The sequence below is a fragment of the Dufourea novaeangliae genome, unplaced genomic scaffold (genome assembly GCF_001272555.1).
Source record: "Dufourea novaeangliae isolate 0120121106 unplaced genomic scaffold, ASM127255v1 scaffold8, whole genome shotgun sequence".
Taxonomy (NCBI): Eukaryota; Metazoa; Arthropoda; class Insecta; order Hymenoptera; family Halictidae; genus Dufourea; species Dufourea novaeangliae.
Genome location: NW_015373923.1, coordinates 63514 through 207692, shown reverse-complemented (window position 1 = coordinate 207692; position 144179 = coordinate 63514). Strand labels below are relative to the sequence as shown.

Here is a 144179-nt window from a genome sequence, read left to right as displayed (position 1 = left end):
ACACGACGATATCCGCGTGCTCGATCACAACCGTAAAAAGGCTCGGTTTTGTCGCGAAGCAGCAAGAATCATTCGTTTGGGGCCTGCGCATCGGAGATTCTTGTGTTTCAAGGGGAAAAAATTAGAGTAATTCAAGTTAATTCTAGAGCCCCACTTCCCCCACGCCACTCCGAGTTGTGCCCGATTTGATGAAAAGACCGTGCTATAAGTTCCCTCCGGCTTTCTGACCTCTATAAAGTCGATAAACCGGAGTTTCTTAAAATAGACGCGCACCGAGCGGGCTGCAAGGTCGCTCGACTAGTTCGAGCGTGGTAAGTCATTCGATTAACTAACAAACAAATCGGAGCGATACGACGAATATGGGATTCAGGGAACTAACCTGTACAATGGTAAATTGAATTTTCAAACCACACTGTGGATTGTCGTCAGCTTGAAAAAAAGGAAGAACGGTCGTACGTCTATTACGCGGTAAAAGCTCTCGTATATAAACGAAGCTGAAGGAAAGTCCTTCGAAGTGTCGTACGTACCTTCGCAGAATTCCGAATCTTGACCACAGCCCAGCCCTACGTGCCGATTCGATTCCGCAAAAAGGATCAAGAAAATTCGCTGTCGGAGCGGGAGCAACAGATACGAGAAACGAAACCAAAAAGACCAAGCTGAACCAGACCACTGAACAAGATGTTTCACGAAGGTTAGATCGAGAGAGAGAGAAATTGTCCCAGGGCGGGCAGACCCGCAGAAAATTTGCCGAAGCAAATCCCGTGCTGGCATCGAGGCTGATCCAACCGAGATCCCTCGAAGACGGAAATGAACGAAATACCACAGTGTCTCTGAACCGAGAACGATCGAAACGAGGAGGAACTTCGTTCTTCCGGGAAGACGCGAAAAAATCCTGGCGCCAAGCATTTCGCCGGTAACAAAGACGAGTTGATTTTTTATCACCCCTCCCGACCATACCCTCCCTTGTTTTCCACCGAACCTTTTACGCGACAGACGTCCTTCCTGTGTTTGTTTGGTAAAAAGCTCGAACTCGGTACTTTTCGCGACAGCACCGTTTTCAGCGAAAGCATTGTTCTTCGAAGGGGAGAGGGGAAGATTTTTCGACGATTTCAGAATTCCCAGCTGAAGCACTCTACTAAACCTCATTGAAAAGCCAGCGTTACACATGGGGACCTGCCCCTTGGCAATGCCGAAGAGTCTTCGAACACTCTACGATGATTTACTGTACCCGTTAATTGTCGGTACTTCTTGCGATAATCTTCGTTCGAGCAAACTTTCGCAACAAATTCCTCATGATTCGGATGACCAGTGGAATGACTGGTGGCCGCGCGGAAAAAAGTGAGCAGGAGTTGGCGTTAAATTATTACGCGACGTGTCCGAGTGTCAACGCTTTGAGAACGAGCGGCGAATTTCTCATAGATCCCAGCCCCCTAAATCTTCATCAACGCTGACCTTATTTCGTTTTTTTTTCATTTCGGAACTACGGAACGGGAAGGGTGAGTTACGAACACTCTTCCGTAGAAAACGAAGAACCAAGGAAAGACTTCGAGGAAAACTCTTACCGAACTTCTAATGAACTTCACGTTGTATACCCTTAAACTGAACGAAAATTAATCGACATCTCGGAATCGAAAGAATAAACGACGAAAGCATCGGAGAGTTCACGACCTCGGACGGTATCAGGAAAATAACTCCATTACCCTTTGGTCATAAAAACGAAACAAGTAAATAAATGTAATTTCGACCATTTATATATAATTTTCGCTAAACTGCATACAATTGCAAAGAAAAGAAATTTCTGATCGAAGTACTCATAAAAGGTTCGAATCTACTCGGCCAGGGTTCCAGTACCTATACTTGGTTCGAACCTCTTTCTTCTGGGTTCGAGTCCACTTAAAAGTATTACTTTTCTTTTTCGAAGTATTCACGAAACACGTTCGAAACTATCCAGTTAGATTCAAACCTACTTGTAATATACTTTATTCCATCTCTAGAGAGAACCAACATTTTCTGGTTGCCTGGGCGAACTTTCCAACTGAGACAATGAGACGCGAACTTGCCACAATTGGGTAAGGGGGCGGGGGAGGTGCAGCTGTTGCACCCCGTGAAATTACGTAGCCGCGTTCAACGACCATCGGTTCACACAGAAGGAAAGAAAACCCCAGCCACCCCCCAGGCTGGTGAAAAAAAGCAACCAGTCGGAAGGCGCAGAGCTGCCATCGACTTATCAAAAATCCAAACAGCGATGTGGAGGGGAACGGTTTTCCAGGCGTTGCGCGCGAACAAACGAAAAGCCGCGCAAACTTTTTTCCCTCCCTTACGAGCAGGTTTCGGTGTGGGGGTTGATGTACACGTTGGCGAGTTGTTTTTCAAGGCCTGCGTCGGCGCGCCGCGTGACGTATGCACGTCCAGCTCTTTTAATCGCGTGTGACCTACATACCAGTTCGCTCGTCTTCTGTTTACTCGAACGTCGGGGCAGCAGGAAATACTAGGGATTTCGATCATTTTCACCCCCCACCGAGGGAATTTCTCCTACCCCCAATTCGCGAAAGCACGCCTCGTTTCGTTTTTCGGAAATAACGATCCAGCGATACGCATCCTTTCAAAGACTGGGAAGCTTTCGTGTTTCTGGTATTTCGTTGTGCCACGCACTTCCATTTTTAGATAGTATTCACGATTACGGTGCCTCTAAAAGAAAACTAAGTACTGGGGTGGTGCTTGTTTAATGGAACAAAACTTTTTCGTTGTACTTTTTCACGAAGGCATCCTGTTCAATGTTTTCAACCTTACGAGTAAGTGATACGGTATTTTAACCATTTTTTGCAATTAAATATTAGGAGTTGCACCCAACCACTGTATTTTGTGTGTTTTTTTTTTTTTTGAAGAGAAACAATGCACTTCTCTTTTTGACACGTTATGATTTTTTAACGCGTTTATTTAACATTGGAAAATTACTATAAAATAAATTTGTGGACCGACAACTTTTACGAATAATCTATTCGCATTTATGAAAATCTATTTGCCAAATAATGTCATCGGGCCAATAAAGTCGATTTCGTACTACCAAAATATGTGATACTAAATGTGTATACTGTTACTGCGAATACGCACCAGCGGAATATTCTCTTTACGTTCTTAATCGGCAAAAATAAAAAATCTCAATTCGCACTAGTGTGTTGTCTTTTCAGGTAGGATATGGTTTCTGAGGATTAAGCACCAGCCCACTAAATACCGCAGTTACGCAATTTTTAATAATAGATTCTCCATCTACTCCACCTTCCCGATCGTATAAGATCGATCAAAGTTGCGGAACGCAACGTAATATCGAAGATATAGCGCGATAAAACTGCAAAAATGCATCGTGGGAAATTTAACGCCCTTTAATCACCGATACACCAAAGCTCGGTTCGACTCGGTTTACCGCATATCATCGTTCCTCCGCCCATTCTCGGTCTACCGTACGAGTGGAGAACACCCCGTAAAAGCGCGATTAACTTCGGGCACGGCTATTCAATTATCCGCGGGCTCGTTAACGGGGCCATCAAAAACGGCGGCTTGTGGCAGGCTGTCGGAGCAACAGATTGCGAAAAGGGCCCGGAGGAAACGGCATGAAAAGACGACGAGGGGGCCGCAACGGGCGGCGTTGCGCTCTGGAAAGCTCCTCCGGGCGATTTTCCTTTTGCGATACCAGAAAGGAGGGATTAGCCCGAAAGGTAGAGGGAACACGCGCGCGAACGAAATTTTCAAGAGTAGCATGATCTTTTGATCCTAGCGCGCCACGGTTCCGTGGACACGAGAAGGTGGAATGGGGGTGGATTGATTAAGGTCGTCGATGGGGCGAAGTCGAGAAAACGAAGGGAAGAGTGAACTTTGTCGAAACAGTCCGGTAACACGTTGACTGCCGCAGTGAAAAAGGACGTACGTAGACCAGACACGCTGTATTTCGCTTTTTAAATTGTAGATCGTCGAGAATATGTAGGATGTCTTTGAAAGTTATATACAAACGGGAATCAGGCAATTCCTCTTGAACAGATGAGAAAAAAATATAGAATAAAATTTGAAAAGTTGCTGGATACATGCGTGCGATTGAATAGGGCTCGGCCAGCGCGTGTCTGTTCGTTGCATTCCGTTTCTACTGACTAGCATAACGAATGCATGCGTATCAGATTGAATGTTCAAAGTTGATTTTCTCTAGCCTTTTTACGATGTACGTGTCAGCCATCAGGTGGGTGACGCGACAGTCAAATTGGTAAAGGCAGCGCATACGGTGGACACGGATGATACGTTGTTTCGAGCAGAATATTCGAGAGTTAATTTTGTTTCCATTCCACGGGAGTATCAAAGAGAAACGGTCTGGTTGGTCGGTGGACCGCGGTGAGATTATGTACAACAAACGACCTGAAATTTTGCGCGCAATTCCGTACGAGTTATACGATCTTCCGCGTTATCACCGAACGATCGTGAAACAAAAAATATATCCTGTGCACTGTTTTAAATTAATCGCAGCTCGTAAAACCTCTTTGTGCAAAAATCCAAGTCCATCGATCGCTTTAATTGTAGCGAACCCGTAACACGGTCCGTTAACAATGGCAATATCTTTCAGTTCCACCCCGACGACGGTTACGAATCGACCGAATCAAATTCTTTCGGGGAGAAAAAAAACGTGAAACAACCACCGGCCATTTCCAGCCAGTGCAAATATTTTTCCTTATCAACCTTACTGCCTATCTTAATCAGAAAGAAAAACGTCGAGTTAAGAGATTTACTCACTGTGAAGGTGGTCGTCGATCCTCGCCTGAAGCATGTTGAAGCTCGAGCTCGGCTGATAGGGCTGCTGATCGCGGATACCCCCGCACGCGAACTGATAAAAGTCCTTGCAAGGATCCACCCCCTTCTTCATGAACGCCACCATTCGCTTCGAGGCTTCCTCGCAAGCCTTCGAGTCGCAAACACCATCCGGACCATCCCGTTCTCTGATGCAGGCTTCGTCCTGAAATTGGAAGTCGTTTTTTCCATCTTTACCATGCCCACACACGTGTCTCCAAGAATATCTTCTAACTGAAATACTCCACACACACCCACACACCCTTCCATCGTTCAATTTTATTTTAACTTGCAAAACCGAGACCAACGATCGAAATCTCCGTTGAAGTTTCTCTTATACACAGAACGGTGACGGTTTGCATAAACGTTTTCTGGGACACTTTTTGCGCTAAAGAAGCTCGCCTCACCAAGTTATATTCCCCCGATAACAAATGCGCCGTTCCACGGTGAACCGATTCAAAGCAACGTCTGCGTTTTCTTTCGACAATTCGTCTTCGTGTGTGCTCGTTCCCACGGAGTTCGACGTTAAACGAGGGCCAAGAAACGAACGCTTTTTCCCCCCGTGGTTCTCGTTCGATTCCGTCTGATATGCGATAAACCACAGGGTGGTCCTTTCCTCTGTTCCTGTTTAATGCGCCGGACCGAACAATTCTTTACGCGGGACGAATCGAGGATCATAAGTCTTCTGTGAAAGAGACGAATGGAGGGACCCTGTGCGAGCGTGTTCAGCCATAGTGAAGATAAATAAGGGGAAAAAATAACCGTGGTGAAAAGTCATCGGAAGAATCGGCGGTGACTAGCACGCGAGCGATCGTGTGCAAGTCTTAAAGAGATCCTAGGGACCGAATCGACGTAGATGCTTCATTGTCGTCGAGTGGCTCCGTGTCGAAAACGGGATACGATTTTTGACAAAGACGAATGATTCTCATCCAGGGACGGTTACGTCTACCGTCGAGAAAAATGAAATTAATTCCGACGTGATCCAGAAACTCGAAGCCCTTCGAGCACGCGATCTCTCTTATCGGTATTAAATTCTTCGAGTTGATGGAAAAGGTTTCAGGATGAGCACACGCGGAAATAGATATATCGATCGTGTTCGAGGTGGACGATAGAATAAATGACAGGCACCTGGGACGAACTGTAGTTTCTTGGAGTTCTTTCGAAATAAGGTCCGCCGGACTTACATTAAAGTCGGAGGGAATCGTGGAACGTTCAACTTTCGAATCCACGAATTCCGATCTCGTCCACAATAACACCAAGAAATTTTCTTTCGGGATGGTCTGGTACAATTGGATCACCACCGAGGGACACGAATCCTCGTCAAAAGAAACGTTTCAACCCGAAAAGTAAGTTACCTAACCCAGACTATCAAATCGGTCTGATTACGATTGTGGCCCTCGTAAACATCATGGAACTCGCGTTCTCGCCTAAAAGGGGCACCGAGGTACGACCTTAAGGCTCGATAAATCCCTATCCGAGCTTTTTTTCACCCACCCCCCACGACCCCCATGCATCACAGGGCTGTCGGCTCAATTACAGGCCGGCTCGTGCACTATGCGGCGTACTTGGCGAAACTCGCGTGCGTTCCTTGGCTTTCCTCGTGTTAATGGAAGTTCCTTCGCGACGTCGATCCTGATCAGGCATTCGCCTAGAAGGATTCCCCCTTGGAAATAGAATCGACGAACCGGCCTCCATTTCTCGAGGCGAATTTTCCCTATCAGCCAGGAGAGAGAACATACACTCGGATTCGCAGCTTGCAGGAACGCGTTCAACCAGAAGATGGAATTATTATGATATAATTCGCCGTGACAAACTCTCCGCAATATTTCGCGTGCATAGCCAAGAATCTTCCAGAGAAAGCTTTCGACGTTCGATTAACCCTTTAACGTGCCCAGTGATGCACGTTAACTTTTCTGCAAATTTTTCTTATATAACATGTAGCCGATTAAAATCGTGATGAATGTTACCTACGACACCCTGTATAATTCATTGAAACGTTTTCTGATACAATCACAATAGGTAACGAGGTATTTTAGACACTAGTTCCCACTGATTCTGTATATCAATATCATAATGTTGGAATTAACGTGAATTAGACTTTTCGTTTTTCACCAAAGTATCAGAAGCGAATCACTTCAGTCATAATGGATAGTCCGTACCTTAAAGTTTCCACCGATACCGTTCCGCACGTACAGAGGAAGAAGTGCATTCGCCGTTAACGAAAATGAAATTACACCGATGAATTTTTCAATTTATATTCCACGCACGGCCTACTGCTCTATCTAAATCAAATCCCGGCGAAGATGGCTGAACGGGGACCTCGTTTCCACCGGGAGAGGTGTATTTACCTTGTTCCAGGATCTCTCTCTCTCTCTCTCTCTCCTTCTTCATCTCGTCTCGCACGCACGCCGAGTTAAGAGGACGATCGGGGCACGTGCGCGGCACCAGAAAGAGTAGAAGGACCGACTCGAGATTCTACTTTCGGCTGGAGAATCCGTAAGAAAGTGTTCAGGGATAACGCGAAGGGACATGGAGATGCAAATGAAATTTCATCGCGTCGCGTGGTCGGCTCTCGGCGCGCAAAATCCCTTCGCGGCCTGTCGCCGGTGAAAGTCTCTTCCATTTGATTTTATTTCCCTCCCCCATCATACCGGTTCACGGTGAAAAATTGCAAATCCACGTGGCTGTAACGCATGGAAATATATGCTGGCGTACCGGGGCGTTATGAATACGCGATGAAAAAATAATACGTGTATGAAGGAGAGATAATCGGTACGCCTAGAATCGACGGTTCTGGAAAACCTTGTACGGTAACGACGATTTGTTTTTTTAACACTTCGACTGTCACGTCATCCAATTGCAACAAGACCTATTTACCAAATGCCTCTATTTACTAAACCCATATAATTTTCTACGACTTATACCTTAAAAAAAAAGTGTCTTGCTACGTACGGCTTTTTTCCCTGTGACGGTCAACGTGTTAAAGTAGTCTAGACGAAGGATCGGTCAGACACAAAAATGTATCGTGCCCTAGAGATCGTAAAGGCGAGGAAGATGTATGTCGACTCGAAAGTCCAACGGGGTGGAGATAAGGTCAGGATGAAGGGTAAAACCCTGACCCCCCCCCCCCCCGGGGCAGGGTTGACATTCGCCTCGAAACCTTACCTTGCCGGCTATGGCTTCTTTGGGCCGCGTTTCGCTCCGACGCGATCCGATAGACCGTCGTCGCACAGTTCGCGGCCGAAGTCTTTCATTTTAAATCCATCGTTCGTCGACTGAGCGTAGCAATATCGAATAAATCATCGGAACCTCAAAGTGTTCGCGGCATCAGTTTCGACAATGGTAGATGCTTTCTCTCTACGCGGAAATTGTTTCAAGGAAAATCGTTTAACGGCGAATACGTTTCGATTCTCCCCGAGGCTGCTACTGCGACCGATAAACTTTTCCTCGAAGATATTTACTACCCACGCTACGACTCGATAAACGCGATTGAACACTTTTGCGGAATATAAGTCCCGAAAAAGACGCTGAGAGGATCGGAATGCCTCTACAGTCCCTGGTCATATTAATGTGTCCTCTTCGAAAAGTTTACAGAAAAACCAACTTTTCTTTTTCAGTGTTGCCAGTGCACAACAAATTATTGCCTCTACTTTCATGAAGCCTCTTTCCGTAATAATAGAACAAACATTTTGACATCAAAGAATAACAATTCTGCTTCAGAAAACTGGTGGCAATTAGATTTTGTTTAATGTAGACAAATGGCCACATTTGTTATTCATACCACATTTGTTATTCCTACCACCTTAGATCGTGAAATTACTGAAAATAAAAAATAATTGAAATAAATCCGTTTTGACACATTTTATATAGAACCACTGTCTGTGCAACTAGCCATTGTTTTTACTGTGAAATCCTGTGCTTAAAAAAGTTGAAACGATTACGTCGCTAACCATCCCGGCAAAGTGTTACATGGGTATAACCGGAACGGATTTCCCCACCATTTCTGGCCCCTGGGAAGATTTAAGCGGCGATTGGAATCCCTCTAACTACGTCAGCTGTAATTACTGCAAACTTATTAACAGGAGAGCCGAGTAGTAAGGGAAGGGGGCCCCGAAAAAGGAGCCGATCGATTGATCACGGATTACCTGGAAGCCTCTGTGCTCGATTTAATCGTCCGAAACTGATCCTCCGAATCAACTTTCGAACGCTCGGGAAGGAAGGATCGCGATTCGCGGATTAACGAGTCGAGCATTTTATTTCTAGATGAAATGAACATTGTCAAAGTAATAGTTTCACCGAGGACCCAGGCGAATGCGCGTGTATGTACAACGGGGGGGCCCACGGAGCAAGGGGATTTTTATACGGCCACGGGTGACCGGGCAAATTGAAGCATTGTTTAATTGGAATGTGCATCTATGTATAAAACCTCGCGTGGCGTGTCGATTTCGTGCCACTCGATACACCTCCATTTACCGGACGCTCCAAATAAATTCGACGCCTTTCCGGTCCCTTTAACTTCCCCCTCGTACAAAGCACGATCGAGCCATTCTAACCCGACAAGAGCAAAATGTCTCTCTTTATCCCGTTCTTCGAACTTTCCTCTCGACTTGCGCCTTCAAAAGAGAGAGAGATAGAAAGTCACCGACATTTAAGCTCGGTGGTGCGCTTGCCTCGAAGCGGACGCGCCACAAACGAGTGAGTCGATAAATCTTTCGTAGACCGAGCACTCTGAGTACGGCTTCCGTGCGTCGGTTCGCACGATCCTCTCGGATTAAATTCCGCAGCGCCCAGAACCGAGTGCAATCTCGACAGTATCGTGTCCCGCGAGCATTGCTATCGGTTACGGGTCTGATATTAACAGAAGTTACCGTTGAACCACACATCGTTTAGAAACTATACAGTCTCTAGTTTTACTCAAAGTTACTCGCATCGGAAAGTGTGCCCCCTGGTGTCATGTAATTTTTGTCCAAAACATTTTTTAGTATTGTCACCGGTATTCGGAGATATTCAAGTGGGTCGATTCGAATAGAACACCTTGTATACATATGTTATGAGGTAAATACCCCGATAAAGGAGTACGCGTTGTCTCTATGTCCGCGGTAATTAACTCATAAGCATGTTGGTCCCAGACATATCGGTTGATCCTCGATGATAATCGTCCATCGCAACGCTCCCGAAATTGAAACGCTAATCCCAGCTCGTTCGGTTGTCGAAACCAATTATCCGATATATTTTCGATGGTTCCTCCGTTTTTCTTTCTATCTTTTTTTTTTTTTTGCTGTCGAACAAGATATAATTGGGTACGTATAAGCAACGCCGACTGGTCTGTATAATTAATAAATATACACATCGAGCAGGAGCACCAGTTAGAGGCGATGTCTATTTTTACGTTACTCGCGCTATTCTCGCGTCGCCCCGCGAGACGATCGATCGATCGGTCTCGTTTAACGATTGACCAGCCCCCGGCCTTTAACCTCCTTTCCGAATTCGCGAATATCCCCGGCAGTCGATTTTCCCTGGTAACGACTCATTCGAACGACACGTATCGTTGCTCGAGAACGAATATTCACGACTCTTCGCGACGTCAGACTGTTAAATATACCTGTTTCGATGGACGGAGCTCGCGGTGAAATTGATGTTGACATTTCCGAGAGGCGGAGTGATTTTAATAACGGCTGCTCTCGATAATTAATTCCCCACATCCCACACAAATGTTTTTCTAATATTTGACGGCCTTTCAGCCGAATACGCAGTCCAGTTATTTTACGTCTATGAGATGAAGTAAAAATTTATTTGTTCAGAAGAGTCATTTCTGGCAACATTGCTTGGAACTACCATCAGAATTTTTTTCGAGGGATTAATTACGGGTTGAAGCTCGATCGATTGCTACGGCAGATTAACGCACTTACTCCGTAAGCGTGGATCGTGTACAGTTAAGATCCTCGTCCAAGGACCTTTAACTGAATTATAAGTCGCCCGATGTTTATTGAGAAGCCGTACACAGGAGGGGTATAACTTGCACGAGCTGATACCAGTTATACGTCATTACCGGGTAAAAGAAGAACGGAAACGGATGCAACGACATTTCGTTTCTCGATCGAAATTTTTCAATCTTGCAGCGCATCCGAATCGGTTGTAAATAACTTCGAAGAAACATTCTTACGGATAGACGGAGGGATATATTCTGTAACGCGAACCAAACCAGAGACGAGAGAGATTCCATTCCTCCTCGTGGTGGGGTCAACAATCCATGGAATCCAAGCACTAAGTTACCCGTATCGGACGAACGAGTATAGAACACACATGATACACTGTGTTAAGAAATGATAGGTTCATTTATAATTAACGGTGAAAAATTGCCTACGTTTAGAAAAAAATTCTAATTTTGTTTTGACAACATATCCTCAAATAATATTTAACACAGTAATTTGTTAATATAAGTCCCTAATACAAACAGGGAGGAAACAGTGAAAACGTGTAAAAATGCTTCACGGTATTCTTCTCTCGTTCGAACGCGTGCGCGCCACTTGGAATCGCGAAACGTTTCCCCTGTCTCCGAGGTTGATCTTTGGGATCATCCTGAAACGATACGATACGAGGCAACGGTGTATCGAACGTGTGTGTACGAACGTAACCACTTCTACGGTGGTTGCATCGAAACCACAGGCTACCGTCTCTATGGGTCAAAATTTCCGGAAGATATGCAACGGTTTTTCTCGTGACGGGCAGCGTCACCGGTCGAGGGGAAAGCCTGCAACGATATAACGCCTTCGAGGGAAACACGGCCGGGTCGAAGGACATAAACTCTCACGGTCTAGCTCACCCGGACAAAACCTGTTACACCGTGGTACGTCGGCGGCTGAACAGCTTACAAATCGTCCCGCTCCATTCACAACGGATCCGCAAAGCGCGAAGGTAAATCTGCTAGACGCACGGGGCCTGAGCTGAAATCGGCGAACTCGAGCGAGGAACAGAAATATCCTGTTAGCGAGATCTATCGTCCAGATTAAAGGGAATGCGGGAGGCTAGGCAGTCGTCCGAACTAGCCGTGAACCCTCGTCGGTCGATAGGCTATGGAAACTCTAAATGTACCGATCTAGTTAACACGTTGACTGGCACAGTGAAAGAAGCCGTATGTAGCCAGACACATTTAATTTCATGTTCAATACTGTTGGCGCCTATATACGAACACTTCACATTGCTCATTACTAGACCGTGGATGTTTATGCAAATTTATCATTTTTGACACTACTGTAGAAAAAAACAAAATTACAGAGAAATTTCTTTTCTATTGTAGGTATGCGTTTTAATATGTCAATACGTACGACACGTAGAAAGTTGTTCACGTGAGAACAGATAAGTGAATGTCAGGCAAGCAGGAGACTGTTCCTAGAGGATCTGGCCACGCAGTGGGGAAAGGCAGCGATACCTTTTGGTAAAAAGACTGTGATCGACCGCACCGCACTTACCCCAGAACCCCGAAGGAGCGTAGTTTTTTTTTAAATTAAACACCTCGAACTAATATTTCAAACAAAGACGAAACGTCGAGATAGATCGTGACTCCCAACGCCGTCTATCGAAATCGAGAGAATCGCCGTACGCGCACCTTGTAATAAGATCACCCAGGTGGAGATCCTATCTTCGTACAAAAGAACACCGATAAAAGCAACAATATCCCGGGCGATCGAGAGGGCATCGAGAACACCAGAGAGACCCTTCTTCGATCCCGTCCGTCACGTTTATGGTCCCACCGTTTATTTTACGACGGAGCCAGGAACCCACCGATTCTTAGATGGCCAGTTTTCCTAGATAGGAAATACCATTCGGAATTTCGGTTACCCAGCTCTCCCCGTCCGTGATTTCATTCTCTCCAACCACGTCGACGACACGCGTACCGAACGCGCTCTCGAAATTTCCGCTTATACCCTATCCACATACGTGTGCTGTTCCCACTGCGGGACGACTTTTAAAGCCGGTTTCTCCGCGTTAAGTTCCTCGAGAGACATTAACCTCAACAAGACAGCTCGATTCGGACGGAGGGTGAAAGAAACGAGGACGAAGGGAACATCCCTCCCTCCCCACCTCGAGAACTTTTACGACGGGAAAACTCTTGTGCCACGATCGCGAGAAACGTGGGAAGGTCGATGGCGAAGAGTGTGTGTTGTCACTCACCAGGGATGAACATTCACGCGGTTGTTCTCCCTCTGGCAGCGTGGTGATGAGGAACAGGACCGGACTGGTGACCAACAAGCTGGTGACCAGGAGCATCGCGAACGTAAGCAACGCCTTGTGCACAGCCTTGCTTCTTCGGAGCCAGTAGCAAGGCACGCAGCATATCCAGGTACCGTGTTGCGTGGCTCTCTCGACGTGTACCTGCGAAACCAACAGGAATCGGAACGTTTGCATTAAAAATGGTATACAAGTGTTCACACGACCGGTTATAAAAAGCGAGCAATGGCCGGGTAAACTTTGAACCCTTTTCACACCCGATTCTTTTTTCATTTTTCATCAGAAAACAATTGATTGTCACGAAGCAATTTAAAGAAATTTTTTTCTACTAATTACAATTGATAATTGAAACTTTGATAAGAATGTCGAGTGTGACACTCGACGTAATAGTATCTGTGTGAATGAAATTGATGCAAAGTTACATTCGAGAAAGGAGTTCAAAGGGTTGAACTCGATTTTATTAAAGACGAAGGCTCTCGAGACTCATTAACCGGTAGTACACTTCACGAAACACTTTTACATCGCGTTGAGAATCTCGAAAGCGGAAGCTGTTAGCTGGGTGATTTTCCAACATCCACGTGAACGCGACTAAAGATAGCCGATAATGATTTAACTCACCGATGACAGTTAACGTAAGTGTATACGCCACATGGTTTATCTGGCATTTTGGGCACTAATATTTTAAGTGTTCATTGTTTTTCTCAGTTGTATAGGTTGCTTAGAAAAATAATAATTTCACTTCAGAAGACGTTAAAATTTCTCGTTAACGCATTTATAAATAATCTGTTTTAAACACGGCGCTACCTATACGAAATGGGATACGTGAATGAAGTAATGAATTAACTTATACATTTGTGCACAGTAAAATTTGCATTAGTACCCGAAACTGCTTCCCAAACGGAATTTTATTGCCCAAACACCAGAAATAAAAAATCCAAGTTTTACTGTATTTTCAAAGGTTCGTCGATCCATGAGAAATAGATCAGATAGAGAAATGAAACTTACTAAAGAGCTCGAAAGAAAACAATTATCAATAATTTCTTAATGTTTCATAACAGAAACAAGCTCATCGGGCCACTAATCTGTCCGTAATTGGGTCACTTACCCAATATACGTTTATCGTACGGTAGCTCTAGCGTTAAAAGGGAATACGTACCATCGGCTCGTCCGGAAGGCCAGACCCCTCGTCGCCGGCAGGATGATTACCGGTGGCCGGTGGGCCAGTCGCCGCAGTCGCCGCTGCGGCGGGGCCGGTGCCCTGCGCGGTACCATGTGCGCCGCCTCCTCCGGCCCCAGGGGCGCACAATGTACGAGGACTCAGGGGTAACCTCACGCTTGCCTCGCCGCGGGATCTACCCCCACCGCCACGGGCCCCGCGGCCCCCGTAACCCCGGCTCACCGTACACAGAGCCACATTTGCCGGGTCCCTTGGAACGCCCGCTCCTTAAAACCCGCCAATCTCCTCTGTCCCCTCACTCTAGGGGAGAGATGATTCTCTCTTGAGAGCTCCCTCGACCCCGCCCACCACCGTACCGCCAGCACCTCCCAGTGGAACTTAGTGCTAGGTGGCCGGATCAACCGGCCAGGATCCACGATTTCTTCTTGCACCTCTGCATCGGTCGTCTCTTGTTCTCCCTCTGTTCGAAATCTGAAATTAAGGAAACACCGTTTCTTTTTTTGCTTTTTTCGATCATTTTCAAGTGTTGGTATCGCGAGGTAAAGTCGTATAGACCGCGCATCTACCTGAAAATGGACGTACCAAGTTTAGACTTGAAAGTGAGGTTTTGGAGGTCTGGGGTTTAAGTGGTTGGCTCAGCTATATTCGAAAGGGATAGCAAGTCCCCCGAAAGCAATCCGTCTCTTCCTAAAGTTGGGACGCCAGCACAGGCTGGCGCGCAGTCTATACATTCTATGTCTATGGGCAAAGCGTGTCACAGGGGAACGCGTAGCCTCCCGCGATTCGTTACATAAAATGACACCGAGTTCAAGCGCCACGGGGGAGAGAGAATCGCTGATAAGAATGGCTTTGTTCGAGTGAGACGTTCAGAGGAGTTAGGTGTGTTACATCGCTCGTTGGTCCTGTTTTAGATAACGCCGTCTCTTTGTCTCCGATGGGGTATATCACGTCTTACACGATGATATCTCACCATTGTTTGACGCGTGTGATCCACCTGTCACTACTGGGCTCCTGTCTTTGAATTCTACGATGGGAAAATCCGGTGTGTTCACGCTCGAGTCGCGTGCTAATGATACCGCCGATAAACTACGCGCAATTTGTCATTGTCATAGTCACGAGCCGATTAGTATTGTCGGTGTACCGGGGAGCAATTAAGTGCCGCGACCGTCGGTCTATAACGAAGTGCCTCGCGACGAAACGAACAGTTGCCACGAACCGTGACCAGTTCGAATAAATCGGGAATGCTTGTTTCAACCACGGTTCCCCGTACCAATCGTCTCGGTGTCGTAGATAGAATCTTTCGACTGCGAATTCGTCGCAAGCGAGCACGTGACACGGAATCGTTTGTCTCCGAGACACGAGAGATTGATGTAGCTGGGACACTGTTTCGGATATCGGAAGAAGTACTCTCGAATAGAACAGCATAGCATCCATGGAAGATGATTGATATAAGATCAGAATTTTTTCCAGTAAAACCAGGGTAACGATCCCGTCGTGGTCGCTCCGCATCGTAAATCTGCGTCCCCTGGGGGAAGGGGAAGAAAACTAGCATGAAGAAATTCCGTCGAGATCGATGAAAGATAATCGGCTCTCAGTCCGAAAGCGTCCACTTACACGTACACTTTAGTCACGAGCGGAGGACTTTATCCGCCTTATTTATCTACAACAGCCGTGATTAAGTTAACGAGGCCTTCCGTTTTTTCCCTCATTCGAGTCGAAAATTTCCATACCAAACGAAACCGACGACGACGACGACGATGGTAACGGTTTTTTTTTCCGTCGGTGTCGTTCCGCGTAAAGCTAACGCCTCTCCCCTCCGGTCTCTTAACGGGCGAGCCTGTTTGCTAATTCAGTTGACGCAGCCACGTGGGTGTAGGTGTAAAAAATTCAGACAGAGTCGCCCCCGAAAAATAGGAGCAGCGACACGGTTACTACCCCGGGGGCGACAATTATCCACCGGTGGTCGAAAGAGCGCGACACGCGTATGCATCTGGGCCAAAGTAGTTCTTCTCGGTCGAGCTCGCGATCAACCGGTGAACTTCCACCCGGGGAATTTCGCGAGGAGTAAATTCGAAATCTCGAATTCTCAGTTCGTGTTTCACCGTACCGAAACGGAGGATTCGTCGATGTCGCGAAGATTCACCCTACGAAGCGACAAATGTATGCGGAATATCTGACCGGGACAAGAGAGAACGTTGATTATACAACGGAAACCGTATACAGGATGTTTCATAAATGCGTGTCAATACCTCGAGGTGTACACATACAGATTAAAACAAGTGAAAAATGTCATAAAGATATATGTATATTTGGTATACCTTAGTTTCGAGTTATGGAAGATTAAAGAAAATGTACGAAGTGCCCACCTTGTGCCTCCACACACGCTACTGCATGCCTCAATAGTCCAGTCGAATTAGACTTTTTTCAAAACATAACTCTAATTAACTATGTTTTTGCTTCAAGTTACAATTTGCGTATACATTTCATTTCTAATGACCGTCCGAACAATTTTATGCAAAAACATAGGTAATCGGATGACGCTCAAATCGCAAAAGTAATTTTTTTATTTTATTAGTATTTATTTCAATGTTACAGCACATGCATTTACTCTCTATCTTTGTAGAGTAAACTCGTCATAGGTTAAAAATAATTAAGCACTCGATTGGCACGTTTTCAAAATGAAATAAAACAGTTGAAGGTTTGAGAGCAACGTCGAATCAGTTCGGAGGACAAAGCCAGCCTTCGCGTCAACGTCGTTACAAAAGAGGGCAATCTCTTTCCCGGTGATTTGCGAGGTGAACGCGTGTGCGCTTGCTGTATTGCCGAGCGATTTTGATCAGCGCTTAGGCTAATATCGGGGCCGCGGCACGGATACAAGGAGGACACACCGTACGTTCCGCGAAGGAGCTATGAAAATGACGGGCAGACGTGCGTCGGGCCTCGGTTTATTGATAGAACGTCCACCGTGCGCCGATGATATATTAGCCGATTATTTTTTGCCGGAGGATAAAAATATTCAGGGCCGATGCGAGATTACATTTTCCAGTCAATGGAGTACGTGATTGAGGCCTCGGCGGCGACGGCGGCGAGAAGAAAAGTGCAAACGAACCGGCGAGGCCAGATCGAGCATGATACGTAAATCCAGAAAAGAAGGAAAAGCGCTTTCCTTTCATCGCGTTCCTCCCGATCTCCGTCTGTTTTTTTCACGTAGTCCGGTCCCCTACATTTTTCACTTCAAAATTTCTCAACGAATTACCGCTGATTTTACGTGCACTCTGTTCAAATCCAAAGAGTGACGACTTCTGCTCAAGAAGTACAATGGATGATCAAATGATTATGAACAGACGGAGAAATTACATATCTTACGTTTTCGGTGTTATTATGCCTTATACAATACACAAAATACACCACTACTGTAATTTCCGCTGTATGACAGAAAATATGACTATGATAGTGGCATTAACTAACTTAATATATAAGCAACACACATTTTCTATCACACGGCGCAAATTGCTTACAAGTTACAGTAGTTGATCAACCTTGGCGATGGTCCAAATTCAGCAACTTTCCTCTGTGAATGCAACATTAATTTTACGGAAAAATTTTGCAACGGTATTTAACCTTTTGAAGAATACTTTTCTTTCATTCGAGCATTATTCCGAAACTGCAATTAGATATTCACTAGGAGCTTCCCCAACAAAAGAGCACATTCTACGAGTTGACTGTCGTTAATATTTATAAATATATTTTAATTAAATACTGCCGAAGAATAAAAACATATTCTTTCTGATCTTAATAAATTCTTCCCTGAAGAGGTTAAATAATCCAGCCCCTTTGCAATGTACGTGTTACCCGTATCTGTGTGACATGGCAGTCAATGTGTTAAAACTATCGCCCAATTGTTCATCCGATGTATTCCATGCGCTTTTCGCAGAAGAGAAATCTGTTTCAATCGTAATAGTTCGAAGAACCCTATATATTCCCCGTTTCGGGATGCCGTATAGAAACGTTGCACCCCGAAAAACTTTACGCGGCCACAGACGGAAACTTTTTGAAACGAAAACGAATTGGGTGTGCAGGAAGACTGCCAATCAATCTCTCGTCCTCGGGGTGGAACGATACCCGATTTACCTTCGAATCGAAAAAGTTTCAAGCCTAGATATTCGCTGGGGCTGAGGGTAACTGAGCAAACAAAAAATCCCGAAGCAACGTTTTGCGTGTCGAACCCACTGTGACCCAGTCGCCAAAGATTTCAAGGCTGTCCTCGAGCTTAACAACAACCCCGTAAACTCGACCTACCGGGCTCAATGTCCGAACACACCGTGCGGTGTTCGATTGTTCCCGATTAAACGATGTAATTTTTAGAGCATGAAACGAACCTGAACAAAGAACGATCAGTAAATCATACGCCGAGAGTGACAATGCACACATGTATCGTAACTAGACTGCAAGATTTTTATATAATTTCCCCCGTTTTTATGGATTAATTTACTGAATTGAAATTGTGTCAGAGATTAATTTTCTTCCTTAAAAGGATCGTTCCACCTTTTCGAAAAATTTTTACTGTATTGCGTTGTACATAGTCACAGTTACGAATTAGTGAACCAGAACTATGTTAAAAATTCGAACGGCGTGCCATAAAATGGCCAAACTATGGCACACGACTCTTTTACACCTTAACCGTGGCTCCCATATACTTATACAATATTTTTCGATAACCTCTTGAGGGATACTGGCACATATGTGTACGTTTAGTTTCTCTTTCATTCAAGCATGGTTCCAAAGGTGTAATGAATATTATTGCGAATGAACACTACCTCGGAAATTCCGCAACATAAAAAAAGGATAACCTGCCAATTGATTGTCCTTAATATTCATAAGTATATTTTAAATAAATGCACATGAAAAATAGTCTTAATAATTTGTCCGGAAGAGGATACACTTGGCACATGTCACGTACATATATGTAATATGATATTTTTCTAAGTCTGCTGTCCTTTTTATGCAATTTAATATCGTTCCAATAAGAGTGATGCGACTCTTGAGTGTTTTTGATAGACGATAAACTATTCAAGACCGTTCTAAAGAATTTTCGCTTGCAGACAAAGAAAGAAATTCTTCCGTTACCTGAACAAAATCCAAAAAGAAGAAGTGGTCCCCGTGCAACAGCGATTACTCTTTCCGGACGAACGTCACTTGTGTGCCTGGTTCGAGTGTCACTTCCGGTTCACGGTGGTGCTCGCGACGAACGGAGGGGTCCCGCCGTATCCACCGTTCGGAACGGTGTTCTGCGTATATTCTGGCGGGTTGTTACGGAAGGTGACACCGGAAGTCGAGGAAAACGCCGGCGGCCCTGCTGTACGGCTGGGGGTAACACGCGGACTGTCGGGTCGGACTCAACCACCAGAGTGCCTGGCGTCTCTTTCTCTCCCTTCCTTGGCTCTCTCGCTCCACCCTCCCCCTACTCACACTCTATTTCTCCCTCTCCATCTGCTACTCGCCCCTTCCCTCTCTCACTTCCTGACGCTGTCTCTCTCTCTCTCTCTCTCTCTCTCTTTCACTCCCTCCGTCCTTTTTCTCTCCCTTCCTTGGCTCTCTCGCTCCACCCTCCCCCTACTCACACTCTATTTCTCCCTCTCTATCTGCTACTCGCCCCTTCCCTCTCTCACTTCCTGACGCTGTCTCTCTCTCTCTCTCTCTCTCTCTCTTTCACTCCCTCCGTCCTTCTCCGATTATCCATCCCACCTTTCAAACATTTCAATCCTCGATCTCTCTCTCTCTCTCTCTCTGTCCCGCTCTCTGACATTCGTTCCTCGTTTCCTACGTACCACTTTCCCTCTGTCTTCGTTATCGTGTTTTGGCCAACGATTCTTCTGTACCCCTCTCCCACTTTTATCGGTATCTCTCATCCCGTTCCCTCCACGAATTACTCTCCCGCTTTCGGTCGTTCTCCGTCTTCCTTCGTCGCCTCGTGTTTCTATTCCGCTTTCGCAGCTCCATCTCTCTCTCTCTCTGTCTCTCTTCGGCCCTGTATCTCTAACTATATTCCTCCCCCACTATATCCCTCTCCTCTGGAGCCCCGCTACCAAAGCCCCGTAAGTTCCACGAGGCCGACACGCGCAAGCCCCTCGATATTCAAACCGTTGCGTCGTCGTCGCGAGCGTGGCTGGTCGAGGCACCGCCGAGGAGCAGCGAGTGCGTTCCTTTTGTTCGCCGCGGAAACTTTGTCAGCCCCGACCGACGAGAGATCGTAAATAATGGCCTTTTTGTGCACGGCCCAAGCCACCCCCTCCCCACTTTGGAATACGCCACACGCGAAAAAGCTACGCGTGCGGTTCTTTCGTTCGAACAGATCCATTGTTACCGCGCTCTCTGCCCCCCCCCCATTCCCCGCGAATCAAATCCCATCGAATCCGGGATAATCGTGATCGGTTAAAACGAGAACGGCGATTCAATTGACTCGATCATATCATAAAACGGTCTGTCGAGGATCGACTGTGTCCGTTTGAAACTTCCTTGGAACCGCGATCGATCGGCCTACCAGACCACTAAAATGGTCTCTAATTATGCAAGATACAGAACCTCGTTGATTGTATCCGGTTCGTGCGATGACTGGCTCCCTAATTATTGCTACGAGAATTTTCATGTTATTTACATGGTGCTTTCGTTAAATCTGTTATACAATAGTGGAATAAAATTCTGGATATTACCTCCCTTTTGAATATACATATAGATCTGTTCCATATGAATCATCGTCGAACCACTGTCTGGACTACATAATTGTATCGATCGGATCTCTAAATCTGTTAATACCGTTCCGAACTGTTTTCTGAAAACAACTGACTACTCAATAATACATGAATAGTACCGTTACACGCTGTTTCGCCATTTTCAATTAATTAAACGTGAAAATTCCAATTTTTTTATTATAAAATAATAGTTCTTCTTGAATGAATAAATACTTGACAAACAGTTATTTAATCTCACAAACTCTTTCAAGATCCGAATTATGATATTTGATACTGCTGCTTTTCATTGTGTATTATTCGAATAAAATTGTAGCCAACTCTGGTGTAGACTCGTAAGTAAATTATTACTCTTATGTATTGTTCGACGAAGAATCTTTCGAAAAATTGTCGTCGTCGCGGTTGTAGAACGTCGAATGTGGGCCACGCTGCACCGTGGCCCGCGCGATCCCAAGGAACTCCACAAAGCGGAGAGATTCTGACGTCAGGTGATTAAAGCCATCGCGAGATTCGTTCCCGTATACCGTGTTTCCAGGAGATAACGAAAACTTACGTCATTGTGTCCACGACAGCCCGCTACTTACGATCCCTACAACCGCGACGGAGCGAACAAATGTCACACGGGTGCTCGCGAAACATGGATTAGCACAGGTCAGTTAGATCGACGCGATATTGTACGTATTCCACGGCATCGATAAATCCAGGAATCGTCGCCAAAAATACTGCTGGCGTCGCGAAGACTTCCCAGGCAGAGACGATCTAGTCCGACCGAAACGAATGTATGCGTTTTCCAGCGACCTTCGGGGCTCGTCCTTAGCAATTTGTGTATCGATCTCCCAAACAGGAATCCCCGAACGAGCTTGAAAGTTCCAGTCCATCAACGGGCTATAAACTTCCTACGAAATAAAAGCTGGCGAAGAATCATTGAAAGTACATATACAGGGATTCGCAAATTTGTTCGGGAAAGGCGGTCGCATTTATTTCATCAAATTACTTACCAAATTGCTGATTTTACATCAAAGATGGGAGAAATTAATCGGAAAAGAATGATGAAACTAAATATAACGGATACGTAAGCAAGTTTTTTGCATAACAATTTCTACAATTGAATGGTATTGCAAAACTATGCGAACGAATGCGTGAGTCACACTGTGTCTCGAGTGATCGGAGAACGTGTATTCCGCGAGCCACCGATCAGTTCGCGGCCAATATCCATCTGTGGCAAGGATATGCACACGCGTACCGACCCGTATCCCACTTGTGAATGTAGGTCGAGTTAATGAAACGCCAGTGAAATCTTACTTTGTTCCCGGTGGGGGCCATTTTATACCCGTGGCTCCACTTTTCGAACGCGAGCGCACGCCAGGTGTATTTGTTATCCTGATCACCGGTGGAAGTGCGCTCGGTCCTCGGAAATATCGTCGGTTTACGCGGCGGCACGAGTACGTGCTCGGAAAACGTGTGTTTCCATTTACACAACGCCGTGAAGGCTGTCCAAACAACCAGAAAAAAAACAACCAATTGCTCTAATTCGATTACCTTACGCTTACGAGTTCCAGAATGGCTGTCCCTCGGTGGAATCGACTACAGTAAATCGTCGATGAGTGTTCGAAGGCTCCTCGGCACTGACAAGGAAAGATCCCCAGATGTAACGTTGACTTTTCAATGAGGTTCAAAACAGTGATAGAGTTCTGTAAGCCAATTTTTGTTTCTGTCAAATTAATATTAAGTGAAACCCTTGGGCACTCATCGATGCTTTACTGTATTCCATGACCAATTGATCCGAGGAAGTTACTTGGACGTTTTGAAATAGCCAACGGAAACAACGAAATGAAAAAGAGACGAGGATGAATGCAGGTCAACTACACAAGAGTGGACGCGCACCATTGTCAATTTCGTAACGCTGTTACATTGTGATCCTCGTGACCGTGTAAACTTCTATAGTACCGTACGGTTTCCACGATTATTATTACAAAACACACTCGTGAAAATCCTGATTTTTATCTGAGTCCCACGAACCAATTAAAAGCGCATTAAATGTTTTTAATCGTCGCGGACTCGACCAAACGGGGGTGTGGCGTTAATTGTCTGTTGAGGATACAGTGAATATTTACTAAGCTCCGCGTAAATAACGCTTTTAACAACGCCGACCCAATTATGCAAATTGGCAGAGCTCACGATCCGTTCTCAGAGCGCAGTTAATTACGCCGGGAAGGGGATCGATGGCAATCTGTCAAGTCCCCGCGCGCGAACTCGAAACGGCGCAGCGATCTTCCGTTTCGGCTGGCGAAGGAGAAACGAATAAAGAATGCAACACTCTCGAAAATTGTGGTCCTTGCATACACTTGGATCGCAACTTCGGACGATGGTATACTCCCACTCCCCGCCCAACCGAAAATTCCAATCCACCCAACGGTGGTAATTGGAGCGCGGCGGAATCGCTGAAAATTATTTTAGGTCACCGTTCGTTCGTATTTAAGTATCGATTTCCAAAAAAAAAAAAAGAAACAAAAGGGGAAAGGAAATCTCGACGTTATCCCAGTGTGGCCTTAACGTCGCTCCAAAACAATGCATTAAAATATTCCAAACTTCTTGACCGAATTCGGTCCTGAGTCATCGACGATTCTCTTTTCGGTTATTAGGAACCGACATTTGCAATATGGCGATTATTCAAGAGTCTTCAGAGAGAGGCGAGAGAAACCTGTGGCACCATCAAGAAAATTCTTGCTTCGATTACTTTGTCGATACAGCTTTAGCATTCAATTTTTACAGAAGAGAATTAAAGCGCGCACACAGGTTGACAGACTAATTCGCCGCGAATTGAAACCATGCTTTTTTGTTAACAAAGGACTGGAGAGAAAGGAACAAGCAATGCAGCGGGGACCTATTTTTTTCTGCTTTTATGCGCCACCGCTTTTGAACGATAATCTTTTTCCTGCTTCTCCCGTCCATTTGCAGTTGCATCAATGAAATTATCTCGAACAGGGTAGGGGGTTGAAAAGGGGCTCTGCTAACGGCTTGCAACGTATGGAAATCCGTGACTTTGTTACGGTGTTAATCCTCTCTTCAGCACTTTTATCCGATATTATGCAAATCCTTGTTCCGTCGTGTATTATTTATTCGCCGGCAAAATTGTACCCCGTGAGAGAAGATAGGAAAATATAGACACCCATAGAGATCTTTATTTGCATACGAAATCACTTGTGTAGACCCGCTACATTATAATCCTGCAATCTTTTGCTATTTTAATACTACACTTCCGTCGATCCGTCTGTTCATGGAGGTTTCCGTCAATTGGCTGACAAGCGGAATCGTCGCGACTGTCAAAACGAACAGATTACAATCGACGTGAATTCGATGGATTCCGTGCGGACAGTAATTCGATCGATGGTTAATCTACCGAGAGCGACAGGCGTGTTTCGATCGTCTTCGACGCAAAGGGAACCGACGACAGGGCTGTCTGTGACAGCTGGAAGAATTCCGAAAGTCGCGCGATGGATCGATCAGTTATGTGGATCTGGAAACCGTACCTGCACACTCGAAACGAAACTACGCTCGGATACGAAATATTTACTTAGGTTCTAGTACAGTTAGACCGCATTGACATCCTTTAGTCAACCTTATTTTGTAATCGTCCTCGTCGGAATCGCGATTAGAACCTCCCACTAATTTACCGAAAGAACGAAACCGACGATCGTAATTTGACACAGTGTATCGTCGTTCCCACGGATTGCAAGATTGTGAAAAAGAGGCGAGAGGAGTGAGAATAGTACCGTTTGCAATCTGCCCCTCCTCGATCCACTCGCGAGAAACGTAACTCGAAAATACGGGGATAGAGACGGTGTGTGTGTGTGTGTGTGTGTGTGTGTGTGTGTAACGTCAATGGATCCGCAGGTATAGCATATAAAAACGATGCAGGCCAAAAAATAAAGATTTTATTCATCCACGTACATCACGTACAGAATAAGGTTGATTAAATTCACTTTGACTATATATCTTTATATATAATATATATAGTATATATAATATGTATTCATTTTTCTTTGATGTTCTTTTTGATGCTGTTTATGCGTAATTTTCGAACTTTGATCGCTACATACCTAGAGTATCTACACGTCTGTTGCTTGTTCTCCATTTTCTTTTTTTTTTTGTTATTTTTCTTCATAGATTATTCTCCTCTCCACTTTTCTGTCTCTTTCACTCTCTCGCTCTCCTTCGCACGCACACACACTCTCTCTCTCTCTCTCTCTCTCTCTCTCTCTCCCTCTCTCTTATGTTCTTTCGACAGCCTGCGTTTCCGTTAAACGTTTATAATCCGAAAAAATCGAGTAAATCACCCAAGTCAAAAGGGTCATCGCCTGCAGTGTGGCGAGCACCGGCAAAGTACGTTTCGAATTTCGAAATAACAATCGCTGCGACACACATGCAGATTATTGTTCACGTTGAATATATACGCTCGTTCATACCGTTCCGTGATTTTAGTCCCAATTAGTCTCCTTCTACGCGTATGAGAATGTTTCCCCCTAGAAGGGGAATGGGGGTGGGGAAAGACAGTTATGTTCCCCTGTTTTTGGGTACGAGCATGCGCACACACACACACACACACACACACACACACACAGAAAGAGATCGCGTAAGTAATATATATGGAATTTCTCCAGGAAGGCTCTTACGGCGAAACTGGGAGCCCAACCTCGCCTGGGACGATCCCGGAACTATTCGAGAATATCGACCGCACACGCGATCCCAGTCGCGCAGTCGAGTCTTCCCGTGTTTAACTTTAATCATAGATCGTACGTGAATTTATCGAAGTAATCACGGTGTTACACCTCCTGGTCATAGACAACAAATACTTCTCGGAGCTTCCTTGATCGGGGCGATCGAAGGAAGGTTGCCAAATTCGGACCATTGTCTAGGTTAGACCATTACTCTAACTTGCCATGTGTAAGCAATTAATAATAGACAATATAAGTCTATAGCCCTATATCTAAATAAGTTAATTAATTCAATCAACCCCCATCATACACATATTCTCTATTAAATGGCACAAATTGCTTATATGTGACAAGTTGTAGTAGTGGTCCAATCTAGGTGATAGTCGAAATTCAGCAACCTTCCTCTACGTCTAATACTGATGGACGCACGGAAACGATCCCTCCTCCGTCATTCACAGAATCGCGATGGATGAACAGGAGCCGAATGCCTCGGCGAAGAAACAAGTAAAATCGTCGGTTGTGTTCAGGCGAAAATATTGTTGCTCTGTTGGATATCGTCTTGGATCGTGCCCGGTCCACGCGTGCGTACACACACGCTTCTCTAGAGCCTACGACGCCTACCGTGCGTCACCTTCCGAGCCCGGGTTGCTACTGATATAATTTGCTCGCAGCCATCGAGAGACGTCGACGAAATTTGGTAAAAAATCGTTATTTATCAGAAATACAAATTTGTGCGTAACCGCGAAGAATTCGTGACGCGTGGATATGTAAGTGTAGGAAGTGTATACATATATATATATATACTACGCCTGATTCTGTTTATACACCTGACTGATTCGAGACGGAAATCATTCGAAGATTTCTAGCGGCTGCTGTTGAAAATTCTCCGACGAAATATTACGTGTTCCCGGGTGATCCTGTCCGTATAAACATCTGCAATGATATATCGAAAGGAATCGGAAAACTTGTGTACGAACATGTTTTTTCTTCTTTGCTCGCTTCTGGGTTCCACGTTCAAACCTGAGCAACACACTGAAAACTTTTGTTTATCTTATCTGTGTATATAATGTATACTCGAATACCTAAAAGTCTATAGTAGATATTATCCATCGAAAATGCGACTCTCCGAGACTTCCTACTCGAACGTGGACACGCGTGGACCGAGGACTCCTTTTTGAAATTTTGTTCGTTCATCGCCCAGCTCGGCGCGCGCCTACAACATCTCGACTACGGAATTCCCTTGGTTAATCGGTACGAGACGAACGGATTCGAGCTGCGAGGACATACGCAAGTGAGATTATTGTTCCCAGACAAGACTGTTCGACGTGTCGCGTTCTCTGATTCGGTGGATCTTGGTTTCAGCGATCTTGCCAATCTTCGATTTACCATCGATCAACGGATACTTTCTCTACCCCGTTCACGAGTCTACGGAACGACACGTCGCGACGAATCGAAGCGAGACCTGTAGTTCTCCTGGTCGATGAACTGTATTGTTCTCGTGACGATTGTTCGAAAATGAACGACAAACGTGACAAATGACGTCGGCTCGGCGGTAGACCATGGGAGAACCGAAGAAAAACATTATGTCGTTAGGTCGCCTGATGTCCTCGAAGAGGTACATCAAGAACAAAGTGTCGTCCGCCGAGTCGACGGCCATTAGCGATAAAATCTTTCTAGATCCTCCACGAACAAGAAACCAACAACGACAAGCTGAACGGCAAACCATATATCACAGGGATTTTTTTCATAGAGACGCGGTCGTCTGTATCGTGAACTTCGAACGTAAATTTGACAGAGGGCCGAACCGTCGAGAACACAAAGCTGCTGGATATATAAATAATCGGTAATGACAGCGCAGTCGCGTTCAAGTGTTAGCCGGCCATCGTTACATCGCGGTCGATCGTTCCTCGTGCGCTTTCTTCACTATCGCGAGCTTCGAGTGCGGATCGGCCGCTGGAAGTCCGGTGTACGGTGGCTCCCTGGTTCCGTGCAGCATCAGTGTCCATTCCCGGAACCAACCGTGTTGCGGGGTCTGACCGTTGAAGCTCACCTGAAAGACGAATCGTTGAATAAAATAATCGCTTCTGTCGGACAGGTAGTGAGAGCAGCGTCCGTGATGGCAGAAGTTCCGAGAAACTTAATAGCCTAGACAAAGTCTTGGATTTTTCAAATATCACAACTATAATTTTATACACTACTGGTAGGGAGACATAAATAAACTCCCAAGTACAATTTACCTCCACTGAAGATATGTATAAAAACAAACGAGAATCTGGATAGACTAGACGGAACGACCAAATAATGTCACCCAAGTAGATCCTTATTTTCCCCAGGATCCACTCGATCACAGGGCAAACCCCTACTTCCTAGTTCTACTATTTCCCCATTTACCTCCAACAGCCAGGTTCCCTGGGGATACTCGCTCCAAGTATGAGTGGTCATGAAGGGCCATTTCGTGAAGCCGTCCCTGTGATCGTCGTCGTTCACCCTCCGACTAAGGATCATGGACCTGAAATCAATCCTTCGTCACTACGCTACCCTCCGATCTACACCGACAACAGAGTAAAAACTTTCGCAGAATCACGTCTACGATAGTTCCGAGTCACGGAACGAACAGAGGTGATCGATCGACGCACCTGGTGCCCATCGGCGAAGTCAAGAACAGCTCGAGATCACCGCGCCGCGACGCGTTCACAGATATCACGTGGATCGATCGGTCGCTGGTCACCTCCCTGAAATCGCAATCGACGCGATGTTCGGACGTAAAAGGATCGAAACGCTAACGGGATGTATTATTGCGAGTAAAGGTTATCGGTGGGACGGTTGTTATCCCATCCAGGGATTCTAATGTCAGGTGAAGACAATAACGAAGTGATTTCTTCGAGTGGAACACAAGTCGAACCGAAGAAATGTCGTAGAACATTGTAACAGGAGAGAACCAAGGGGGTGGCCGAAATCGATACCGTAATGGAACCAGTTCCTGATCAGTTTATACATAGATACCATATAAAAAGTTCATTATAATAAATGCGTCTTCCAAAAAATCTACCAAATAATTATTAACTATTTTTAAATTTATACGTAAAGTTTGTCAGCTCAGAGTAAGATACAGCTATAATATATACGATTTAGGTGATCCGAAATTGCTCCATTTGAACTCCTTTCTGTAAAAGTTAAATTGATAATTTAGATATTACTATTTCTGCACTCTTCTTAATGCCAAACTAAAGATAAAAGATATATTTATTTCAGTAACAACAATTCATTTGAATTTGGTTAATTTTTCTACATATGTATACAGGGTGAGTCAGTAAGACAGAATTTGTATATGCTTCTTGACTTTCGAAACGAGGAAACGGAAAAGGTGAGGGTACGCTTCCAGGGTTCGTAGCTGGAATATACATATCTGGGAATGGATGGTTGGGATCGATAAAGGCCGCAAAAGAAAACTCACTCTGGTTCGAGCACGGAACCGGCCTCGCAGTGGTACCGTGGCGGCACGGTTTTCCATTTCTTCGACAGGGCAACCATCGCACCGGCGTCCAAGACACCGTATCCGAAAAGGTAGTTGAATTCCAGTCCAACCCCATTCATCGTCCAGTGGAATCGTCCTTTCGCGTCGAACAAGGAGTTCCTCTTCGATGTGAGCACTGTCAGATGCTGGATGTCTCGCCATGTCAGTTGCGAACTGTTAAGAAATTTAAACGTTTCTTTTGGAATTCACAATTCGGAATTCTTTATTTATTTATTTTACGGAATAATTCCTATTAGAATACAAGAGAAAAAAAATGTAAACGTATTTGTAGACACTTGGCAAGCAATTATTCGATCTCATTAACTGTTTCACACGTTGACTGCAACAGTGGAAATGGCCGTACGTAGTCAGACACGCCTTATTTCGTTTCATTCCATTCGTAAATCGTCGGAAATGTACCCGTTTAGTTGTAGTTCACATCGATGTCTCTTGATACCTGCTGCTGTTTTGCACTATTAAGAACAAAGGTAAATTGAAGTACTTGAGATGAGTTTGATCGTTCGATTAAACTACGTTAGATCGAAGTGAACTTGTTTCAGGTTCAATAATTGCAGTAAACGTGGGTAAATGAAAACAGAATTGTCGAAGTGTTTTCTCTCAGACGTTATACATAAAAATGTTCGTAATACTGATTGAAAGGGGAAAAAAAACTCACGAATCGATATTAACTTGAATCAGTCGTCGGATAGGACACACATCCGAGAAACGCATATATGTATAAAAGCGACCCGTGTCTAAAGCTCTCCCTTTTAATGGTACATTTCCATTTCTGGGTCACGTTTCAGCGACTGAGTTTCACGAGACTCCCGAGAGCCCCGAGGACGAGTCCCCATTAACGACCTTTCAGTCACAGCGCGCCTCTGTTCCGTTCCTTAATTTTCGCGATTTCAACCGTGGGACCGGGACGCTCAACCGTTCAATCGCGGAGCTACGAGCCTCGAATAAGTCCAGTTTATCGTCACCGAGTACGAACAACGAGGTACCATTCCTGCATACTTTGACACGAATCATTCCTGACAGGTCACACTCTTCAAAATTTCAGGGACTCAGTGGAAACGGGGCACATGGCACATCTACGTCGAAATAACACCGTTGTACCTGATAAAGTGCCTGAAAAAGAATTTCGCCCGAATAGCCGTACAACCTTGTACGTTGTTACAAAGTCTCTAAGGAGATAGAATGGCATGGACCTCTTTTCCACTAAGAATTTCTTTGCTTTCAATGTTAAGGAATTTTAATATGCTTCTGTTAGAGCTTGTTGATGGTGCAGAAAATTGAATATCGACGTAGATGTGGCATGTGCCCTTTTTCCACTGAGCCCCACATTTTGAAACGATTTTACAACGCGTTGTATGTGAAACAACAATTTTTCAGTAGTATAGGTCAACGATATATCGTCTACCGTCGGGAAATTTCAGTTACGCGATGAAAAATATGTATATAAAACAAACCCCCGTGTCAGCTTGCACATTTTCCATGGACACGTCGAATATAATGGTAAATGTACGCAAGCATAAAGACGGGAATATCAATTTTTTGCACGTCACTCCGTTGGAAATCCGGTAGGTAGTACATCCAATAGTCCATCTCATTGTCTGCCGAGATAAAATAACGAAACGCGAGAGCTGTTCACCGTCGAATTCGATTACTAGGAAAAATGCTACACGTTTCGCCCACGATCCCGCTCCGCCTCGTAAATTACAATATCACTCGACATTAAACGAACGTGGGGGAGGGGTAGAGGAAATACATGTATAAGCCCGCTCCGCGTTTCCGCGCAGCTGATGCCTCTCTCTGTCCCGTTTTCAACCGATGATCGAGCGGTCCATGTCGATACGGACAGGATTAAAGGGAAGCAGAGAGGATTATGCGTCGTTTACAAAACGAGTCACGCCAATATGAGCCCGTCCCTCGAAATATTGGAGCTTAATTTGACGTTATAATTCGCGCGTGGAATGCCTCCTCGCAAATTGTAGCATGCGCGAATCCGTTCTCGGTGGCCAGAAACGGATCGATTCGCGCCAGTTGTGTTTTCGAATCTTGTTATTCCCGCGATTTACACCGTACAGCACGGAAACAAGACCGCTTCAATCTGTTCCGAAACAGTAAAACAAGTGGAAACCGTCGCGTCGGGCGAAAAACAAGCTCATGAATAATTCCGGTGCAAAATTCGACGAGACCGCTTGAAACGCATTTATACGAATATTTAATGGAGAGGATTTTTCACGGTTCGACGAGTAAATATCTTCGTTACATTGAATCACGGATCGGTGAACCTCGAGTTCGTGACAGCGGAAGGAATACCCTTAGTATTTAATAATCCTTGCACCCATCGGTATCGCGAATAATTTCTACCGTTCGATATTTATGCACGATCCAGTCGTTTGTAATTTTACACAACAGTTTTATTTATCTTCTAAGAATTACGTGTTCGAAATTACAATGACCCGATGCGAGTAATTAAAAGTTCAAAGATTTTGATGGAACTCACTTAGCTTCGAGGGCCAGAGCGAACACCCCTGCGGCTTCCGGCGCGGCAGCTGACGTTCCACTGTGCGTCCTCGTGCATTTCCCATACAGATCGGTGGTGGCCTGCAAGAAAGAAACAGAAAAAACAAGGTAGTTCGTGCTTAATTGCGAACGAGCTATTCTAACCCAACGTATATTCAAATTTACCACGTCGCCCGTAACCAGAGGTACCTCATTATAGAAATGTTCCTTTTTTGCATTTTAATGGTAATTGCACTTCAGGATGACCTTTCGGCTTCGCCGTGCACGGCCACGTACGGTATTCTCTTTCTTCTGACTATTCCATAGTTTACATTCCGAGTAATTCGAACTGTTTTTTATCTACTATTCGCTATTATATCGACAAAGATAGAGGTTTTGTGAACCACCTCGTAACAATAATAAGATAAAGACTTGGGTAGTTCTTATATGAACCAGAAAAGTTTTTTTTTTAGTTTCATTGTGGCACGCTTTGAATGTATTCTGTACCCCAAGAAAATATTTACTACAGTATTCTCTTTATATTTTCAAAGTAAATTGTAGGAGTGCCTGCCACTTACAGAATATCGGCATTTTCAATGAAAAACCCGTTTTACGTAATCAAGTTCAACTTTTTGTTTTTAACAATGAACAAATATTATCATACTTTACCGATAAGCTCTTAAATGCACACTCAAATTTGTACCGTATCTTCTATACAAGACTACAAGAAACTATTATATGTATACTCACAGATATGAAAAACTACATAGTACTTTATTTCGTAATTCAGAATTTGGTAGTAATAACAGTGCGAACGAAAGGGTTAAATAACCGTGACTATTACTGTCCAACGATTAAGCTCGATACACCAAACGATAAATCTGTACTGAACACGATTTCTCAGTGCCAATCCATTCGACCGACGACACACCGTTCCCAACGCAACAATTCCCTGTAACATTCTTGTATCTGGGGCGTTGGTGGATGAATCTTCAAACTGGATTCGAAGTTCGGGAAACTGTCCCAGAGTTAATCAATCCTTACACCGCGAAGTCGAAGTCGGATCTCGAATCGGGTCGATTACCGCGCAGATCGAACGCTTATAAAGCCTCCCAGAGGCGATTAAACATTCCTGCCTGCGAAGCTGTGGTAACTTCCTCAATGGTAGCCGCGCACGCGTTGTGTCCCAGCTCGAGCATCGGACAGGGGGTGAAAGTTTTCGCATTAAAAGTTCGCTTCCGGGTCGCGCGATAAAACCGCGATAAAAACGGCCACGTAATCGCGAGGAACCGTAGTGGCCCATTTTGAAAAATTGCTCGATCACCGACGTCGATTTCTTTAGAAAACGCCGTTTCCACGCGAGACCGTTCGTTGCGCATAGTCACGGCTTCACGTGACGGTTCCGTGGTGTCCTGAGAACGAAAATTTATCGCGATGGAAAAAGGAAACGAGAGAACACACACGACTATACAGGGTGTCCGCGTAAGTATCGCCACGAAATCTCAGGAATTTCTTTGAACTCTTTAAAGAAAATTGTAGTAGACAAAGGAGATTGTTTATCTGCAGTTTTTTTCTAAATTTTTACAAAACACTACAGTATACAGTAAATCCTCTATGGCCATTAGTTTGTGAAATATTTAATGTTCAGTGCCGAGGAGGCTTCGATCACTCTGTGTTTTCAAAGCGAACAACGCTTTGATATACCACAACATTGTACAACTTCTGTTGACTTTTTTACGTTATTTGTATTTCTTCATAACGTATTTATAGTCGTTGGATTTATCACGCTTCGTTCTAATGAAAAATGTTTGAAAAGTGATATGGTTTTTTTTAAAAAGCAAAAGGTAGACATTTATTTCTCCGAAAAAACAATGCGGATGAAGAAACTCTGATTTACGAAAGTTACGCAAACTTAAATATAGTTCAACTTTTGTTTAAAACACAAGTTTCCGTAAAGTTCAAAGAAAGTCTTGAAATTTCGTGGCGACACATACGTGGTTCACACCCAGTGGATAGGGGTAATGCGTTTGCGTTCCTCGTACGCTGGCTACGATATAAATTTTCCACGTACTCGGCTGGAAAGAGGACGTACGACAGCGTTCGCTGGTGGTGACGCAAACACAACGATTGAAAGAGGAAAAACCAGAATGTCGTCGATCCAAGGGAATAAGGAGGAAAATATAAAAGAACCGACGCGAATAAACCATAACAAAAGTATACATCTCGTTTTTTTTCTTTTCGCTGTATTCACACGATCAGAGATTAAATCTTGTTCGACGGAAGGTTCGTGTAAATCCGCGCCACATGCGCGCTTTCGTCCGCCCCGAAGATTCTCCTTTATTTTCCCCTCCGTTCGAGCGTGAAATTTTCGTCGAGCGGGCCGTGGTCGGTCCATAAAATCTCGACTATTCGGCGCAGACGCCCCGCAGGAACCGGAGGAAAATCTATCCCGGAAACGGGTCCAACGCCAGGAGGGAGGGGATGAAGGTTGTAAGCGGGATAACATGCAGTTAACGACCAGCTTAGTGTGTAAAAGGTTATCGAAAGGGGAGACCCGGCTGATCTTGCATTTTCCGGATCGTCTAGCGTACATGTACATATACCCATACGTGCATATCTTTAATCGTTCAGGTAAATAACCCTTCTGTCGGTATTTATATCGCTTCACGAACGATATACGCCGACGAAGCTTTCTTGTACACGTCGGTGAACGATCGATCGAGTGTATCTCGCGTAGCTTTATCATAAAAGAAATGAATATTGTCGGTGAAATCCGCTTTCCGGACAAATGTATGCTTCATTCTTGGCAAGCGATTTCATTGGAATATTGAGTAGTCGTTTTCCTCGGATCGAACACTGCACTATGAACAGTAAATCATCGATGAGTGTTCGAAGGCTCCTCGGCACTGAACATTAAATAATTCATAAAATAATGGCCTCGTGCGACTGAAACAATAATATCATTGGCTTCAGAATTCCAAGCTCTAGCACGGTGCTGAACCTCGTTAAAAAGTCAGCGTTACACCTGGGAACACCGTTCCTTGTCAGTGCCGAGGAGTCTTCGAACACTCATCGTTGATTTACGGTGTATGTCTCGGTGACATTTGTTCGATCGATGTTTCGCGACATTATTGCAAGACGATCCCCGTGAAACGCATTCCTGGTGGAAAGAAAAACAACAACAACAACAACGGCCTTCTTTTCTACGCGAGACACAAAGCTCTATAATATATCGGATAGATCGATCGACGACCGCCGTAAAGCCACGGTATAAAGTTTACGAGGGTCCGGTAAGCTTTCGTGGGTTACGAACGGGGCATTCTACGGTGCTTCTGCGAGAGATAATCCCTGGCGATGGCCATAATGACCTCACGATCCTCGATAGTTACGTTGGAAGTGGGTGCTCTCGTTTCTTTTCGAGTGACGGTTCTTTTGTTGCGATGTATTGCACGAAAATGGTTAATTTCAAGTATTATCGCGAACTTAGCTTCCGGTAGAACAAACTCATGCTATCAGTAGACTGCGGAATTTTATGCAAATTCACAATTCTGAATGCTAATATTATAAAAATTAACGGAATCGAAGCTTTAGTGGTACAGAAAACGACCACCAAAGTCTGTATCGATTGGTAATTGTTAAGGATCCTAGTATTCGTGCCGACAATCCTCTGGCCTAAAATTAATACGAAATTAAATCCATTCCGCCACCCAGCAACGCGATCTTCAACGAGCACCAACAATGGCGTTTCTTTTCTTTGCGAAATGATGTCGCTCCGATTTTCCGTGATAAATGATCGCTATGGTTGAGCAATCCTTGTCTTCTCGTATTTATCTGGTCCGCCTATAATATTCCTCCAGGAGCTTTTCGGATCCGACGCAAGTGGCGAGCCAAGTAATTAAGCGTGATCTACAGAAGTTCGAGTAAATGACGCACGTCTCCGAACGCCTTGATTGTACCGAAAGAAACGCAAATGGATTCCGTTCTTTCTGCTACCCTAACCAGTACGAGGCGAACTTGAATCTTTATCTATGAAACGGAGTCGAGGGTCTCTTCATTTCCCGCGGTACCAGAGACTACACTCAGAAAAAAAGTAAATGTATAAACGTTTTAATGAATTTATATAGCATTTTGAATTTTTTCAAGGTCAATCGATCTTTTTTTTTAATACCACGTTGATACCCGTCGTCTCGTTGTAAAACAATCGATGGTCCTTGTTCCAGGCTGACAACATCGACGCCCACGCAGTCGTGCATCTTCCTCGCGAACGGAGAACGCTCCTTACAATTACCGTTCGTTATTAATAATTTACAGCGGGAACACGATACCCAGTGCGCCTGCGCGTGTCCTACCTTCTAAAGTAAATCAACGAGCCGTGCGTAGGCGGATCATTCGAAAGTTTTCAATAATTCATACCACTCCCCTTCGTACCACTCCGCTTCCACCCTCCCTTCAATTTTCTCGAATCGAAGTTTCCCAGAGAATTCTCGCTTCGCGTAATCGAGAAGCTGGTTTGTATTAGACCCGACCACTGAACGGACTCTCTCGAACGTATTCGCAGTAATTAGAAGTCGTTGTTTCTACCGTGAATTATAAGAGGAGAAAAGGAAGAAAGTCGAACTTTCTCCCCGAAAATTGGATTTCACATTCACAGGGCAACCGCGTGATTCCAACACAGGAATTTCACCGCGTTTTTATTCGAATCGCACATTCTCGTTGCGCAGCGAGATTCCACGGTCGTACTTCGTGGGAGTTAATTTATTTTAACCCGTCTCCTACCGCCTCGCATACTTGCTCGACGAGGCTGGAATTTATCCTCCGCATCTGGTATTCTCGGATAACAACGCAAGAGCAAATATTCCAGCGTTCGGAACACCGGGCCACTAGGTGATCTATACATATATCGTGTTTAGAAAATTTTACGAAAGTATTCAGTTTCCTTTATACGTTCTCTTTCTCGAACGAAACAAAGGTGGCTAGACCAAAGATGAACAAATTGATTATCCGGATAAAGAGTTTCGAATAACAAATGAAAGACAAAAAAATGTGCTCCGTGATTTTTAATCGTTCAAACGTAGAAATTGCAATTTTTATAATAAAATAAATAATGAGTCGACATTTGCCAAACAATCGTGTACTTAGTTTCATTAACTTAAGTCTTGAATACTCGGAGGCGCTTTAACAAATCCGTAATGTCTCGGAATCCTTCAGAATCATAAGAACTTATAACCCTCAGGTATATCTTGAAAGTTTCGAAAAGCTTCTGAAAGCCGTGCCGTGGCCGGTGGATAGAAAGTTTCAACGTTTCAGATTCATTAAGCTCGTCGTGATATTCCATCTAACCGGGTCGGCTGGAAGCTACGGGGGTGAGGAATCTCTTGAAACCGCACTCGAAAATTCTCGTAAGGAGAAGAACGAAGATTAACGCGCTACTCACCACCCCGATGTTGGGATCCTTGTCGCCGTTACTGAACGTCGAGGCCAGGGTGCTGGAACAGCTTTCGTCGTAATGCGCGTTCTGGCCGTCGTTGATAGCGCTGTTGATGCTGACGGTCCACATGCTGGCCGCGTACCCGTCGCAGTTACAATCGTCCTCCTCGCCTCCGTCCCCCGACGCCCACACGTATATGTTTCCCAGCCCCCGTCGTCCCTATAACACCATAAACCGCAGAGTTCACAAAAATGGTCTCCACGAAGGAGGCATCTCCACACTCTTATGGTTGAACATTCAACAATAATCTTCCCTTTCTACACGAGAATCAGTGCCAGAAATGTATTTTTTTTTATTAACACAGTTTTAATCTCCGTGGGGACATAATTACTTGGCTAGTGAAAAGACAAGATTATAGTGGCCGGATCTAGGCCTATTAATTGTCGCAACAATCTCACGATGCAAATTTTTACCGACATACCAAGGCTTTGGCTCCTTTCGTCGTGAAAATGCTTGACATAATTGACACGCCGTAGTGCCAAGAAATGGCAGCCTATTGTTATAAACCGCGACTCAACCATCCGACCCCCGTGTTTCGGAGTTTATTCCCATCACGTTATCGGTTTTTATTCCCGTCGTTAAATCGAAGTGTGTACGTAACGATCGGTTGTTAAGGAAGATTTCGTATGTGGTGACGTCGTTTCGTGGACACGGAACATCACTGAAAGAGCTTTCTCGTATTGACGGTTATCGATAAACGTGCAAGTGTATACATCGGAGGGGATGGAAGCTTTCCAAGGATTGTAAAAATTTAATAGAGACATTTTGGGACGCGACCTAAGGTATTCCTGGTTTCACAACAGGTATCGAGCGATAAGCAAAAGGGAAACGATGAAGTCCAGAGAGAGACACAGAGGGGGTATGCATATACGATTAGGTGCCGTTAATGGCTGAACACTAATTAGGCGCCGAAGGGAACAATCCGGTAATTCGAAGTAACGGAACACCTATATCGTATGACACCTTTTGCCTAGGCGGATCGTGGAAACCGCGTGTAAAATTAAATTAACCACCCCTTCGTTGTTTAGTCGTACACGTCTGTCGCTCGAGCAACAAGCATTACGACTACACCAGCGACAAAAACTGTGGCAATAAACGTCCACGACCTCTCTCGCCGCTGCTCTCCGATATCTAATTAACTCTCTCGATAATTAGGTCTGCCACGCTCCAGCCCGTCGCATCGTCTCTCTCCGATAAATTATCGACGTTTTCGTTTAGAGCGAAGAGTGCTCTGATTTGATTCGAGGCAATTATTGGTTACCCTTCGATCTCCCGTGGAAATTCCGAAAATCGGAACGCTGTCAGATACGTTCAACGAGGGAATTCGAATCACGACCAACACGGTGAAATCCATTTCCCCGATGAAAACGCGTGTGTCACCGTGTACTTTCGACGTTTCGATTTTCTCTGGAAATTTCCTAACAAAATTCGCCGAAGAAATACAACGTTACTTCGATTTTTATCGAACGATAATTTTAATCTCTGCAGGAGACATCCGGAAGTATTCCCGAAACACGGTCCGAATGCTTTCGAAGACGGTGAAACGTTGTCCGAAACCGGAAAGGTTCCCCTAAGTGGAGGGACTCGATCGAGGGTGGTCGGAACGGGCCTCGGAAGGAACTTGGAAGGGATCGATATAGACTCCGAAGGGTGCTTTGTTTACACTCGACTTGAGTGCCAGGGTGAAACGACTTCCGGTGACGTGACGGCGACTGCGCGGCGACGGCCAGAAATTCGCCAGCGCAATTACGACGTTAATTACCGACCCGCGGTGTCGTTTCCGTACGATTTAGCAACGAAGCTAGGTCTGGGGTTACCTTTATTACTCTTCGAGCTTTTTCATCCTACGGTAGAAGAATACGACACACCCCCCGCCCCCTTCCGGATGCTGCACAGTGAAACGGATGGACATTGTAGGTGGCAATGAATCGTATCGATCAACAGATAACGAATCTGTCACCGACATCTGGGAAGCGACAAAAAGGAGTACGAGGAGATAGTAACATGAAAAATATAAACGGCAAGGCGGACTCCGGGCGCCGATCAAGTGGGAAGTTATAAGGATAACGGGAGGAAATTCTGCGACATTTCCGACCAAAGGAACAGAAATTCTGGGAAAACGTACGAGAAACCTCCAGGATTTGAGCCATACGTGAGAAATGCTTATTCGGTTGAATTGTGCCCCGAACATTCCATCTAATCGAAGCTATTCGAGTACGTGACTTGGGAATGGAAACTGAACAAAGTTTGACGAACGGGAGGGGACTCTATTCCCTGGTCGCAGAAATTCGACAGCATTATTACCGATCGATAAACGGTATGAAATATGCTTACTGAATCGGATGAAACATTCCTCGCCAAAGCTACAACAACAACAAGAGTGAGTGCACCGGTAAATGGTTGAAGGATCCGTAGTTTGACAAAACTTTAAACAAGACAAAAACTGAAGAAAATAGGTCTGTTCAACATCCATATTTTCGACTTCAAAATAACAAGATACAAGATATACATATATCAGTCTCATAATTTTGAAATAACGATTTGAGGGTCTGGGCGTTAAAGGTTTGATATAATTGTTAACATTGGCACGTACACCCAATAACGATAAACAGACAGTAACGTAAGTCACTAGCTCCGACTCGTTTATCAACGGCGCAAGCTTAAGTTCCATAGTTTTCATGAAAAAAACCCGTCGAGAAAGTTCTCTCTCTCGCGAGAAATCAGGTCGCGTTACCGCCGCGTAAAGGTCGGGGCGCACGTTTCTCTCACGCCCCGTGAAAACATAAAATAAAACCGGGGATATATACCTACATGCCGGACAATGCGTGTCGCTCGGGGATCTTCCTTGCGTCCATGGATCCTTCCGCGTTCTCATTCGTGCGGCACGTGCGCGATTCTGACACGGTTCTCGAGGATCGAATATAAATCGCTTGGAAACGTGGATGCTCTACTCCGTCGTATTTCGACGACGTATTCCCGACTTGCGGATAAACCGATCCAAATAAATATAAGTAAGTAATCGATACTTTCGTTTCGATACTGGGAAAGTGGTTGTCCAGTTATATTACTTCATTGATAAATGTTTATTAATAAAGTATACATATATCTTCGTTAAAATCAGGGACGGGCACATTCATTATCCGAATACAGAGTTTCGAATACCGAATGAAAGATTTTAAAAAAATTGCAATTTTAATAACACAATAATATTTCTTCCTGATTGAGTCGACATTTAGCAAACAGTCTATTTAATCTCATTAACTGTTTAAAGCCCAGGATAATGCTCTTAGACGCTGCTGCTTTACACTATATGTATATTATTCGAATAAAATTCTGCTCGACTTCTCTGGTTAAAACGTATTATAGTAATTAGAAAGAAGATTGTATTCATTTCCCTTCGATACAAGTAAGTATCCATACTTTTTTGTGATACAAGATATAAGTAAATGTATCGATACCTTAACGGTACCGGTTTATCCGTAAATTATCCCTAAGCCATCAGCGCAGTAACGTTTCAAGGCGGTCATAGCAGGGTTAATCTCTACCCTTAGCAACGGGCTGCGAGAACACGAAGGTCGGAAAGAAGATCCAGGCAGCCAGGAAAACGTAGGGTGGGGCGTGAGGGGAAAGAAAAACGTGACACCGATACGCACCTCGTTAACGCCGCGCACGATCGCCCTCATCGTCGCGTTCCGCGGTCCGTCGACGGTCTTCCCGTCGTCCGTCGGTCCCCATGAGGCGCTATAAATGTCTATGAGATCGGGTTCGTGTCCCATGCTGTTCGCCTCGATCAGATCGGTCATGTACGGCTGGTCCAGCATACGGATACCGGCGACTTTCGAGTCGTACGCGACCCCGACACCGCAGACTCCATTGTCACGGGCTGCGGCTACTTCTCCGGCGCATCTGGTGCCGTGGCTGGTCAGGAGAAATAATGTTAATTACACATGTTAATGTCAATTACAGATACATTAGATACATACAGGGTGAGTCAATAGGACCTACTATTTAAAATAACTCGTCGTTACCAATTGCTTGTATCAGAAAACGTTTCAATGAGTTATGTAGCATCTTAGAGGACGCATCGGATGGATACAATTTTATTTCGTTGTATAATTTTTTTTAGACATCAAGGTGACCTTCTGGAATTTGTTGAAGGTCAATGCATATTTGTTTAATACCATCGTTCTATAGGTCGTTGAATTCGTCCCTCCACCGGCAACAACGTTGTGTTAAAAAAAAGATGCATAGAAAAAACTCAAGGTAACCTTGACATCTCAAAACAATGAAATTGTATCCATCCGATGCAACCGTTAAAATGCTACGTAATTTCGTTTCTAAAACGTTTTCTGATACACGCAATAGGTAACGAATTATTTTAGATAGTAGTTCTTGTTCACTCACTCTGTATCTCCGCCAGTGGATCATTACGAGATCACAAAGAGCTGCGATTCTCGAGCACGACATCCGGTGCCATCGTTTCGACAAACCGCTGCTAATTGGTGTGTTGAAACATGATTTTATCGCGCGATTTTCGACCAGAACGAGTGGAGAGCGTGACACCTGGAACCGTGTTTCGTCGGAAAAGAGTGTCATGGAAGCTCGTTCGTCTCCTCGCGAATCAATTTGCGTTGCGTTTCACTGCCACTGATCGACAATGAGCGACCAAAGGACACAGGGTTGTCGTTTCGACACGACAACCCTAATTTCCATGTAATCGAAGGCCTCGGCGGGACGAGCGTGACGATATGTCACACGCTGGTCGAACCGACGAGTCACAATCACCGGATTATATTACCCGCCACCGAAAAGAGAGACATGTCCTTGCGTCGAGGGGATTAATCAGCCGCGATTAAACAGTAATTACACACGCAGGCGCTGGACGCGATTAATTACAAACGGACCCACCACCCTTGACGCGTATTCTTCGATGCACGTTCGACGCATAATATAGCGTTGGTTAAATACAAATTGAATGCAAATATAACGAACGATCGTCCTCCGACCTTTCGCTGTTTATAATTAACCAGCGGCCGCGCGGAAAATCTCGTTATTCGCCTGTGTCGATTGTGAAGGAAATCGTGACACGCCCCTGATGCGTTCGCTTTCGAAAACGACGAATCACGCGAAATGTACACTGCCGTAAGTATTCGGATACATACTCTGTGTGGAGTAATTGTGAAAAAAACGTTAAAAATTGATCGAAGAACTGTCAAGCAATGTTACTTTATTTAGTATTTTATATTAAAAATTTTCAATCTGTAACAAATATCACTTTTTGTACAAATACAGCAGGTTTCCTAATACTTATGGCCGCCGTATCGAAACTCGTCGATAATTCCACGAGGATCGGGGCCCCGTCAAACACGTTTTATTGTCCCGTTTCTTTTATCGCAACCCCTCCAAGTTTCTTTCATTATCCACATCAAACGGTTATGCTCCCTCTCTCTCTCCCTCTCACTTTGGTTTATTACCGCGTTCCGATTGGACCTATAAAATCGAAAAACGAATCTCGTAAACCGCCCAACAATCGGCCAAACCCATAGTAGAGAGCGTGTAGGGTACCTTCGCGACGGAACTAACACGTCCACGGGGAAACTTTTCTTTTCCACGGCTCGTGGGCTAAAGTAAATAAGGCGATTAAGCGCGACCCGAGGTCGTCCCGTGCAATATTGCGGATTAACGGATTCCCCGTAAACGACCGTAGCAGAATGCGTTTTAATCAATTTCGCCCGTTCGTTTTCCTCTCCTTAAACTCGTTTGCCGGCGACGTTTTACGGGCAAAGGAATCGAATCATAATCGCGATCGGGTCCAGCGGACGTTAAGGGGATGGAATTCTTTGAAGCTCCGTGGGCCACCGATAAAATGTTCCCAGGACGATCAAGTCTGCAATTTATTTCAATACAAAGAACAATGATTGGACTTGTCAATGAGGGAGGGCAGAGGGAATATCAATTTTCCCCCGTTGGAATATTCTGCCATAGAAGAGCAAACGTAGATATTAAAAATTTCGTTTCACTCGCCACCCCGTTGAAAAAGAACCGATCGTGCATAAGCGCATCTGTCTCTCCCTCGTCGATGGGACATATTCTCGACAGTGCGGTATGGGGGTGAATCGAAACGGTGGCTTGAAAAGGAACTGAACCAAAGGAAATTGACGGAAGACCGAGAAACGGAGACGTTCGACAGGCTATTCGCGCCGGTTTGTTCCGACACGGGAAACGTTTGTCAGCCGCACGGACCCGCGGAAATTGCCGCTGAAGCTTACGTAAGCTCCGTTGCTTTTTCGAAAGATGTTTACGTAACGGGGCAGAATTCTCTGCACATTTATTTCTCGTGTTATATAGTCTCGATGGCTTCGAGACGTCCGCGAAAATCTCTGCGGCCAAGTGAACTAACTCCCTTCGAACGAGTCCATTCGGTAGACTGCGTTCTTCCCCGGACTAAAGTGGAAAGTCGATTTCTCATTATCGGATAAAAAGTTTCCGTCGGGTCTCGCCACCACCCCCATCGAATAATATTATCTACGCTTCGGTCGAGTTTTTAGACCCTTCCCCCTGTTACTCTCCAATCACCGTAGGAAAACAACGTTCAATTGTAACGAGAAGCTTCTCCAACAATCTTCTTCTCTCGATAACCATCCGACCGAGGCTAACGTTAATTGCTACCCAGTGATCATTAATTACGGAATCGCAATGAGCAACCATCCCTCTCTCGGTTACAGTTTCCCTGGCAATTATATTATTCCCTACGCGTTTTCTCAACCCTTCTCGCCTCACCTGTTAAACCAGTCGTCCGTGTATCTTGGATACGGATAGGGATCGTTGCTGCTGAAGTCGTAGGAAGCCTTGGCATTCTATAACAAACGTGACTTCAGATTTTTCAAGTGAAATGTAAACGTTGCATCTGCGTTTTTCTCGTAAAAAGTGAGTGTTTCAAAAAAATAGAAGAGTAGTCAGTTTTTTGGAAATGGAATGTTATGTTTTTTAATGTCAAATGAATGGGTGGGCCAAGACGAATTCATTTATACGTAAGACAATAACTTAAAATAAAAGAAATATGTAGATTGAACATTTCGTAACATTGTACAATACTATATCGTTTTACTGTCATTAGAGGAACTTTCTGGTAATACAGAACACCATGTACTTCTTGACGCTGTTAATTAATCGGCCATAGGATCCACCCGAGCAGCTTATACCGTGTGGAGAATTCTCTTCTATTAATTTCATCACCCATAAATTTTTCCCGTTCACGGGCCATTAATCTTCGTCTTCTTGGGGGCTACCCTCCTTGTGTTTCTCTCCTTCTGCCATTTCTTTTCTTCCGGTTTCACTTCATGGTCGCGTCGTTTCGTCGTTCCGTGCATCGCCAATTACAAGAAACTTCAATTCAAGAATTTCTCGACGATCTCATTCTAGGTAGGTACGCCGGTTCAGTTCAAAGAACCGAATATACTTCGTGGAAATTCATTTATAAATCCACGGACTCGGTAACGTCATGAACACGAGTAGTGAACTGTAGTGAGAAACGCGTTGAAGTTAATTAGCGGACGGATGAATTTTTCCACGCGAACTTTCCCCCCGAAACGATGCTCTCTGTGTCGCAACGCTGAACTTTCGCTTCCCATTGTTCTCTCGACCCCACCCAGCCCCCAGACACACAAAGTTGATTACGGAGTTTCTGCGGCACGTGGGACGACGCATTGTCTTCCAGTATTTCTGTTCCACCTTCCTTCCACTGGAAGACGGGTCTCTCTCGCCATTGTCGACCCGACACTCGCGTCGCGTCGAATGAACGAGAAAAGAGCCACCGACGACCGAGGGAAACGTTATTCTTCCATTATTTTTACCCCTTTGAATGGTTTCTTCGTAAACACACTACCGAGCGATGTTTAATATTGTTTAATCGTAGCATCCTGCGAGTTGAAATGTTTATATTCCGCGAACAGTGCGCAATTGGCTCGCAAAACGGGTCAAGTATTCCCCCCGATGTTCCCTGCAATGACGTTGACAACAATATACGTATGTATAACGGTGCTTGTTCCTTTGTCGACGGGGAACAACGGAAATTCATATCCATTTAAACCTCCGTCGCTCACTGCAGATGTTTCCCTGGAGAAAAACGCCTCGTGGATTCTGAACCACGTTTAACGAGAAGGCTCTCTTCACCTCGTTCCGCTCGTGTCAAGTGGATCGCCGAAGATCGAGGAGTATACGTGATATGAATCGATACGTTGTCCAGAGTGTCTCCGTTGATGTCGATCGGATGCTGAAGAAATGGTCAAACGATCGAATGAAACTATGAAAAACTTCGTTAAATGTGATCCGCGAATTCTATCTGTAATTATTCGTAGAGTTCGTAGTACATCATTCGGAGCCGTTCACGTATAGGCGACTCGGTAATTTTTCAACGATTTCATTTCCCAGCGTGGGAGCCACGACAGAGACCTCTCAGCTGCTCCCAATGTCCTTCGACTTCCCCGACGATTAACGTTTAATGCACCGACCGCGTCCAGCAGTCGCCTGTGTCGAGCTGGGCGCGCCACAACGCCGCGCGCGAGGACACACCGCCGATGACGCTCTGCCCCCATGATCTCGAGAACGAAATGAAAATCGCGGCGGGAGAGCTTTATCGTCGTTCGTTCGGCGGGAAAGGTCACGCCCGTTGGCCGTAATTTAAATTTCAAGGCGAGCTCGATGTTATGCTAACGAGCTTTAGCTAGCATGGGGGACGACTTGTCGGTCATTTTGTTTGCCGAACCACGAGATTCACTCTCGAGCTCGAATTCCCGTCTCTCCGATCGACGAATATTAATCACGATTCGTTGAAACGAATATCGGCCTCTGTTCGATAGAAATGAAAGAGATAGAATGTCTAACCGATTCGGAAGCTTCCAGTCGTATTGGTTCGGAAACAAACTCAAACAGGATCGGATCGTTGACCGTTTCTAACGATTCGTTGAAACAAATATCGGTTTCTGTTCGATCAAAGTGAAAGAAAATCTTGAACCTGCGAACAGACCAGAAGCTTCCAGACGCGTCGGTCCGGAAATTGGCTCGAACAGAATTATGTCGGGGACGGATGAGTTCGTCGTCAGTTCCGTAACTATCGCCGTCTCTTGGGATGAAAATAAAAAAACAGACGAGTTGGCGGAATACAATCTCGGCACGGTGAGGCGAAATAATGGACGTACTTACGTAATTGTACTTCAGATCCGGATGCATATAGTCGACACCTGAAACAGAAGGAAAAGAAAACACGTTTAACGACCGTGTCGTTGGATTTACGTAACGCGTAACAGAAATTGCAATCTGTTACACAGGCTAACGGGAAACACCATCGGATCCGTCCTGATCTTTCCGAAGTCCGTTACAAGTTTACCAGAAAACCAATAACACCCAAGTCCAATTATAGTTCGCCCTGAAGATTAATCCTGGCTCTCGGACGCAATTAACGGGGAGACTAAATATCGTTTTCGTGGGACGTATCATCACATTCACTGATCACAACCATCGTCGAATGTCAACCATTGACGCGACGGAAAAACGGGTCGATAGAAGGGTAGATCGTCGAATTTCGATTCGACTGCAATTCTCGTTCGATTTGCAATTTACCACGCGCGATCAACAACGGACGCTGATACCGGAGTATTAACGGGGATGTTTGCGGGACAATCATTGCCGGCCCGAAATCGATAACACGGACGGTAAGCCGCAAAAGACTGAAATCCTTAACAAGCTGTATCTCTGGATATTCGAGATTATACGGGTCCGGTGGACTGGTATCGAGTCCCAGGACCCTTCGCAAACGATGGAAAACTGGCCAGCGAGGTGCACGAACGACCCTCGAGAATTATCGATCATCGTTCAAGGAACAGCAATTCTGAAACTTAATCGCATTTCGTGGGCAGCAGTTGACATTCGTAATCGCGTTGCTCGACAATCGCGTCCGGCTCTAAGACATCCGACGTTTAAAGGACGTTGATCATCGTATAAAAAAGTGCGCAATTTTTTCCATATTATCGAAACATGTATGTAAAACGTATCGAACGCAGACGGAGCAGAAGCTTGTCCGACCGATAAAAAATAAAACGATAAAATTAAAAATATTGGTAAACTAATATTTTCAGTGTACACAATACTGTGTAAATTTTTGTACAATAAATTGTATCTGTACATTTGTTCGTTCACCAATTACTTTGTAATACACTCTTTTTTTACTTCCCTTCCGAATTCATTGGAATCGCGTTTGAAAAATCGAACCAGAAATTCGAAACACCTTGTAAGCTTCCAAACGAAGAATGTTACACATGGACATGTTCGTCGCTAGAACGACGCCCATCGCAAAGGGGCGGTAAAATGTTACGGTAAGAAACACACGGACGATAATTAAGGAACTCGTGTCGGAGCAGTATCGGTGAGCGATTATCCTCGCGTCACTGGGTCGCAATTAATGCATGCAACCTCAAGAATGCGGAGAGGTTCACGTGCCAGCCATAATCTAAGCTAAACCGCTTTCTGTTAATGAGATCTCGAGAAGCCGCCCGGTGAAATTGCTTCCCCCGTTAAAACCGCGAAACGGTCCATTACCGATACAACCCTCGAGTAAGATAAGTCAATTGCAAACGGTAGACGGACTCTGTAACGCTTGTTTTCTTTCGAGTTTACGTGAACGTTCACGTGCAATCTGGACGGTCATAACACCGGTCACTTACTGTCGTTATAATAATCTCAGCGATAAATAAGTCGAATTAACCATGTTTCCCTTCGTATTGCCAAAACAATTACCCGTTACGTAATAGTTGCTACACGACAACACCTACGTCTCGAGTGACCAGTACATATTAGTCTTCCTATTCCGTAATACGTTCACGCGACCTTTAAGATTTTCGACAACGAGACAAGTTCTATTAGGAGAAGTCGATACGAGCAGCTCACCATCGTCCATTATAGCCGTGGTCACGTTCTTCCCGGTGACGCCCTGAGCCCAGGCCGCCTTCACGTTCAGATCCAGCTTTGGTTTACCGCCGTTCTGGCCAGTGTTCTTCAAGTACCACTGGTATTGGAAGTACGGGTCCGACGGGTCAGTGTTCCCAAGACTCGATGGGTTTTTCATCTGATACACAGGGACCAGATTGTCCACGCTCAACGGTTTGTAGCCCCTCTTCACCCTCTTGAATCCAGGCTGTTGAACAGCTGTGTGCACCTGAAAACATTCCCGCGCGAATCTCATTACAGCGCCACCTACGTACCGCCTCTTTAATTCTTCACCAGGGCAAAACGGATTAATTCTGCCTTTAAAAGGGTTCGAGTAATTAATAAAACGAACAACGATAAAAAAGAAAATGTTGCTTCCAGGTACAGAGGAAAGCGTAAAGCATACTCTAAGCGATTTCAGGAGAGGATTACCGAATAAATCCTACGTCCACGGATGTTAGCGAAGGATAGAACAGGTGAACATACGGTTCTCGACGAGTCACGCGATGAAAATGTATGAGCGGATGGGCGAAAGAAGGACGTTCTTCTCTGGAGGAGGATCGATGGTACGGTCACTCGGGCGCGACTTCGTCAAAAGGATCGTAATTTTATGCGACCAATTTGTTCCTCGTTCGATTATGTTCAACCTCGCCGCTGGAAATTGGGTATTCCATTTACATTTATATCGGCGATCCCCGCCCACGTATACGGCCCGTCTGCTTTTCCCCGTGACGTTCACCAACGGAGCACGCGATGTTCTTTCTTTCGAAACGGACGTTAAACACTTTGCTCGCGACGATTTGGTTTCGACCACTGGGAAAGGAAGTAACGCGCGAACGGTCGGAATCGATGAAATATGTATATCAAGTACGCCAACGTGGGGAGAACATGGGAAATTATTGAACTCGTATTATTACCCTAAGTGATGTACTTTACACCGTTTTAAAAATATTAACTTAATATCATTTTTAGACTATTATGTACCTACATTCAAAACTTCAATCATCTTTACCATCGGCAAGAATGAAAAATATTTGATATAGGAAACATGTAAAATGTCATTATTTTTCAAAGTGGACTCAAGACACTCTGGCTCTGGGGTCTAGATGTACATATATAGGGAGATTCTGGGACACGAGAGGGGATAACTTACCAAAGGGTCCACCTTCAATCTCCTCATGTGCGGCACGGACCTTTTGCTTCGCGCGTGCGGTAGAGCTCTGTGCACGAAGTGGTATTCCGTCCGACTGCCCAGCACCTGGACAAAAACCGAAAAACACGATTTTCAGCACGTTTATTCAATTTCATATACAGAATGGCACGCAGTACGAATGGCGCAACCAAACCGAAGGGGTTGTGCTGCATGAAAAATGTTGTTTTTAGTTTTTTAAGATAATATTTTGTAATACTCTCGTGTAACAAAAGGAACATCCAGTAAAAAATAAATTTACATCATAAATATAAGTCGAGAATGCACAATTAGCGTTTTTGCAAATCGAACAACCGAAAGAAGTACATTTAAGAGAATCTGTACCCACGTCAACGCGACAAATCGATCATCCGGAAATACCAGAGTCGTAGACGCGTCAAGGAAATTGACTAAGAGCACATACGCTACGCGAGAAACGCATTATCCCTCGTTCCTCTTATAGGACAGAAAGAAAAAATTCTTCCGAGTGTCCGAGGGAGTACAGTTTCTCCGACAATTCCCAGAACCAAGTCCAAAGTGGCTTCTCGAGAGTCGAAGGGATGTGCGTTGCTGGAAACGAAAAAAAAACTCTCCCCCACATCCGAGAAACTCTCTTAAGATCGTCGAGCACGTAGGTAAATACGGCGGATCGATCAAATTACAAGTAAGTTAACGATCCTGTGGGGAAGGGCGGGCCGGAGGGGGGGGCATCCTATTCGTCAATCCAATCGAGCCAATTACAGACGGATAAAGTTATCTCGATTACGGTGCGGACTGTCATCCGATTAATAACTTCGCCTCGCAGACAGAGAATCGATTCGAACCGAGACGACAGATTAACCTTTTAACGCCCAGTGTTGCACCGGTGCAACAATGACGAAATACAACACATCAGTCTCATAATTTTTAAATAACGATGCGCGAACGGAAAACCCAATGGAAACTAAGAAAAATATATTCACAGATGATGGATCTCTTTTTCCATTCAGCCTGGAACCGTCAATAAAACGTGTCAAACAAGTCGGTGGTAAAGTACACAGAGTTCTGCACCCATGGATGATGATCGATCACTTTCATCTCGTATCGTGCTTCCAGAAAATCGAGAAACACTCGTGAATTTCTCAACAGGGGAATGCTTTTCGCGATTCAACTATAAATTTTTACCCCTGAGTCGCTCTCGACAGTTCGCTGTGGCGAGGAAAGAAGGGAATAACGTTAATCCTAGCTTTTTCCTCGGTTGAGAATTATTTTCAAACTGCTCCGCCACCCGATTGGTTTTCCGATAGTTACGAAGCTGGATGTTTCCGGAGAAAAAAGCATCGTGTCGAAGTTCCGTCAGCTTTCGCAGAACTTCGTCGAGGAAACTGAAACAGGAGATTTACACGTACGCCCAGATCGCGCGTGACCCTGTCGAAATCTCGTTACGACGATCGAGGAATCCTTCGATCGCGACCGATCGCCTAGTTTCTTTTCGTTCGAGATTTCATCGCCGATACTGGCCCACTTTCCAGTAAGTGTTTACCGCCACGGTGAAACGCGCAGTAACTCGACGAATAGATCGTTTCCCGTTGCTCCGCAAAACGATCCATAAAGGAGCACCGTTCGTGGAGACGTTCGATTCCCCGATGGATATGTTCCGCTCATTCGATTCCCGTCGACGCACAGTGGTCCGTTTCACGAATCTAGCTGGAGAAGACCCCAGTTTTCATGTGACTATTTCACGAAAGTATAATTACAAGAATCACACGCAAATGGACGATCGGTTTCACGAAAGAAAATCCCCTGTAAATTGTCCTGGTATTTAGGATCACCCCATTTAGCTCGTTAATCACCACCCGACTGTGTAGAAGCGACTTTATCATCGAAGAAAACAGTCTATCCGCGTCACCTTGCGGAAGTAATGTCCATTAATTGTCGTTGATCGCTGAATAATTCACGAACGGACATTCTGTTTTTTTTAGTCGCGATGATTCCTCCCGCGACAATAGCCTCGAGTGTCCTCTTCGAACATTTGTTCCCCCAAGGCTTTGAAGCTTCACGAGCTGAACATCAAACGATGCTATTCGCAGAATGCTAGGGCATTCCCTTGTACTTTTGTCTCCCGAGATTGAACAGGAAACGGAACCCATGGCCGTTTTTTCTACCCCGAATTCGAAGAAAAGCGACGGAAGAGGTAGCTGGAACGCCGTAGAGTGTCCGATCGATCGACCAATACGGTTCGACAGCCTCTCCGGACGGAATGGAGGCGACAGCCCCTGTCACGGATACAGAGAAACGAGAGGTCGACTATGCCTTCTCGTCATCCTATTCTCGGTCCTGGGTATCGAGTTCCCCGAATGCGTGCATCGCAAATTTTCGTTGACTAGTGTAACATGATTCAACGAGAGTGACGATTGTACCGAATTTTTTGTCAACCCCATTTTGTTCCGAAGATTGCAAAGTCACCACAAAATAACAGTCTTTTTATAGATAAACCTACACTTGAAAATTTTCAATTCTTATGTATTGTGGTTAAAATACAAACGAATCAAGTGTGCCATGTTTGAAATCGTGTTGGAAAATAATGTTTCTCCAGAAAAGGATAGAATATATTCGATAAAAAAAGTGATTCGTTTTTATATTAATAAAAATTGCCGATCGAACAGCTGACAGTAGAATAATCTGAGCTGATCACGTTTCCTGGTCCACCCTGTATATGTACACTCCCGTTCCTAAGTACAAAGACACTTATCGAATATGCAGTACGGTAAATCATCGATGAGTGTTCGAAGGCTCCTCCCGAGACTCGCAAGGAGAGATCCCCAGGTGTAACACTAGTTTTTTAATTGTGTCCAAATATATTTATTTCAGCCACATGTGGCGAGTAGTTTATGAAATATTTAATATTAAGTATTGTAATTATTTATTGTATCGGGCCTTGCCCGTTAATTCTAAATAAATAATAATTATATTCATTGCGGATTAAAATGAATAATGCTTAGGATATATTAAAGCTCAATGGACGAGGCTTGTGCTATTATGAAGTAAGTAGGTGAAATGTAACTATAAGTGGAGATAAAATAAGGAAAAAATATGAAATAATAAATGTAACCGAAAATATGTAAGCTTTCACGAAACACATCGTATATGTATACGTCGTACAGACTGAAAGTCCACGTACTTACGAGCAGTAGTGTACGTGTCGTTGCACGTTCAGGAACACTCTGAAATGGCAACGGCACACACGATCGATGCCTCCTCGCTCGAGTTCTGCGGTGAAACGAGCGCACACAGTAATTATGCGGCGGTACCTCGAAAACTTTCAATAGCCCCGTCTACGCTACGATATGTGACCGCTTGACAGAATGTCGTACACAGGGTGTCGTCGAACTGACGGTGCATCCCGACGGAGGACGATTTTTCATGACGATATACAAGTGGAATAAATTTGATTCTGATAGGCTGAGTTTCCGAGGAAATTGGTGGTGTCACGACCAGTCACGAGAGGTGTGTGTCTGACTGTTACTTGGTATTACTACTTGCGAAAACGATTAATAGCGATATTGTCTCCTGGTATGAAACGTAGGAAGCTAATAGTGCTGGGCTACTGACTGTGATTTGTGAAGTATACTGTAAAAAATTTTTAGATAGAATAGAATTTTTATAGAGAATATTCACTTTAAAGATTCAATTTGAAACTCGTAGAACTCGTTAGCCAAGCAGATGTTCAAAGTCGATTTTGAAGTTTCTAATCAAAAAATTTGATCCTATATTTTCGACCTATTACACCAGTTACATAACACCCTTGTACTTTCGCTATTGATCTATTCGGGGACGTCCGTCAACGGAGGAAAACTCGTAGGCGGTGCCAGACTTTTGGTGGATACGCAAGATGTCTGGAAATGGATCAGTGTTATCTGTTTTTCGTTTCGCTCGTATATCGATATATCAGCCGTTAAACTGTGCCTCTAATCGTCCGGTGATGGTAATGTCTGGAAATCCAGTGATGGATTCTGCTACGACAAAAGTAATTTAATTGGTAATACCACTGACCACTGTTTGTTGCTTTGGAACGCATTCATGCTATCACTACAAGAAACTATGTGTATACCAGCCATCTGTGCAGTATACTGCGTGACAAAGACCATCTACGATATCAAAGCGTCAGTTGGTATCAAGGAGATCGAACGCAACTGACACAATAACTCCTCTGATATCCTAACAGTGCTCGATATATTAGCACATTCTATATCGACGTTGCTGTATTTCTTCCTGAAATAGAGATCAATTTATGAAAATGATTCCTATATTATTTAATTTAATCTAATTTATTTAACGGGAAAACCCTTGATATGAAAAGAAATAATGATAATTAAGAAAATTAGATACAAAAAAAAGATACAACGAATACAGATTGTATACATATACAAAATAAGGATTAGGTGTGCTTATTTCAGAGTGTTCGGTCATTTGTCTGTAAATGTGCTAAATGACATGTGGAAAAAGTCAAAAGAAACATTTAAATTGTTATTATTCCATGAGAAAATTTCCTACATTTTAGCGTGACTGACTCGATCCATTAATTATTTCGACAGCAATGACACTTCCAATGTGGACAAGGTCTTCTCTTACAGCGAAACTATGGCGATGGCACGTGGATAAACATAAAATGTCCCTGTCGAGGTAGCTGGAAAGGAATTTTCTCATTTCGTGAAGACAGAGCGATACTCCAGCGCCGTTGCCTTTAGTTCGGGACACTATAAAAGAGAATCTATTCGATGCCCAACCTTATCCGGGCGTTTAAGTAATTCTCGAAATATAACATAGATTCTTGCGTTTGCTGTTTTGGTTATTAATAATCGGACATACATCGAGAAAATAAGCATAGAGACAGTTTTTATATACATATACTTTAACAGAAATAATATTTCTGGTATCAGTGATGAAAGCGAATATCTAAAAGATCGGCGTAGAATTCATTATCGAAAAGCGAACGTATCGAGCCTTTTGTCCGAGACGCAGGATATCTGGTATCTGGATTTTCCGTTGACGTAGGTGTCTTTGAACCTCCAGCGTCAATGAAACGATTTCTTTTGTTACGAAAAATTGTCAGCAATCGCGAATATTCTTCTTTGCCCTTTATCATACATAATCACGTATTGTTTTTCACGAGACAATATTATACGTCCGATGAAATATACATATTTCGGTCACCACATTCCCCCTAACCAATCTACTGTTCTATCAGTTTGCGCTCGTGAAACGTAATGATCGATGAACAGAAAAAACCGTGCTTGCTGAATTATTCCTCGAGAACCGACATTCTAATTATAAAAAACAATATTCACACAGTAATATAATTCGATCAAAAGTACCAGTGAACAAGTTTTTCACGTCAGAGTGGGAATATCCCCTTAATCTAATTCCTTCTAATATCTCGTTCATTAAACATTACTCTCCCCACAGTCTGCGCAATCTGTGACCCGAATCACCTGAGGCGAATACCTGTAATACCTCCACTCGGAATCGTGGATCGATCGGAAACCGATCGGAAAACACCGAAGTGGGCCTCTTTGATGTCTCCCACCCGCTTTGTATCACACGATGCATGCCTCTCTGTCCGGCAAACTGTCCCTTAATCCAGTTTGACTTCAAGCTACACGTGTCACGTAATCCAATTAGCAAGCGCCCACCCGAGTGCGTAACAACCGAGCGCGCAAAGGTGTACGGGCGCGCGTATACAGCGCGTATGTACAAACAGTAGTGCGCGCAGGTTTATTGTCCTCTCTCTTTCTCTCTGCGTTTCGCACGGCGATCGCATATAAATGCAATTTCCCGTGGTCCGACGCGATATACAGGGTGTAACGAGACACACAAGGCTTGACCGAAAAAAAAGGGAGGGGGGGGAGTGGTTGGAAGAAACACAAAAAAAAGATTCCTTTTCGATTCCGTCGGCAATTCCAACCTGTTCCATGCAACTCGCGTGTTCACGGCTTTTGTATTCCCATTTTTCCACCGTAGATCCGAATACACTGACCATATTCTGGACTTCCGAATAATTGTAAACTGCTGGTAAAAACACTCTGAAAATAATCTAAAAAACAATTTCGCTCACTCGTCGCGATATATGAATATTTAGAGAGTCTTAAAACAATACAAATTTCTGCCATACCATCTATACAAGACCAGAAGAAACTATAATGCATTCACAGATATGAAAAAATACATGATATTAATATTTTATTTCGTAATTTAGAAATGGCTAGACAGTGGGAACGAAAGGGTTCATATTGGAAAGGATATAGGAATAGTTCTGTATGTCCATCGTTCGATCGTAAACAGCTTCGTGGTACATCGACCCGAAAGAAAAGCTGCGAAAATATGCTCCCCTGAATAGGATCGCTCGGTTCGCACAGTTTCCGTGTAGCAGTATTTTCGATGTATCTTCGACAGACACGTGCATCGGAACTGATGTTACACAACAAAGATGGCGAAGCTTTACGTCGCGGACGAAGATACTCCTTTCCAAGCAATTTCGTCGTTCCCCAAGCCTGGATGCGAAACGTAAGAGCGGAGAGAAATCTACATAGTCGATGCGCAGCCACGGAACCGTAATAAATGCACTCTGTGACGCTGCGACGCTGTTGCACACGGTTGCCATCGCTCCGCCGCGTATATGCGACGGTAAAGTGCATTTGCTATGCACCCACGACTGACCGAGAGAGCTTTTGCAAACGTAGCGTTCTTCGCACCAAAGTTTTCGAGGGGCAACTTCCAGTCGTCTATGGGAACAACCTTTGCCTTTTGGAGGAAACGTGGCGGATCCGTTCCGCAGACCTTTCGTACTTTTCAATTAATATCCCCTTGACGGATACGATTCGCTCATCCGAGACGATTGTACAGATAGTTCATTATATTTTCTCATTATCGATACTTATAGATGGTGTCACACCTTCGATGTCTCACTTGTTTTTTGAAAGATACTAAAGTGAGAGGAGACAATTAGTTATTTGTTATTTGATTGGAAGGGAGAAATACCTAGGATAAACAAGAAATTTTTCTCAAGGTCATATTTTTCGAATTTTCTAGGTCATCGATTTGTTTTCTTTTTTTTTTTTTAACGAGAATACATATTTTTATCATCGTGACGTAACAGTCGAGGTGAAGTGCAATCCAATGACATATAGTAGGGTGACCTTAGTTTGACCTCGAGTACAAAACATCCAGAAATGTAAGGAAGTAGATTTACCGTTTGTTAAAATAATTTTCATCGTTGAAACATTGCGATTGGTAAATAAGAACAAAAAAAACAAACACTCGAACCCTTGGATTAAATTGACCAAATGATAGAAACACGTAAATGGAAGCTTTTACGCGAGGATATCCGAGAAATGGCGATTAATATCACACGTTTCAGTTTTATCCTGAAACGAAGGTACGGCTATAAGCGTCGAATTGTGAAGATACGTGCCTGTGAGTCGAACGTTTCGAAGATTAAAATAAACCTTACGATAAAGGTATTCGCTGCTTCATGCGGGTAGCCGGGTGTAACGTTTAAACCGTTCAACGTGGATCAGCCGAACGAACGTGGAATGTAGCTGTAGGAATTAGAACGAACAAGTATCGGAATGTACATTCTCGTCAAGGCGAATTATACATTACACTTTGGATATGTGCAACGCGCGGATGATTCATCCACACTGAAAGATGTAAATCGAAAGTGACCGATGCAGAAACTAGAGCCCTTCTTTAAATTTCTTTGAATTTTCTTTTAAATCATCTATCGTGGTGACAGGTGATGCGTATACAAGGGTTTTAAGAAAATTCCAAACGTTTTCAATCGGATTCATGTCGGGAGAGTTGCCTGACAATAAACTCGCAAAAGTAAACAATAATAAAACCTTACATACAATAATATATGAAATTTATTAATATGTAAAATCATGGGTGATCCCAATTTTTTGGTCAGGCACTGTGTATATGGGCGTTTTCCGTGCGTTCCGAGTAAAGTTTACCAACACAGAGAGACAGAGAGACCTGAAAAGTTGCCGCGGTGTCACCTCAACATTCCGATCGATCGACCTATTTAACACGATTATTTTCGCGCGGCTTCTCTACCCCCGCCTAATCTCTTTATTATTCACGGGCAAACGAGCCTTTTTGTCCCGCATTTTAGAGGAGATCCCCACTTCCCACGGCACTTATACCACGTCCCCTGCCAATCCTCTTTCTCCTTATACAAAGTATGATTCGCGCTAGACATTAACAGGATCCATCGATTCCCCAGGACCCAAGAGTTGTCTCCTCGGCCACCCAGCTGACGCGATATACGACTTTGTTCGGTCGCGTTCTAGCGCATGAAAATCCGTCACCGCTGAGTATGACAGTTCTAATCGGTCGTCGTCGTACAGCGATGCGTCACGAGGACGATTAATCGTCGCGCGAACTGGAACGGGGAAATCCGGGGAGCGATCGTGTGAAACAACGTCACACGGGCATTGGAAAGTATTGCGTACGATGGAGATCGATTCTCCCCGAAAGTGGTTAGATTACATCTGTCGAGGAAAGGGACGATGCGCTGAAACTATCTCCAGTCGTATCGGTTCGAAACGTGAATGTACCAATTTTGAAAACTCTGTTGACGACAATTCCGTTAAATGACAACGATAAGAATAATCACAGAACACGTCAGGACTCTTTCGTATCCATCCGTACTTTAGAGATGGGTAAATTCTCATTATCTAGATAAAGAGTTTCGAATAACGAATCGACGCATCCTGGGTAACTGAACCCACATTGGTCCGCACTCGATCTCTTTTCGTGGATTTCGTCTTGTTATGAATCTCACCCACAGACCGGCGAGAACGGTACAATGGGAACGTTTGATCATCGTTATTAGAGGATTACGCTTTTCCCTATTTGCGTGGGCGATGACGTTGGATAAATCCGACAATGCAGCAAGCAGAACCGATACGACGGCGACGGGGCGTATGGAATTACAAGAAGACAGGGTTCCGTAACGAGTGGGCATTAGTGTAACGGTACACTAAAAGGAACGGGAAAGAATTGGCCTTGGTTAGAGGGATGTGTAAACGTATTATTGAAAATGTAGACGAACAAATGTAACTCGACTCCTGTTTACACGCTCGGTATACATATAGTATACCCGTCCCGCGAGGTCCCGCGTTACTTGACTGTCTTTCGCTCCCGTGACTGTCGATTTCGTTCCCGACGTTTTCTTTCGTCCGAGTTACGGAAACTGCCATTTTTCGTTCCTGATAACCTAATAGAAATACAATCGGCTGTACGACGATAATAATCGTTAAACAGATAAAATAGGATTACATTCTACCCCGACTCCGATAGAACGAAGATAAGATAACGATCATCAAACCCAGTTACTTTCTAATTCAGGGGAACCTAAAAGACCCTCTTCAACGGGAAAATCACTGCGTAACTACGACAAACACTGGTAGTAAGTTCACATACTACTTGTGATGAAAAAGTTTCGAAACTTTTCGATCGTAATACCGTCACAAACCCAATTCCTAATCCGAACTGAATTCTTGATCAGATTAGTATACATATAGACACCATGTAATGAGTTTAATACAATAAAGGTTATTCTTCAAAAATTTACTAAAGAATTACTATTTTGATATTTACTGTTTCTTTGCACTTGTTATTTTAAAGGTTACATTATAATTTAGTTGTATTACTATTTCTACACTTTTGTTAACACCAAATTAAAGACAAAACATAGATGAATTGGAATAACAACAATTCTTTTGGATTTGGTTAATGTTTCCACATATACATTAGAAAACCGCGATAGTTCCTCTTAAGTGCGATCAGGGACTGGGTTCGTAACGGTAATATGTTCCAGACAATAAACCCTGGGAATGGCAATCGATGAACCGTTGTACGAAACGAAAAAGGTAGACCCATCGATACCGGGAGAAGGACCGACAACCTTCGGTTCACTGGATCTAATAAAAAGAGACAATCCCCGAAAGTCGGAACGGACAACGACTAACGAAATTTATTTTGCGGTACAGCCTTTCCACCCCCCGTTTCAGCTCCTCCGGGTCAGAGATTTCGCCCGCCCCCGGAGGAACGTTTCGTAAGCGAGGACGATGATTTCAAGCCGATCTCGTACGATAGTCGACCCTCGCGTGTCTCTACACCCCCTCCAACCCGTTGCGTCGCTTTAATGGAAACCCGGGGATTGTTTCAATTGCAGCGAAACGACAGAAACGCTTAACCCGCGGCACTCGTTTCGCTTGAAGAAAAAAGAAAAGGAAAAAGAAACTGGCTCAACTTCATCCTGGAGTTTCCTTATCGTATCCGAACTACCCCACCACCCCCTTCTATAAACATCTCTCTCACCTTTGAATCGTTCAGCCCGTTCTCCCCCCATTAACGCTACGACTTTTATCCAACACGTTCATGGAGAACATTCTTAATCTCCCGCCGCTCGGTGAAAATTTGCTATTTTGCGAAACTGGGTGAGACGTGCAGTTCAAGCCGGTGCGAACGGACCGTCACGCGAAAAGGGACAACGGAATTACTTTCGACGAACGAACAAGCGTAACGAGAAAAGTTTTTCAAGTCAGGCGGGCATTATTCCAACAGAGACTTTCTATTAAACATAATACATAGGTACACTTCGTCTCGAAAGTTCGTGGGACGATTTCTTTTTTGGTTGTGAGAAATGGTAGAATGGAGGAATTTATCGGACGGGCGAGTCGAGCCCGTAATAGGCCATTTCTTGCACTTCTGTGATCACTCCTGTCACCTTACGAAATAATATTCCACAGCTCCTGTAGATGTGCACAATCTACCAATAAACTCACCCCTTAAGAAAACAATTAATTCCTTAACTCTTCGAAGCACAGAATTTTACAATAAAAACATACCTGACTGTACAGACATTTTTTTCTATAAAATTCTCTGTCGGAATAGATTTGTAACTGTCCAATCCCTACATGCGAGTACTTTAAAACGTGTCCGCCTTTTAGCTAGTTTCTTTAGGTCTGCGTCGTTGTTGGCGAGTTATTGCTCGCTAAATATATTTGTAGCATTACCAGGCTTTTTTCGAAATCAAGTATTATTCATGCAGGCCTCCGACACAATAATTCTGTTTATGGGCACCGTATCGCTAAACTGGCTTTTCCTACGAAGAAGTCATGCGAGGAAGTAATTTTTTACAGTACAAAATTGATGAAAGTTCTTTCTCGTGGAAAATTCCATATAACACTTTTTGCAGGATAAAATTATAATGCGAGCGAGGTACGATCGGAATGTAACGAGAGTGGCACGCTGGACGTGTACGTACGTTGCCTACGCGTTTCGCGTAGGCGTTGGACAACGCCGTGGCCCGCTACTGTTGCGTCGTCTGACCGCAGACCGATGTTTCCACTTCGTCTGAAATGAATGAAAAACGAGGAGGACACGTTGCCAATCGAAATTCTTGGGGTTCGACGTGCAGGCCCAACCCAAACAAAACGTTCCCTCGAAGATCGAGGAGGAGGAGGAGGAGGAGGAGGACAGAAAGTATTATCGTCGGCGAATTCTACCAAAAAATTATTCCAGTCACGAAAGAAGGAAAAACGTTTCGTTCTAGTGTGCGCTTTCTTCTCGAAGCCGAATGTGATCGGAAAATAAGGGTAATCTTATCGCGACCCACGTATCCTACGTGGTTTGTGACGTGTCGGGTCCAACTGTTTCGAACATGTCTCCGCGATAATGCGGGTGTTCGTGACAGCAGGCACCGAATCAATGCCTCCGGTGGATCGTACATGCCCACGGTGTGTATCGGTCTTCGTTCGTGCGGTGAACCGATAACGGGTCCACCGATGATACAATTGAACGGCGAAATGGAGCAAGGATAAATGTACCCACGCCGACAAACTTTCCCACTGTTTTAAGCGAACGATTTGTCATCGTTACTCCCAGGCGGGTATTCGAAATTCGGACTGCGCTGGAATCTTCGTATACCGAACCGATACGACTGGAATCGTCTAGTTTTAACCTTTTAATGTCCAGATCTGTAAATCGTTATTTCAAAAGTACGAGACTGATGTATACATATATGTATACATATGTATATGTTGTATCTTGTTATTTTCAAGTCGAAAATATCGATATTAAACAGACCTATATTTTTTCATTTTTTTCTGTTTTTTATTTATTCTACTATCTATCTACTTTTATCTACTTTACATCGGTGAATCTGTGAAAGTAATCCTAAACGGATTATCACGGATTATATTATATTTACTTGAATTTGTTCATTAACGGAAAGAATTCGGTTTCGTCTGGAGATGATAGAGCGATACGAAACTTCTGCCCGGTAGGGTACATCTTAATTTGACCCGGGTAAGAAAGCTAATTTAATTGAAACCTAACCAAGTCCTTAACCGAGGCCCAGTCACCAGCGCTCGTAAACACTCATGGTTCCTAGCGAGTATTTCTTTTCTTCTCGGGCAAACTTATCGATCGTCCGACAAAAGATTTTATTCTCATCCAAGCATATTCACCCCATCCGCGCCCTAAGCCGCGCACTCTGTTTCACCCCTGATAAGCAATTTCCGTGACGCGGCTGCGACGCGTACGTGCCACGATTGGCGACATGCGTCAGTGTCAGGATCTCGTCTGCTGTGCAGGGGAGTATTCACGAAAGAAAAAAAAAAGAATAGCCCACCCAAGAACTTACGAAGGCAGGCTCTTTCGATGTAAATTTTGCGATAGCGCTACTCCTTGGCTGACCACCACCGATTAATACTAAAAAAACCACCAATGAACGTTTCACCGAAACAGTCGAAATGAAATCGCAGCTTTTATTGCAACATAGAAACGAAGAATTTTTCATCCTTACGTTAAACGATTATCGACCCAGACCTAAGCAGGTATAAAGTTATAAATCTACAACTTTAACGTCCATCACGGTCCCGTTTGTCTTTACACACGTACCCCAGAAATTACCGCGCTTTTTTTTGTTTGCTTCCCGGTTAATTCATAAATCGTCCCCCGTCACTTAAGCGACCAAGAGAAGATTAATCCGCCTACGTTCGACGAGTGGCCGGCGGTCCGTGAAGACCCGTTAAACGGGCTTCCGGGTTCGAAAGATGACATAATAAAAGAGGGGTAGCCCTCCCTCCCCCCCCCCTGGCGCGTTGCCATAGAAACAGAGGCGAAACTCACCGGTCCTAGATTGACGAAACCGTTCCGGGCGGCCACGCGATCAGCGACATGCCTTTCCGCTGGTTGCCGCATCTTCACCAAGAACGTGTTGGTGAATACCTCGGCGCTGGTTCCGGCGGCGAGGAACACGATCACCGCGAATAACATCGTGACGGGCCGGCTACGTACGCTGACGTATCTCGCATTCGCGGTCACTGTACACGTTGTACGCGAGGGTACCGCAATTTTCGGCCTGTTGATCGCCTCCTTCTCGAAATCAGAGGACGACGATGATGATAATTTCTCGACGATGGCGGTGGCGACGCTGCTACTGTTGCCGACGACGTCCGTCCGACTGCTAGTGATAGTGGTGATGCTGGTGGTGGTGGTGGTGGTGGTGATGATAGAATCGTGCGAATCGACGTAGGAGGCGTACGAGTCGCGCGCACCGATACCAACAACACGTGCTCTCCCCATACTTGCCACTGGCCGACTGTCCTTGCCTCGTCTCTCGATCGAGCTTTTCCGCCAATCAAAGCTCGGGGTGCGCGCGCGGTCCTCTCCTGACTACGGGGAATCGACAGGCACGCGCAATCAGTCCTTCTCGAAGAGCTTGCGCGATCGTTAAACGCGCGGGAATCGATCGAAAAAAGAATTCTTCTTACCGATCGCGCGACGACTAGGTATGTATGTACTCCGTTCCGTACACCGCCGAACCGGCACACACCACTATCACTGACTGTCACACGTCGCCGTGTTGCGGCGGTCTGACGTCACGTATGACGGCCGTATCGATCGACGAACCGTCTCTAAATACACCACATACATACACGCATACGAAATGGCGCTCGTTCCGTTTAAACATGTTTAACCTTCTTGTCGTACCGGTACGTTTGTTCGACTTGTTCCGAGTCGTAGCGAATTTTCTCTGTCTTTCACTTCTTTCAACAGTATTAGTCGATCGAATGTCCGCGCTCGTACACGGTATGCCGCGCGCAATTGCTCCAGCGAGGAAGTAGATGTGATGTAGGATTGGTCAGACACAGGTGGATATTCATGTTTCTCAGTAATCGTAACGTGTTTAGAGAATTCGTATGGTTCTCCAGTGAGCAAGGCTTTGTTCGACGTACTGTTTACATGCGAGATTTGTTAAGAGTGCGATGATATTATTAATAATGTTTCCTGAACGCTTTGAAGTGAATTTCCACTTGCAGTAGTATGTACCCGATCAAGTCGGACAGTGTAGCAGCACTGTACGGTGCACCAAAGACTGCAATTAGAGAAAGTATATCACTGAATTGTGACAAATCTACAAAGTAGTATGTTTAGGGAGGAATTATATTTGTTAAAATACTAGTATATATTGTACAAAAAAGTTACAATTGTTTATTTCAATTTTTCAAAACCATTTTTATATTAAGGCACAATGTTAGTAGACGTTACATGATACGATTAAATAAATATATTTCGAAATCAGTGTGATATATATCTATACTTATACCGATATAGTTCTTGTAAGTGATTAACTGTTCCTACACGGTAATAGTAGTTTCTTCAGGAACCAAAAAATAGAAAATTATAAATATAAGAACATTTAAAAACTATTAACATGATATCTAACAATATTAAAATTTAAATGTTTTCATAAAGTACAAAATATCTGGCGACTTTGTAATCATCTGTTTTAGCATTATACACAGTTGAAATCACATATATGCGAATAATAGGCATATTGATAATTGTAAAGGGAACAACACTGTATCGTAGAAGCTGGTCTCGGCAATGAACTTTATTTAACACCTTCACCTCTTCACAGACTTCTTGACCGGAATTTCTGATGGAGTACCAGTTATTCCTGTATTCTGCTGTGACTTTCTTTTTGCTTCCAGTCTCATCTTTGCTTCTAGCCGCTTCCTTTCTATCTCTTCAGGTGTACACTGAACAGAGTGGGATGCTTTAACAGTCTCCTTTATGCTACCTAAATTACTAGTCGATTTGTATTTAACAATACAATTGCCAACTTCTTTTTCTTCCAATCTGTTGAGTATACATGCATTTTCTATACCATTAATAGATGGAATATTGTTACTTTCATATGGTCTCTGATCTTTTGTAATGGGAAAACTAGTACTTACTGATGAAACAATTGAATTGGACTGAAATCGCTTTTCAGATGATGCAACAGTTTTATTTGTTTTATTGCTTACACTAGGATTCCTACTTTGATAAAAGTATTGATCCGACAAACTTTTTGTTTTGAAGAACTTTCTAGTTTCTAAAGCAGTGTTACCAATGAAGGTTTTCTGTACTGTTTCTTTATGGTTTACCGATTTGTAATCCTCTGCAAGATCATTAAAAATAAGCTTAGATATTTTGTGTCTATTGGATTTGTTATGTACTGAATTTTGTGACTTGGAAGCATTACTGTTTGAAATCTTTTTATTCCTACTTGTATTAGTAACAGTTTGTTTAGAAAACTTTCTAGAATAATTCAAACCACAATCTGAGTCTGAAACACTGAAGTCATATTCTGACAATTTAGATAATACTTTATCATCTTCCATACATGTTGCTAAACAATCATCAAAAGAATCATCCGGAAATTGTGACATGACTTTTCCTTGTAAGATATTATTTTCAATTTCTGTATTCGGTATGTTATTGTTAAAATGAGATTTTCGTGTACTTGCATCTTTGGAACTGGAGACCGAACCAGAGATTGAACTAGTGGAACTCATTTTACTTGAATTATTAGAATATGTTTTTAAATGACTACTTATGTTGACCGAAGAAGAACTTTTAAAGATATTAGAATTCTTAGAATTTGTAGTAGAGGTATTAGATATTGTCAAATGCTGCATTTCTTTTTCAGAAGAGAATAGCTCTTCCTCTTCGTTCACTGTAGATAATTCCATACCAATCCCTTTACTATTATTTAGCTTCAATTTTTCCTCAATTTCTTGACTGCACTTCACCATTGAGTCGTTAACCGAATCATCAAATAGATCTTCATAATTTTCTTTTTTATTATTATTGGTACTAATGGTGTTTATTGTAGACTTGTTGTTAACACCAATTTCTAACATAATGTCATCATTACTTTCACTGTCCGCTTCTAACAATAATCTGGTTTCATGTTCAGCTTGATTATCGTCATCATTTACAGTACTGTGGCTGTTACCATTTTGCTGCATAGTTTTCATTCGTTCTGACAATGCTTTCAATTCAGCAGTAAATTTTCCAATATTTTCTATGTTTTCCATTTTCACTTGTTTCCTTTTAAGAGGTTTTTGTAGTAAAGGAGAATTAGAGTTTCGTTTCTTTTGCAACTGTTTGGTCCTTTTGGGAGTTTCCACTGCAGTGGTTTCACACTTAGATTTGTCATTGGAACATTTGGTAACAGAGACTTGCCAATCCCATGCAATTTCGTTACCCCCATCTTGAGTACATGGTAATGAAATTGGACTACAATGATAATCAAGTTCAGGGGAGTCTTCTACATCAAACGCATAATTCTTCTTTCGAATTGGTGTGCTATGTCCAGAAAGACGTAAATCTGAAGAATGTTTAGGTGATTCACATCCTACATCAACTTTCATACTTTTTTTAACTGGTGCTAAAACAGGTAGTTTGTAATGATTAAATAATTAAACAAACTGTGTCTAATTCGACTACAATTTTACTAGACTGCTACATAATACAATCACGTTTCTCACCTTCTTCAGTGTTCTCAATCTTCTTATTCCCCTGCCGTATATCATATTTCGCCACTAACTTTTTATTCTTATTCATAATTCTCACGAAAATAAGATTTATGATTAATCAACAAACTGACAGTATTTAAAGGTTAACCATAAACAAATCCGTCACATACTTCGCGTGTTTACAATGATTACAGTTACGATTAATCTTTAAGAAGACTTGCAATAATAAAAATTATAACTTCTTTGTACTTTTCTTTCAAAATTTTATACACACAGTACTTTCATATGCTCTGTTTTATTCAGATCTAATAAAAACGAATTGAAAGCAATAAGTGCCAAACTTCAGGACACATTAAACTTCTAATTACATATGTATTAGATTAGAGATGGCGTGAACTGCGCCATCTAAAATAGAAAGTTACCATGAAAAGGTGGATGATGGCGCCATATCGCGACAAAACACAGTTGCTAATAGACCACAGAATAGTTGGCGCCGAATATTAACGTATCTTAACGATTTATATCTCAAACAATTGCTCCCAATTTGCTCCTTCCGAATCTGAAATTACTCCCACAGCACCGTTTATATTTAATAGAGATGGCGTGCAAAATCACTAACGGTGATTTATCACAGTGATCGCAGAATCACAATCACGGTCGTGATTTAACTTCATTCACGACCGTGATTGCGATTTTTTTATCTTGAGTGAATTTGCTCACTGCGATCGTAAGTCCTTGATCGCTAACACTAAACACAAAAACGTATTCAATATGATTTTACGATGAATTACATTACTATTCGTGTTTGTAAAAATCGGTAGAAAAAACAATAAATTCTAAAAGAATGATTTGCTAGGTACCATGTAGATTATAATTTATAATCATTAATTTATTCATTATTGTTCATTGTTTCTAATTATTCCTTCACTGTATATGATATAACCACCGACTAGGTATAGAATATACCTATCATCCAATGCTTTTTTCTGTTAGACGTTCATAGGGCTTGTAACCCTGTTACCATTTTATTTAGTGTCAATACCCGACGTTACCGATAAAGCATGAATTCGGAGTATTATTAGCACAAATGAAATGTTATATACTTCATTCATGTTGCGTGTGTCTACATGATTTGACGAGAATAAAAATATCCGATGCTTCAGTTTAAGGTTAAGGGATAAATATGACAGTCATGAAACATGAAACGGAAAAGTATATATTTTTTCACTTAACTACAAGACAATTTATTCTAAATGCATCGTTAATGGATTTCATTCGTTTTTATATCTTGCCTTACATTTGTGTATTTGTAACAGATAAATTCAGAATAGATGTAGTTTCATAAATAGTTTATCAAATCTACCTTTTGGCCGTTGTGGGAATGCCTTACCGTAATGAGCGAGCCATCTCGTGGCCGCGGGATTCCGGGAATCGGGTGACGTCACGGCGTGCGAGCGAGAGCGGTAGAGCGAGCTGCGGCATCGGTGCTCTCCGTCGGTGTGATGCGTGCTGAGAAATTTCAGGGGTCTATGGGAGGGAGGTGTGCGAGCGAGAGAGTACGGTAGAGCGTGCCGAGTATCGGTGCTCTCCGTCGATCCAACGCGCTAGTGAGTTGCGTCACCCAGTTTATTGACTTAGCCGTGTACGCCGTGTACCAAGGTCGTACCATCCCGTGCAGGTCTGTGCTTGCTTCCTCACTTTGTCGTGAACCGTCGCGGAGGGTGGTCGCGCGTCTCATACTCGTCCTTTCTCTTGTTACTAACCCATTGTTTGTTGCAGGCATTCGACAACCATCAATTTATTTACTGTGCATATTGTTGTGTCCCCTCTCTTGTTACTAATCCCTTATATGTTACAGATGTTCGAGAACCATTGGCTTCGATATTTATCTTCTTATGTACTGTGATTCATTTAATGTGATTTATTTACTGTGCATATTATTTATTTATTTACTGTGCATGTTACTAATCTATATACTGTGCATATTGTTGTGTCCCCTCTCTTGTTACTAATTCCTTGTATGTTACAGATGTTCGAGAACCATTGGCTTCGATATTTATTTTCTTATTTACTGTGATTTATTTACTGTGCATATTATGTATTCTATGTGTATTGTATAATGAAAAATATTTTTCCAAACAGTTATTCCATCGAAAGAAGACATCGATCAACGTCTACATCTTCAAAGCGTGCGTCTACCACTGCGTTAAGTTACTGTAAGTTAAACTTAAATCATAATTCGATATTCATTGTTATATTCATATTCATCATCACATCGTTTATTATTAATTTTAGTCTATCTATTAATAGACTTAAATTGTGATCAGCCATTGTGCATACCAAGTTATTATTAATTCATTTTGCTCGTTGATTTCTCTACACAGACTTGGGGTATGGGCAGTGGGTCTGTACCTATTATGGTACGGGCAGTGGGCCTGTGCACTAAGACTGTTTGCCGATCCCTCTGGTTTCTATTGAGAAGCCAGATATCGGACGTGTTTAGTCTTTGCCTGGTAAGTAGGATTTGGAGTAAAGGCTCGTGCGCGCCTGGGTACAACGTACCCGCCTACGGAGTAGACGGGAGTCTGCTCCGTAAAAGGACTCTGTTTTACAGGGGATCTCGCTTGCACTACCATACTTGGTCATGACCTGTGCTCGGGTCTGGTACGTAGGTGACCAGCCCAAAGGGCCTGGAAAGTGAGAGATGGATTCGGGTTTGCGAGGTTGCGCCCGTCTTTCCTATTTTCTTAAACCAGGTTCTGGCGACAACACTTTCATCGCGATACTTGTTCATACTGTAGTTTAACGTGGTTCATCGTAGAATTAATTTTTGGCTTGGTATATTAGGTGCGTAAACGAAATGATCGATGGAACTTTTTCCATTCCGTCTATCTCTTTCGTTTGAGTATTAGCGACTACATTGCGTTAAATTTGTTATTTCGTATTACTAGCATTAATTCGTATTAATTAGAATATTAAGATAATATTAGTTCCAAGCTGAAGAACGAAGACAACCGACGAGGGAACTTAGTTTTTTATAGGTTTAGGCTCAAGAAAGAAGTCATCCGCCGAGGGATTTTAGTATCGGTAGTATTATATAGTTAAGATTTAAGTAATTTATAAGGTTTATTGTGAAAGGTGGGTAGATGTAGAACTTGTGATTCCATCTACTTGCCTTGGGCCTCCACTCGCAGCAACCTCCTCGTGGTGAGGCCTGGGCAATCGGTATTGTCATCGGTAAAGTACTGTAAACTGAAGACAATATCGAGCTAATGGCTGCGAACTTCGAATCTATCTCATAAAATAACGTTCTATATTACATCGAACTAGGATTATTTTAGAAATCGATATGAGATTCAGTGTTCTAAAAATGTCTAGAACTTTGAATGTTATAGAAAATTATTTAGTGGATCTTATAATGAAGCTTTATAAATGAATAACTTGTATTTTATCATAAATTATTAAACAACAACAACCGTCTTAGTATTTAGATCAGGCGCCACCTCCGGGGGTTCTATGACCCCACTTCCTCACACACCTCACACGGGGTCTCTTGTGCATGCTCCTGTGGTGCTATGACCCCACTTTTTCACACACACGGGGTCTCTTACTACATTGAACGCACAGTTTCATCTATTTAAAAGTATGTGACAATTTCAGAAAGAACTGTTAGGTTTCTCCACCAATCAGAAACGATCACGAGAAATCACGAATCACTGTGAAAAATCACCGTAATTGGAAACGAACGTGATCGATCACTCGTATTTCACAAGTAGCAGTTCACGCCATCTCTAATATTTAATGAGATATGGCAATATTCCTGGAATTCTGGCCCTCTATAACCCCGAAGGCTACAATAAACGAGCGCCAACCATGTGACGTAATACCACCGGTAATATCTAACCTTTATGCGACAACAATATTTCGTTTGCTCCTCGTTAACAAGTTGTTATTGAGATATCTGACTATTGATTATTATAAAACAAATCAGGAGCAATTTTTTCGTGCCATAATATTTGTGTAAAAAAGCCATTTACTACCTATTTTGTAAACAATACATTTTTGCTTTTTCTTTTGCGAATATCTCATTAACTATAAACGGTGCTGTGGGAGCAATTTCAGATTCGGAAGAAGCAAATTGGGAACAATTTTTTGAGATATAAATTGTTAAGAAACGTTAACATTCGACGCCAACTATTCTGCGATGAGTTGGAGGCCCACCTAAACTGTAATACCGATACCTTAAAAAGCCTGTGATTTTAGCGACCTCTACGTTATGAGAACGGTGAATCTGCGGTGGGTAGTGACACTAAAATGGAAATGAGGCGACGTCGCCCCAAAAAAGTGGGTCGAAAAAATACATTAGATGAAATGTCTACTCCTATACTTCGTCTATGCTTTATCTAGAAGAATTAAATATTAATTGAAAACAAATTGATGTCTAAAGGGAACTTGTATCGTACGAATAGGTCTTTTTTACCTTATTCTCACTTTTGACAAGCCATAAAAGACGAAAAATGATGAAGGCGATAGCAACGAATTGGTAACATATAGGACAATCCGAGCTTCTAGTGAAACCTAAATAAATAGTACTATAGTGATCAATTTGCGTTAATCGTAATAAATCTTTCGAAACTGTTGGTCCATACATTGCAGAATTATTTTTTAATCAAAAAAACTTCTGTGGTACTTTTGCAAAACATAATTTAAGTAAGTGAAAGAAAAGTGAATCCTTCGTGTTTATAATTCTCTTAACCTTAAGTGACTCACAGTGAAGACTACTGTCATTAAATTATTTTCTTTGCGATAATTTACAATGGCTCGTCTTATTCATTATGCCTTTAATGTCTTTTAAAATTTCCATTTGATAGAAGAAGTTTTATTTTATAATAGAATCGATCATGTGTTTGCATAAATGTGGGTACATCTATTATGTTAATTATTGTTTTTAAAGAAATAAAAATGCCATGCTGGTATTATGAGAAGAAGGAACTAAGGAACACTCCTTCCATTCAAGATGGAATCGATTATGAGACTGAGTGTAGATATAGAAAAGAAGGTGCACGCTTTATCATTGACACAGGGACAAAAATGGATTTGGGTTATAATACTATGGCAACTGGTGTTGTCTACTTTCATAGATTCTATATGTTCCACTCATTTAAAAATTTTCCAAGATATGTGAGTACCTTTTGCTTTTTTAATTATTACCCATAGCAATATTCCATACCTGTCTTTGAATGTTATGTAGGTGACTGCCTGCTGTTGTTTATTTCTGGCAGGTAAAGTAGAAGAAACACCAAAAAAATGTAAAGACATCATTAAGACTGCAAAAACTTTGTTAACTGAACAAAAATTCATGACATTTGGAGAAGATCCCAAGGTCAATATCTTTGGATTCTAGTTATCTTATGAATTATATCATTAACTTAACTGCCAATGCGTACTCTTAATTAACAGGAAGAAGTCATGACACTAGAAAGAATTTTATTACAAACTATTAAATTTGATTTACAAGTGGAACATCCATATAGTTACTTATTAAAATATGCCAAATGCCTTAAAGGTAATTAATGTAAGTTTTTTACAAATATTGTACAATTCTACACTTACAGTAGTATTTTCAGAATTTGAATATTGTATCGCAGGTGACAAGAATAAACTACAAAAAATGGTTCAAATGGCTTGGACATTTGTTAACGATAGGTAAAAATATAACACATATTGTTTAAAAGTTAATTGAAACAATGGATTTAAGTTTCTCCCTCTTTTGCAGTTTATGTACAACATTATCTCTGCAATGGGAGCCAGAAATCATAGCTGTTGCCCTCATGTATTTAGCAGGAAAGCTTAGCAAGTTTGAAGTAGTAGACTGGAATGGAAGACAGCCAAAACATTTGCGTTGGTGGGATATGTTTGTTGAAGATGTTACTATGGATCTGTTAGAAGGTGCATAAATTTCTAATGTGTCTACTCATATATGTCTGTTGAACCTGATATTATATATATATATATACATATATATAACTTTTTTTGTTGTTAGATATATGTCACCAAGTATTAGATTTATATTCACAAGCTAATAATACAAAGCCTCCAGATTCACCACCAATGACACCATCAAATGAACCATGTAGAGACAGAGCTATACCACCACCTCCTACTGAATCAGCATCTACTACACCAAATGGTAGAGAACATGAAATTCAATTCTTTATTACCATTATGAGTATAAGAACTGTTTATCTGTTAACATATTTACGTTATGTCGCAGTTACACCAGGAAAATCTGCTAAAGTTGAAGTAACTCCTGTTTCCGCAAATGGATGCCCAACTACAGATAGTACAGAAACAATGAAACCAATGGACGTGCCACCGCACTTCCCAACGTATCCAACTACTTTTGCGCCAAATAATACAAGCTACCCACCAGCGTTTCCCCCAGCAAATGTCTCTGTACCTCCACCCCCTGTTAATACAATGAATCATATTGTGCCTCCCATGCACCATATTGGTTCATCGGGTCCCATTAGACCCACACCACCAGCTCCTACTACAACGCAACCACCGTTCCAACCATATCCTTATCCAACAAACGCATCATACTTTCCTCCAAGCAATCCAGTACCCCCAGCACCTGCACCAAGAACATATTATCCACCGCAACCTTAACATATGGAAGTTCATCGCACCAAAACTATAATTTTTGTCGATGTAAGTTTTATCATAATTAAAGATAAGTATTGTGGAAGGTTTATATAAGTTTTACTATGGACAATAGTATACAATTATAAAACATTTGTATCATTAACAGCTATATACTTAGATCTTTAGATAAGTAAACAGGAAACTGCTGAGGCAAATAACTGGTCCAAGCATACATATATAGATTCCCTTTATTGAAAAAGTTTTTTCCAGTAAATGTAACATTGTTAACTGTACAATTCATGGCTGTAAATAATTTTAAAAGGGGCTCAGCGGATACTGAATCTAGTACAAAATTATCTGTGTACAAGACATATAAAACTGATGGTAGTTCCATAAATTCTGCATATGAGAGAACTAAATAAATAAAATACAATGTTATTTCTAAAATTCTATGAAACATGTTTTACGTCATTCAAATACTAACCTCCTGCTGTAACCCCATATACAATGTTTGGTTGTTCTAAAGGGGGCTCTTTTAAGCTGCAAATACTTCCTCCATTCTTTGTGGTCAACATTCTCAAGAAAGATGGTACTGTTGGTACATCTTTACATTTAAATTGTGACATATGCCGGGATGTTATACAAATTGTATTTTTGACATTTAATAGAATATCAGATATCTACCAAATTTAATAAAATTAATTTAACAGAATATTTTTCACCTAACTGTTCTTGTTAATTGTACTTACCTTATCCACAAGCTTACCAGATAACTTTACATCAAACCTTGGAGACACAACACATAAATATATGTCATTGTTAACTTGATAAACTATGCATATTTTTCGTTTACTCTCATCTTCCACGAGACATACTTCCTCCGAACTTTGGCACAAACATTCCCTAGAAAAATCTATAACTTCATTGTAAATATTTATGTTACGGTCGTAAACATTGCTACCGGCAAACTTAAATATACATATATATTACCAATCAACATTTCCCCTTCAACCAGAATTAACGTGTCGATTTGAGTTGACTTTTCTTTCAACCATTGAACGGAAAATTCGCTAAAATATATGTAAAAAATAATTGTAATATATATATAAATACATTTGCGGGAATGAGGTTACTTTTAATAAACATAAATTACGTTTCATTTATTGTACGTCCATCCGATTCATTTTCATCTTCTTCATCCCAAAACGCCCGAGAGACTGGAAAAACTACTTCACCAAAAAAACTCACCATTTTTATTAACAAAATCAAAACTTGTTACGAATGATTTCAAGCTACCAAGCACTATCAAGTTTTACTGCAATGTCATGCCATTGCGTTACGCGGCAATAACACGAATGACGAAATGAATCATGTTACTTTTCGAATGTTGCTTGTTCAATGGTTAGCAGAAAAGGTAATGAAAAAAACATGTATGCATTTTCCAGAGTACAGATTTTTTATTTATTAAATCATATCATATATTACATACTTATATTAAATAGAATTATGTGACTTCATAACTATCCAATTGCTAGAAACATTATTTATTTATCAAATTTCAATTATACATATTTCTATAAAAGTATAAAAGTTCTTACTTAATGTCTTTATCATAGAAATATATTCTATGCTACATATAATTGTGTCAACAAGTAGCTTCCTCTACATTTTTAACTACAATCGAATATATAGATAATTCTTATTTCTTTAAAATAGCACTTTTTGTTCTTATTTTAGAGATTTTAAAAGATCATTTGTACACTTTAACTTAAACATCAAGTGTTATGATCGGTTTTTTTGGTTTCTGAGTCTTTGATTTGGACCCTATGATTTGATCATTCAACTCTTGTGTATTAAACCGTCGCATTTAAAATATTACCATTTGCTAGATACAATTAAAATGTCATTCTATAAAATAATGAGCATTGTAGAGTTTTAAAAGTACAACATCGTAATAAATTTTGGTATTTAAAAATACCTTATTGTATAGGTAATAATGTTGCTCTAAAATATACGATATAAAATCATATACTTTACACGTGACATATACTGTTCCCAAGCTAATCCGTAGCGGAGTCTGCAACGTTCATTATCCCTTATTGCTCTGTGTAACAGTAATCCTGTGCACATGATTGCATAATAGTAAGGTAGAATATCAAATGACAAACTTATACATGATATCGACCACCACATTATTATATCACCCAAGTAATTTGGGTGCCTCACATGACCCCATAATCCAGACACTATTAGTTTCTTGCCACGTATAGTTGGAATAGTTTCTAAATCTGTAAAATAACATAAACATTTAAAGTAAGACCGACAGTGTTCCAATTCAGAAAAGTCAGCGAGCTCTGGGTGTACTTCAAAGACTTGGAAATGTTCGAATATCTTGTGAGATATCGATTTACATGGGTCTGAACTTTTTATCATATCTATGTGTTCAAATCTGATTACAGTTGTCAGCAGTAACTACTATACTTACGCGCCAATGCCGGAGACAGAGGGTTTTTCCTGAATTCATTTTTCTGCGAATTACTAACCCTGTACAACAAGTAGCCAACAAAAAAGAATAGTACAGGAAAGACGAACAAGTAGCTAAACTTTACTCTGGAAAGAAAATATTAGTAGAATTGTGCTTTCTCCATATTTATTTGATAATGTGTTCACTTATTACTTACTTATTATACAGTACATATTTTGTTGTAAGAGTTGGTAAAAATGGATATATCATGTAACCAGTACACAACATGTATCCAGTACCCTCATACATTACTTCAAAAGACGTGAATACTGTAGGCTCAAAGAATAATGCATCAACTGCGTAGATTATCTGTAATGAAGCGGTCAGTAGAACACTTATGTTGATGTGCTCTACACTGTAACTTTCTGCTTCTTCGATTGCTTTAATTACAATGGTCAAGTTTATAAGCATCTGAAATTCAAAATACGTGCGAGATACGTACTATAAGGGGGTCAATTAGACTGTTCAAAAAATACTACCATAGCTATCATAGCTGAACGAAAAATGTTAATTTTAACATCTAATGCACCGATTCGCGGATTTGTCTCTTTTCCTTGCCAAAAGTTATAGATCCGACTGTTGGTAGAACCATGCATATTGAGATTCGCTACGGGAGCTTTGCTTCCTTTGATGAACAACAATACCGATAAAATTACTCCGAGAAGCCAACCGCTGATTGAAAATTGTACAAAATTCTCTATAATTAGATCTGTGATATTGAATTCATTATATACACACACGATAAATACAATTAATGATAAAATAGCGCACAAAAATCCTGGAAAACGAGAAATAAGAGCTATTAGTTGTATTCGGGATATTTCATTATCAGAAAATAATAGTATCAATTACCATTTACACGGTATTGCAGTCTTCCAATTCTACTCTGAGGCCCATCAACCTTCTTTCCAATTGGAGCAATTGAAATCATAGTTATAAACAAAAAGAATCCGAGGTATGTTGTAAAAGTTGTTAAGTTTACATAAGAATTTATGTCCTTTGGTATCTTAGAATACCCAAATTTGCACTGTTGTTGCGTACACATCAATTGTGGCAATATTACAAGCACAGGTGTCAATAATATAAGAATCGAAGCACCAAACCATCCTCCCCATTCTTGTGGTTCGCTAACAATGTTTATTTCTATCTTACGTTTTTCTGTTACTCGTGAATCTGGTTCTACTTCTTTCTCATAATTTATTGGTTTTAGTAGATCCTAGAACAAAATACCAGTTATTATAACGTAATTTATAATAAACAATTAATACATACAAAAAAACTTACTTGATCTCTTTGTACTGATAAACCTCTCTCCTTCCCATCAATGTTAAGATCATGCAACTGACTCTTCCTTTCTAATGGAAGTGAGACAGCTCTGTTAATACTTCTGGTCAACATTTCCATTTTATAGTCTGATTCAGGTTTTAGCATACCAGAGAGTAATCTTGTTGATCTACGTGTAACTGTTCCCAGTTCTTTCAATCGGGATTGGAGAGGCATTGACTCAATAAAATTCTCATCATTTGTACTTTTTGTGCTAATGACATTGTTATCGCTAAATATGTCTATACAAACAGAAGCACATTATTTAATGATTTAATTCATAATACTAAGACCATATCCAAATCAAACATACTTACCAGAAGATATATCTATTCTTGGCAGAGTAATTCTTGCATCTCTGCCCCTTGAGCTTCTTTTCGCAGATGGAGATCTTCCTGGTGAACGTTTATTTGGAGACCTCCTGCTTGGTGAACTTCGAGCAGGACTTTTCCTTCCTCTACTATTTGATCTTACTGTACTTCGTGATGGTCTGCTTACCTAAAATTTTAAATAAATTGTTGGTCAATCTCTTGGATTATGTATTTAGAATTGTGGTGTTATAAAAGATACCTTAATGTCTGTTGAATGAACAATATATTCAACACCAGCTTCAAATTGCACTTTACACCAATTACCTCTGACACTTAATATTTTACCTTTCTGATACTCATCTGTAGATGGGTATTTGGCAAGTACAGTATCACCTTCAGAAAACTTCATTTTTGTACCTAAAAGCGGTGCATGACCTTTAGTAAAACGTTACATAACGTTACAGACAGATCCACCGAGTATATTAAGAACTTTTTGTTGCACAAAGAATTTGTACTCTGTTTATGAAAAAATTTATTACATAGTAGAGTTCTTCAGTTCGAATTAAGAAAAAAAATCGAATATTATTCCGAGAATAGATTCTCGATACCCGTTACGTGGAAGAGAATTCATGAATTAAATTCTAACATATGGAACCATTAATCAACACATTTATGTAACTTACACGTAATTGCATCCAGTTGACAGTAATATCTTGTAATGTAATTCCGGCTAGTTTAAAAATAAAAGAGCTTCTAATCGTAAGGTTATAATTAACTCTATTTTTCGCATCATAATACGAAGACGAGTACACGCTGCGGTGTTCGGAAACGCATAAAATGCAGCCCACGCTAGGTAATTGTAAGCGTCGCGTGCATTAGGATGCATTCACAAAGAAACGTTCTTACTGGTTCTTACGCACGATAATTACAATGCATTGCAATAAATGAATACCAAGTATCGTTTAAAAATTATTCGTAACGTTTCTTGCTATTTATAGTTTTGAAAATCATATAATATACAGAGTATTACATTATAATTGTAATATACAACTGCATATAAGGAAGAAAATCACTCTGATACGTTTTGCCGCCAAAACTGTATCTTTGTTAGGTCGGATTTTTAGACTATACACTTATTTTTTATTAATTAATTTCAATGTAGAAAAACCTTTAACTGTATTTCGTGTCAAGTGTAATTGCTGAATAAATGTTTGGTTTACTTTTTCTTTGAGCATAGACGACATGAACGGAAAAGAGTTGCACGTATGCATTTCCAACTAAGCGACAAGTTATCATCAAAGAAGCGTTTCTATATATTATAAGTATCATCCTAAAATATTGTAATAGCGCCGTATTCATACAAGAATTTACAAATTTGAAATTGTATTTCAATTTATTATGGAGATTTACATTGGATCATCTAGAGACGACACAACATGAATTATATAAAAGACTGTCGATCCACTAAGTCTATTCTCAATACCAGTAATCAGCTACCAACACTAAAGAGCAATTATTTATACCGACGCAAAATTCAATCGAGTAAAGATGGACACGGATGCGTACGCAGACCAAACAAATTTAAAAGATGAGGAACAATTTTTGGTACGTACGTGACATTTCTAGTTCATACGTGTCTGTAAAATTTCTCTTTAACGTTCAGATCACCAACAATATACTATATACTGCGGTTTATGTGATAGAAATGGGCAACCGGAAGCAACGCTGAAGGAAGTGCATTTCCGCGTAATGCAAATAATGCGTTGGAACATGTTTTCAGATTTCCGTAGAAGATACATTGACCACCGTGAAGGAAAGTATTCATAACTTCATAAAAGATGTCCCTCAGGCGTTCGCTGATTCTGGACTAGATTTTGATTTAGAAAAATTATCTGTCCAAGATGGTCCAAACTTAAACCATTTGATGCGTTCGTTACCGAAATCATTTGTTGATCACATAAATAAAGATGGTAAACAATCGTTTTATCACAATTTTCATGAAAAATGTTAATTAATTATGATAAAAAATGAAAAAAAATTTCACCCCACATAGACGAGAAGGATAAAATTACTGACCTGGAACTCGAATGCGAACGATTGCGTGCTCAATTGCAGCAACAGATGGACGCAAATAAAAAAGCACAAGAGGAAATAGAGAATTTGAGAGAACAAGTTATTTGGCAAACATTTAAAGAATAAACGATTTCTTTTTCAGTAAAGTTCTATAAAATGTCTCATCTTTTCGTAGATATTGAATCAGAGCACGTACTGTACGAGTTTGGGGGCAGTTTTGGGCAATCTAACTTGGCGGGCCTCTAGATTTCCAGAAATCGTCGATGTCTGGCTCTCCGCGGTAAATTTCTCTCTTTTTCTTGGTTAACAGATTTCGAAAATATTGTAATTCGATGAAGATCTCCTCTACAGTTTCAGCATAAGATCGGTGAATTTTTATCGATAACGGACGGAAGTTTCGTCGCGTTTGTAAAAACTTATCGAAACGCGTTTCCCCCGACTAGTAATGTCGAATATCAGTTCATAATCGCATTATTGGGCATCGTGACGAACATATCTGCAAGTCCCGAGGGGCGTGAGTTTTTAATCAGTAACCCGAACGGCAGAGATTTCATACAAAAGATGATGAACCTCATGCCTAGTCTGCCTCTTTCGCAGGGTTCACTTTCATTAAAAAGGTAACTTTTTTTTTAAGTAAGACCCAAAAATTTATAGATATTAAAGTACTTTGCCTGGCTCTCTGTCTAAAAGATGGGGAAAAAAGATTACAGGCCTATAGATTAACATTTCCGGTATCATAAACTCAACGATGGACGAAACTCGGGGATTAATAGTGGGACGATGGTTTAACAGAATAAAAGAATGTTTATAGTAGGAACGTTTCGCTTAATAACCTTGACTGAGAAAAATCTTTTAGTCTGTCACTCAAAACTGAACAGTGAGTAGAATTTAAAATGAGTGGCAACATATGAGGAAATATCTTTTGTAGGGATAAAGGGAGGTAAGCAGTAGGGGTGGAACAACGAAGTACGTAACCTACTACTTACTCATATGGTGGGCGTAATAACCTTCAGCGGCCGAATTTATTTGCTCGGATTCCAGTAGTTGTTATAGATCTTTCAGTTCTAATCACAGTATGTCTTTTACAGATTGATGCTCATGCTATTATACAACGTCAGTATGAATAAAACCGGTTTGCATCATCTCTTCGAGTCCCGTGTCGGGGACGTGCTGAACTATTATTTGCGAAACAATTCGTTACCGGATGAAGTTCAGCTGCTTTGCCTGCGTGTATTACATTCCATCACCTACGATCTCACCAATCCAAAATATATAGAGGATCTGATCACAACTTTGCCAATTGCCCAGATAGAAGGTATCGCCGTATTGAACAAGAACGAGATTAGCACCTTCGCAAAAGAAGTTATGAAACATTTAAGAGACTCGCAGAAATTCGTGAGATCGACTTAAACACGTTCCGCCGATCGGACTGTCCTGTCACATACGTCAACATTTGTCAGTAAAAATGCAGTCTGCCCCGTATGTAATCAATTAATTACGTTCAAACGGAATAGCGATAATAATATTTATATACGTAGAATTTTATCTTATGTTTTAATTCGAAGCAACACGTTACACCACGTCGCAGTCGTTTCGGCGTCAAACATCACGATGTCTTATACGGTATCCGCGGACTCGAAGGTGAAAAAAAGAACGAACTTTTATTGTTTTCTAATAATTACACTTATTTTTACTATTTCACAAGTTATAAACTGAATATTCGGAGTGCTAAATGTACGGTATTACATGTCGTCCTCGGAAAAGACTAACTTGATGGCCAAGGTCTTGGCCTTTAAAAAGCGTCCTTATCGTGGAAAAATTTTCAGTAGTGGGATCTATCTTGGAAACTGATCGGGGTTGGGCCTTAATCCTTGACTGACAAGCGAAAAATCGACATACCGAGAAATATTAGTCAGGTGTTCTTGGATATTACCAGAATGTAGATGATAAGAGACTTCGCGGTGCAATGGATTTTGGCGGTGGAGCGGGAGGGGGCTGTCCGACATTTCCTTGGAACATGTTCGTGACTGGTCCAAGAACTGTCGAATATCGATCTGTTTCATGCAGCTATAAAACAAAAGCAATCGTGTGGAATAGCGTATGGCGTAGCACCGAATCGATTACACGGGAAAAGTTGTGTAGCGGGGCGTAATCGTGTGCATAAATATTTTCTGTGGAATTAAATAATTGTTCGTACACTACTGTGTACATGGAGTATGTTAAATTGATGCCGTAAAAGGAAACGTCTTATTTCATATTGAACATTAATTTTTATTTTTTATTTTTTTTTAGACGACACCCGATGCATCGTAATTGTATTACAAACACCTGATTGGTATACAGAATGCATCGATAGAAAAGTGCATTAGAAACGCTTGACACGTTACTCTAAATTTCATTGTGTATTCGCGACCTTCGAATTCGAAGGCTGCGGCAACGCCACAACAACGAACACTGCGGTAACTCGTTTCCGAGTCGCAACCCCAACAACGTATGCAACTGCACGTGTGTGCATTTTGCTGCCTCCGACTGATACCGATCTCTCGTTCCGACAAACCCAGCAATTAACAGCACAACAAATTACAGATACAGAGCAATTGAAATGTGGCAAAGTCCCGCGACATTCAATATAGTTGAATCGACATGTTCGGGATCGAAACCTGCATCAAAATGCAGCTGTTTTGTTCTTAAATAAATTACACAAGTCATATAAGGTCATCGATCCTAACAAAATCATGTTTATCAACAAAGTAGTGCCTTAAGGAAGGTATATCGATTTTACAGAAAAAAACTACAAATCTTTTTCAATTCGTTGCACCCAACGTGAAGAATTGATGCAATGAGCTTCTAAACGTCAACGTCTACGATTTAAGATGAGTCCCGTGAAAAAATTCACAATCGTACAAATCGTGTTTCTCGTTATGTACTCCGGTGAAATGGGTTATGACCAAAGTATCGTGCACCTATCAAATTTTCTAGAACTAAATGTTTCTGAAAAGCAACAACGAGTAGGGTCCCGCGCTATCCCGTTTCATTATCTCGCGTAAACGGACAAACGGAATTGTAAATGACCCAAGAGAGGAAAGAAGAAAGAGGAGGACGAAGACTAGAGATAGGTATAGACGCATGGTAATACCGACCGACACGGAGCAATCGCGTCGATAATCGACCTGCGCAGACTCGTGGGGAGTGACCGCGTGGGGGCGTGCGCGATGGGTGATCGCGCCTGCTCCATGGGCCATGCCTTGACGTTTTAGCAAACGCGACGAACGGGGAGGACAAGGGTGGGCGGTGGAGGGAGGAGGGTACGCCGTCGCGACGTCCGGCGTCGCGCAAACGGGAGATCACGGCAGGCAGGCAGGCAGGACCTAGGAAAGGCGACGGCCGGGCGGTCGTTTTATTGATCCCGGGGCGCCGCGGCGCTACCCACCCGCGGCGGGATCGTCTGCGAGAAAATTCTCATCGACAGGATTTTCATCGTCTACCTAGCTGGCTGAATCGTGAAAAAGAGTAAAGAAACTTTCCTCTGTGGACAACGACACATCGCCAGAGGATTCTCGATTGGATCGGCGGGGAAAAGGGTTCGAAACGTGGATAGAATTCCGTGGGACTTGGCCCGTGCGGGGTGCAAAAACGACGTCTTCGTCGTGGTCGTGTAGTTATCGTCGGTTCGAACGATCGGGATTTTGGTGGTCGGTGTTACAGTTTTTCACTGGGTAGATCGAGAATAAACGAGAACAGGGAAAAAAGAACACGACCGGTGACGTATGATCAGAGTCGGGCCGCGGTGAAGAGATATCCTTGAATCGGTGAAGGATCGTTTCCGCCGATCTACGTGTGGTGCTGGTTACACCGATGGACTGAGAGGACGTGCGAACGCCCGGAAGGAGCTGTTGTCGAGCAGCAGCTACAACTTCCAGGACTTTATTACAACGCCGATGGAGGACTTATAGATCGGGAGGGGGGGGGGCCGCACCGGACCGCCCGAAAGGTGGTATCATCCGGCTCGTGATCCGCGCGTCGTTCCTCGTCCCTAGGGACGGCGGGCAACCGGGATCTTGTGGGTGGTCTTGATCGGTTTGAAACAGTGACAACCGAGGATCGAATAGGCGCCGTGGCGCCGAAATGGGCCCCGCCAACAGCCGCGAACAGATCGGGGAGCAGATCGGCGATGACGATGGCTTGCAGATCAATACGAAATCAACGACCAACAATGTTGTAAGTTGTTTTCTATACATAGTACATTTAATATGTTCGAGTGCCTGTTATCGTGGCTGCTTATCAGGGACGACGAATTAGCATTTAAACGTAAACGGAAAATTAAAATTGATGGTTGCCTTCCATGTTCGATGTCTTGGGTTACCATTGGTGGATATTCCTCTGACCTTTAAAGAGTCTATTTCTCTGTTTATTCTACTTCTCTGATATTAATAGTCAAATGACCATTGCAATGAAACACTTATACGTCAGTCTTTTTTGTCATTCGCTATTCGAGATTGTAACAAATTTCGTCTATCTGTAGTTATACTCCCCTTATTTGTCCAACTGAACAAGCGTTTCATTGCCTAGTTTCTAGTTCTCATGGTACCGATTTGTCCGTCGCTATTGACCGCCCTCGATTTTCCCTGCTTATAAATTCGACGACGACGGGCCTAGATCAGTGTTCATCGTAGAAAAACCTCGACCGGGTTCAGGTCGACGTTTTCGCGAGCGCAAAACTGCGAGAACCAAACGGACACGATTTGGCGCTCTATTTTCGTCATAAAACAGAGACGTATTCGCACATCTGCGCCCGAACTCCATGACGAAGAAACACTCCCGAACGTATAAATTAGAAAATAACTCCCTCTGTCCCTCTCTCTCACTCCCCCTCCTGCCTCCCAGTCGATTGTATCGGGTTCCAAACGGAATTAGGAAAAGCGTTCATTTTCAAAGTTTTCCACGTGCGCGCTTACTCCCCACCGATTTTCCTCCTACTCTGGAGGAGTATCGTCGGGTATCCGCGGACTGCCAGCGTGTGCAGCATCGCAAACACTTTGGCGGTACAGTAGCATACGCCGGGTGGTTATCGTCGAGCTCACAGTGCCAGGAAGATCTTCATCCGAGCGCGATATCTTGTACATACTACCCGTCGCGCGGAATGTAATATCGGTACGGCTCGTGGGCTAGAACTTTGTACCTATCGCGATAGATCGCTTTGTTTCGTGCGCTTCTGTGTGTCCCCCCTTCTCCCGTCCGTGCGACAATATCGTGACTAATGCCCTGCGTGGAAATCTGTAGCGGAAGGAAGACGACTGGCCGGTCTCTCCGGCGTGAGGAAAAGAGAAAAAAAACGGCCTGGTGTATAGAGAGGGTAATCGGAGAACAAAGAGGGAGACTATAAAGCAAAAACGAGAGACGATAGGACACGGGAGGAAGACTCGGTAAGGGAAATGGAGTGAGATGGCGATTCCATAGAGTAGGGGAATCGGATGGACTCCGACGGTCCCGCGATAAGTCCAAGCCGGTGGGTTCACACAGCGGCGCGCATTTTCATATCGCTCGTCTTTTGTACCGCGGCTGGACGCTGTCCACTCAGGTGGCGCGAAGCCTGGCCATCTCTCTCTCTCTCTCTTCCTCCCTCACTCGCTCATCACGAGGGGTGTATTCGTCGCATCTTCGTTCGGATAGGACGTTCCTGTCAAAACGTTGCTATCCCCGCGCGCCATGTCGCCTAAGAATAAGGTATGTAAATTTTTCCTTCACAATCCGCTGTTCACGCCGTGTCAAGATTTTTTCATTGGTTCTCCCGTCGCTACGCGTGCGAAATGTTTCACACCGTCGTTGAGATTGCATGTGTCACACGTCCATATCGAATTTCGATCGTGTCCGTGCAGTCTTCTATATTTCCAGTCCTGAGAAAACGATCTAATAAACGTGAGATCCAAAGACCTGTTGTTTCAAAGATATACATATACACACATATATATATATATATAACCACTTTAAAGATACTCCATGATCACATTACATGGTCGTGGATTAACGTAATTCGAGATTTAACTTCATTTTGAAATTGTTTATTATGACGTGTCTATTATCTCCAAAATGTAAAATAAAAATTGCGCCACAGTACACTTACAAAACTCCCCCTGTGCACCACGTCGAAGCAAATGACTGGCACTGTCTTTAACCTCCTCCGCGAAGCTCTTTAATCCGGTTACTGAATTTCAACAGAAAGAACGGGAATGCATAACCGACCACGTGGTATCTTTCCGAATTAGCGCGAATTAGAATCGTTTCGATAGCGAAACGGCGGCACCGACCGATTAGTGGGCGTGTTTTTCCACAAGATCCTTCGTGAGCGAAATTTTCGCTTCGGCTCGAAATTCTTCGCGCGGCACCGCGAGGCATCCTCGATAAACTTCACGTGACGTACTCGCGGTGTTGCGAGGCCGGTTACCACGGAATCTCAAGGTAAATAAGAAAATACACCGACGGTGCGATCGGATTAATCGTGAAACGCGCAAGTGAAAGTGGCATACGTGTTGCCTGGCCAACGAGGACCAGTGATAATTCGCCACTGAACCTGACGTTGCGAGTATAAAAGTAGGGAAGGGTTGCTCCAGGGGTTGTTTTATGGTGTTCCAATGATTCTCGAGTCGATACGTAACAAAGCTTTTTTTGGTACATACGCCTTTTTACACCAAGTTGGATAATTTTATAGTTATAGAACCATTAAATTGTTATTCGTTATCGAACTTATCTTCAGTAGTATCCCAAAATTGTGTATAACGAAAGCGGCTTCGCTCTTCTGAGCAACTCTTTTCGGTTCCTCAAAGATGTTATATTTTACGAAAATAGAAGACTGTACATTTTGCTATACACATTGGCCCATCGATGCTTTCTGAAAAAGTAGTAGCAGAAATGTTAAAATGTGCATTAAGTGATAAACTCAACAAATTTCAGTGGCTTATTCTCAGCCTGTGCGATAACAAGGACGGACGATAATCGTTTCTTTTGAAATTTCCATTTATACAATATGCATTTGTAGGTACACATTTTGATCGAAAAATTCTTAGAATATCCTGTCATTGGTCTCTTTACATCGCGTTCATTTGTCGTGCACTGTATCACGTGTGCCAGTTTACAACGTATTCGTACCGAGCTCCGGATTAAGATGTACTTTATTACTCGCGAGCAACACCTTATCTTTTGAGTGTTTGTTGAATTCGTTATCGTTCTATATCGATGTCGAGTATTTCCCTTATCCCGCCAGCTAGTCGGTCAGCCAATGTTAAACCGCGCAAACAAGGCTATGTGTAGGTTCCGCGGACACGATTGAATTACCTATTTTTGAGGGTCCTACCGTTTACACGTTGCCCCGTGACGCAAGTCGATTGGCCTCGATAGTCGGGCGCACGAGTCTCAAACGGGTGATATCCGTTAACGAAATGGGGCGTTCAATTAACAAGATCGATGAACCTGGCGACGGTTCTTGACGATAATGATAGAACAAATACACGACTTATCGTAACGATTAAAAACGGTGGATTTTTTCGTAATTCCCTCAGGCTGTTCAAACTCGATTATGTTGGATCACTCCGTCGCTTACAATATCGCTTGTTTATCCGGCAATTCCTCTTGTACCTACATAGATACTCGCTGCAGTACCGCAGTTTCACCAGGTTTTCGTTCTACAAGTATTATATAAATGGACTATATACGGAGCCAGATAACACAGGGCAAAAGTCGATTCGAGACTAGCACATACACTGAGACTTTCTCCAAGAAAATACGGAAAATAATATTGCCAATACAATTCGGTGCGGTTATATGATAATCGGAGCGTATATACGAACAAATAGGATTGTGATTCATTCAATCCGCGAGAACGTTGCTCTTCCTTTCTGCACACATTGTTTATCGCAGTTCCCTAGTATCTCCCCGGTCCTAAGCAAACTGGGACATCGCAGAAGAGGCTAACTCGTTGTAAACAATAGCCCCGTCGCGATTTTATTGTCGATCTTGTTTTGCGCTCCGTAACGCGGGAGAAATGCAAACAAAGAATATCTACCGCTTCGCCGTTACGGTTTTATCTGTTCGTCGGTTAAATCTCGGCTTGTCACAACTGAATACTCAGATTTGTATGAAATATTATTCGGTAATACTTTGTGGTTTCTCTGCAAAAACAAAACAATCTTACGTATATAAATCTGAAGTATATCGGTTCGACAACATTTCCTTGTTAGTCATGATGATCAAGACTAAAGCATACAGCGTTTCGTCAATTACCGCGAATTGGATCTGTCAGAGTATGCCGTTCTTCTGGCTTGGCCGCTAATTTTTCCGCGGCGATGAGAAGCAGATGGTGTTCTCATGTGCTCGTGCCTTCAGCTCTAATTGTTGCTGGTTATTATCTAATTAATTCATAAGCGTCGTCCGACACACGAGCATCGTGGAACGCGATGGAGCACACAGTGGGCTCGCGTGATCCAAGTACAGTGGTACCAGTTCTCCTCCAGCGTGTACTACCTCCTTCTTCCCTTTTCGTCGTCGTCCGCTGACTCTTCCCGAGTGTTTCGACCACTATGTGTGCGTTATTCGAGATCATCTTCAGAATGTTTACTTGACCATTCCCTCTATTCATTCTACTTCACCGACGCTGTAATTCGATCGTCGGTTGATTTTCGTTGGACGAACGGGAACACAGATGGCTATCGATTAACCGCGATTCCATGTGCCGCCGGTAATCTTGATAATACGATATTTCGGTAAGCTCGCGTGCAAGATCAATTTCATGGTGGTGTAAGCATCGACTTAGATTATTGGCGTCCGTGTCACGCTACGGATATGGCCGCTTTATGGTACACGGTGTTTCTTGTCCGGCTATTCGGTCGTTCGATCTTGAACGTGACATCTCGTAGCCAGCTGGTAATACCGTGGCTGTGGGAACTGTCACTTTCATCGTAAAGTACGAGCGCTGCCAGCAAATATTTGCACGGTGAGCTAACGTTTCGAAACGGCTAACTCTAAAAATTGCATAAACTGCTGTTGTGTGCTCGAGGTGGGCTCGTCTCCCCGGTGTCCGTTAAATATCGCTCTAACGCGGTACAAGCGGACTATGGCTTACGCGGAACGACGCGTCGAAACATTCAACGTAAGTTTTCAGTTGCTGCTCTTTCGTTAGTAAATAACTTGCTGATTCGCGCGTACTACGCCAGTCAATGTGAATCATCGTCGGTAGACAGAGAGTGCCGAGTGACATTGAGCTACGTTCCCTCGGCTAATGGGTGAATACTACCATTGGGAAACCCAAACTCATACATCGTGATCCGAAATTCATGGTACAACTGGAAAGGGGTTGATTATGACACTCCGAAATCAGTCAAAATAAGAAAATAAAATTGTTTACTTACAGTGACATAAGACTCAAATTTTTTTTATTGAATCTTTTTAATTCAAGCTTCAGTCATAAGGATCCTAGGTGCTAGCGGAAACCATAATTGGAGCAATGTGTGCATGAGATGAAAGAATTAATAATAATAATTCAGAATGAGGAAGATTTGTACAGACCGGAGTCGAGTCCCAAGTCTCAACTTCTCGAACATGGTTATGTTTACACTTTTGGCTGACGTTTTTGTCTTCTTACCATTTCTTTACCTTTAACACTAACTTTTGAAACAACGATGCGAGTCATCGAGTTGATGGGCATGACTGCTGAAAGGTTTTTGGCATTGCATAGAACGCAATGTCACGGAGCCGTTTATTTTTATGCTCCTTTGTCGACAAAGCCGAGTTCGGTTTCTTACGGAACATCCGGCGTTTCCGTCAATTCCTTAGGATTTGATTCTCGATTTATCGTGTCGATGTTAGTGTATTTGTTTATCGGTTTACTTAGTCGTGAGAGTACCATGATGTTTTGTTCGGAATATGCTGAGTTAATCCTCTAAACACGTGTACCAATGTTTTTGTACTGTACAAGTGTTTCAAAGATAATTCAACGAACAGATTAATCCTTCCCGTTTCAATAGATCGAAGACCAGCTTTCAATCTTGGACTTGAAATCGTAAAGTCTATTGGCGGTACAATTAATATGATTTTGTACTTTCTTTTCAAAACATACAAAGATGATAATACTAAAGGTAGAAAACAGGAAAAATCGAAGAGCGTACAGTTTAAATGTCTGAATCGTATCTCTAAAATATATGCCGAAGAGAGGAAGGGCTGTATAATTCGTCGAACTGTTTACATCATTATCTGAGCTTTCTAATACTTCTTCGTAGCGTCCGTTTATGTAACACTTTCGGAAGGTCACAAATCATTTTAAGTGAATCAATCACTTGGTATCGAAAAGCTCGCTCGTACTACGCACATTAAAACAGAATTTCTAAAATGGTCATTAACTATGAAATCGATAATGTCGTTCTATTCTCGCGTCTACGTTTCTCCTGTTCAATTTCACTTGAACGAGACACGGTTCTCGGTTCGCTCGATTAGAACGTATTTAAAATGTAAAATAAAAATGAGACCATGGTTGTTCGACGATTCAAGGTGTCTTTCGGAGCCATGAACGACGGCGGATTTGTATCGTATCGGCTGGTGTCGCGCCACGTAATTGTGACAGGGTGGGGACGCCTGTGCGACGCTTCGCATTTATAGGTTAACTTTTCGCGCACGGGCGATCAGTGTCGCTTCAACGAGGGCTCCGTGCTCTCTCGTTGTGCGAAGCTTCTTTTGTTCGTCGAGTACTTAAATCCTTGTCGAGGGCCGTGCCGCTCAGTCCTTCCTGTGCATCGAATTCACCTAGAAAACTGAGCGAGATTAAAACACCTACCGCAAACGCACCACACGTTCGTAACCGTCAGTGGCTCTCTGAACTCTGAACAGTCCCCTATTGATACCTCGACGTACCGCCGATCGAACGTTTGGATGTCTCAAAATGCACGAGAATCGCATGAACGCGATGACAGAAGAAAGGACGTTGCACGCGTAGTCGGAATAAAGTTACTTTGTTCGAGGAAGAACGCTATACACCACGGTGTTCGTGTATAAATAGAATTTCCGTGGCGCGCGCTATGGTACGCAGCAGTTATACACACGTCTACGAGTAGCCAGCAGCCTCGGTGACCGAGAAGTTGTCATGACAATTCGATCTTACCGTATTGTTTCACGAGGTGTGTAGTGTTGCTTCGTTAGCGTGCATATCCAATGTTTCGTGGCTGGACTTCGTCGAAGACCTGAGCTAGAACGCGCATCATCCGCGTACTCTGTGTGCATATCCGTTGTGACCCGTGCGGCAACGACACAATTAACGTTCGCTCGATTCCCATTAAAAACCTGTGTTTTCCGTATTGGACACTGGTTCTTTTGTTGTATTCAGTATTGGTTCCACTCGAATCCGAGTGGGACACGCGATGCCAGTACGTTAGAGGGGCTGACACGGGGCGCGCGAGTGCAACAGCGGACATGGCAGCGGATTTTGACGACTGATACTGCTACTCCTGGCGATCGCACAGGGGCAGTTTAAGGCGCGCTGAAAGTGGCAGTAGCGTAGGAAACCTTGCGGGATAAAGTAACGAGAAGGAAGAGCATACAGCGCGCAGCTGCGTGCACTTCTACGAAAATAGAACTTCACACGGTTGTGTGTGGAGGCCAACACGACGAAAGGAGCGCAGAGTGTGACATTAAGGCGATCATAGAATGTCGCGCGTGTCGCTCAACAAGTCGCAGTACAGCCAGTACGGCTCGCGTCGCGTGCGGAAGATCAGCACGGTACGTTTCGAAGTTTCGTGTTTATTTGGTAGCTGCGTGCGTGCGTGCGTGCCTGCCTGCTGACCAGCAAACATGCGTACGCGTATAGTATACGCGCCCCTCAACTTTCATCCTCGGGTGATCTCATTCGCCTGGCCGCGTTACGATGCGCTCTCGTTCGTCTGTTTGCTCGTTTGGGGACGACACGTGACTTAGCCTTGACAGTCAGCGTAATTTACACTTTCATCGGAGTTAACGAGGATCCCCGCGAAGCGAATACGGAGTTGCACACCGTGTGCACACGTACGAGTTTCTCCACATACTTTTGCAACACTGTCCTCACTTTTTTCACGATTTGCATCCGTCGCGAATACGATGCCGACCGCCACGGAAAACAAGGTCGAAAACAATACTCTCGTCGAAGTTCCTTTGCCCTCACGTTAGGTGGCGTACACCTTACCGATTCTAATGACAGCGGATCAGCTGATCGTACTGACCTTCCTTCCATTCGGCTAAGTCACTGCCGACCAGGTATTCAAATGAACAGGGTGGTTTCTTTTTAAACAATCAAAAAAATCAAGTACAAAATTATGTCGTAAAAAAGTAATAGAAACATTATTTTTTGGGAATAAAATATTTTGTTCAGACGTAGAATATTTTGAGTGCATCGAAGACAATTTTAAACTCTGTTCACGATGCATTCGTATATGTTAGCTACGTTCAATTTGTTAATGTGTCGTCACTTGAGGTCATTGTTCGGGAATCCTGTAGCCGTTCGAAATGTCTGCAAATAAAACCGTGTGTTAGTGTGACACGTTTTAAAACAAAGAATAAACGAATTTGTCAATTTTAGTCTGGTTCATTAGACTCAATGGCCCTCGAAATTTTTTAATTACGGAAGTACGGTTCGTTTAATCAAACGATCGATATAGTTTTCTCATTATTCGATTCGGTAGAACTGCTACCTTATCCGGGGTAAACGTAGCCTCAGGGACCCTACCTAAGCCACAGTAGCCATATAATATCTGTGCTTGCGTTTGCATTATGAAATCTTCTTATAATACGGTGTTGTCGTTCGTTCTCACATTACGCTCGAGGAAGCATCTTCCGGAACACTGTTTCCGTTGATTCACTTTTCTGATTTCATTAGTTTATAAAACTTCTGTCATTCCTATGTAAAATTTACCTTTTAATTAAAGAGGACTGCATTGGGTCTTAAATACATATGTATGATTCTTTAATGTCTCTAAGAATTCCTAAGAATGAATTAATCAGTTTCAATGATGTATCTGTGTGTTTATGCACCAGCATAAAAGGAAGCTTTTTCTTGCTGCATTCAAGGTGAACTGCCCCTACTCTAGTCAAGGCAAACACAAATATCAATGCTACAATGCAACAAGATCTTAAAAACTATTTGTTAAAATTGTGTTTTTAGTAAATAATATTGTTGAAAAATCATCGTTCTTGTTCTGTTTACAGACGGAAAGTGAATACTCTGTGGAGGAGAATGCAAGATTAACTAGTACCGATGGAACAGGTGATGAAACATCTCCAGATGATGAAGGGGGATCACTATGTGAATACCATGATATACCACCTCCACCGGATGGTGGTTATGGTTGGGTGGTGGTATTTGCATCCTTCATGTGTAACATGATAGTAGATGGTATTGCTTATACATTTGGTGTTTTTCTGGGAGAATTTGTTACATGTTTTGGAGAAGGGAAAGGCAAAACTGCATGGGTTGGCTCATTGTTATCCGGCATGTATCTTAGTGCTGGTAAATATCTTGATTATGGTTACACTTTTCTTTTAAATCATGGAGATAGTTGAGTTTTAATGGTATCATTCTTTTTCAGGACCTGTTGTCAGTGCTTTAACAAATAAGTATGGATGTAGGGCAGTATGTATGGCTGGGAGTTTTTTAGGCGCAGTGGCATTTGTACTTTCAACATTTTCAACCAGTGTAAATATGCTTATGCTGACTTATGGTGTTATGGGAGGTGTGTACATTATATTGCATTATTATACAGTTTCTTCTTATAAATTCTACAAATTTCACGTTTCATTGTACTGTTCCTTTCAGGAATTGGATTTGGTCTAATATATTTACCAGCAGTAGTTTGCGTAGGTTATTATTTTGAAACCAAAAGATCTCTAGCTACAGGCATTGCTGTATGTGGTTCAGGGTTTGGCACATTTGCATTCGCACCTCTTGCAACAATGTTATTAGAAGCATATAGTTGGAAGGGAGCAAATTTAATTCTCGCTGGCCTTATTTTAAACTGTGCTGTAAGTACCTTAGAAAGTCACCTTGATGAAAGTTGTGAAATACAAGACTTAATTTCATGTTGTTGATTATTGTGGACGACAAATTGTATGTAATTTTAGGTGTTTGGTGCGCTAATGAGGCCATTGGAATACCCCAAAGCATCGTCCGTTAAACCGTTATTACAAAGAATGGCAGAAGAGAAAAGATTTCAAATGGAGCGTGGAAGTATCGGCGGTTCATATTTCATGGTTCAACTGCCTGATGGATCCATGGAGAAAAGAATGAAGATGCCTATTAATATTGATCCTGGTGTACACTCTAGTTTCAATTTAGACCAATTAGTGCCTGGTAAGCTAATGTTTAGTACACTTCATTCAGTCATGTCCATTAAAAGATTGTTTAAGTAAGGTGTTCTGACATGCATTCCATTCAATACTGATAATATTAAAGGAACTCCTTTAACACCAGTTCCAACGGTGCCAACCCTCCCAACTATATCGGAAGTGAAAGTACAAGAACACTCCTCCAGTGGAGCAACTAGTAATAGTGGCAGTATGGATTTAAAGAATATTTCCACCAAGTCAAAAAGCAAAAGAAATATCGACGATACCAAAGATACAAAAGATGCAGAAAAGTCTGAAAGCGAGTTCAAGCCAGTGATGCCTAGAAATGCTTCACAGCCAGCTTTCACAACTCATGTCCAAGGCTTACCTAAGAACGGTTCTGTACCTTTCTTCGATAGAATTCGCAAAACTAGTACTGGAGAAAGATATAAACCAAGTCTCAGTGCGATTAAGAATTCCAGAACAACATTGAACTCTAATGGCGATATTAGGAAAAGTTTGCACCTAAGACTTTCGACGAACAGCGTGATGGGTTCACGGAATAATAACGCGGAAGTTGATGTATGTGCTGTTTCAATACATTCTCACATGTTTCTAATCAATACATTACATTCTGAAATGTTGATATGTTGTTACAGGATGGTGAAAGCATTACCTTTACAACTAGCAAATCTAGTATTCCAAAGGAAAAGCCACAGATTATCCGGCCTTTGTCAAGGAAAGACATTTTTTACAGTGGCAGTGTAGTTAATTTACCAGAATATCAGAGTCAAAAGTCACTCGCAAATTATCGTCAAAGTGTCATTTCTTTACCAAAATCTGTTCGTGGTGATATTAAAGATACCGACGTCGAGAAAGCTCCTCAACGTAAGTAGTTACTCAACCAAAAGAAACACAGTGACCTGTGATTTTTCAATAACAGTTGAAAATATTCTAGAACCACTATGCCCTTGCTTGGTGTTGCCTGACTCGTTTAAAGAGGCTTTAGCGACGATGATGGATGTATCTCTACTGAAGAATCCAGTATTTCTTTTAATTGGTATCAGTAACGTGTTTGGAATGGCTGGCTTGTATGTTCCCTTTGTATATTTAGTAGATGCTGCCAAGAAAGATGTAAGTTACATATTATAATCCTTTGTTTTTTACTTCAATTCTACATGATTCATATTTAAATCTATATAATTTCCAGGGTATTGAAAGCAATTCTGCGTCATTTTTACTATCCATTATTGGTATTACGAACACCGTGGGCCGTGTAGCTTGTGGGTATGTCGCGGACTTCCCACAAGTAGATTCTTTGCTGCTGAATAATATCTGTTTAATCATATCGACGGTTGCAGTAGCTGCAACTCCATTTTGCCATTCTTACCTATCTTATATTTTCATGAGCATTTTCTTCGGTATAGCTATATGTAAGTATTACACCACATACTCTGTATGTCGAAGCGAAGAATGAATAATAACTTTATTTTGATTCTTTTGTTATTTCAGCTGGATACATTTCATTGACATCAATCATCTTGGTAGATCTCTTGGGGTTAGACAAATTGACGAACGCATTCGGCCTTCTAATTTTATTCAGAGGAGCTGCTGCTATCATTGGTTCACCTCTGGCAGGTGCCGTTTACGATGCGACGGGAAGTTATAGCATCCCATTCTTCATGGCAGGATTCTTCTTCTTCATGAGCACCGTGACCAGTTTCATGGCTCCGGCTATGAAACGGTGCACAACGCCGCAGGTGCATACCTTAACGTACATAATCCGCGCAAACGAACTATTGGATATGATTGCACAATAAGATAACACGAAATGTAAAATTCGTTGCAGACTCAGCCTGTGATATTAGATACACTGACTCCGATCGACGAAGATATCGAGGAAGAGAACGAGGACGATATTCCTGAAATCGTGGAAACTGCGCCATCTCCGCAAGAACCACCCGAAAAAGAAATTAAACAAATAGAGTCTGTTTTATAAGTCTGGTCCCCTTAAGGAGAGAGAAATCGCCTTCACCTCCGAGCCACACTGTGATAGGGCTGCTGCTTTGAGAAGGTCTGACAAAAGGTACTTCTTCGTTATACATTTTAACGGATATAGCACAAATTAATGAGTACAACCTGGTGGTATTTTTGACGTACTTAGAATTTTTGCAGTTATATCTAATTTTTTTTTATGAATCTAATATATTATATATATTATATATATAAATATACGCAGGCGATATGTAAAAAATGCCATCAGGTGAGAAATCATTTGCCTATGTCAATAGTAGATGATAGATAGAAGAATTTATTAACTCAAACAGTATAAATCGATCAGTATAAAAAAATGTTGAAAAATTGAAAAAAATGCTTTTGCACTTGCATATCGAGTAATATCGGAAGAATATTAATTCTCATCATAGGTACTATATGATGACAAATATATAAATATATACATAGATATATATATATATATATATATGATTTATATATATATTTATATATTATGATTTAGACTAAGGATGGTCGATTTTAACTCGACGATGACTGGCTCTCTTTTTCTCTTCTTTCCTGTTAGTACTGTTAAGGATACCTATTCACTTATATTTTTGAAATACGGTTTACGGATTGAAAACAACGAAAAAGCATTCGCTATCGTGTGTCGAGTCTCGAAACTGGTTTATGTTAGCATCGCCGTTCGATTTCGTAGAGCTGTAAGCGCGGCCAATGTCTTTCATGATCGACCATCCTTAATCGAGAAACTACCCCACCTATACATATATACTTGTTACTTAAATCTATTTTTGGTCGCAATCCAAAGATACAATTCCAATTGATTACATTCAGAGAGATATTTTTCTTGCATACACGACAAATGTACATATTATATAGATGAAAGAGATGGAGGAGGAAGAAACGGTATGTGGATTAGGGTTACTTACACAGGATACATGATTTGCTGTTACGGAAAGAATTGTAAATAATATATAGGCGATTGTAAAATAGTGTATAACGAATTTCGAAATTGGGTAAATAGAGAATGATTTCTGTTTACGGAGGTTCCACGGTGTCACACCGCGTTGGTCCCACCGTATTAATATATATTGAGTAATAAAACAATTAACACGTTGCTAGGTGGAGACTAATTAATATATTAATGATTCAAACTAGACACATTTATTTCATTGTATGTATACAGGAGACAGGGAACGTGTCTCCTCGCCTGACACTGGCTAGTTTGTGTAAATTAATTCATTTAGTTAATCAGAATTGACTGTCGGGAAGATGTAAAACGAGATCGCATTAATTAACACAAGCTAATTCTCGACTAATACGCGTTGCTCGGGGCGAAGCAAATTTCTGGTGTTAGTTGTATCGCGCGAGAGACTAATTAATTACCGATTATCGTGAATAAAGAGGGGGGAATGAGTAAGTGAGTGAGTGAGTGAGTGAGTGAGTGAGTGTGTATGTTTATTAACGATACGCATACACGCCTACTCGTATAAATATATAAATCTATATATCTCCATATAAATTTATATATTTATACATATACAATACATATACATAAGCAAATCGGAATTACTTGTAAATCTTGTTAAACGGCATACGAGAGAAAAAAAAACGTGGTGCACTTGTATGTACTTTGTATATACGACGGTATTGGTAAACGGCTACAATGATCAATTATCGATACGCAGTTCTGCAACGCTATGTTACGAGATGGAAGAAACAAGATACGGAAAAGGAAAAAATAATCCATTTTGCTGTCGATAAAATGTACCAACAGTGCTATTATCATCGCTACTACCGCTATCACTATTACCACTACTACTTACTACTACACTATATTTACTTAGTACGACTCTACTACGACACACTTATTTTTATTCTTAATGATCGTTGTGCGGGAGACCGTGTTTCCTTGTGGTTTTCAATCAAATATAAAAGAGAAACGAAAACTGTACACACATGCTACCCCTACTCGGATGTGTGTGTATGTGTGCACGTGTGTGGCCGCCGCATCCGTATTTTTTTTTGCAGAGCGTTACACACCGCGCCCGCGTAGAATGTGGAGTGTAATGAATATTATCGATGCGCGTGTCATGTGGCATTTCGCATGCGCACATGTGTTTTTTCATATGCGTATAGATATTGGGGAGACAGGCGAACGACTGTAGCTGAGAGAGAGAGAGAGAGAGAGAGAGAGAGAGAGAGAGAGAGAGCATACGAGAAGCGGTGCGTCCCGTCGTACGTGCACAATAAACGACATGCGTGCGTGTACGATGGCGTTTCAACACACACACATACACACCCGTGCGCACGAGCCCTTCGAGGTCCTGTGCATATGTTAACCGAGGAAAACAGTAACAAAAAAATACATAAGTGAAGTATATATTATACGCTATGGTACAAAGAAGGACAAATGTATTAGGTGAACGTTTATTGAAATTGAAGAGGAATTATGAATTTTTATTACTGAAACTTTGCGTTGACTTGTTTATTTATCTCTGCGTGTGCGACACCCTCATGCTCTCCTACGCCGCCTCGAGAACGCGACACACCGGTCGTGACCCTCTTTGTCCTCGAGAACGTTTTCGTTTCCTTCTTTGCGACTAATCTTGCCGCATGTAAGTCATGAGCACGCAAGTAAATTGTCAGCAATAAAACATTGTAATACGTCAACCAGTTTGCGTTATTGCTACTTTGTCTGATGATTGCCGTTCATTATCAGTCACGACAGTACGTTGTTTATTTTCTTTACACTGCGATCCGTTGGGTGTGCCATCTAAACATGCACGTTTCAACCTTTACAACTACGGCTTTCGATCCGGGCCCCGAGAGGTAGGGCGGTGCGTGTGCAATGGACTGATCGCAGATATGTACACTTGAAATAGACGTTGCTTCATTAAGAAACTTTCGAACTTACGGCCTGAAAACAGAGGTGTAGCAAACTCTTCATCCAGCCACGTATGTCAAACGGGCTTGAAATGTTATATCATTTTTTACGGATATGTATTTCGCAAAACCCTGGTTACACGTGACTCGGTCTGGACGTACGTAGCCCCTGAAGAATACTTCGCGAGTCGCAGCAGTGTCTGAAGGTACAAGACAGACCAATTTCTATCTCGAGTATCACGGTATACATACGCACAAGCAGCAAACGTAGAGATAATCCTTGCCGTGATTCTTGTGAACAGTGGTGGTCTCTAATTAGCATCGATCACTCGATAAATATCACCGTGTATCGGCGGTTACAGAACATTATCCAAGGATACACGGTGGTGGAAGAGTGAAAGGCCGATCGTTCCAAAAAAGCCCGAAGCATTTTTATGTTGCAAGCACATGGAACGACGACGCGGCGCGGAAACTTATATAAATATTGTATTCTCGTTCTTCTGCCCCACCCCCCTCCCTTCGCCACAATGGTTCTATTTCGCGGGACCACGTGCTATCTTCCGCGACCGTTTCATCGAAGATGTTTTATACGAGGGGGATCATCATTTTTCAACCGCCACCTCCCTCTGTTCCGACGAACGGAACCAAGAGTGTCGCGCGGGTAGGCGTATATTCTTGGCCACGACCTACCTTAATGTGAACTTACACTTGCGTTCAAGCGCCACCGTTGCAATAGGAGGGGCAAAGCACCGGAGGTAACCGTGCGGACGGGAGGTTGGAGGAACGCCCGCCACCTCCATTCTATCGCGCGAGAATTCCGTAGTGACTCGTCTCGTAACGTTTATACCGCCGTTTGCTTCCTCGTGCTTTTCCAGCAGTTTGCCACCGCCACCGCCACCGCTTGCCCTTCGCCCCTCCCTCTCTCTCTCTCTGTCTCTGTCTCACTCTGTGTCTGTTTTTCCGTCTCACTTGCTCCCGCGCCTAAAACTTCCGTTCATTTTTATGGCACTTGCCCCCTCGGTGGTGGTTGGTTGGTTCACTTCATCTTCGGACAAAGCGGACGACACCAAGCTTCGAGCGTGAAACCGAAGCCCGTCGACGACGATCATGACACACACGTGAGTGCAGTTTCGGGGTCCAAGCGAGAAACCGACGAACCGAAAATACGCTCGGGTGTATACATACTCTGCTTTCCACGCGATGTTTCTTGCTCGTGACCAAGAGATCGTGCACTGGTACACCGTGTACACATATACTCCCGATCACCACTGTGCGGTTGAAAGAGGAGCGTTTTTAGGGAGGGGGGGTGAGGGGCAAATATCAGGTATATTACCCCGGAAAGTTCGTGCAGTCAGTAGAAACTTGGTATCCGTGTGTTTTGCAACATTTTCTTGCGTTCGTCGAGCGTCACGGCAAGATAATCTTGGTATGCATCGCTACACAGGAGAAATTTGTCGTCGACGTTATTATACCGTTTTTTCGTGTTCAAAACGCTGTCGATCGCGCGTGTTGGTTCGATCTGTGGAAAACTTGGAATGTATACTACTGTACTGCAGCCTGGAGGATTCGTGGAACATTTGAGCAACGAAAGTGGTGTTCCAAGTACATTCAGAATGAGGGGGTGATCAACGAACCGCGGAGAAAGATATCCTGGCACCGTTGACGATTCACGAGATCTTATTTATTGCGAATTTAAAGGCAATGTGTGAATGACTAAAAGAAGAGGATAAGAATGTGACATTTATACTTGTAACAGTCACAAAGTGTAACCTTATAAAAGTTTACCCAATCGAATACCGTTATGTTCACTTTACTCGAACAAGAGTCAGATCTTCCAGGAAGATGAGTATTCCTAGTGACAAGGATCATTCTGTTTAGAGATTCCCGAAGTGACGAATTATTTCCAATCGGAAAAAGTGAACAGTTCTCCGGTGGCGCGGGTAAGTACCTATGAACATCGTGGTGGAGCAAACGTTGAATGTAATTGGAATCGAAATTCCTCACTACGAAAACCCTACGAACTTTCTAGGGCGCCCTGATAGACCCCACGAACGAAACGATACTTACCACGGGCGGGGGCTATTGTGGGCGGTAATTAAGATTCACCGTGCGAGATTTATCGCGGCCACTTAACCCGTCGTTCCTCAGCACTGAATGGATTAAATCGTCCGTCTGTCGTGAGGCGCGCGTTGCCGCAGTTGTTGCTCGAAGGAACTGAACGTGTGTGGTGTGTTGCTTTCCTCGGACGAAAACCGGAGCGAACGTGGCGGAAAGGAGAGCGTATTTCTGCGCGCGGATTCGCGCCATTTGACGTCGCGAGTAGTGCACGTGTAGCCGAGCGTGGAGCACCGTGGTGGCGCAAATTTGTCGCCCTTTAAACGCGGGAATAGTGTGTAGTCGAAACCTGTGACTCAATCGTTAAGTGGTTAAGTAGTTTACGCGGAACCCGTTCAAACCACCTAACTCGTGACGAATTTTCAGTTCAACTGGAAGACAGATCCGGATGAATCGAGGTGACATTCACATTTCATTTCCCATTTAACACACATTGACTGCCGAATCTCTTGCTGGTGGAACGATATTATGATAAATATATTTCACAATTTTGCTGTTAACCCTTCAACGCCCAGCGTTGCACCGATGCAACACTTGTTTTAGAAATATATCAAATTTCGTCAGTGGATAATATTTAACTTTTGTCAGCAAGAATCCGTAGTTTCACGGATGTGAAGTAGATCTTCAATTTTTCAATTGAGGAACTCAAGTATTCTCGCCAAAAATAAATAAAAAAACGAAGAAAATGAAAAACAGTAGATTTGTTTAATGTTTAACATATCCGCAGGCGCTTGCGAAACATGTCGATGGTTTTGTATGTCGTCACTCGTCATTCCGTTTGAGCTGATCGGTATAATTGATTATATTTCGTAAACTGAATTTACGTTACAATTCCGATTACGTAGAATGAATTATGTACTTATGATTTGGGACACAAAACAAGACGGTTTTCTATGATTCAGGTCTTTAACGAACAGATTCGACAGCTTTCATGGCTCAGGATGACCGGGAGGTCAAGGCGTGCACCATAATGGTGGGACAGTAGACCGCGGATGCTTATGCATTTATAGCATTTCTTATTCAGCAAAATGGATTATAATGAGGCGTTTAATAATGTTCAATGATATTCATATGCTACAATTAACATACCTCGCTCTGTGAGTCGTTTTGTTACAATTAAAGCACAAAATTCAGCGATTATGATACTTTTAAGTGCTACTTCAACTCGTGAGTTTGCATAAACATCCAGAGTCGCTAAGTTAAAAAAAATAGAAAACACTCTAATACACAATTATCGGAACACTTAATTCATCATTTCTGTAAATCCGTACGATTACGGTACAGTCCCGTTAAATTTGTTTTGTTCAACAAACGCATCGACGGGTAACAAAAAAAGACTTCTTACGTGTAACACTTTCTTCTTCTACTTTAAAATTCTCTACGATTTTTAAATTCCGTAACGAATTCACGGATCAACTCCAGAAATTTTCAGCCGTCGGGTAGTCCCCGGGTGAACAGTGAACACCTGCCTTGTTAGTTTGAACTTTCCTCCACCGTTACGTCACCGGAGGCCCGCTATCGCATGGGTCTCGTGGTCGGGATAACGTCGAAAAACGGGTTGCCGAGTGGTTCGGTGGTCGGCGACAATCTCTCGCTGAAACGGGTTATCGGACAGTCGCCTCCAAAGTTCTTATCGACGATCGGCGAAACTCGCGTCGCGCCGCGCGTGTCGACCACGGCTCGTTACCATTTTCTCCTTCTTCTTTTTACTTTTTTTTTTACGCGGAACGATTCGATCCCGTGCTTCTGGTCTGCCATTTCTTGATCGAACGAGATGAATCGGTTTCAGCCTGAATGACCGTGGATCGCAACTACTGTCGTCATCGTTGGAGCAATCCAGTTACTCTGAGACCGAGCAAACGAAATGATCTCTATAGGGCGACCTGTCCAGTGAACGAACATACCCCCAGTGGATACAACTTTCATTCGTTTTACCCCTACTGTAGTACACAATGCACTTTTAGTTAGACTTCTTTTCTTTTTTTAGCAATGCAGCGTTGCGAGCTGAATACTTGAACTATCCTGAACCCTTGAAAATACTTGAATTCTCCGACAAAAGTTAGATATTAACCAGCGATTTTTAAAATGAGTATCGCACCGGTGCAATACTGGGAGTTAAAGGGCAAAGTGTTCAGTCATTGTTGCGTTTACCCTAGTCCAATTGGGGGGAGGGGGGGGGGTGACTGCTTTACAGAACAATGGAAAAAGGATTCAAATTACAGATTTCCCCACGAAGAGGTGTAAGGCCCGAGATCGTAAGGCCCGATCGTAGAATCTCGCATTCGAATTCCGATGGAATCGCGCGCACGCAGGCTTTGGAGACCGTCCACGTGAAAAAAGTAACGTGACACCTGATGCTCCCCGTAGGTGGTCGCACGAGCCGTGTCCAAACGGGACAGAGGAGACGATCTTCTCCGCCTTGCGGCGGACCAATCTCGCATTCGGTCGTTATCGGTGACCGATGGAAGCCGTGCACGCCCGATGGGACAAGCCGCCTGATCTTTCAGCCGTCCGTCTGCCCGTCCTCCCACGCGCGGGAGCCGACTCTCCCAGTGTACAGATCGTCGCTGCGTAAACGCTTAGTACACTACGCGCGCCACGCGGCCACGAACACGCGCGCGTTCCGCTCCGATTCCACTCACGCTGCGCCACGAGCCTCTCTCGCGGACCCCTTCTCCCCTTCCCCTTACCCCTTCGATCTCACGGAATTTCGGCAGTTGGTGACAGTGGCTTCACGAGGAAAGGTAATCAACCGACCTTAAACGTTATACGTACAACGGGTTTTAATCGGGACACAAAGGCGCGTGTTTTCTTGTCGCAAGCGCGTGCATCGTCTCTGTGCTATTCTGTGCCAGTAGCCTGTGTGACGGAATACGCACAGAAACGTCGACAGTGTGTGTTTGTATGATATATACACGTAGGTACATAAATGCATACGTCACACGCGGTGTTTTTTCATATTCACCGAACACAGCGCCTCGCGCGCTGCACTTCCCGCGCCTCAGGAGTCGCGCATGCGTCGCAGACATCGCATCCCTGTGCACGTGGTCGAGCACACACGTGCGTGTGCATTATTCACGCGGTATTGATTGACCGAGAAAAAATTCCATCTGATCTTGTAGAAATTTTGTCGTGTTTTGTCTGGCACGAAGTTTGTCGTGTCCAGTCGAGTGAATTCGTTTCTCTCGTTCCATGGTTCAACGAAATTGCACTGCCACGGTTACGGGAGTGCACCATGAGCTTTAGAGCCGCTACGACACATCTGGTTCTCCGTTCTGGACTTGACGACGCTTTACAGCTGACGAAACGTCGCTGCTCCGAAATTTCCATATGGAGCGGTTCGGCGCGTGTACACACAACTCCGATTAGAATATTTATTTCGAATTCGTAATGGCCTCCTGGTCGAACCGATCACGAGAGATCGAACGGCGATGCGACAGAGACCACACGGTTTTCCGGTGTGAAATTTGAAAGTCAATCGAGCCGTTTGTCCGTCGCGCAACGGTTTTTCATCTCGAGAAACGAGTGTACATACACGCGATAATTGCCGTCAGCGTCCTCGCCTTCGCGATATAGCTTAGTCGATCGCGAGAACTGATTCATCGGTGTATTATATTTGTGAGTGTAGACAGATTCGACGGGGATATGCAGGCAGGCAGGAAGGTCGAATTTAGGATTTTCTGGATCCAGGCACCGTACAAAGGATTGCACAAAAGTGAATTTTCTGGTAATTGAAACCTCTTGACTCGTTATGGAAGCTCTTCGTGGATTCTTCGAGCTCCTGCTCACTCAAGAGGAAGCGAGAGAAAGAGAAGTAAAACGAGCGATAAGAACGTTGGCAGTCAGGTGACGCGCGTTTACAAACTACACAAGTTTACGGTCCCTTCGCTTTCTCCTAACCTGGGGAAACTCGACGAACAAAAGAGCGGGGGAAACAAAGGCTAGGAGACTGGTGTGGGAGGAGGGTTGTCGGACGGTCGGTAGCAGGGACGCGGCCCGGGGGTTTATTGGCTTATTTACGGCCGTTTTCTGCGAACGGGGACCGCTCAGCGAGATTCCAAGTGACGGGTCGCGAATGTTGGTAAATAAATGCATAGCGAAATCGGTACCGATAAGTCCTCCGCGAACTTTGGCCCCACGCGCGTGGCCCCCTTCCCCCCGCTTCGCTCGAATCATCGCCACGAGCGTCGATCTCTTTCGGCACGGATGGGATGTTCTGACCGACTTCGACTTGTCTGATTCATGTCCGCGACTCGTGTGAGTCAACGGGAATGTACACGGGCCCGCGAATCACCGCCTTAATGTATAATAATTCCTCGAGAGCAACGTTATAGGGGTCGCGGCAGAGATGGGCAAATTTGTTATTTCGATAAAAAGTTTCGAATAACAAACAAATGATGAAAAAGCATTTTGTCAGTTTTAATCGTTTAAACGTGAAAATTTCACTAGAACTACCAGTACTGAATGTATACTACATCTATATATATATATATACATATACTAATCTCGGTAACTGTTTAAAACTCAGGATGACGCCCATAGGTACTATTGCTTTTCGCTAAGGCAGTATGTAAAAAAAGTATTCGCAAACCTTTTTAAACTTTTTTCGAATTAAACCAAGTGACTTGAATTCTTTTTGTAAAGTTAGAAGGATTAGTTTAATAAATGACGTGTCGAAGAAATTTGGAAAAAGTCGTAATTTGTCGGAATCGCGAAGAAAATAGTAAAGGTCGCTTTTTACAACTTGGTTCCTACTCTGGTTCGCGGTAGTATCCAGAATTTCCTAGACCTCCGCAAACTACTGATTCCAGGTTTGCTTTTATTAGAAATTAAACTTTAACGTACACGAAATACGTACGTGTAGATAAGAATAGACCGTGGGTCAGGAACGAGTGTGGTCTATCTTTCGCCTGACCGTCTCGGACCTTCTTTGATTAAGTATATTCCGTTTTGTATCATGGTCTTGTGATGCTTTAAATAGTCCAGGAACACACCAGCAGACGTCCAGTAGATCCGAAAATGTGGAAACTGATAGAGGTGGCATAATTAAGCGTGAAAGTTTGACGGTATACGGTAAACCGAATCATTTCTCATTAGTGATCCGACGACCTCGAAGTTTCGTAGAAAACATTACACTGCCTGTAGGATTTCCGAGTGCTGGTGCACGTTCACGTTTGTTCCTGCCAGACCAGGGAAAATTTAATTTGATATGAAAATAAGAACTAATTATTTGAAATAATTTATTTCGGAACTTTTGTTATTTGAAAATAAAGAATTATTTCAAATGATTAAAAAATAAAATAACATACTATTTGAAATAATATCTCAAATTATCATTTGAGAAGTGCCCAGATTTGGTTCTTGCGACCTCGATTCCTCCGATATGATCGGTGCCACGAGGGTCACTCGATTTGGGAATCGTCCCGTGGTTTATTACTATTTTGAGGTACAATTTCGTGCAGGAAATGGGGCTACAGAGAGATACAGGGAGAATACAGGGCCACTCGTTAACACATATTTCCAGGCCTCGGTTGACCTGCCTATTTCGAGGATGTCGGCCTACTCGATCGTGATCTTCGATCGAGATTCTCGGTGTAACACGGTTTTCGAAAAACAGATCCCGCTAATTACGTTAACGGTTCGACTTGTCTACGAATAACGATTAGATCGATCGTTTGATAGGGTAAGTGACCCGATTACGGGCAGATTATCTTATTTTTGTGAAGAAATAATAAGAAATTAATTGTTTTTTTGTAGCTGTCTAGTAAGTTTTATTTTTTATGGAAGAATTGAAAATTAGTGAAATACCGAATGAACGAAGAAAAAAGTTTCTGTGCACCTATTATGGAGTGTCTTATAATATTTAAAATATAATTTTAAATATGTTTCTTTTGATTTCGTTCCATAAAAGTATATTATTTAGCTTTACTTTCGTGCATGTGGGACTTCATAGCACTTTCGCTTAGACTGTTTGAGGAATCACGACCACATTGTCAGGTTCAACATTAAAATACGAAACTCAATAAACAAAAGAGTGTCAATTGAAAATGTTTTAATCCCTCCGAATAAAAGCAGAATTAAACTTCGTTAAAAAAGGTTATTTCATATTTCGTATGAATACAGTGTTTTTAATTCATGGAAATATAGTTAACCTTCAATAATACGGACACCATTCGTAATTGGGTCACTTACCCTAAGCACGGAGGATCGGAACATTCCGGGGGCTGCGAATCGATAAACGGTCCCCCGACCACACACGTGGAAGAATGTGATCGAAAAAGTTATCGGTATTGTGGTCTGAAGAAGGGGGTCTCGAGGAGGATCTCTGCTTATCTCGAATCGATCGATGTCGAAAGGTGTAAGGTCGAAAAGTTCCTCATGGACGAGTCTCTCGTCCGTTCGCTGGTAATCATGTAAGTACTGCAGCCCTCGCGATTCCTCGAGAGTCTTCGCTCCGATCGATCGCGATTAAACCGACGATCGTTCATGTGACTCTCTCTCGAGTATTTACGAAATTCCTGTCCGTGTCAGATAAAATCGCTTTCGTGACCAATATTCTCCGCTATAATAATGAACGTCGACGTCGGCCGTTTACGTTTACATCTGCGTGTACCGTGCAAATATTGGCGCTCGTCGTCGGCCCGATTTATGGGTCGGTTGGTAGCCCGCCGATTTGCTCACGGTCCCCGGTGAACGATTCCAGTGTTCGTTTAAATATTTATTTGCCACGACATAATTTTCCACTCGATTGTTGTTTCAAGTGTTGGAAACAGTCTGATAAGGGCGAAAGGAACGCTTCTTCTCTCACTTCGAGATTGTTATTCCTCTGCTTGTGTAGCGGAAAATTAATGATCGCAATACCGATATAGAAATGGCCAAAAATATTTAGGTTCTATTTGGTCTTCATTTTTTTTCGTGCATCGTGTGCGTAAAGCTTAGCAACCGGTTATTACTAGAATGCGGATGTTTACGTATTTACTTATAGCGTTAAAAATACACGTGTCGGTGAAGTTCAATGCTATTTATGTGTTATTATTAACGTAGTAAAACCTTTAGTACAGAATTCAACGTTATGCTTCATTTTAACACTAGAACAACATACCAGCATGGAATGTATACTGAATGAAATTGTATAATACAATAATATGCAGAATAAGTAAGACAATCTAGCATAATATACCATAAAATGACGTCTGTAGTAAATTGCAATCTAAAATATAAATTCCGTTAAAAGCACCATTATAATTTCAGTAATGGTAAAACAGTAAACCTGTAATCCGTCATTTTGAAGGGTTTGGTAGTTCCATTGTTAATTGTCGGATATCAGTATCTAAAACTTTGATTTTGCATAACACTTTCGCAGTCTAGTTGTTACGATGATAAACATTAGAAGTTTGTGACACTGATACGGGGTCCCGAGCGACCCGAGAACCGCCCTCCGACGCGGTCCGAATACAGCGATTGTCACGGTAATTAAATGGATTAGTATCAGTTCCGGCTAGTCGATTGAGTGCATCTTTGTCGGCGGCCATTGTTCTCTCTCTTGTCGGTAGCCGGTATATCAATTAACGTTGCATGAAAATTCAATTGAAAACCTGACAATTTTCCAATTAAACTCAATACACCGGCTGAATCGAATTGAACGAGCCTCGGGCCTCTCCTAACGAGAGAACGGGCTTCTTCCCCGTCATCAAAACGAATTACAGTTTGTTTCCGCGGCGTTTCCAGGAAGTCGCGATGAATACGTACCCGGAGCCAGTTCGAACGATCCTGTTTCGTTTCTTGGATCAAAATGAACGGGTACTTCCTCTTCTTAACAGAGCAATTTTATTCGACCGGAGTGTATCGAACACCCTCAAGTCAAAACGTATTCACGACTAGCGTTTTCAACTTCCACCTCTTGTTCTTTCTGGTTTGTTATTCTTCTTCTCATTACGTTGACTAATTAAATATTTGCTGAAACATATACACATATATATTACTAATTGAACTAATTTTATTATTGTCGAAGGCCGTACGAATCGTAAGAATCGTACCGATGTTCTCATATCGAACCAAAACGTCTCATCGATTTTGTGCTTGGTCCCGTATCGCGCAGGTAAAACAAACCGCGAAAACAACACAGACAACCGTGTAATTGTCGTTTATCGTCACGGAGTAATGTTTTATTAATCAATCGGGTAATGGAACCATATGAACGTCGTTAGGCCCCTGTCGTGTACGCGCGTTTTATCTGGGTTAAGCAACAAGACGGAGAGCCAACAACGAACAACAAGACCCCCGTACGCATTATCCATCGATTGGAAAAGTTCGTGGCAAAGATAGATGATTCTTGGGAAATTGTTATCCCGTTAAACGAGAACAATAAAGGGGAATCGTAACGCGCAAATAAAATGCTGTGTGGCATCGACAACGAGAATATTTATAGAAATCAGAATAACGGAAGTGGGTACACTAGTGTTCAGGCAGAATCGACAATCGACCGGTTGAGGCGCGAGGTTCCCTCGTTCGAACAAATTCCACTTCCGCTTCGAAACTGTTCACGGTAAAAATCATCCCCTGTTAGGTACCGATAACACAGGGGAACGGTCAAACCTGTTGCCTTTTAAATCGCTGACAACATAAACAAAAATTTGTTTGGTTCCCCAGTGTAATCACCGAAACACTCGATACTACACTTAACATATTTATGTAAATTCAAAATTTTCGTAGGCTGGTTTGCAAAAACAGGACTTTGTTAGAGTACATCTAACATTCTATGTTATTCTATAAAAATGAAATAAAGATCTTTAGTTTATCGCGAATGCACCCTTATTACTGCGTCGTACGATAATTGCCCGGGCAGCAACGATTTAGCTTCGCCTAATTCTGATGGATCGTCGTTTCGCGTTTATCCAGTCTTCCTCATTGCGTTATCGTTCTCGTTATTTTCGGGGTGAAAGAGGGAACTAGAAAGAACGAAAAGGGGAGGGAGCGTTTGGTATCGAGCCAGAAATGAATTCTCGAACAAACGGGCCACTGCATTGTGTCCAGCGCAACAAGATAATAGCTATCTCGTCTCGTTTTCCAGAGATAATTGCTGCTCCTTCTGGTTTCTGGAGCACCGAACCATATACTTCGATGAAAGACCGTTTCGATTTTCTCTCCCTTACGAATTTCTCCCATGGGCTCGGTTTTACGGGATCTATTATTACGCGACGATCTATTCTCGGACCAGTCATGGAACCGGGGGATTATTTCGAGATGTCGTTTCGTGGAGCCGCCACCTCGAAGGGTTTCGATCTTGTCTGGAACGCAGAAGTCACTCTCCATTCGCGAATTACAGTGACTCACACACATTCGTTCACAGACTTCTGAAATAACAATTATGTATACAAAACAGTTACGCAATTTAATTTATACACTGCGTGACATAACTATAAAACCATCCTAAAATCTTCAATTCTTATATATTGTAGTTAATATAAAAACGAATCACGTGTGTCATATCTGAAATCGTGTTGTGAAATATGTTTCTCCAGAAAAGAATAAATTATTTTCCCTAGAAAAAAGTGGTTCGTTTTTATTTGAACCAAAATACATACGGATTCAAAATGTTAGGTTGATTTTATAGTTATCTCATGTAGTTCTCTTTATAATAACTTTTATCATCCTTGTTTAATCGATTTTTCTTACCTTTTGTAATAAAACTTTGTTAAATAATTTGGTTTAATAGAGGTGACAGCCTTTCATGAACAAACTTGCGAGTCACTGTATTTATCCTATAGAGTAGATCCCAGAGTACGTTACAACGTACCCTATACTGGAATCCATAATTGGTTGTTGTAGAATCTCCATTCTTTGGTAGATATAGACTGCTGTTCAGATTGAGGGACTTTTTGGGTCTTCACAGATTTTCGCCTGTTCTTATAGAAAACCAAAGGAACAATGGAATTTTAAAAAAAAAATTTAATTATTAGCTGGCTAAATACCCTTTGGTACAAAGTTATAACAAGAAAAGGACGTACTTATATAAAAATGGAAATAAACGATGGAGTAATAGTAATTATTGACAATGCAAATAAACGAATTCAGTAATGCTAGTGAAAAGTGACTGAACATGTTGATAGAGTTACAAAAATCGTTGGCCAACCTCATATTACGGTCAAAGCAACAAAGTTGACCATACTGACTACGGTGACTTTCCACATAAAATAGACTGTGATAACGAGTGTTTATGGATGTCTTTTATGTGGTTCTTCCTTAGTAGATAGTTCAGCTTCAAGCGAAACGTACGGAAATTTCACCTCATCGGCGACGTAGCAAGTGGTGTCAGTCCTACATTCGAGGGCTGAATGTAGAGTCTCACGCGTTTCGGAAGATTAGTGAACCGTAACGCTCGATCTTTGTGAATTCTGTTCCCGTTCTGGATCGCTTTTACCGAAATTTCGAAACAGGGGGAACGTGTGATGATTCGGTGTACCATGAGATGTTTGTCGTACTTCAGCCAAGTGTGTGTTTGTAAAAAAAAACTCCACCGTAACCCGGTCATTCCGTGAGTTATATTTCTGCCAGTATCATTTTTACATGCGAGTCTGTTGTATTTTCGTGGCATGCAATTTCCGAAAGAGGATTAAGTCTGTTCACCGGTGTGAAATGTTCGGTGGATTTGGCAAATAAAAATGGATTCATTGTATCGTGTATACTCTATGTAGATATTACAGTCCCGCCGCCATATTGATTCTGTACGTTTGATCATCTCGGCTCCGAATTGGTTCACGAAAAAGTATCATTCCACTACTAGATGACGAAATTTGAGAACATTTTGTAGATAATGATAGTCTGAAGCTTAGATCAAAGGTGGGTCTCAAATAAAATCTCTATGGTCTGAAGCCGTGATACAGAGGATTAACGCGATGAATCACCTCGAACAGAGAGATTACGTTGTAAAAGCTTACAAATATATACCGATTTCAGTTTCCAGAACTATCGTAAACTTCGTTCTCATATAAAGTAGTAATTTGGAGATTCGCATACAGCTATCTTCCTGGACGAAAAAATTCCATTTCATAAATATTTTTTATCGTCTCTTGCGCTGTTCCAAGGTTCGTACTCCGGACAAGCGGAGTAACGTTCATCTTTTTGTGCCCCGAGTGTCTCGAAATCGGTGGTATATACACGTAATCGGCTACGGCATTGTATCTCTCTTCGGGCCGGTTATCAATTAGAACGTCAATTATCATGTCATCGAGTGGACATACATAGATCTGGAACCCAGGTAGGGTAAACGCACCGATGAATGAACACTTTAGAGATTTTGTAACTATTAAAGTCATGTATTTTTAATGATAATAGTATTAATAAATGTTGGGCACATGAAAGTTAGATTCCTTAACTTTAACATCTTTTTCATAACGTACAGATTTCAAATTGAAACATTGGAAAAAGTATGATTAATTAAATTAAAAGGAAACAAAAACATACGGTCGTTCACCAGTGAACGAACAATATTAGATAAATGATACATTTCCAACCAAAATAGCACGATAAGTGTTTGAATATAAAACAAGGAATTGAAAAATGAAATCAATATTCAATCATTTGCTTATTTTCATAACTTAATTTACCTACTCGTTTTTATATATAATGTTTATATATAATATATACATATTCAGAGTTTAAAAAGTGAAGATCACAGGGTCGCACGATCGATAAACGTCCGAATTTACTGCTCTCGCCTATGAACAGAAGCTTCTCTGGCGGTGACGTTCGATATCTTGTCGTCTGAGTGATTTAAAAGTCCAGGGGACAGCGGCAGAGAAGGGGCGGATAGAATGAAGGAGAGAAAGAGAGAGAGAGAAGAGTTTACTAAAAATAAGCACGAATCGTTATCACTCGGTTGAAGTTTATACAATCCTGTTTGCACAATACTCTTCCCGAGCCGTGCAACAATACGGCTCCCGTGTTAACCATCGCAGCTAGGGTCACATGTGGAAAGGTTTCACGAAACTCTACCGGAGTTTAAAACACGTGTCTCTATTCGTGCGCGTTACAGTAAATCCTCGAAGAGTGTGAGATGACCAGTAAATATTTTATAAACTAATGGCTATATTCGACTGAAACAAATATCATTGGCTTCAGAATTCCAAAGTGTCCTTTACTATTTTATTCGTGATTCCGACCAGTTGCACCTTTTTCAAAATAGTATTTTCGACACATCATTTAGTAGATTAACTGTCCACCCTTTACCGTCCCCAAATGCCAGGTGTTTCTCGGACAGGACTGGGTTACCGTAACCCACCATGTGATCTTTGAGGGTTAATATGTCCCATAGAATGCTTTTTCCTAAACACGCTCCAATCGCCGTTGCATAATTAACAGAAGACTCCACGATGTATTTTTAAGCGATCCAAGCCGTGGGTGTACATTTGGAACCGGATATCATTTCCTCCGCGGCTTCACCGTGTCTGTTGCCACTGCACGCGAGGTCGTAGTCTGTTTGATAAAACTCTTTTGTCGTCCAAGTTCGGAAGCGACGACGAAAATATTGTTTGGCTGGTATTTATTCCTGTGTGTTGTCTCGATGATTTGCTGTCTATGTCTCTGCGAGGATCGCCCTCTTCTCCCTTCTGGTAAACAGAGCACGTGGTTCCGTGTGTTTTTGCTTTCACGGGATGCGTTTCACGCGATATGTAAATTGCTCGGTTGACATAGGTCGTATCTTATCGGCAATTTACAAAACACGAGATACAAAGTCGCTCGCCTCCGAACGGTCCTCGAGAGTGACTGCTCGTCAGTCGATTGTCCGTGATCACGGTGTCGGACACGAAGATCCCAGGCCCAGTGTCCCATTAACGGAGTCTCTAGTCCGAGCAGTTTTCGGCTTGATTACTTAAACACGTCAAGGGACGTCGAATTATTCGAAACCGTTGCCAGTGATCCGTGTGCTGCAACCAGAAATCATCCCCTGCACGGGTATGTAGAAACTCGAACGGGGTTTGACTACGGTTTGGACGTTTGAAAAGTATACTCGTACCCTGGTTTGTGAATCGATTCTACTGACGAGCATAGTTATTGGGTCATCCGGAAAGTCCGTAGTCTTTTTAAGGACAGAGTTACAATCTATATTTGTCAATTTATATCGTATTCTTATTCACTACTTTTTATACAATTTATTTCCATTTTTGAATTAATTCCATTGTGCCCAAAAAAATTCTTCAACCTCGTTTGTAGATGGATTTCTAGTGATTTAAAAGAAAACTATCGTATAGGATGATCGATGCAGCGATACCATTAGACTTCTCGCGGTACCAGTCAACGTATCCAACTCGTTGGAACCAGTGTTTCTAAAAACGGTGGAAACCACGCGAATATACGATACACTCCTGACACGGTGGAGCGCAGTTCATTCGTGCATGAAGGTCAACCAGCAGCATTGAGAAAGGTCAAGGCCGGCCTCCCCCCCCCCCCCCCCGCTCCTTTCCACCCGTTGTTGGTGTGGCAATTTAACAGGCTGATTGCTCCTTTTTGCCTTCTGCAACAGAGCTCTAATCAACCGCGGAGAGGTTTCCTCAGGACCAATTCGATATGTCGTTCCGACTTCGACTGCGTAAATCTTACTGCGGTCGTGTCTCCAGCTCCCGTTGGAGATGTCACGTTTAACCAACCTTGTGTCGTATGTAATTATCATTCATTCCAGTTTCACGGTTGTAAATCAGGTAGCTCGTGTCTCTTTGTAACAGTTGCGTTAACAGCCCTCCCGCGGTGGTATGTAATCTCGAGCGACCGGTTCGCAGGGCCACGTGGTTTCTTCGCGAAAGTCTTCCGAAATCACACACAGGCTGTGTGACACAGCAGCTTAATTTGTTAGGTGATCGTGCTCTTTATTATCGCATCATAAGATAAAATTGTTGTTTTAATTCTACATTCGGTTAAACCATATTCACGCGTTATATTAATTTTTAATATTCCATCGCCATTTTTTTCATATGTTAATGACCTAAAGGAAGCTGCTATTTACACAAAAAACATCGACAAATAACACGTCCGAACACGAAAATATCACGTCTGACCACAGAACTGCCTGTCAGACACCTAATGGATCTTCAAAACAACGACCCACTAGATTCTTTTTTCTGTTTGTGTTTCGTGTCTCCTCTAATAGGGTTCTAAAAACGGACCTGGTCTTCGAATATCGGTCCAAACAGATTGGACGGTCAATACGCGATACATCAAACGCGTTCTTCTTCTGTATCGTTTACCCGCGATTCTGGACGCTAGCCGGTGCTTTATCGCGGGCGTCGTTTTCTCCCTGATATCGTGTTGATGTTGACTCGCGAACCGTTTCCGAGACTTTACGCAAACGTCGGTATAATATCTGCGATTCAATACAGGCACGATACAGTTCCGAGTCGAGATTCCTCGTCGTCAGCGATTAATCCCGCGCGCACTTGTCGATCGAACTAATACACATTCGACGATAATCCAGTGCACGCCTTCTGAAAATCGACGGTCGTGGACTACTAGAAATCGGGCGGAAATTACCGAGGTGATTTATATCGAGGATCTTGAAGAATTTTGGAAAAGTTGGCCACCTTATCCGAATCGATCGTTGTGTCGTTTTGGTAACGCAAGTGCATTTATTGGCCGTTCGTTGGTAGAACGTTCGGTGCACCTTCGGTTACCGTCCAGTGGAGAATCGCATCTGGACGGTTCGTTTGCTGGGTGATCCGGTGGGAGGGATAACGTCGTTTCGGGGTACAGTTTATGAAGTAAATGATTCGGAACTTTTTACGGTAAATCGAGTTTGTTAACCCTTTCGTTCCCACCGTTTCCATATAGCTACGTATTTAAAATTACGGTTTCAAAATGTTAAAATGTTCTTGTGACTCAAAATTATTTCATGTAATATACACGAAAATACAAGAACATATTTCTTTGATGATATTTAAATAATTTGGGAATGAAAGAGTTAACACTTTCGCTGCTGCCGACACACATTGCGTTCAGTCGGTTATTTTAATGACGCTGCCAACGCAACGATTGCATTTTGAAACGAAACAGTGACCAGTGATGTAAAAACGAATATCATTCCATACAAATAAGCCATTTCTCATAAAAAAAAAGGAAAGAGAAATGAAATTTCCAGCCAGCAGCGAAAGCGTTAGGGAATGGGGGTGTGTTCGTGACAAATGTGTAACCTTCATCTGAACTCGTACATCAATCGCAAATCGATCTGATCTAATCTCTGTTTCTGTTTATCGTGATTGTCCGTCTTAAGGAATGCATAAATACGGTTACTTGGACAAACGATATCTGTAACGTATGTGATTGCAGTAGATATTACGATCGAATGTATATGTATAGGGACAGCAAAGACTTAAAAAGTTTCACAGCTGTGTGTCCGTTGGTAGCTTGATATTTCGAGTAAATATCGTGATATTGGAAAAATTTGCACGCAAGACGAGGGTATACAGGATCAAGATTTACGATCATCCGTGATACATCTTAATATATTCACTGAAACGAGGGTGTGGCAGAAATGTGTGGCCACCACGATCGTGTTATATCTGGAGTGACGAGTGCTTATGCTAATTTACGTTTGCTGAGATTAATTAACGCAATTGGGTACCGAATATGAATCTATCTGGAGGGATTAAATAACGATGCACGAAACGAGATTTTAATATTTAAATCTGTTTTGAACTTCTTCGAGGGTTAAAACATACTGCCCCTTTGGAATGGAGGCAATACACAGATTCTTTTGCTGAGCACATCTTGCCGAACGAAAGATCGCTTGTATTATGATCATTCTTAAAACAGAGGAACAGTTAAATTTCATCCACTTCACCGATCTTATTATCCTTTCCATGAAATTACACAAGGTACACATGCAGGCGCTATCGATTCCGTCGCGAGGCCAAAAAGGAACGGCTCGTCATTTGTTAGTTTTCTACAGTACAGCAGGCGACACGTGTATAATTTATAGGTACGATAATACACGTGTTTATGCTGTGGCCGGTCGCGAGCGTGTGTCACGTCAAACCGATTGAACACACACGTTTACATAATTAATGGAATCGTAATACATAATTAAATCACGTTTGGAACGCGGCGATTTTTTGGACGTGTTTAACTGGTGCCCGCGACCGCCATCTTTGTTTCGGTTAGGATAAACGCATCGATGAATGAACACTTCAGAGATTTTGTAACTATTAAATTCGAATTTTAAAAGATGGCAATATTAATAAATATTCGGCGCATAAAAATTTGATTATTTAATACCTATAACTTTGTGATAACGTATAGATTTCATTTTGAAAAATTGGAAGAAATGTAATTAATTAAATTACAAAGTATAAATACAGATTTCACCAGCGAATCAACAATATGAAGTAAATGAACGTTATCGAACCAGTGGAAAATTGTTTAAATATGAAACAAGGAATTGCAAAAAAATCAATGTTTAATCGTTTGCTGATCCTACTAATTTCATTTACTCGTTTTTACATATAATGTTCACTCACTGGTACATTTACTGGTGCATCCGCCCTGTATGAATTCAGAGAAGAATCGTCCGAGTAGTCTGGGTTACGTCGAATCAGTCGATTTCTTTTTATCTCTTAAGCAAATATAGATGTATATTCCCCCAATTCGATATCTAGTTCAGCCCAGTTTAATTCGAGGATTAGTTACGTTTAACAGTTTCTTAAACGGTGCACAACGGGGGTTAATCATCCCCTTTATTCTCTCTATCATCGGGTGTTTGGCTATCGTTACAGATTTTCGTTGGACGGAACAACAGAATTCTGAAAAATCGTAACCGTGTTTGGTTCCATTATCTTCTCTCCCACTAGTCTCCAAAGTTCGTACGATGTTCATTCAGGCCACGATCGAATCCGGCTGTTTCAGTGAACCGTGGACGACGATGGCGTCGCTGGGGACTAAAGTGGATGAGCAAGTCGCCAAGGCAGCACCACAGCAGAATGGCGGCTGCAAGAACGATGATTTGCCGCTGGAAGACATCCAGGACAACAATAACGAGGTAAAGAGCATGCGAGCCTGATCAAATTTCGACACTGACCTCATTGTACTAATTGAATCGTTCGATCGATACACCATCCAGACGCTTGGTAGAACAGGGGTTAATCGTGTCTCCCAGGTTGTTTGTTCGACCCGTTATTTACGATTGAATGGTCCGATAATGGGCATAATGGCACCTACTACGATCTCACTCCGGTGTTAACACCCCTCCGAGTCCTGTAATTCCTTCGCAGTTATCGTCCGTTCTAACCAGAGACTTAAACCGCGCGCGGTATCGATAACACGAACCGAGTTTTCGGTCACGTGGCCTCTGATAGACCCATTCGAGAACGCCGAAAGTCCACACACGGTTGCTCACACTTTCTGCACGGCCTTGATCTTAAGGCGCCTCGTGAATTTCCACGGACGACAGCAGCGGCGGCGACGGCCGATGTTGAAACGTTTCGCGCCGCTCGTGGAATTTTGTCGACGGACCGAGATGATCCCCCGTCGTCTCCTCGTTGCAAAAACTGAACCGGTATTATTCTATCGTGACGATCCGGGAGCCTCTTTTTTCGGACGGCTGAATTACTGACTTTGATGCTCGAAAGGGAACGGGCTTGTTTTCTACGGTTGGTAAATCGGTTGGCTACGACAGATCTGTAGGAACTGGAAGTTTGATGTAATTACGCGAAAAGGGGGTTATGAAGAGACTAAAGCTAATTGTTCGATACCGACGTGAGAGCTTTGTTGCGAGAGATACCATCGGAAACTTGTTGACAGAGCATCGAGGTCGAGATGGTGGTGCCGCCGGACGGAGGATGGGGTTGGGTGATCGTCGCCGCCTCCTTCATGTGCAACCTGTTCGTGGACGGTATCATCTTCAGCTTCGGTGTGTTCCTCAACGACATTGCCGAGGCGTTCTCCGTGTCCAAGGCAAGGGTCGCTCTGGTCGGATCGTTGCAGTCCGGATTTTATCTTATGGCTGGTCAGTGACGAGGATACGAGGAGATCCTCTTGCAATCCTTCGAATCTACTCATACACGACTATACGTACTGTATTTGAGTTTATGAAAATTAACACTTTGCTGGTGGAAGGGTTTAAGTTAACACATTATCTACCAGTTGATATTTAATAGGTCCAATAGATCCATCGATCAGCAGCTAAGGTATTATTATTAAACGGTTCAATCACAGTAGCTAATTACATTAAGCTTTTGTTTTCGAAAAGGCGTACTCCTACGTTATCCGACAGCAAAGTGTTAAATATAAAGGAAACATTGATTTTGTCTGTCATCGACAAACGGTATTAATTCAGTTCAAAATGTAACTATTTATGACCACAACCGAAATCAGTTGTCCAAGTTTCATTAGCGTTTTCTTAATTCTTCGTCACCTTCTCGGTAGGTCCCTTCGTCTCAGCCCTAGCAAACAGGTACGGTTTCCGGCTGGTAGCAATTCTGGGAAGCGTGATAAGTTGCTGTGCGTTCGTTCTCTCGTACTTCAGCACTTCAATCGAGTTCCTTTATATCTCTTACGGCGTCCTCGGTAAGTTCATTGCCCGATATACATATACAATGTACATATATTTTCCCGAAGTTGCCACGTAGGAACGGGAAAAACTCTCTCTGTATAATAGAGGGTGTTAAGAAAAATGCGTACAGCTTTCACAGAATGGACTATACACGCGAAACTAAGACGAAAATCACGAATGACGAAATTGCGTTCGAGGCTTCATTTCCAAGTTAAACGAAATAAATCGTGTCTGGCTAGGTACGGTCTTTTTCACTGTGGCAGTCAACGTGTTAAATTACGAACGAAAAATACCAATCAAATGATCATCACCAATACGTAAAACAATTGAAGAGAGCAGCTGGCCTCGAAAATAGATCGATATAATCGGCCGTGTCAGACGTATTTTGCGCGCATTTTTTCCGTATTTACAACAGTTAATATATCGGAAATAATGCCTCGAAAGAGAGCTTTCGTTTTGGTTTTGTATGTGGAATCCATCATGTGAAACTGTCCCACATTTTTTTTTTTATTAACACCCTGTATATGTATATTCCGCCGTGCCCGTGTTCGTGTACAGTAAACGTTTGTGCCTTTCCCTCGTGGGACAGCGGAAATCACGAATCCCGGTCGATAAACCGGGACGCATGGACACAGCGAGAGAACGATCGAAAGATCGAGTCTCTCGATCGTAAATGGTAGCGAGAGAACGATCGAAAGATCGAGTCTCTCGATCGTAAATGGTAGCGAGTGAACGACTGGACGTGTGTATATGTCACTGATTTCTATAAATTAACTGGATGTAGTATCCCGTGATGAACCGAAGAAAGTAGATAATGGACTGATACGGTTAAAAATAAAAATATTAAATATAAATATGAAAACAATTTTATTTCTAGCACTGAAAGTACATGTGCAATAAAATATAAGAAAAAGAAATTAAATATAAGAAACATTCGATATCGAGATTAAAACCTCTCGACGTGCACGGACCACGGGTCGGCGGGGTTAGAAAACACGAAAATAGATATTATTATACACATGTGTCCATTCATAACCTCCATTTGCTTATCGTGTGTGTTGTTGTTTCCCTGGAATTCACGTGGTGTTTGTCTCTTGGATTGTCAGGAGGTATCGGGGCAGGCTTGATTTACGTGCCGGCTGTGATAACTACCGGATTTTATTTTGAAAGATGGAGAGCTATGGCCACCGGGATCGCGGTATGCGGCTCCGGAATCGGTGCGTTCTTGCTCGCACCTATCTCCGACGTGCTCGTCAAGCAATTCGGCTGGAGAGGCGCTTTGCTTTTCCAAGCAGGTAATCCAGAATCTTTCTCTATCTCACGAGTCACATCGGTTAAAGTTACATTATCCTCCGATTATTTCTTCCCTCCGTTGAGCGTGGGCGTAGTAATACTGTAGAACGATAAATTACTTGATATTGTAATCACAATATGTTGACTGTATAATGACAAAGTGTGTCCAATTTTCAAAAAACAATCCCGTTCCTTCTTACTTAACGACCTTAATCACCCTTCCTTTCAAAGAAAAGGTAATTTTCCCCAGAAAAAAAATTATTTTTTATCGTGTAAAAAATTATTCACATCGTGTAACTTCCATTTTGGATAAAGTATGTCCGGAGATCCCGCTGTATACAGGGTGTCCCCAATTGTTTTGAACTTGCAGAAAATTTATTTTAAAAAATTTAAACTTTGATACAATTTTGCACTAGACTCTTTATTGTAGTTATTTTGCTATTTAAATCTACTCTCATACATTTGTGGATTTTTCGTACTCAAGGCCACACTATAAAATAATACTTTCCCCTCGCATTCTTTTGTATCTTCCAAAAACAAGTGGGATACAGAAGGTGCTCACGTTAGGTGGTGGACACCCTGTATAAGAAAACGCGATTGTGTCGGCTGGATTAGAGGGAGTGACAGGAAAATTTCGCAGGTATGTTGTTGAATTGCGCCGTATTCGGCGCGATGTTTCGTCCGTTGAAACCGACGAGAATCAAGGTGAAGTCCACCCCCGAGAACGTCGGATTAGAGATGAAGACCGGGTTGATGGGCAGGGGGATGTCCACGACATCGTTGCATTGCGTACAGCCGGGCAGGAGTGGTTTCTTCGGGACAAACAACAACATGGAGTACCCTACCGCCGCTGAGCTGCTGGGCAGCAACCACAACATAGTAAAGTAATTATATTACATCCTCCGTTGTCGGTCGAGTGTCTGTCGTGGACACTGCATGGTAGACTCTGGATAAATAGCTCTCTGTATCAGAACTACATAGATACTAATGAGTAGCCTGCGGATTTTATGCATTTCATAGCACACACGATTCTCTAGAATTCACTATATGCACTTAAGAGTTTGATAAATTTAGAAGAAGTTTTCATTTTCTCTAGAACCTGGTGTCTTGGTTTGACTCTAGTTCCTATAAATAAATCCCCAAAAATCTATATTTGCATAAACATCCGCAGTCTACAAATGAGCTACACTATCGTAATAGGGTATGCGTTTTTGAACTCGACGCATTCACTGGGGCAATGTTACACGACGATAACACGTTATAAGCACGCAGGCGGTCCGAAATGTCCGGGGATCAAAAGCTCTCGGTTATCGTAAAATCATTCCTTGGAGCGTATCCGATAAAAGTAGAGTTGATATCGATAATAACAATGTCTGTAGATTATCTGAAATTGGTACTCATAGAACACGATACTATGAGCATGAAGGGTTTACACCTGGTACGGTCTATCTTCAAGTAACAAACAACATCCGGTGATAGGGAGTTAATACCTCAAGACTCTTGGGGCAACAAAGACATTTCCAGAAATTGCTGTTATCCGACAACAGATAACCAAGTTGAACCAAAACGAGAATGAAAGCCCCGAGACAACCGTATTTCCCGGATTGGAGCACAGTTCGGTCGAAGTAGGATTTAACGAGAATGAAAGCCCCGAGACAACCGTATTTCCCGGATTGGAGCACAGTTCGGTCGAAGTAGTAGTCGAAGTAGTCCTGTAACCCGCATCTCGCAAAATTAACCGAAAGAAAGCGTTATCCTGCCGCGAATACCGTCGGCCTTATCAAAAGACACCTAGTCTTATAGTTGAAACCAGCTTCGACGGAAAGTCTGGAAAAGGGGACAAGGAAAACGCCTCGTCAACGGTACCCTCACGAGCAAACTCGGCTTCCGCTAGGGGGAAAAGTGGCGTAGGTGAAGGACCTCGTACAACTTGATAAATTTATGTCAAGTACTGAAATAAATGTTAAATCGAATGTTAATTTGACATAAATTTCAATAATTACCGATGCCAAGTGGTAGGAAGCCGTTACCCTACGCCACTTTTTCCCCTAGTGGAATTCGAGTTTGCACATCAGTGTAGAAGATGTGCCGAACCAAGCGCCAAAATGGTAGAAACGGGATATCAGGGAGTCTGATTTTCTTGTTCCAGCGCCTCGAAGTCCTTGCATTCGTTGCACAAGCTCCACGTAGAGATGACGACCTTGGAGAGGAAGCTGAGTAGCTCGGAGAAGAGACTGTCCGTTCCTATATATCCGGATCTGGACGTGAGCATAGACGAGAAGACCGCAGAGGAGGAGAACAATCTTTTGGGCGGCGACGTCGAGAGACTGAACGGCAAGGTACCCACGGTGAGTGGTGTCCCCTGTTTCGTGTCGATTCGGGGTCATTCGTGGTGTGACATTGAAATGAAGTGCTCCATATGCTGATTCACTTTTTAGTCAAAACCTAGAATGCCCTGCGTACTTTTTAGGGCTCTAAAAACAACTTGATTTATTTATCTTAACTGGTTTTCAAATGATTCTATTCGTTTATATTGGCCTATGAAACATCCACACTAACTTAGGTAGTCCTAACTCAATTATTTATGTTCAAGATAGGCGTAAAGAAGTAAAATAAATATGATTTAAACCGTTTCCTATCTAAAATGGCTTAGGATGAAGAATGAGGACGATACAATGAAAATTATAAAACCTAATTTTTCTCGGATGTCTGAATATGTCAGTTAGGACAATTAAGCTAAGGAGGGCAGTATACATATGTATGTGTATACTTACGCCCGTTAAGGTTAAATAAGCGACTGTGGATTTGTTGGCAGATTCGCAGGCACACAATCAGCGGGCGACGCCTCCGCACGGACTCGGACTGCAGCCAGAAGTCCCTGAAAGTGGGCAACAGGCGGAATCCGTTCAGCAAAGACCCCCAGAGGCCATTTTACAGGGACGACATATTTTATGGGGGCTCGTTGAACAGGCTGCCCCATTACAAGTCCCAGGTAATTTTATAAATTTGACGTGACTTGGTACAACTGCCTGGTGAAAGAAGATATCTCAATCAAATTTTAATTGCTCCATCTTTCCGAAAGGCTCATTTTGTACGTAATAGTTCAGGAAATATGACCATATTTTTTTTCAAATTAAAACACCTCTTGCCCATCACGTAGAAAATCGCGAAAATATGATTTGTTTACAATTGTCAGTATAAAAAATGAATTTTTCATACAACAAAATAATTATTATAGCAGGATAATCTTTTAAAAATATTTTTCTTTCAAGACGTAATCGTGTTCTTGGGATAGGTTCGAAGGGGACAGGTAAAGAGATAATGAATTTATCGAATGTATCTGTCTTTGGGAGTGGAAATTGAATTTGTTTGATGGTCTGCCTAACCCAGACCAAGAAAAATAGGGTACGGTTGGCATATGGGATTTCTAATATGTAGAATGATCGGATTATTGGATAACGATTCCTGTAGCAATCGTCCGTTGGCTATCACATGTCGGTCACGCGTTTACCAACGGCCACCGACGTCGCGGAGGAGAAGAGCGGAACCTGTTACCTTTGCCCGGAGAGCGTACGGCGTATCCTCACGACCATGCTCGATCTGAGTCTGCTGAAGAGCCCCTCTTTCCTGATACTGGCCATTTCTGGCGGGCTTACAATGATGGGATTCTACACACCGTTCATGTACGTCCCAGGTACGGTATTAGATGTTGCCACAGTTCGAGCTTTATGGTTCATGATACAGTAAATCCTCGATGAAAATGTTCGTAGGCTCCTCAAGGCGATGAACATTAAATATTTCATAAACTAATTTTTAGACTTCATAACTCCATGCTCTATGGCTGTGCTAAACCTCACTAAAAAAATATATACAGAAAATTAAATAGAAAATAACGAACAACTGTTATTCTGTTTGTAGACCGAGCTAAAGTAGCAGGAATTGACCCATCTACGGCCATGTTCCTCGTATCGGTGATCGGTATTGGCAATACCATCGGTCGTATTGTTTGCGGCATGGCGAGCAGCCTGCCCGGCGTAGACGCTTTGGTCGTTAACAACATATTCATCAGCGCTGGAGGACTGTTAACCATTTTCTCTGGACTGTCGCTCACCGAGACGTACCAGTTCTTCTATGCAGCCAGTTTTGGTCTCAGTATATGTGAGTACAACGGAACTGACCCACTCCTCTGAAAAGAGACGGGCAATTTTATTCTATCGATTAACCAGTAAACTGCGGGTTTTTCGTGCGAATTACACGTTTGTGGGCTGATTCGCTGCGACTGGAGTTAAACAGAAATTTCTTTACCAGCTTAACCCTCTTGGTACCGAAAAGTTGAAGTATCGGCTCCACTCCAAATTAGAAATTCTGATACAGAAAGTGACGAAATGTATAATGCAGTTCAACAGTTTTTATGAATACTAAGAGGATTAAGGGCTTTATCAACTCCAATTCAGTTGTTAAGTCGCACCCATCTCTGGCTGCTATTATCGAAGAAGATCCTAGAACCAATCGTGAAACGGTGAATATTTCTAATTCAACGATTTCTTCACACACAGCTGTTTTCGCCTCCCTGAGATCGATCCTGGTGGTAGAGCTTCTGAGTCTGGAGAAACTGACCAACGCATTCGGGCTGCTTCTTTTGTTCCAAGGTGTAGCGGCTGCCGTGGGCGCGCCTCTCGCAGGTAATTAAAAAAATATCGATCATCCTACCTGCCTGGCTACGTGTCAGTGATTGTACAACCGATAGATTGTATCACATTCTTTCAAACTTATCACAGTGTTCGCATCAAATTGGTTTTTGAGTATGCACTTACGTCACCGATACGAGGGTATATAATGAATGCCTGTTGATCCCGTAGATAACATTGATTTCACATGATATTTTTTTTTTCGAAAGTGATTCGGTTACGTAATCGTCACGGAGTAATCGCGCGAAAATTCATGATATATGAATGTTCCCCTGATATGTTTATCAATCTGCAATCAAATTCCATAATATTATATTCTGTAATATTTGCATAATAATCGAAGTTTCGCGAGGGAATCGTAACAATATCCACGTCTGAACGGTTGATTTATAGGCGGGAGATACGATCGTATTACTCCAACCGGATGCCGAAACAACTAGATAAATAGACACCCAGTGTGTTTATCTAATCCGTTGAGTAACTGCAGTTTCGCGACTCGTCGGAGAGCAGAGAATAATCAGAACTAGAAAAGAAAGTGTAACTATCGATGGTTATTCTGTGCATTCAGTTTGAGTATAAGGTAAATGTCCCGATTTCTACTCACGAAACATAGTGATCTATGTATTTATACTCATCATTTGAATTAATTTTTGCTCACATGATATGTTGCCTTTTCAGGTAAGAAAAAGTTATACATATATTTCTTATGGATAGGTTTTATGAAATAATAGTAAATAAAACTCTTTATAATTTCTGACATAAACAACATACGGTAACAGAAACTTTTTGAAGGTCACTCAAGAGGGTGACCTTCAGAACATATGTCAAAGTCAAGGTCATTTTACTTAACAATACTATTACAGTACGACAGTAAACTTTTGTTGATAATAACTTATTTGCAAACGGCGACACCCAACTAAAACCTTCATAATACTACTCAAGGTGATGACTTTGGAAACATATTAAAAAGTCATCGAAATCGGTGATGGCTTCCTTATTTTAAATACTTACTGAAATTGGAACACATACCGTACACGCGATCCTCTTCACGCCTGGGTCTGCTTCTGTTCTTCAGGCGTGTTCATGGACGCGACCGGAAGCTACGACGCGTCGTTCTATCTGTCGGGGAGCCTGATCTTCCTGTCGGCGGTGATTTGCTATCCCTTGAAGAGGATCAACGAGTGGGAGAAGGAGAACGCGAAGGAAGACGGGAAGAATCACGTGGAGGAGCCCCCAAAGTCTTGATCGAAGCCGTGCCGCTTTACCACCATTGTAGACCGAATGTCTATCTTCCCTTCCGCCAGTGTTCAGACGTGTTTCTACATCCTAATGCATAAAAATTCATGGCGTGAACTCTCGAATCGATAATCGAAACCCCACGGCGACGGGGAATGCGTGTGTGTATGCGTCTATGTGTGTGTGTGTATGTTCAGCGAACCGAACTGAAAAAAAAGTGTCGCCTAATGTTTGAGCGAGTGCAATAGAGACGGGCAGCTTCGGAGCTGAACGCGATCTCGAGAGAGGCTGACGAAAAGTGAACACTGTTGAAAATTCGAGGAGTTTTCGGGCAACGTTTGAGGACCAAAGCTGCGATTGAACGGTCGCGAAATTCCGTTTGGAACGGTGACCATGTTAAGCCGCGTTTCCGCGTCGACGGCGAAGTGAATCGGACTGATCGAATAGTTTTCTCTGTTGGGTCGGTAGAATAGAAATAAACTGTTAGCGTTCATATTTACCGATTGTTATTAATGTTCATACTCTCTAGCTGTAGAAATTTAATAAGTTTTCGCGAGTATCGTTTAACCCTTGTCCAATGTGTGGGATCCGAGACAATCATTTTTAAGGAATTTTCAGCATAAAGTATATACAGGGTGTCTCGCCTAACGTATACAAATAAATGCGAGGGGAAAGTATTATTTGGTTAGAAGCAGCAAATACTGACGATGAGCATACATTTTTCTCAAGGTCATATGTTTCGAAATCTCAAGGTCATGGATGTTTTTTTTTTTTTAATGGAACTACAAATTTTAATCGACGTGGCACAATAGTTGAGATCAAGACCAATCGAATGACTTATAATAGTGTGACCTTCGTGTGATCTTGGAATAGAGGGATTAGTGGAACAAGTGTATCGAAGTTGATGGGCATCACTTTGGGCATTGATTAAAATTAATTTTCATTGATTCAATCAAAATAGAGGTACTAAAGGTGCTCATGCTAAGTGGGACACCCTGTATATGCGTGTCACGATATAGATATAAATTAATATATTCTTTTACAACTCAATTATCGTACAGTGCACAAGGGTTAAGTGAATATTTATCTCGTTATTTGATACGTCGAACGTATGTACAGTTTAACCGCGCGTTGGTCTTGGAAATGTGGTGTAAGTCATCGAGCGGGAACACGGCTTAATCGGAACTGCTAGATCCACGAGCAGAGAATCCGTTCCCCTGTGAAATTTTAATAATGACGCAAACCAGTTCCCAAACGCGTATGACTTCGTTTATATAACACGCGTTTTTTTAAAATACGAGATTTTATACCATACGTTTTACCGTGTACGAAGTGCCTTCTGTCGGATGATTTGTTCAATAGTCAAAGCGAGGATGTTCAGACGGGTTTCGTTGGTGTATACCGACGAACCGTTTATCAGGAGGATTTAATGTTCCCCCATTGTTGTTGCGTGGAGAGACTATTAACCAGCCGATCTCCATTTTTAAATTGCACGCGCACCATTTAAGAGAGGATAGAGAGTCACAAAGCGATTCTGTGCTCCCGATCTATATACGACGATCTATTTTTGCTATACAATAAATCATCGACGAATGTTCGAAGGCTCCTCGACACTGAGTGTTCTGACGTCATCCCCACCACTGGGCGCTTTACTGGTTCCAGGGAGACCCCTCCACCCTACAGAAAATTGATAAAAATCGAAGTGGTACAGTTGGGGTCTTTCCCTTGTGAGTGTTCAGACATCATTCCCACCACTGGGGAGGGGGGTCCTCTTGAAATCAGTGAAGCGCCCAGTGGTGGTGATGACGTCTAAACACTCAGTGCCAAGGTGCTCTCGAACACTCATCGATAATTTACTGTGGTTGTTGTACCGCCGTAACCAGTTTACCATACAGACGAACACATATTCTATAAGGTCCCTATTAACGTTTCACACGTCTGTCGATGCGCTTTATTTTTTCTACAGTGTCGGTCCTAACTATTAACCACGTTTCACGCAAGAACGAGTTCGATGGTTATTGGTCACACGAATTTCGTTCGTGTGAAACGCGAGAAATACTCTCTGTCTCTTTTTGTTCTTTTTTTTAAACGTAAAAACCTGTACATTCTTAACGATATAGTAGAGGGAGGTATCCCCGAAGCCTAACGTTATACATATATTGTTAGATCCGATCGACAGCACTCGCTTCCGGGATATCTCACCTATTATTATAAATAATCCCCACGACCCCGCGACCACGTACGTTAAAGGCGTATGTACTTGCATAAATAAGTACACCTAATCTCAATAGACCGTGCATCCGTTCTCCTCCCCCCTAGGCATTAAGGACTTGCTCAAAAATGAAATCCGTTCCTACTATTCCTAGTTAATTATTTGCCCTAGTGTATTTTAGATACGGAGCTATCATCCTTCTCCGAGACGCGCCACTTTTGTGCCCTCCCTTCCCCGCCCCTTTTAATCGACCACGTGGACGCTTTGACGTCTTCGATCCGCCGACCTTTCACCCACGAAGCTCTGTCCACCGAACGAATGGATCATTCTTCGCCATGAAGTAAATCGAGAGCACGAAATAAACGCTTTCCTCGGCTGAATCCTGGTTTTCGGATTCGTCTTCGAGATATGATCGTAGAACATCGTGACGCCATGACGGTTCTCGCTCCACCACCGGGAGGTTAGCTTTAATTTCGAATAAAGAGACATCGCACACTTTGGATTTTTATCACCTCGTCTAGTACCATGTATTTATGGGACGGTGACGTGAATCGGGCCCGAGTTCAGTGAATCATCGATGAGTGTACGAAGTTTCCTCGGCATTGAGTGTTCAGACGTTATCTCCACCACTGGACGCTTGATTAGTTCCACGGGAGACCGCCCCAATGGTGAGGATGACGTCTAAACTCACAAGGGAAGGACCTCAACTGTACCATTTCGATCTTATCGATCTTTTGTAGGATGATAGAATACATATTTCTAATGATATGTGTGAAACCTGTATTCCATCATCCTACAAAAATTCGATAAAATCGAAGTGGTACAATTTGGGTTCTTCTCTTGTCAGTGCCGAGAAGCTTTCGAACACTCGTCGATGATTTACTGTGTAATATACAAAGTCGACCCGTATAAATCAGACACAGTACGTTTCGCACGATGAAATCGTACAATAACGAGGCTCGTAACGATACGCACGCATGATGCCTATTGCGATTCCAGGGAACGCGAGACGAAAGATCGATAGCGGTGTCCAGAGGGAGTGCACGATACATATTTACTATTTACGCACGACACGGTCCGTCGAATCACGGTGTACAGAACTGTATCTCGCGTGGAATAATACTACGATCGTCCCTGTACTGTTCCCCCTTCCGTCGAAACATTTGGACCGTATGTCCATGCCGCGAAGTTTTAATTAAAACGCGGACAGACGGGCCGAGAGCGTAGGATAATAGCTCTATTACTCGCCGTTTTAGCCTTTCTTGATTGCGAGTGTCGTTCGTGGATTGCGAGTTCGCAGCGGCTGGTAACGTCCTTGTTTTATCAGAAAGAGTAATTCTTGAATCGGCCAATGTTTTGCGTGCAGGGCCAGGTGCGACCACGCATTTTTGTACACTCTCGCGATCTGTGTGAATCGGCGGTGAAAGACGCGCACGGTCACCGACCACCTCACGCTGGACAGATATGTAAATGGACAAACCCGCGGCGGTAGTGCGTAATTATTAAGACTAAATAGTGTATATGCTAAGAGAAACGGATTTTCCAATGGTGATTGCACCGTCGTTGCCTTCTGGCTGTTTCTTTTAATCCTGCCACTCCTATATTAATCCCCCCTCCGTATGGTTATACGCTCGACGTCGGAATAAATAAATCTTATAAATTATTTATCTGCTCGCGCGCGATCATTGAAACACTTGATCGCCGGTTTAATTGGCCTACGCCTTCTTATCTTTCATTTACCGATAACAACGGGCTGCGGCCGCTTTAGAATGTATTGGGTCTCCGCGACGGACTTCATTAGCCGTCTCCGTACTGCATTTCGTTAAGCGTCATCGCGTGGTGGTTATAGAAAGTGTTCCAAAAAGATGGGACAATCCGCAACATGCGTATTCTTCGGGCAAATATAAATCGAAAAGTCCTTTACCGTTTTGTAATCTGAAGCTCCATTTCGGAAATATTAGTAGTTAAACGAAATCCAATCAGCTGAGCGGTGGGTCACGTGTACGTGCAAACACAGTCAAGGAGCGCACGACTCAATCTCAGCTGATTGGAGTTCGTTTATCTTGTAATATCTCGGAAATGGAGCTTCAGATTACAAAACGGTAAAGAACTTTTCGATTTATAATTGCCCGGGGAATACGTATGTTGCAGATTGTCCCATCTTGTTTGGACACCCTGCATACGTCGGAATTTTTGACCGCGCCGTATTATTGCACTTACCTGTGATCTGTATGGTGGGAATGAACGAGAAGCAGCGGTATAACGAAAAAAAATAGGAGAGGAAGACCCTTCCGTTGGATACGGGTGAAGTTTTATTTGAATATTAGTGGGTTTGTGAGAAATAAAACGACCGTCTGGATACGTTAACTGTTGACCTGGCAGAGATGGGCGAATTCGTTCTTCGGATAAAAAGTTTTGAATAACGAGTAAAGGACAAAAAAAGTATTTCGCCATTTCTAATTGATTAAACGTGGAAATTCCAGTTTTTATAGTAAATTAATATTTCATGAGAGGAGAGCATATCATCAAACATTGTAGATAATACTTAATTCTTTATACGTTATGTTTTTATTAAGTAAAATAAATAAAGTGACAGTATTAGGGACACTTACCCTAGTTCAACAAAACTAATGTTGATTCATTGGAAATAAGCCGCGGCTTGATGTATTCTTTGAAAAAAGTTCCCCGGTAACACCGACCTATGTATTCTTCAAAAATGCGATCCCTTGGAAGTGCAAGGAAGAAGGTCAGCACGAATAGAAGGGTATTTAACGAACAGCAATAATTTATGCCCGGGCATGGTCTCGCGTGGAAGAAAAAGACCAGTGTGCAAAGATGGCGGCTCCGGTGGGGGGTAGAGTGTCGTGCTACCCGAGGAAACCCATAAATACCGTAGGGCGGCAATTCCTTTTTACAGGCTGAGCTGGTCAGGTGCCCAACCGAATTGCTCCTTCGTACAACCGCTTCTATCGTTTCCCGCGACTCCAGAAGAGATAATTGCAAATAATGTCATACGGGCCGAAATCCGTCGAAATGTTCCATGGATCGAAATTAATTTCGCACTTGCAACGTCTTGCGTCGTATCTGGTCTATGAAACGGAACAAAAAGACGTTTAATTATCTCTTAATTATCTGCCAGAAAAGCCAATTGTTCCCTGTAAACATACGCTTTTCACACGTTTTCTAAAAATAAAATGGATTTCAGGGTACTTTTTTTCGTCGACGAGCTGTGCTTCGAGCGTACGAGAGCTTCTTTCGCGAATACACTTTCAATCCGTTAACTTTTCGTCTCCCTCCACGTCTGGCTTGACCCTCTTTTTCTAGTAGCTCCTTCGGTCGTCTGAGAATCAGTTTTTACTGCGGACATGGGACGTGATTTGGCGCTCGATAACTTCCACGGAAAATATACCTATTTCTTTGTTTTGCACCAACAACGGCCGAGAGAGCCTTGGGGAACACTTCGATTCGTATATTTTTATTTACATCGATCGTAAGAGGGCACTTGCAAATTCATATTTATTAGCGAGTACAGGTCAGGGTGTTATTTACTTCAGAACGGTGGACCATGAATCGTCGAACAGCGACCGTTTATTGGTCAGGTAAGGTCATAAATTGAACACATTAGGGATTACGCAGACAGTCAAATAGTAATTTACCTAAACCAAGTATCCCAATTAGAAAAAAAGTAAGACGAACTGTCAACTAGCGGCTTACTCCGAACAAAATATGACATATAAATGACCTTCCTAAAATCATTTCGGAACAATATGTACCCCTAACAATATTCCAAAAATCTGGCCTCACCCTCTCTACCTTTATTGCACTAGAACAACCGCTTTATTTGTTCCAATATATTTACAAGGCACTCGGTACTTAACTCGCCTCTCGTTATCGTCCCTTTCCGTCCCTCCGAAATCCCCATCGCCCAATTCGCCATCGTCCCTTCAGCCCTACCCTTCCACGGAATTCGCCGCAGAGAATCCTTCTCGAGGCATCTTTTGACTTTCATTTCCCCGTAGATTGCCCCCCTCGCAGTGGGACATCAGTGAAGGACATGCTGAACCCACTGTGCGGTGGCGGTGTCTCGAAGGCAGAGCGGCGGGGTCTCCGCTTCTGACTGCAGATACATTGCGACATGGAACCGGGGGTTAGTGTAGGGGGTTTCGTGGTGACGGGAGAGGGGCGAAGGGACCGGCGTGACGGGGGGTGGTCGCGCTCGGGGCTCGAAACGGGAGGATGAAATGCGCCGAGCGACGCGCTGCGGCGAAGCCAGACGGAGACGGAGCGAGGCCTCTGCCTCCGCATCCGCAGCATCCTCCCTCTCTGTTCCCTTCTTTCTCATCTACAGTTCCCTCTCCCCCCTCAACAGCCCTCTCCCTCTATCCTTTGTTCACCAGTTCTCGTGCTAGCCCGCCATCCTTCTCTTCCTCCCCTTGGCCGTCCAAATCCTACGTTTCATCCCTTTTACGCGTTCTCGCTCTCTCCTCCCCTCCCCAGTCGGCCCTTTCTCTCGCTCAGTTTCTGGCTTTCTCCATTTCACCTCAACGCGGTCCAGTCGAGTGTCGGCCCGTGCACCGTGCAGTTCGCCCCCCGTGGCCCGTTTCCACAGGACAGCCGCGTGAGAAAAGACCACAACTATTCAATCGCGGCCGGTCCACTCGCGATTTTAAGGTACGTTTTCACGTGGCAGTAAAACTCATGACTTTCTTTGTCGTGACACTGTATGGCAATGTAAACCAATGTCATGGCAACGTGACGTCTACTTTTCACGACGACAAAAGTCATAATATTTAGAGTCATGACCGTAAAAATCACGATTCACTGGCACGTGTATACGTACCTTTAGCTGGATTGTGTTGAGCCACTAGGATATTGAAGGTGAACGAGGTAGGGAAAAGAAGGGTCTTGTGATCCACCTCATAAGTTGTGGGGCAAGGAACAAGTGCCAGCCAGGAAGACTCGAGTCGAAATCCACGTGGTGCGCGCCGTGCTGACGTGCGAAAGGTAGAAGGGATACTCTGCGTACTAGTCGACGCGGGGGAGAGTGGTGGAAAGGGTTCGAGAGGCGGTGTGCTCTTATTGGACGGTTTGTTTGATACACGGTGTGCGTTCTCGGCGTGTGTCACGCCGCGACGCGTCGAGTGGCACCGGAAGGTACCCTGGTACCCCCGCAGAGACACGCTTAGTGAATGTGTTCCGCACGCGTCTCGATTCCAGGATACGAGTGAATTTTGAATCGTCGTTTTGTCGAGTGTGTTTACGGTCTGACAGTGGTAATGGATCGTTTTTGGATAGGCTACGTTTTGTTGTACACTGCATGGCATAACTATAATACCACCCTAAAATCTTCGATTCTTATGTATTGCGGTTAAAATAAAAACGAACGTTATGTCTGAAATTGTGGTGACAACTAATGCTTCTCCAGAAAAAGATAGATAATGTTCCCTAGAAAGATAAGTGGTCCGTTTTTATTTTAACCACAATACATACGGACTGACAATTTTGGGGTGGTTTTATAGTTATGCCACGCAGTGTAGATATGTAGTTTGCGGAAGGAATTGGCAATTGTTTTGTAACAATTGTTACATCGTCCTGTGTTACGTTTGTCCCGTATCTCTCCTACACATTTTCTTAAGGTTCTTGGTACGCTGGTTATTCTCTTTCCTAGGAAGAAATTAAACTTTTCCTCTGCTTTTATAATTTCGCCCTGTGAACTTTCAGGGCACGATCACGCTTGTTGTGAAATTAGGTTGTTAGGATTAGTCAAAGCATGTTTAAATGAAGTGAATCGAATGCAGATATGGGAGAATTCTTGTAGAGCAGTAAGTGTGCATTATCGTTTAGAGTTTGCGGTGTTCTTACTTGGCTTATATTTTGTTGGAAAGTCTTAACGTTCGAAGAAAAGTTTTTCAGAACCATTTCTGAATGCTTACGACCTTTCCCCTTTGTGTCCGCAAGCGTGTTCTTATTTTCCAGTGGGTTACGCGATGTATAGTACCTACTTGCATCTTGAATGACACGTGACCTCATACTTAGGTTTACTAGTCCTATGTAGACGCATATAGTAAAGCACAATAGCTTTAGAGAATGATCTTATGCCTCTTTCAGATTCATCCTGACCATTTCAATTGTCAAATAATAACTATTGTTTGTTACATACATTATCAACTCTTGTAACATCAGTTTTAACTTCAACAATTAACAGTCTTTTTATCAGAGCAACTACATTATATTTCTTAATACTCATCTTTCTTTTGTACTATAGCATTTTAAACGTACCTTCAATCTTTTTGCTTATTACTATCGAGAACAAATTAATTATAATCTAATACATACAGTGACTCACAAGTTTATTGACTTACAGTTCACCAAATTGTCTACCAAAATGTGAATTTTATGTCAAAATTACGAAGAATTTATCACGAAAGTACGAGGTGATCCCTTCTGAAAAAATAAGCATAAAATATACAATAAAATTTGCTCATTTAAGGCTTAGTTTCCGAGAGAATCAACTTCGAAAATTAATCTGAAACACGTGTATTCACCATAGTAGTAAGTAGAAACGGAATGGAATAGACAGACGCGCTAGTCCAGTCCTATTTCATTGTTCCCGTATCTAGCAGATTTTCAAAGTAGATTTTCTCAAAAACTAAGCCTTAAATGAACCAATTTTACGATAAAATGAAAACTAGTAATGAAAACAAAAAAACCCTAACACCCATTCCAGAACCACTCTGCCTAATCAGATTCCTCGAGTTCACTGCGAAGAATCCCTAAAAACGCGAAAGAGTCTCACCATACAACCACTCCCCCATTGGTAGCCGCCAGTTGAAAGCACACGTGTTCAGCCGGTCCTTCGTATTCCGCTCAGACGTGTTTCCGCGTGGAAATTGAAAATCAGTTTCGCCTGTCCACGTGCTTGGAATTTCGAAGCATATCTATACATATACATACTCAGCTCCATGAGTGACCCATATGTTCGCTGCATAAGTATCACTTTTGATCGATGGTCTTTTCAAAATGGTTGTTTTTCAGCGAGTTCTTAACTCCACAGGGGACGAATCCGTAAACGTAATTAGGAGCTTAAATGGGGGGGGGGGGGAGGGGCGTGGAGGCCGAAACTATCGCAACGCCGAAACTAAAATTTACCGAATTTGATCGCGTTCGACGACTACGGATCTTGGTAAGTGATGCTCGGACGTCCTGATATCATAAGCATCTACCATTGCTGTCTAACAACACTTTAGTTTCTCTTTATTACATAAATATGTTCTCTAAAAACCTATTATTGAAAATAAACAAGTTACTTTTCTAATATATACTTTCTGAAATAAAACAAATCGCAACTTATATAAAAGAATAAAATGTTTGTCAGCTCATAATGTACCATTTCAAAATACTGTCGTTATCGTTGTATAGAGACATCTTCCTACTACATAATATGCTACGCAAAAAGACAATATACCTAGCGTAACGATAACACGTGTAGGTACTTGTCCTAAAGAAAAGGTTTCCTTTACCATGACAGTTGAGAGAAACCAACAGATTCTTCTTCCTTCAGCACGAAACCAATCAGCTGATTGGGATAGTCTCACAGTGTGAGTTCGCGCCAAAAACAGATCTAATCGATCCTCGTTTTATGATCTTCGTGAGGAAATCAGGGGAACTTTCTTCATCGCATGTGCACTCGCTGGTATCATAAATATATTGTGATTTTCAGACATGATTCCATGGCCGCGAATCACAACGGGAACAATATACTCACGTCACCTGCCCCCCCGCCGTTCCTCACCGGTGTTCTCCCCAATTCCCCCGTTTTCTTCGCTAGGCATTAATCAGATTAAAATTCCCGTCAGAGCGATCGGCGAACAGTCTCTCGCAGCTTCTCCCGTAAAGCTTCTCTGTGTTTTCCTTCCGTTTTTGCCGGGCCTGGCTTAATTTAATCTCGCGGAAATAGTTAATGCTTCGCGGTTTTATATCACGCTGTCTGGCACGAGCGCTTTAGAGCGGGGTACGGTGTTCAGGGCGAGATAATGGGTGGATTCTTTGGAATTTAATAATGGATTGGTTCGGGAAAGTTTGTTAAGTGGTTAAAGTGCATTGTACGGCACGAAAGTTCACGGGACGATTTGTTGGAAAGAATTATAGTCTTATGTCTGCTGATCTAGTGTTTGTCGCGGCATGGCAATTGTTTCGTTGAGATTTGTCTTACTAATGGAATGTAATTAGTTGTCGTCAGATTGCGTTTAAGAAATAAATAGATACTTCAATTTCAGTTGTATCTATTAGATAAATAGATAAATCTGAATGAATAATTTTACTAGAAAGAAAAGAAAAATAAAACCTATGTTAATACTTACTACAGTTTTTACTTTTTTATCTTTTACTTGCATTCACGTGCAACAAAATTTGCTTGTTATTTATTAAATTTACTTATAATATTGTCTCGATTCTTTTTAAACGAAGATCGAGTATTTTTGCCGATTAAAAATCGGTTGTGTTTGCATTGACGACCTAATAAATTACTGAATTTAATCGACCATATTTTCATGGTAGATACATTTCGGTTGTTTTATGATCGATCGTGTCGCCATTTCTTACGGAGGTTTAATTAATTAATACCGAAAACTAAACTGCCGCCACCCTCGTTACTGACAACTCGACAACGCGACTGCGGGGAACGTTCGTTCCACTCGAAACGGTAGGGCCGTAAATTGCCGGTCGAATTTCACCTTGTTCCTCCGTATCAATGTCTTTTCATTATCGTGGATAATTTATGACCACCATAAAATTGTCGTAACCGTGGCGTACGGGCGTGCGTTACCAGCCGTGTTTATGTAGCGATAAATGCCACTAAACCAGAAGGTAATCGACTCCGCTCGTCGGATTAAATCCGTGTAAATTCACGCGTGCCGTTCGCGATCGTTCGCTCGGATCACATTTGGACGATGAGAAATGTCGGTACTGAACTCTATTGTTCACAAATCCTACCAGAAACGTTCGCGTTCAATCCTTTTACTGGCAAAGAAAACTACCACCGCATGAATGATGGTGCTCGTGTTGCGTAACAATACCGTTTCAGCAGTTTCACCCGAAACAAGAAATTAATTGTCAACGCACATATTTTGCTATGTAGAAACATGGAAATAATTTTAATTCAAATAAAAACTTTTTTTCAATTCAATTCGATGTTTCCACTCGGCAAAAGCCCAACGAGTCCTTTATATTCGTATCATATACGTTCGAAGTTTCAATCCAGATGAAACATTCGAAATGGCTTCCTGGAGTAGAATTACACTCCGTCCCGGTACAGAATTCGTACGAATGTTACAACGGTATTTCAAACCGTCCCAACCCTTCAAAGAGAACTTTGAAATCGTCAGCAAAGTGTCCTCCAAGAAGCAAAATCGGATAACAGATCGACATAACGAAATCTGCATAATTTTAAAATATAATTGTCAAGGGCCCACGATGATCTAACATAAAAAATTTCTAAGTAAAGTCTTTAGTAAAAAGTATATAGATTCTTTGATTTGGATTAATTTTTCACAACAAATTTTTAAATCCTTCGATTCCAATGGGATTCTTAAAAAAAAATGTCTAAACTCTTCGATTTACTTTCACGTCGAGCAGAAAAATTTCTTTTTTTAATAGGACAAATTCTGAAAAACTTAATCAGTTCGTTTTCGAAACACATCGACCGCGAGTACGAGAGAAGAAAATGAAAAGGGGAATAGAGAGCGAATGGGAAAGGACGGCGGGACAAAAGGCTGCGGCGTTTCGTCACTTGAAATTCACCGTTCACACCGCCCGCACATACACACACAATGATCCGACGAGTCCATTGTGTATAGCTTGCGACTGGTCCCCGCGTCTCTGTCGAGTAGAGAATGCGCCATTAATGTTCAGCCGAGCATGGTCCAGAAGCGTCGGAGCTAATGGGTTAACTCTTTGAGCTCTATAGGGAGCGCGTATCTGCGAAGACAACAGGGTAATTAACAGTTTTCGATTTTATTAGCATCATTAATTCCATTGTGGCGTGAAACGGGCCAACGTTGGTGTGATCGCAGCTGGATCGGCTTCGATAACGTCGCGGAATCGACTCGAGGGTGCTTCCGTGGCGCACTCGAATCGAGCATCGGCCACATATAGGCTGCGGGGGAGAAAGTGCCACGCTTGAGAACCCTGAAGCGCCGCGTCGCTGAGAGAATATTTATGTATTTTGTTATTCGATCCACGCCGGGAGATTTTTTTATCGTGAGTACTCAAGTGGTAGTTGATTTTAGGGAGGTCCACGAGTCGTACAACCTGGAGGAAAGCCATTTTCTACGTAGAGTAGCGTAATATCGATTACACTACTATCTAAAATAACTCGTTACCTATTAATTGTATAAGAAAACGCTTTAATGAATTATGTAGTATTTTAAATAATGCATCGAATGGATACAATTTGCTTTCGTTATGACATATCTTTATTGAGATATCAAGATGACCTTGATTTCGTTCAAAGTCAATGCATCTTTGAATACCATCATGCTATAGGTGTATTCATCCGATGCGTCCCTTAAAATGCTATGTGTACAATTCATTAAAACGTTTTTTGATACAACTAATAGGCAATGGGTTATTTTAGATAGTAGTTCTTATAGGCTCAGCCTGTACATATATTGGTTTACACAATGTATTGCTGTATAAACAACGACTATTAAATGTTCTGGAAGTACACCATGTGTGACCCGTTCAGAAAGTGCAATTAGTAGTCTCTAAAGTTCAGGCAGCGATTATACAACAGGCTCTTAAGCCACCAACAAGTCCCCTGACTCGGCCCTCCTGCGTTATACCTGGCGTCGTAAAAACAGCAGGGGGCAATTTAGTACGGTTGGTTTATCGCTTCCGTTTCCGATAACCGTGACGATACGGTGATTCCCGCCGATGACCGTGCGCAACTCTTATTACCTCGAATCGCGACTTATATACGGAAGTGTACGCGTGGAGACGAAGAAGGTGGTAATCGTGTGGTGTATTTTCCCCTATCCGCGAAGGAATCTAACCGGGAACACGCGGTTGTACGCGAAATCGTGGAACGTTTTCCTCGACTCTCTCGTTTTCTTGGAAATAAAACGGAAGAATATAACGACAAGATATACATATTTGTCGCACGTCGAATAAAATTTGGGGCGGTAAACTCCCCAAACCCCTAGGAGTTCTATAACGCCAAGAATATTGAGAATCTCCTCAAATTTATGCAAAGTAATAAACACCTTTACGGTTCCATCTAAATATCACACAAAAGATAACTACTAAACATCACATAAAAAAAAATTTTGGGTACCGTGGTCCAATGATGTCCGAGGTAAACTCGGAACAACCAGGAAACAGGAGCATGTCGCCTGGGAAACTTCGACGTTGCTAATAGGGCTGGTATAATCTATTAACAAACTTGATCGTTAGAGTCCTCCGGTAATCCCTTTGTTCTCCCGCGAACTTCCTTTAATGGAATCAAATTAACGGACACCGATCGGGGAGTGGTCCCCCTCCTCGTACGAGGATTTAAACTATTCCGGATCGGCTGACGGCGAGCACTCTGAATCCAGTTCAAATTGAACGTGAGAAGATCACCTGGCTCCCTGCGTCTTGATCGTAAAGCCTCTTATACGCTGTCTCCCGGTATCGGAAGATTGTGGGTTCAAGACTTTAGAAACTCGTGTACGTTGTTATACAAACTGGTGAATAAGTGGTCGGAGTATAATGTAGGCTTTCAGGCTAATTTGAAATAATTCGCAGTAAGAATTCTTTATATAGGTATACTCTCGGTATAACTATATAAGGTATACTTTATATAGGTATACTCTAGGTATAATACTCGAAACTCTAAATTAATGTCAAATAAATAATTTATCGTTGTTTGCCACCAATTACCGGAGCAGTCTATACGACTAAAAGGAAGTTCTATAGTACTATACATATCCAAGTGTCTCATGATCATTAGTTCGTCAGACACAACTGCTTGTAGGTTAGGGCCCACAAGATGGCCGCCATTGGTATCCGTAACATAGAGGAGACAAACTCACGAATATTCCTACGAAAGGAAAAATAATCCAAACGGTTGACAAAGTAACAATCAAGCGAAAATCCTTCAAAATTCCCAGAGGACGCAACGGAAAGTACCTCGTAGTTTCAGGTTAAAAATATCACCGAGAGTAACTCGAGGCTTTTTTCTCAGGTTCAACGGAAGGTGATCTCGCGGCGGGCCTGCCGTAACAGAAAAGGAAAGCCTCACGGACAGAGAAGAAGCCAGTTATTTCGGTGCTAATTAAGTGACGGCGTCATCCATACACGGTTCTGCGCGACAGAAAGAGATAGAGAGAGGGGGAGAGAGCGGTGTTGCCTAATTGGCACCGGGACAGCGAGAGGCGATCCTTAATTGGTTAATTTGCGTGGAGGCTTCTCGACCAACCGATGCGTCGCGAGACGTACGTGTCTCGCAGGATGCAGTCGCGACCGGTCACCTACGGGTAATCGTCCTGTCCCGTCGCGATTCACGGGCGGCCAACAAACCGTGTGCGGGCCAACGATACGTACGCTCAACGATAATCCGTACGACCTTCCTTCTCTTCTATGACAAGTTTCTGCAGTACGTGACCAAATTCGCGGCCATGACCAGCGGACAGAGAAACAAATCCGTAGTTCATCCGGAGCAACGATACGCGTACATGCCTTGCCCGCTCTATGACACCGGTGAGTGAATCATTTGTCAATTGAATTTTAACGGAATCGTTTGTTTGTTTTTTTTTTCGTCTTTTTAATTGGTGTTAATCAGGGTCTCAACACATATCGTCTATCATACGGCGCAAATTGCTTACACATAACAAGTTACAGTAATGATCCAAAATAGGCGATGGTTCAAATTCGACAACCTTCCCCTAGTATGGCCATAAATAGTACATATGCAATTCTCAGTATTAGATATTATTGTTTACTTACTTTTCCAAAGAAATCTTTTTACATTTAAAGAATCCTTAGTGGTAGAAATAATTATACTTTTAATTTCAGTACTTATCGATTAGACTATAGAAATCGTAGGCATTGTTAAGAAACAGGAGGAACGGTGAACACGTTTCGGCATTGATATTACCCCATCGAATGAGAATGACAGCCAGACTCCGTATAGACGTCCTCCCGTTTAGCTCAGTTTCACTCTCGGGAATTAGTGTTTTTCCTCTTTTGTTCGACTCCCGACACTTCAAATTCCCAGATCTCATGTATTTTTCACTCCTGGTTACCACCCACATTGCGCATGACTTTCGTTTCAGTAATCCGATTTCGTACCGGTGCACAGTTTTCCTCAGAAGTTTCAATATAATCGCAACGGGTCGTTTAATCTTAAATCTCCTATATTGAACTTTGGATCGAGCGCAAAGAGGAATCGAATTCCTCAATCGTTGGCAAGCTTTTCTTTTCAATCTGCACTTTACAATTTCGTAACGAGCTAATCTATCAGGTCGTCCCTTGAACTCCTGTCATTTACAAACATTCGTATTAATGTTGTACAGAGTGTTACGAAAAACATTTAATACAAAAATGTTTATATCTCAGAAACGGTTGACCTTTCGACCAATGTTTACTAAGGCGTTTTACTCAGTACAGTGTATCCTATGTACCATATAAATATTGAATCGCGCAGGATTCTAATTATCCTCGGATAGGGGTTCTAAAATCGCAGTAAGTTTCGCATGGGGAAGGGGGGGGGGCAAGGAGCGTTCCTCGCGAGTTTAATTAAGAAACTCGGGAAACTCTGTTATTCAGATGAGCCGTGTGTATATAAAGGTTTCGCGAGTACGCCTTAAAAGGGAGTAACGATTTAATAAATATTTATGGCGAGAAGGGGATACCTCGAGGAAAAATCGGATATTTATGTCGGTCGTACATAACATCGACTACGAGCCTCGTTTCCCTCAAAACTTTTTCTCTCTCTTTTATTCGATCCATCGAAGAAAAGAAAACGTGGAAGTTTAGTGCAACGAACCAATTAGAAATCGGGGTCTCAAACATTTTTCTGGCAAAGTTTCGTTCGAAGGAAGATGGGCGGGAGGCGAGAAAAACTTATTTGTCGGGAGGGCTTTATTAGCTCGAAACGATATTTAGATGCAAAGTAACTCGCGAGATCCCGCGACGAGGCCGACGACAAAAGTGGCTAGTGGCTCGTTCCCGAATCGACTCGCCGAAACTTTCGACACCGCTATATAGGAACCCAATTTCCTTTAGTACGAAGTGTATACACATACCGCCGCCAACTTCGACGGGCGGAATCTTATAGAATACGCGACCGCCTCCGTTTGCATGCCGATGGGAAATACCAAGTAAGTGGAACAGTAATCATAAGAAGCCTTATAGAACGAAACCGCCCGATCAACGTCTCCCGCATCCATTTTTTACGTCCTCGCGGTGTATTGTCGCGGTTGATCCCGCGCCATTTACGCGGAGGGACAATTCTTAACCCTTTTATTCCCACTGTTTGCCACGTGGCTGCGTATTCTAAATTAGAAAATAAAATATTTAGTAGGGTGGATGCATCAGTAAATAAACATTATACATAAATACGAGTAAATGAAGTTATTGAAACAAGCAAATTGTAAATAATGATTTTTTTTTTCCCAATCCCTTGTTGAAATTTGTATGTTAAAATCCCAATTCGCACTAGTACGATGTTCACGTATCCTGAAATGGGATGTGGTTTCTGAGGGTTAAATATATCACTGTATTCTCCTTCATGTTACATTAGTTACGAAATTGTAAAGCATTAGCAATCCAATTCATTAGATTGTGCTTTACTAATATATTCTAATTTCATCTACATAACCATAATGCCGTCATTTTGTTTCACCATTCCTCGAACCTTCCTCCATGTCCCTCACACAAATGATATACATATAATATTTCCACGTTTCAAAGTGCACCTGCAATTCTCCAAATATCCATTCGAACCGATTTGCGCGTAGAATAATACAAGCGTGGCATAACTATAAAAACACCCTAAAATGTTCAGTTCTTACATATGGTGGTTAAAATAAAAACGAACCAAGTATGCCATGTCTGAAATCGTGTTGAGAAATAATGTTTTTCCAGGAAAGAATAGATTACATTCCCTAGAACAAAATTTGTTTGTTTTTATGTTAACCGAAATACATAAGGATTGAACATTTCAGGGTGGTTTATAGTTATGTCACGCACTGTAGATTCTCTGAACAACGCTCGTGTGTTTCTATTCGACCCCTCAAATGGACGTCAAATTACAGCCGAGAGATTAATTATGGCGACGAAACAATAACACACCAGGGTGCTCGTGATCCATCTTCGTAATTCCAGTAGGAGTTGAAGTTTCCGCGAACATAGTTTCCGGCAGCAACTTGACCGGTTACGCCGCCACCACTGGAGCCGTAGAAGCGAGGACGTTTACGCCGAAATATTGTACGTGGCGCCATAAACTTTAAACTCGATATGATAAACGACTCTCGACGTGGAACGCGAACTTAGATGGGCGTGCGTGATGACATCCCGGAAGTGAACGGCTCAAAATCTTTCATTCCATCGGGAACACGTACGTTCGAGTTCTCGATAAAGAGAAAACAAAATGGCGACCGTCCGTCTCTCAACATAATCTCACTTTTACACCAAGGTTACGTTACCCCGATTGCTATAGGCCATCGAAAAACTTACATTCAGATTTTTTGGGGCCCTGGGCTGTCAAAC

General features: G+C 42.5%; 9 protein-coding genes across 9 annotated transcripts in view; 4 read left to right on the top strand and 5 right to left on the bottom strand.

Annotated features, from left to right (window-relative positions):
• The window catches only part of LOC107194516 (neprilysin-21), a 66874-nt gene extending 53156 nt beyond the window's left edge, over nucleotides 1–13718 (bottom strand). The window contains exons 1-3 of the mRNA XM_015584158.1: nucleotides 13698–13718; nucleotides 12997–13197; nucleotides 4771–4990 (exon numbers count right to left, since the gene is read on the bottom strand). Of these exons, the coding sequence (XP_015439644.1) occupies nucleotides 4771–4990; nucleotides 12997–13197; nucleotides 13698–13718 (442 nt within the window). The remainder of the gene's footprint in view (nucleotides 1–4770; nucleotides 4991–12996; nucleotides 13198–13697) is intronic.
• Nucleotides 13719–27576: 13858 nt separating this feature from the next.
• LOC107194753 (neuroendocrine convertase 2-like) lies at nucleotides 27577–63017 on the bottom strand. The gene is made up of 12 exons (XM_015584442.1): nucleotides 62559–63017; nucleotides 49338–49442; nucleotides 48146–48413; nucleotides 46406–46443; nucleotides 43985–44061; nucleotides 40858–41122; nucleotides 37151–37363; nucleotides 31718–31818; nucleotides 29146–29379; nucleotides 28328–28423; nucleotides 28083–28200; nucleotides 27577–27741 (listed from the first exon to the last, which is right to left on the bottom strand). The coding sequence occupies exons 1-12, from the start codon at nucleotides 63012–63014 to the stop codon at nucleotides 27577–27579; spliced, it is 2136 nt and encodes a 711-aa protein (XP_015439928.1). The 5' UTR covers nucleotides 63015–63017.
• A 1301-nt stretch (nucleotides 63018–64318) lies between these two features.
• LOC107194515 (rho GTPase-activating protein gacZ-like) lies at nucleotides 64319–66329 on the bottom strand. The gene is made up of 2 exons (XM_015584156.1): nucleotides 66254–66329; nucleotides 64319–66153 (listed from the first exon to the last, which is right to left on the bottom strand). Exons 1-2 carry the CDS (start codon nucleotides 66327–66329, stop codon nucleotides 64340–64342), a joined length of 1890 nt encoding a protein of 629 aa, XP_015439642.1. The 3' UTR covers nucleotides 64319–64339.
• Nucleotides 66330–70751: 4422 nt separating this feature from the next.
• LOC107194764 (cyclin-K-like) lies at nucleotides 70752–72988 on the top strand. The gene is made up of 8 exons (XM_015584456.1): nucleotides 70752–70951; nucleotides 71196–71422; nucleotides 71493–71624; nucleotides 71702–71807; nucleotides 71890–71947; nucleotides 72018–72190; nucleotides 72285–72431; nucleotides 72516–72988. Exons 2-8 carry the CDS (start codon nucleotides 71204–71206, stop codon nucleotides 72911–72913), a joined length of 1233 nt encoding a protein of 410 aa, XP_015439942.1. The 5' UTR covers nucleotides 70752–70951; nucleotides 71196–71203; the 3' UTR covers nucleotides 72914–72988.
• On the bottom strand, nucleotides 72941–74181 carry LOC107194763 (proteasome assembly chaperone 1). The gene is made up of 5 exons (XM_015584455.1): nucleotides 74043–74181; nucleotides 73880–73959; nucleotides 73639–73802; nucleotides 73374–73569; nucleotides 72941–73303 (listed from the first exon to the last, which is right to left on the bottom strand). The coding sequence occupies exons 1-5, from the start codon at nucleotides 74138–74140 to the stop codon at nucleotides 73056–73058; spliced, it is 786 nt and encodes a 261-aa protein (XP_015439941.1). The 5' UTR covers nucleotides 74141–74181; the 3' UTR covers nucleotides 72941–73055.
• A 712-nt stretch (nucleotides 74182–74893) lies between these two features.
• Nucleotides 74894–77773, bottom strand: LOC107194916 (delta(14)-sterol reductase). Its single transcript, XM_015584629.1, has 9 exons — nucleotides 77731–77773; nucleotides 77307–77464; nucleotides 77054–77234; nucleotides 76698–76978; nucleotides 76266–76629; nucleotides 75893–76191; nucleotides 75571–75824; nucleotides 75375–75499; nucleotides 74894–75177 (listed from the first exon to the last, which is right to left on the bottom strand). Exons 2-9 carry the CDS (start codon nucleotides 77454–77456, stop codon nucleotides 74894–74896), a joined length of 1938 nt encoding a protein of 645 aa, XP_015440115.1. The 5' UTR covers nucleotides 77457–77464; nucleotides 77731–77773.
• Nucleotides 77774–78595: 822 nt separating this feature from the next.
• LOC107194514 (heat shock factor 2-binding protein-like) lies at nucleotides 78596–80530 on the top strand. Its single transcript, XM_015584155.1, has 6 exons — nucleotides 78596–78652; nucleotides 78828–79017; nucleotides 79101–79219; nucleotides 79296–79400; nucleotides 79472–79737; nucleotides 80209–80530. The coding sequence occupies exons 1-6, from the start codon at nucleotides 78596–78598 to the stop codon at nucleotides 80528–80530; spliced, it is 1059 nt and encodes a 352-aa protein (XP_015439641.1).
• Nucleotides 80531–90332: 9802 nt separating this feature from the next.
• LOC107194748 (monocarboxylate transporter 3) lies at nucleotides 90333–95684 on the top strand. The gene is made up of 11 exons (XM_015584423.1): nucleotides 90333–90874; nucleotides 92333–92633; nucleotides 92713–92856; nucleotides 92940–93145; nucleotides 93245–93473; nucleotides 93576–94030; nucleotides 94108–94336; nucleotides 94407–94582; nucleotides 94659–94881; nucleotides 94961–95208; nucleotides 95298–95684. The coding sequence occupies exons 1-11, from the start codon at nucleotides 90803–90805 to the stop codon at nucleotides 95445–95447; spliced, it is 2433 nt and encodes an 810-aa protein (XP_015439909.1). The 5' UTR covers nucleotides 90333–90802; the 3' UTR covers nucleotides 95448–95684.
• A 21633-nt stretch (nucleotides 95685–117317) lies between these two features.
• Nucleotides 117318–126226, top strand: LOC107194513. Its single transcript, XM_015584154.1, has 11 exons — nucleotides 117318–117488; nucleotides 118250–118454; nucleotides 118874–119014; nucleotides 120107–120295; nucleotides 120934–121177; nucleotides 122443–122641; nucleotides 123109–123285; nucleotides 123765–123987; nucleotides 124212–124451; nucleotides 124850–124975; nucleotides 126057–126226. The coding sequence occupies exons 1-11, from the start codon at nucleotides 117318–117320 to the stop codon at nucleotides 126224–126226; spliced, it is 2085 nt and encodes a 694-aa protein (XP_015439640.1).
• The last annotated feature ends 17953 nt before the right edge of the window (nucleotides 126227–144179 follow it).

Excerpts from the sequence above, each read along its gene's own strand:
- LOC107194748 (XM_015584423.1), top strand. The coding sequence starts at position 90,803 with ATGTCGCGCGTGTCGCTCAACAAGTCGCAGTACAGCCAGTACGGCTCG. Across the intron at positions 90,875-92,332 it reads GCGTGCGGAAGATCAGCACG|ACGGAAAGTGAATACTCTGT; the intron begins GTACGTTTCGAA and ends TTCTGTTTACAG. Across the intron at positions 93,146-93,244 it reads GCCTTATTTTAAACTGTGCT|GTGTTTGGTGCGCTAATGAG; the intron begins GTAAGTACCTTA and ends ATGTAATTTTAG.
- LOC107194764 (XM_015584456.1), top strand. The coding sequence starts at position 71,204 with ATGCCATGCTGGTATTATGAGAAGAAGGAACTAAGGAACACTCCTTCC. Across the intron at positions 71,423-71,492 it reads TTAAAAATTTTCCAAGATAT|GTGACTGCCTGCTGTTGTTT; the intron begins GTGAGTACCTTT and ends AATGTTATGTAG. Across the intron at positions 71,948-72,017 it reads TGGACATTTGTTAACGATAG|TTTATGTACAACATTATCTC; the intron begins GTAAAAATATAA and ends CCTCTTTTGCAG.
- LOC107194515 (XM_015584156.1), bottom strand. The coding sequence starts at position 66,329 with ATGAATAAGAATAAAAAGTTAGTGGCGAAATATGATATACGGCAGGGG. Across the intron at positions 66,154-66,253 it reads GATTGAGAACACTGAAGAAG|CACCAGTTAAAAAAAGTATG; the intron begins GTGAGAAACGTG and ends TACCTGTTTTAG.
- LOC107194916 (XM_015584629.1), bottom strand. The coding sequence starts at position 77,456 with ATGAAGTTTTCTGAAGGTGATACTGTACTTGCCAAATACCCATCTACA. Across the intron at positions 76,192-76,265 it reads ACTGCAATACCGTGTAAATG|GATTTTTGTGCGCTATTTTA; the intron begins GTAATTGATACT and ends CTCGTTTTCCAG. Across the intron at positions 75,825-75,892 it reads GTTCAGCTATGATAGCTATG|ATGCTTATAAACTTGACCAT; the intron begins GTAGTATTTTTT and ends TTTGAATTTCAG.
- LOC107194763 (XM_015584455.1), bottom strand. The coding sequence starts at position 74,140 with ATGGTGAGTTTTTTTGGTGAAGTAGTTTTTCCAGTCTCTCGGGCGTTT. Across the intron at positions 73,570-73,638 it reads CTGGTAAGCTTGTGGATAAG|ATATCTGATATTCTATTAAA; the intron begins GTAAGTACAATT and ends TAAATTTGGTAG. Across the intron at positions 73,304-73,373 it reads ATATGGGGTTACAGCAGGAG|TTCTCTCATATGCAGAATTT; the intron begins GTTAGTATTTGA and ends TTATTTATTTAG.
- LOC107194514 (XM_015584155.1), top strand. The coding sequence starts at position 78,596 with ATGGACACGGATGCGTACGCAGACCAAACAAATTTAAAAGATGAGGAA. Across the intron at positions 79,018-79,100 it reads TGATCACATAAATAAAGATG|ACGAGAAGGATAAAATTACT; the intron begins GTAAACAATCGT and ends CACCCCACATAG. Across the intron at positions 79,738-80,208 it reads GGTTCACTTTCATTAAAAAG|ATTGATGCTCATGCTATTAT; the intron begins GTAACTTTTTTT and ends TGTCTTTTACAG.
- LOC107194513 (XM_015584154.1), top strand. The coding sequence starts at position 117,318 with ATGTTCATTCAGGCCACGATCGAATCCGGCTGTTTCAGTGAACCGTGG. Across the intron at positions 122,642-123,108 it reads TGAACGGCAAGGTACCCACG|ATTCGCAGGCACACAATCAG; the intron begins GTGAGTGGTGTC and ends ATTTGTTGGCAG. Across the intron at positions 123,988-124,211 it reads ACCGTTCATGTACGTCCCAG|ACCGAGCTAAAGTAGCAGGA; the intron begins GTACGGTATTAG and ends TTCTGTTTGTAG.
- LOC107194753 (XM_015584442.1), bottom strand. The coding sequence starts at position 63,014 with ATGGGGAGAGCACGTGTTGTTGGTATCGGTGCGCGCGACTCGTACGCC. Across the intron at positions 41,123-43,984 it reads ACGGACGACTGGTTTAACAG|CCACGGCACCAGATGCGCCG; the intron begins GTGAGGCGAGAA and ends TCTCCTGACCAG. Across the intron at positions 37,364-40,857 it reads TCGTGCGCGGCGTTAACGAG|GGACGACGGGGGCTGGGAAA; the intron begins GTGCGTATCGGT and ends ATGGTGTTATAG.